A 104,082-nucleotide genomic window follows, 5' to 3' on the forward strand; every position below is an offset into this window, starting at 1 on the left:
TAGGCCAGCAGCATGATCAGAGATCTACCTGTATTTTTCAATCAGAGATTTAGTCTTACTAAATACAGATTTTCCAAGTTAACCAGCAAAAGAACTATTTCCACATTAAAGAACGTGTTCAAGACCACCATATTTCATCAAATCAGTGTTTTTAAATATGTCTACAGAAATGAAGTGAGACTCTGAATCAGTGGCGTGCAAGCCAATTTCATTGTACAAAATATAAAATGTGAAAGCTTCTGCTTTAAGTACCAACAATTTTAAGTGAGTTTTGCATGTTGATTAATTTATGTGCTTTGGGTTTTTTTTGAAGCTACTTCCCTTAGTCCCATCTCATGAAGTACACGGATGATCCCATGGCCTGCATACAGCCTTTGGAAAATGCACTGCCATTAAAACCAAGTTCTGAGTGAAGTACAAGGTAAAAGCAGGATACAACTGGCTACAATCAGTCATAAAGTAAGGGGATAGTTACCGACTTTAACGCCAGTTGTACCAATTTACTCCAGCTGAATTTAGCCTACTGCACACAACCTGTGTAATCCACATCTACCTAGAATCAGAAGGCTAATCATTTTTCATGCTGGTATACATCTCCCACCCCTCCTATCCTCAGTACTGAACAAATAATCCCATGAGATTAATAAGATGCAACATTATGTGTTACCGTATTTTTAAACTAACCAAGGCTGAATGTACATTTGTACAAAAAGCACCCATATTCACCTACTCAAAACCATCTTCCAGGCTTCCACCAGCCAAGACATCCACCACTCCAGTAAGCAACCTTCCAGGTATGTTGAAATACTGTCTGCTTTTCATTTGTTCAAATGAAGCTTCCAGTCTGTTTTGCGAGGAAAGGAGGGAAATAAGGAAGAGATGCTGGGATACTACTCCTCAGTACCAGCATGTGTCTTGGGGAAACTACTGACTTGGCTTTCAGACATAGCATTGAATCAGTTTGTATGGAAAAGGGTTGTAGGTCAACTCAACTCAGTTCTGCTATCAAAAGCTACTCACAGGGACTGATGGTACAGTAGTTTAGCTGCACTGAAAAGACTTATGTCCACAATGTTATGAAAAGTAGAAACAGCTAAACCAACTTTTACTATGCATATTAATAAATATTCTTTATTTAAATTTTGCACATTGCGCTTTAACATATTACATCCAAAACATTTTGCAAATGGATGTCTATTTGTAAAATCTTATATTCAGCTCACTGTCATTCTGTACAGAATTATAGGTACAACATTACTTTGCCACTAGGTTGCTTTTTGTAAGTCTCACAGTAAGAGAAACATGTAATGAAAAGAGATGGCATAAATTATAAGAGAGGCTTGCACAGCTACTCAACTAAAGAAACAAGCCTGAAGAAAGATCAAAATTAACAAAATCAACTCCACCAACCTCCCCACCAGAAGAAAAAAAAAAAAAAAAGACAAGAAAAGAAAAAGAATCACATTGATTTTAAGATAAAATTTTGCCATAAGTCACTAAATTAAGTTTTTGAAAGAGAAGGCGCAGTAGTCATCTTGAGGATTTCAATGAAAGACAGAGCTATTTTATTGTATTTAGTTCGCTCCAGCCGTTGTCAACCAACCACTACAAATGGGCCTCTTGTGATCATTTAAGCGGCAGTATTTATTAAATTTCTCCTTCAGATGCTGTCGGTACTGTTCTCTATTGCTGTAAAAAGACTTGTTGTTTGCCATAAATGACTGTATTTCGTCTTGTGAGATAAAGATTTCCTCATCAGAAGTACATTCAGATTCATCCTACAAAGGAAAAAAAGGTAGTTCAAAACATGAATGTTGCTCTTCCAACATTGCACATTCCCTGTCATTTTACAAAGTAGTGTCTCCAGTTCAAGTTTCATAACTATGTAGTGTATTGCTCAAAGTCTACAGTTGCTCTGAACAAAGAATTGTCACATGGTGGCAACACACAAGTCCTAACTAGCTAGCTCAGTGATCTGGGTTTGATTCACAACGCTTTGCTACACGCTGTGTCAGAAGTAGTCTACTCAGCAGTGAACTCTAGCATAATTAAGCAGCAGCACCGTTGCACCTGAAAACAGAACAACACTCTAAAGTGAAAGATCATGGCAGTAATAGGGAACTTTCAAAATATGGAGAGATGCCTATCGGGGGGGGGGGGGAGGAGGAGGAGGAGGAAAGAGGGAAAAATTGTCTGAGAAAATCTGTGCTGGCACTCACATGCTACACAAGAGCACAGATGGTGCACACATCTTCATTACAAGATTGCCATTCTACCACTATTATTCCACTGACAACTCTTACTCAAAAACTAGAATTACAAATCTCCTATAAGGCTCTCTCACCAACATTTCAACATAAATCAACCAGAAACACAGAACACTAGGAGCAAGGTATGAGGAGCATCTTCAATTACCTCTTCACTGTGCCAACTCTTAACATACCACATACAGATTCTGAATTCCTCAGAACCTATCCCTAACACGAAAGAGTCAAAGCAGCAGGCTACGAACCCATGCCTTCAAATAAACTGTTACTTACAAGGAGTTCCACTAAGCTCTTGGCACCCTTTCCAGAATCAGGAACAAGTGATGTTTCTGTAGATTCTGCAAACTGTGACACATTTTTCCTGTGGTCAAACCAAGGCAGCTGCTGCCCATTTTTTTCTGAGTTACAGCAGCTTTCAGCATGGGTGTCTTTGGTCTTGTCAAGGTGAAACTCTGTGCACACAATATTTCCTGAGGTCTCATGGTTATTCGGATCTGCAATACAACTTCCAAGTTTCTGAATCTAAGAGTTAAGATAATTTACAATGAATTACTGGAAGTATTTTTTTTTTAAACCTGTAATATTGAGTTGATTTCACGATTGGGATACTAAGATTTGGTATAGACACTGACAATATTTCTTCATAAAGCAATATTTATAAAGGGGGTAGAAAAGACCAGTTCAAATGCTGAATACTTCGGATGACTGGAAATGGGCATTTGGTATGCTAGTTTACCGCCTTCACTAAAGCACTGTTGATTACGGGACCATGGAGATAACTAGCCTATCACAGATGTCTCCCACCTGAATAGGGCTGAGGTATACAGGAAGAAGAGAAGGCATAAGGGGAAAATGCACTACTAAAGTGTACAGGTAGCTGATAAATAACAAAAACCTTTTTTCAGCACTTAATCTGATACTTGCTTCAGACAAAGATTTTTTTGAAATGAGAAGGGGGAGGAGAGAGGAGATGAAAAGCCCACACCATCTTGCTTATACCTGTAGCATTAGCCACAATCCAAATTGGGTAATCTGCAATAAATATTTTTACCATACACGCATAACTAAGTTAGAATTCTAAAGTAAGCATTTGTCACTTACATGCTCATTTGAAGTTTTGCTTTTCTTTTTCTTCTTTTTGTTTTTGCCTTTTGTGTTATCCTCTTCAGAATTAGCCCAACATTCCACACAACTATCCCCATCCTCCTCTTTATCCTCACAGCGGTGGACACATGACTCATCACCTGTGAAAGACAGTTGATTTCCTCTCTCAAACATGTTTTCTATGCTTTCTATACACCGAGATAATGTGAACATTAAGTTCTTGCTGAACCTACCATTTTCGTCATGGTTACAAATGCCTTCAGTGCAGGCTACATCTGAACCCTCCCGAGATCCCGTTTCACTGCCCTCCATGCTAGATGAATAGCCGCAATCACTACCATTACAATGTGGAGATAAACCTGAGATGAAATGAGAAGTTACTGTAATCTACAGCAGAAGTTATAGGTTCTTTAGTTAGGGCTCTACAAACAAGAAGCTCTTAAGTTTTTAATTCATATTCTCTTACTTCTTCCAACTATTTTTTTAAAAGAGTAATTGAAAATATCTTCCCTCACCCTACATTAAATGGTTTTCAGAACAAACAGTTATGAAAAATAAGTTGAACATACCTTTCTTTATTTTAGGTGAACCCAAAAGAGTGCCACTACTAGGACAGGTACATGAAGTGCTTTCATTGGTAACAATTACTTCTACACAACTGCTAGTATCTTCTGTACTACCACAGGCTTTGCAACTATTGTCCATGAAGTCTGAGTTTTCCTTAGAATAAAAATAAAACCAAGAGAGGTATGCAAGTGTTAAAACAGCGAACTGATAACAGTCTATTTCTGCTTTCTTTAAATCTCTAGAAAGGACAGTCCTACCACAAGAGAAACTACTGTTATCAAATAAGGCTGTTAAATATCATGTTGCTTGTATCACTTCAAAAAGCAAAATATCAACCTTAAATAAGAGACATTTCCTTTCTTTCCCAGAATGTGGCCATAGAGAACCCTGTTTCCATCAATTCAAAGCACTTACTTCAATAATAGGTACGTTTACTGATAGCTAGATTCAGCAGCACAGGTCTTGAAGCCACTGTAAGGAAGAGTACTTTATGGTATGGCTACACTGCAGTTAAACACCCGTGGCTGGCCGATGTCAGCTGATTTAGGATTGCAGGGCTGCAAAACTGTGGTGCGTGGGCAGGGGTCCCAGTGCTTGGGCTTGAGCACGAGCCCAAACATCTACACCACAATTTTACAGTCCCTCAGCCAAAGCCCTGCAAGCTCAGATCAGCTGACATGAGCCAGCTGCGAGTGTTTACTTGCAGTGTAGCCATACCTTTAGTTTCCTTATAAAAGGCCATCATTGGTGGTACTTGTCTTTGAATAGCATGTAAATCCAGTGTTCTCTTTAGTTAAGTGATTTAAAAAAAAAAAGGTTATCATTACTTATTCAAATAACCAGCTAGATCAAGTAATTCCACAAATCATAGTTCTTATTTGAAAACTATTCCTTTACAAGAAGGGAAAAACTAGTCTAAAGAGGTATCACGTTTCCTTAGAGACACGCTTAAAAAAGTCCCCATCAATAAAAATAATAAAAAAAGACCACTGTAGAGTCCAACAATGTGATGAACAAGAGAACGCTGAGTGTTAACTCAAAATTAGTTATTCAATAGCAACAAACTGTTAAATCAGTCGATCAGCAATATTTACCTTCGCCTGACTTATTTCTTTCTCTTCTGTTGCCTGTAAGGGAGCAGGAATCTCACACACACATTTATTTTTCCGCCTATTCTTCCGTTTTTGGCGCTTCTTCTCTTGTTTAAGTTCTCGTACTCTTTCCTCTTCTGAAAACTCTTCACAGAGTTGTTCCAATCGACTAATACCCTGCACTTTTTCCACAGCCATCTGGTAATAAAATTCAAAGCCTGGTTAAAGGAGTTAAATCTAAACTCTAGCTTCTCCATTTATAAAACAGAAAGGGCAGTAAAAAGGGTATACTGGTAAGTCGTTTGTTCAAAGTGCCTTTGAGTCAATCATAGCACTATCACTCCCAATGCTTAAGGAAAATTGTCAATTCAAATGTGGCCCCAAATTTAGATTTTTGGAAAGGATGCGCCTATAAGACTTATGAATAAAAATGCATCAATATAAATTTTATTAAATGATTTAATTATTTCAAGAAATGTAAGTGGAAAGACTTCATGATCTTCGCTTTGCAGCACTGAAAACAAAGATTAGTGAAACAGATTTGTGAATTTTCCTTATCCAAAGTGAAAAGTGAAAGAGTAAAGCAAGAAAATTGATTTGGAAAGTGTTCTGTTTAAATAATTATGGTACAGTACTATTGCAACACAGATAAAAATGTAGTAGTATTCTCATTGGTACAGCTGCCTAGAGCATCAGCAAGATGAGAAATCTAAACCTTTAAAAAACAACATCAGAATCTTCCATAATGTATTTAGAGTTAAGAATATCACAGTAAGGGCTTGCCTATATGAGAACTTAGACAAGCATAACTCCCTATGTGGACACTCATCTTGGAATAGAATAAAAGTGGCTTTTCCTGGTTAAGCTTAAACCACTTCCAAACACAAGCTTTGGGGAGTTATATCAGTCTCACTATAATGGTTTATATTTACAAACTATCTTGTACTGGTATAACCTGCCCTTGTATACAGGCCCTTTGGGAAAAAAAAAATCACAGGAAGATTTAATTTTCAACAGTGTATTTTAACATATTGGGGGTGGGGGGGGGCAGGGAGGGAAAAAAAAGGGTTTTAGGTTTTTCAAGTGAAAAAAAAACAAAACAAAAACAAACCTGTCACATTAGGACTAAAAATCAGGCTCCCCTATAGCTGTGGTTTTTAAAGCAGCTCCCTCAATAGGGAATTGGAAACGCAAGGTACTAGTAATTTAGAGCCACATCTATAGCAACAAACAATTCTTACAAAATGCTTTGTAAGACCATAAGGTGGGAACAAGTTGAGCCTCAATCTGGTTATAACTTCACCCAATGGGGATTTTATCTTTTTTTCTTTAACTTGACACTTACAAGTTAAAGATTTTGGACACAGAACAGTCATTATGAAGAGGAACCAGCATAAAAGAAAAACCACATAATATAAAAGATGGAGAAGACAGAACTATTCCAATAAAAATACTGGAATTTTAGTGTCAAAGGCACTGAAGGATGCATGAGATCATGAGTGAGTGAATGAATGTTAAAAAAGACACTCAGATAAGGTTCTGCCCCAAATTTAGGTACTGTAGGTTTCTCCCCTCCCCCCAAGTCCTTAGACGTTTCCAGTGAACACAGTTTAGTTTGAATTTAGGCATTTTGCTATAGCATTTGTAATTCAAAGGCTACCCCATCCTTCCAATTCTTTACCATAGTTAAAACTAAATAAGGTAACCTTATTACAGCATAGCTAAAACCTGTAGCGTAGAGAAGATTTTACCATGTCCCTGTGACCCAGTTCACTGTAGAGAGTCCAGTGTACAGCAGCACTGGACTGGAAAGTAAAATAATGGTTGTGTTTCTCTCCCATTGTTCAAGCTGTATTTCATGTCAGAATGAAAACTATCATAAATGATAAAGAATTAGATAATTTTTGTAAGTTAATAGTTAATGTAAAAAACCTTTAGTTTAACTGCTCGGTTATAAGGCTTTAAACAGCCACCCATTTTTACCTCAAAACTCTTGCGTAAAGCATCAACACCAAGGTAAAAAAGCATCTGCCATGTTTGCTCTTCGGCCCGTAGCTTTTGCCAGATTCGGTGTAGTCTTTCATAAAGATGAATACCCAGGCAGGTCAAAACCTCTTCTTGGGCTATGTCTATTGTCTTAGCATGCCTTTCCCTTCGTCTGGAACAAGATTATACTGAGTTGGTTTGGAATATTATGAACAATGTATTGACGTAGAGATATGCACAGTATTAAACTATTCCTTTCATTAAGAAAGTCAACAGAAATCTATTTACTGTACATTTAAGGCAGTTGAACATGAACATTTCTATAGAACAATCTGAAGAGACATTTGCATAATCACAGTAATGCTTGTATAGAGTTCTACTGTGCTGCATGCAAATGCAAAATAGAAGGGACCAGAACAAAAATCTGAAGCTGCATCAATCGCTCTCATGACATGTTCATCTGTGCACAGCACCTTAAGGCTACATTGCATTTTCCATTCTGTGGCTTTTGAGGGGAGTTATCCCACCAGTACATGATTTCTACTGGTGGAGGGATATTGCAAGAGCTTTATCATCATTCTGAATATCAGTAGGGCACAGTTAAGCATTTGATTTTCCAGGATTTATCTAGTTTATAGTCTAGTGAGAATGTTAGTTGCACCTTTAAGAGAGACAAAGTAGGAAACAAAATGTTTATGATGGGGAATGCGAGTTTACAAATTACCTACCTTGCAATAAAGCAACTGTATCCCAGTACCAGTTTATAAACCGTTATTAAGAACAAGAATTTGGAACAGGATTCTTCCGCTTTTCTCACAACGCACTCAACAGTGAAGAAAAGTCTAAGTTATTCAATTTCAGAACTATATTACCAGTGGAAGATTTTAGGGCAGTAACTGAAAAATGTACAGTGGCTAAATTATTCTTTAAATTATGGATTTTATATATAAATTACTCAGTAAAAAACTTTCACTCAGGATTCCCTTTCTATTTCACATATCTTGAACACCTCAATGGGAAAGCAAGGCAGCCCTAACAAGTGAACAAAATTAATTTCAAGGCATTTAACAATTTCTTACAATTTTGCTTGTAGATTTCAATGAGCCAAGAGATTAATGAAATGTTCACTGCTTTGAAACACGATCATGAAGGTATACATCAAATACAAATGGTTACATCTAAAAATCCATTACGCAGCAGAGGCAGAAAATATCACTCTTGCAACATATGTTCAGAAATAAAATAAAGAAGCAAAGCGCTAGATAGCCCATTCTAGCAAATTACATACTCATACCCTCCTGCGAACTCTGGTTCAGCTCGACCCAAGAGATGTGCAATGAAGTCTGTTTCACAGCATACATGTATATGACGTTCATGTGGACAACAACGCAAACCCTCATAAAGTGCAGCACAATAGCCCTTTTCTTTGCTGCAGTCTAGTTCACCAATAAGAATATTGTATGCCCGGAGCACTTTATTTTTGCAGTCAGTGCAAAACCTATATTAAAATTAAAATAAAAAAACAGAAGTGAGTATTCTTATTGAAGTAGCAGTTTAAAACAGAGTTTAATACAATCATAAGAGTCATTTAGGAATAAAACAGTGCATACTACATTTATTAAAACTAGACCACTCTAAGTTAAGATATTTCAAACAAAAAAATCAAAAAGACTTACATGGATAACATCCAAAGTATATAATACATCTTACAATATAATGAAGTTGTTAATATGACCTTTCGTACTTGAGGGCATAACCCAACCACTAACTGTTAGCATTAGGAAGAAACTTCCTCTATAGACAGATAATTCCATATTGTCTATTACTGAGATTCCTGCAAAATACTGGATGAGATGAATCACTGGTCTAAGCCAGCACAATTCCTGTACCTTTAAAATTCTTTCCATCTATGGCACAATGTAAGTGACTTTGTAAGGGGACTTCAGAATATTTTAAGTAACTACAGTGAATAATGGAAGACATCAAAGAGTACATTTCTTATCTGGTATCTGCTGTGTAATATCAGCATTTCCACTATAAACTACTTTAGTGCCTTAGATTTTACTACAGCTAAGTGTACATATTAAACACATAAAATGTGTGCAAGTAGCCGCACAAGATGTGTAGTTATACAAGGTAGTTACTTCACCTTAAGTGTGTCATAAAACAGTGCACTAAGGGCTTTCAACCGCTGTGAAATGCATTCTTCACTTTTCTAAAAGTGCTAAATCTAAAAAAAATGCAACCAAGCTTAAGAAAACTATTTTAAGAGCAGTAATATTTGATATTCAAAGTTTTAATTATTCAAATGACTGACACTACTATTTAAAAAATTCTATGGTCTAAACTCAATGTGCTCCTAATTTAGTTTTAAATTCTGAAAAGTTGCATGCTTACTTATGTCAACTTTAGGTGGTATGGCGTTGTATCCCCTCCCCCCAAATAGTTTTATCTACTGAAAGACAATATTTTATAAGTCAACCACATTTCAATTGCTAAGCAGTTGCCCATTTAGATTCTAATTTTTATGTGGACAAGTGCAGGAAAATAGAAATATTAATCCAGGTTCCAGTAACATATTAGGCATGCCGCCAACTAAAGACTATTTTGAATTTTGTAAAAAGATTTAAGCTGTTTGTGACAGACAGGTGTTTTCATTAGTTTTATCAAACATTATGTTCCTATGATTTTAAAGGTTTTCTTTTCTCATAATACAGATTGGTACCTTTGGTAAGATAGCTACCACGCATGTGCAGTTATGATTTAGTGCACACTCACCAGTTGCCACACTGACCAGAATATTAAAAAACAGTCTTATATTTTCCTATGCACTAGAGATAATGGTGCCAAAGGATCATTAATAACTTTAAAAATAATTTAGATGCTATAGCAGCCCTAATTGAACACCCTTGCTTTCTCTGGTTTTGTTCTCATTGTTATTTTAAAAGTGTAAGCATAAAAGTAATTCCAAATTAAGACTACTAATTCTAAAATGGAAAGCAATTGTTAAGTTTGCTTAATGGCTCCCATAAATATTAGAGCAAAACAAGTTTTTATTGAACACATTTTTAGAAATATACTGCTGTAATAACCAGCCGGCTGATCAACAGATCAACAGGATTCTAACAGATGTATATGTTAAAAAAGTGCAGCAATTGCTCATTTAGGAAAGAATTCCGTTATATATTTTTCTAATACTTTTTATAAAGTGTAATATGCTATCAAGGACCTAAAAGGTCAAACAAGACTGGAAATACTGTTTTTATTAACTTAATGTAGAAAACAAGCATATTTTGATTGTTAAATATGGCTGATTTTTACCTGCTCTTTTAAAAGTATAACGGGAAACAGTATTGAGAAACTTTTACCATTATTTTGTTTTAATGGAACTCAATCTAGAAAGTTAAAACAATGGTCTGAAATTCTATCCAGGGATTGCCTTGTTACTACATTTTTATTAAATTGTGAGACTAAGTTACAAGAGCAATTTTAAAAGGTCAACCGTAGCACATTAATGTAGCCACTGTAAGGAATCTAATAGTCTCTCAGATCAAGAAATAGTTTTAGAAGTACTGCTCAATCAAACTGGGGGAGGGATAGCTCAATGGTTTGAGCACTGGCCTGCTAAACCCAGGGTTGTGAGCTCAATCCTTAAGGGGGCTATTTAGGGATCTGGGGCAAAAATCTGTCAGGGACAGTACTTGGTCCCAACTGTGGAGGCAAGGGACTGGACTCAATGACCTTTCAAGGTCCTTTCCAGCTCTATGAGATAGGTATATCTCCATATAATAAACTCAATAAAAAGGGGCACAGGGTGTAAACACGTGGAGTTTGATTCTTAAATTATCTTCTGAGAATAGCTTACATCAAATCAAATGCTGATGCCTCAGATTAGTCAACTGCCTCTGATATTTTTCTAATAGCTGCCACATGATAGTTTAATAGTTGCAAATAAAACTTCCACAATCTTTATTAACTGGGAAAAGAGAATGCCATTTCATATCTCAAGTGACTATGTCGCTAGAATGACAATACAAGTTACAGTATTGTACTAGCTAAAAATCATAAATGAAAAGTAAGCTAAGGCCTGATCTTAGGGTTCTACATTTCTCCTGCTATGACTGATTATTACTATCAAGCAACCAAAGAGTACATCTTGTTTTTGGTGTCTCACCAACTATTGCAGAACTCTGCAAAATTGTCAGAGCTTAACAAAGACCTTTTCAATTTACCTTTAATTTCAAACTGTATTCTTTATATACCTTGTTTCATGAGAGAGAGAGAGAATCCCCAGTATGTAGGGTATAAAGTGTAAAGAACATTTTAATTCCCTTAACTTACCTGTGTTTCCGCAGATATGTTTCTAATGTTTCTAAAAGACAACTAGAATCAATTAAAACTACTTCATCCCTGCATTCTTGGGACATGAGTTCCCACACATCCATCCAACAACCCCTGCAGAAAGAAACATAACATACCAATTAAAAACAAAAACTGCACATTAGTTTCTTTTGAGAGAGGGAGAAAGGAAAACAGTAGTGTTATTTTATTTTATTTTTTTAAATTATTTTACCTGGCAGCTCCCTGGAAAGGTCCATAGTGGAAAGTGATCCTACATTTGCTCTCCTTCCTGTTGTCTTCACTATTTTTCTTATCTGCACCTAATTTCTCTGTACTGATTGTGCTATTGCTCCCTTCACTGTAGCATAGTATTAAAAAAAATTACAGCTATATAATGTCTAGAGTAAACTAAAATGTTTTCTTGAAACATGCTATCAAAATCCTATAGTTCGCTAATTTAGTTTGAATCCTATATATTTCAAGATACAGGAAAGCATTGCACCTCCCAGAAAAATTATTCTTCCATAAAATTAGTGACAAGAACTATCAAATGGAATTTGCTTTCTGCAAGAATCATGATCTCAATGACAAGTTGTAGGTAACATTCCCTCCCCCACCCCCGAGTACCACTTTTGATGTACAGTATCTATAAATCTTTATTTCCACAGCAAACTGATACTTAGTTTGCAATCTGAAATTAAGACATGCTTCAACATCATCAACTACTTCAAGTTCAAAGCTAAAACACCATATTTCAGTTATCTTTAACAGCTTACATTTGCTGAAATAGTCAGCAGTTGTATGGCAGAGAACAAACAATTCACTTTTACTCAAGGGCTTGCTGACTCTTGGAAGTTTACCAAAATGGCTATTTGGGAACAATTATTCTGGGAATTTTATTTCTGTATAAATTCCAGCATTAATACTCCTATGGACAAAAAGGATTAATCTAAATCAGAAAAGGACGTGCTTATTCCAGAATAAGGGTAAGTCAACACTACACAAGCACTACAGCAGCACAGCTGCAGCTATGCCGCTCTAATGCGGACACTCACTACAACAATAGAAAGGATTTTCGGTCACTGTAGTAAATCCACCCTGTTGAGAGGCGGTAACTATGTCAACCGAAAAATTCTTCCATCAGTGTGGGACAACCTAACTATGTTGCACAAAGAGTGAATTTTTTTCATAGCCCTAAGAGATACGGCTAGGTCTACCTGAGTTTTAGGTGTCCACACTGGGGCTTTTGTCAAAAATAACTATTTTAGAACAGTTCTTTTGATAAATTTCCAAGTATAGATAATCCTTAAAACTGGAAGAGAAGTCCAAGTTATCTTCTGTGCCCCAAAAGGGAATGCAGTAATGATATGCCTTTTACAATTCAATACATGGTACGACTATAGGCTCCTAACTACTTGTCAGCCAATAACCACACTAGTGGACTACTTATACTAAATTTGTAGTTGTAATTACATTATTGAGAACTAATTAAAACTCCAAGTTCAATCATATATAATATGCATCATGCAAAGCTGTGATTATCTTATTTAAAGGCAAGGCTTCTTGCAAAGGAAAAATAAAATAAGTCAGAAGTTACTTTAAAGATCATTCACAACTATTTATTCTTGGAGAGACACGTACATTCTATCCCACCTCCTCAGTTAGGCTATTAATACATTTGCCTTCATTCAAAACTGCAGATTTAGTTGGGTTGATAGCAATATTGCTAGTAACTGATGATTTCTGTACTATATAATACTATAGTACTATATTGAGCAGTATATTTTAAGAGAACTGCAAGCTATGCAATTTAAACAGTCTACACAGGTTGTCTACATAAAGCATTATCTGACAGAGCTGGAAGCCTCAATTTGCATACCATGGATATATAGAGAGATATAAATAAATAAATGCGAGTTGAGAGCACTAAGGCAAAATTTTAATTACGTTCACGTATGAACCATTTTGTTTCATAATCCTCTTTGGTCTGACTCACCCTGAGAATAAGATATATATTCATTTATTGGAGAAAAATCTGCTTTTGAGGATTCATCTTACAGAAATCAATGTGCAAAAGAGTCAAGTTGTTTTCATGTTCCCTTGGATTTGCTATATTACTCTAGCTTCTATACCTCTGCTTATGCAACAAAACAGTATGTACTACCAATTATATTTCTCTTTATTGAAATATTTAATCTGGTCAGAGATGGAACTAATGACTAGCTACTATTATCTCAAGTTCAAGACACACGGAGTTAAACAAAACAACACAAAAAAAATGTTATTTCCCTCCTTCCATTCAGCCTCAAAGAATGGGCATAATAAATGAAAGACAAGTTTGTGTAACAAAATCTGAAACTTCTGCTCAAGCTCTGACGTGTTGTTGTTTACTCTGCTAAAGACAGAACACAACTGATAATGACAAGGTTCCAATACATTCCAATGAGGGATAACATTCTCATAGACTTTATAAAGGCCAGAAGGGACCATCATGATCATGTAGTCTGACCTCCTACACATTGCAGGCCCCAGAACCTCGCCCAACCCACCCCTTAATAGGCCCGTAACCTCTGGGCGAGTTAGTGAAATCCTCAAATCATGATCTAGACTTCAAGTTACAAAGAGTCTACCATTTACTCTAGTTCAAACAAGCAAGCTTCCAAACTGTAGAGGAAGACACACACAAAAAAAGGGTCGCTGCCAGTCTGACCTAGAGAAAATTCCTTCCTGACCTCAAATAGGAGGATCAGTTAGTTGACAGAAATATAAACAATCACTTTTAGCTCAGATTTTCACAACAGTAGAAAACAATTATCGGAACGTTCTGTGCAACAGTTAACTACTTGCATATATAAAGACTTATTTAACATTTTATTTATAGTAGTGCATAGATTCCAGTAAGTCTGGGACCCCATTATGTAAATCCTTTATGAATAAGAAAGGACAGTCCTGGCTTCAAAGAGCTTATGGAGCTATTCCTAGGAAAGACCTGGTAAAAGAGGGGATTTTCCTCACAATTACGCAATTTTTTGTGAGGATAACAAAAGTGACCTCCCTCCCCCAAATTCCCCCCCCCCAAAAAATCAGCAAAAAATTATTTGTCAAATTAAAAAAAAATGTTGACCATTATGTTTATACTGTTAGCTTGAAACAATATTTCATATCACTAGGTTTAAGATGTACATGCATTGGCTGGAGTGGTTAAGTGGACTGGATAAGTGAACATATCTGGATTTCAAAATAAACATTGAGCTAATATAATGAGGTTCACAACACTGTACAATTGTTTCAGTTTGACAGCAGACTGAAACCCCCCCCAGTAAATTGGCTTGCAAGGGTAACAGTAATAGTGTAAGAGAGCCATAAAAGTGTCACTGTTTAAGTGAAAGACAGACTTTGCTCTATTCTCTGCAAGTGTTCACCTGAGCTGGCTTTCCAACCATGTTTAAGAACAGCTGCACACTTCAATTTAGCTCCATCCACAATGCTATACATATTTTAAAAATATATATGCGCTTTAAAAAATATGGTTTGAAAGCAAATATAGATGGGGCCCAAATTAGTCATAAAACAAGTCTTCAAATCAGATTTTCCGGGTGAAGATCTCTACTCTCAAAGTTCACAGACATGAAGTTACAGCAGTGGAATACAAACTTCAAAATAGTTTTATAGCTATAAAATTTTGCTTTTGCTAGGCTGCTAAAAGGGTTTTAGACCTATGCATGCAGTTCCATACTGCATATTGCTGGTCCCCCACTTCTCTGCCTACAAAATTCAGATAGACCTACAGAATTTTCAGTATCTCTTCATGATAACAAACTGAGGGAAAAATACTCATCTATAATTCCGTTCTTTGAACATTTTTAGATTTTAAGGTACTCACACAGACATAGTATCCAAGTTTTTTTTTAAACTTACCCCAAAGGTTTTGGCTTGTGCGTGTCTAGGGAGTGCAACTGACATCTCTTGTTCTTCTTACTTTTTGGAATTGCATCTATCATATCGTTTAATTTGGACCTACGTAGACATTTCAGAAACTACTTTTAAAATTAAAGTTACAATTTTGTGAACAAATCCTTACAAGATTATCCAACAAAAATTAGATGAAGACAGCCTGTTACAGACACTATCAGAGATACAAATACTGTTCCACTCTTTTATTAACTCTAAGCTTTTCTTCTTCCTGCTTTCATTACCACCTTTGCCTATATAATGTTTCAGGCAAAGGAAGGGAGGGCAGTAGGCATTTTCCCAACCAACCATTCTAGCAAGCAACATGAACCATAGTCCAATATGCCATCCAGACACAACTATGCCTTTATTGAAGATACTAGAAAACAAAGCCTCTTCTATGTCTAAGTCCAACCTTTTCTACACTAAAGGATTCCTTCCTCTCACCCCACCTGCAAACTTACTGTGGTATAAGATCACAAGAAAATATCATTTGTTTTAATGTTTACAATCTAGAGAAAAAGGAAAATCCTGTTCTACTGCAAACACTCTTCCTCTAGACATGCCAACAAAAGTCACATATGGCCATTTGGAAGCCACTGGCTAAGAATCTTAATTCTAATCCTGAATCCTTTTTGCAGATGACCAGTTGAAAGAGCAACAAATTCAACTGGTCATCTGAAAGATCATCAAGTTTAAACGTTAACAGATCACACAATTTCTAGTTCAGCTTGCTTTCAAGTTAATTTGGTATCTGATCACGGTGCCAATAATACATTTGTGTCTGTACCAAGAAACCTTGGCAAAACATACATGCAGAAGTTAGCTTATTTCTTTCAGAAAGGGGCATGGAAAGAATAAGCTGAGTGACTGCATTTTGATGTATCACACTAAGAAGTTTAACTTACCCATGCACATAAAATAGAGTATAAAGCTTCTTTGCATCAGTCATACAGCTTCGAGTTACAGAAAGGACCCCCTTTTGCCCTACTGTAAGGGGCTCAAGTGCTGGATTTCCAGACTCAACAAGCTGGGAAAACAGACGTTCCACACTACGACGACAGCCAACACATGGGACAAGCTGAGAAAGTGCACTCAAGACTTCACGCGATGTCACCATCATGGCAATATTTAGATCCTGCTGTTTAAGCATACTATGTCGCTGAGAGAGAGAAAGAGAGAGATGCAATGAATTAAGATTTCTAAAGGGTTGGGTTTTAAGTTATTATAGAATTCTAGACTTTCACAGTTTTCTCCTTTCAAAATACCTTCGTGTATATTGTCTGATGTTCAGAAGTGACAAATATATTTATAATTGAATAAACAGATTAGCAGCATCCTGAAACCAAATAATGGATTAAAATAGAATTAGGAATCAGTTTCTGTAAAGTATAGTATACAAATACACACGGACAACCAGATGTCACCTTGCTAAAAGTTCTGTTTTAAATAACATGGTACTTCATCTTTGGAAAGAACAGCATGTACATAGAGGAGCAACAATTGCAATGGGACAAAAGTGTAATGTATCCAGTGTCTTTTGGCGCTACTGCCTGAGAGGCATTTCACTGCACATCAAGCTAGCAATGTACTTTATCAACATGGTGACTGATACACCTTTGAAGAAATAAAGTACCATAAAGCAAGTAACCAGAGAAAGTAAAATCTGGAAAATGGATTGTTTAAACTGACAGGAAGTTAAGGATTGTGTCTTACCTGAATGAACTGCTTTAATTGTGCACCATTATTCTGATGTCCATCAAGGTTTAGCACATTATCAGGAAATTCCATCACCATCTAAAGAAAAAAAAAAAAAACACCTCTCAGAACACAAAAATTCAAACATAATCCAGACCTGACTTTATTCTACTTCCTTTTTAAAAAATGCATGTATAGTTGCCTCTTGAATCCTCATTCTTCTCACATTACAATACTGGAAGCTTTAAACATAAAAGAGTACTCCATATAAAGGTATCAGTACGGTCAACAAAGCATTCAACTTTGTCTTGCTGCTCTAGAAGATACTTTAGAACATGTGCTTTTCTAAAACATTTCTTTAGGAAGTGGCAACAATCATTAGGTTAGACAGCAATATTTACGTTACTAATATGATCTACAACAGTGGTTCTCAACCAGGAGTCTGGGGTCTTCTCCTGGGGAGCCGCAAGCAGCTTTCAGGGGGTCTGCCAAGCAGGGCCAGTGTTAGACTCACTGGGGCCCAGAACACAAAGCTGAAGCCCCACCACATGGGGCGGAAGTTCAGGGCCATCTGAGGCTGAAGCCAAACTTAGCTTCGAGGGCATGGGGCCCCAGGAAATTGCCCTGCTTGCTACCTGCTACTGCCAGCTCTGGCTTTTATATGCAGAAAACCAGTTGTTGTGGCAGAGGTGGACCATGGAATTTTTAATAGGGGGGTGTGGGGGCTGGCTCAGAAAGAAAAAAGGTTGAGAACCCCAATCTACAATACTTGAAACAGTGCTTCAATTAAAAAAACCAAACAAATTATTGCAAGGCATTATATCAAGTGATCCAATAGATCAGGGCAAAGGTGGCACGCAAGCTGATTTTCAGTGCACACACACTACCCGGGTCCTGCCCATCGGTCTGGGGGGCTCTGCATTTTAATTTAATTTTAAATGAAGCTTCTTAAACATTTTAAAAACCTTATTTACTTTACATACAACAATAGTTTTGTTATATATTATAGACTTATAGAAAGAGACCGTCCAAAAATGTTAAAATGTATTACTAGCACGCGAAACCTTAAATTAGAGTGAATAAATGAAGACTCGGCACACCAGTTCTGAAAGGTTGCCGACCCCTGCAGTAGATCAACTACAGAAAAAAAAATGGAAGCACATGTATGACAGTTTAACCACTTCACAGTCTATTCTTGCAAAGTATCAATTTTAAGAACATATTAATTTAACAAGGTATTCCAAAGGCATTTACATTGCTTTGAATGACTGTAGCTGCAATTCTCAAGTGGTTCAAAGCAAGATGTTAAACTCTCAGAGCTATGTGATAATTGGAACAATATTTCATATTATGTCTTGCCTAATTACTTACCATGCAGCATGGAAGCCAAAAGCTGGAAAAATAAGGTGATGTGGTATTCACTTATGGTGCCATTTGCTAGCGGAGAGCCAAACAACATTACTGTTGTTTAAATAATGAAAAGCACTAAAATCTATTTTGCACCCAAAAACCCAGCAAAATATTTTCTTGTTTATAAAGTGCAAGTTCCCTCAACCCAATTAGTATTATTTTAAATGTTGATATATCATGGATTGGGAGTTTCAACAGGAAATTTGTTCTACCATTTTAACAAGGGTGCACAAATATTTTGTCTGGAACATAAAAAAATAATTTTGCCAGCTGCAGTTAAGAGAACACAAGTCTCTTCCTTTAGTATTCAAATTGCTATTCTCTGCCTTCATCCCATTCCACAAGGGAGATAGGACTGGACTCCTTCATAGGTACATTTAAGATACGTCTCTTCAAAGTTCCTCCAATGTGTATCACAGATAGCAGAGCAGATGCAGAAAACTAATCTGTTAATCTTTTGCAGGCAGTCCAAGTTTTGCATTCCTTTAATTTAAACACTATTTATTTAACAAATGTAACATATTACAATTCCACTCTTACTCTAGTAGCTTACCAAATAACTACAACTAAATTTCTTCCTCTTATTACCTATGGGCTTTAATTTCATTTAACATACCAATACAGCTAACCATAATTACTGAAAGGACTGATGCCGCAACTGGCTCCAGGTGCATGGATCATTGAGTCTTCACAGAGCCCCGCTAAAGTAAGTAAGGATCAGCCTGCACAGATCTCTTTATGGAATCATGGCATGCACCAGTTCAAATTCAGTCCCAAATTTAGATTTTTTTTTTTTTTTTTATTTAAAACAAGGATGTTTCTATGCAATGGAAAATTTTTTAAACAAGAAACCTGCTTCAGTGTTTGCATTTCAAAGTGCACCATGGAGAGGGAAAGAAACACTGACTAGAAAAAAAAGTGAAGTTTGGTTAACCAATTTTCATTTTCCAATAGAGAAATGCAGAGAAGTCAAATTCAGTTTCAGTGAGCTAACTTGTGGGGGAAAAACCCTGTAATTTAACAGAAATCTGTTGTTACCATCCCTTTAAATTGGACTAATAGCTGAACTAACATGTCAGCTCTAAAAATGAAGTAGTTTGCTTCCATTTTCCTTTTCACCAACTCTTTTGCTTCTTTAATTGGCTAGAGAAGAGGGGAGCAATCTTCTGAAATCCTCATTCTACTTCTGCTTCCCCCAGCCCCACAAATACTGAAACCAACTCCAGAGCACTGATGTATCTCCCTTTAGAGCCAGCCAATACTGCTCTTTCAGCTAGAAAGAGATTTACTTGAATGATATTTGTTTTCCCAGCCTTGAAAGCACCTTTGTCCCATTCTAATATGTGCTAACATTAGAACACTAATGCTTCATTCTATTTTTTATGGGATTCGGTTTAGTACCCCTGTGCCATTTTTCTGTCCCTCCTTTGGTCCCACTTTACATGCCTTTGTGGTCCATGACACTGAGCAGCAGCACATCAATTTTTGGTGCAGGATTGGGGGTTTCCTATATTTACTATGTTTGCATAGTGCCTGACACAATGGGCCAACCTGGTTGAGGCCTGTAGGTACTACTGGACTATAAATAATTGTTCCCTGCACCCTGCATATATCCTCTGCCAGTTAATGCCACATATGGTATGCAATCATGCTGCACAAAGCAATTTCCACCATCCACCTGAAACTGACAATCTTTGTCAGTGTTGATATCATACTCCAACTGAGAATGTGCTATGTACCAGCATGTTCTGCTGCTATTAGTGAAGAAAGGCCAATATGTAATTTCTGTCTTCCACCTCAATATCAGAGGAGACCCTCCAAGGCACCTGAACAGTACAGTGAAACTGTCAAAGATCAAGTCAGTTCAAGAGCTTTTGGAAGAAGTTCCATGTACAGGAGCAACAGCAACCACTGTCAGTTCCTGAGGTACTGAAATGGAAGAGCAGATCCCCACAGTACCAAATCAAACCCATTCCCTCTAGAAATCATATAGGGTATGTTATTTTAATAAACTGAAAAGGTATTTTAAATTTTCAGCAATTTCTCTTTATGAGAGGACAGGACACCTAAGATAGTGCACTGTTCATTTAAGGGGGTAAAATGATATTGCATCTGTTCAGCTTCTATGCCACTTTATCATTATTCCAAGATGATGTAGTAAGTTTCTACCCCATTTTAGTTCAAACACACATTTACCAATTTGGGGTCATTTTGATGCTTTGTTTCTTATATTCTAACTGAAATTTAGTTTGCATAATGACTTACACAGATGCAGACCTTCTCGATCATCTATGTTTTTAAGTAAGTTTTTGATGGGTTACTACAAGCCTGTTTATATCAAATTAACACACTTATTTTATTTTTCTGTTTAAGTTAAAAATTAAAGCACTAGAGCTAAGCTTTGCAGACAGCTGCAGAACATGCACTACTTTTTCTTAAGTATCTGAAAAAGTATTATAGATACTTAAGACCTAGGGGAAAAAATATCAAGGAGACCACCCAACTACTATTCCCATTACTGTTAAAGAGAAACTTCCAGCATATGTAGAAACATTAATTTTTGTAGGACTCAATAGTGATAATGGAATGAGAATTGGACCAATAGTAATGTCTGTATAAGTACTGTCATTCTCATTATATAGAAATACCTTTCATCTAAAGGCATCAAAAAACAATTTACAGCTATATACAGGAACCTCTTCAATCACAACTGTAGCCTACCCTCGTTTAAAAGCGACAGTCTGATGGCACTGAACAACACTAACCGTTTAGGACAGGAAGAGAAAAATATTTCAGCCCACTAAAATAAGAAGAAATTTTAGGTAAGCAAAATTTAAATTACCCAAATTGTGACTTAGCCAGGACAGCAAGACTTCCCTGGCAAGTCTGTATTTCGTTTTGGTCATTATACTTCAAAAGACCAAGGAGAAATAGAAGAGGTGTAGAGAGGTAACAAATGCTTAGAAACAGAAAGAGCCTTTCATATGAAGAGACTGAACTATTTAGCTATACAAAATACTTAATAGCTAAAATACAGCACATCAGGCACTCCTGTTCATGGTCTCATAATATAAGCCAGGATAATCACCAAAATAAAAAAAAACAGGAATTTAACACAGATAAAAGGAAACTTTTTACACAATGCATAATTAACATATAACATCCACTGTCACCAGATATATCAAGGCCAACAACTGAACAGGCTTAAAAGAGAGGACACTAATATGGATGAGACTATCCACAGTTCCATTACATTGGATAAAAATAAAATTAGGGATAAAGTTTCATGCTTCATAGCTAAGGCAAATACTAAACAGCTAGTGTTATGAAGACATCTCCTCTAAACTGTGGTACAATGTGCCTATACATTCAGTTAATTTTCTTGCACCTTCCACTGAAGCACCCAACACTTAGTCAGAGAAAGGCTCCCAAACCAGAGCCCCCCAGATTACATTCAGTTAATTTTACTGCATTCACCAGACAGGGGAAAGGAAAAAGATTTATACAATCTGTAATAAACCACATGACTGTAGATTTTGAACATCAGAATAGAGCATTGAGAGACAGGACAACCAAACCATCAAGCAATTACAAGGAGAACTGTACAAAGGACAATGTTCTGATGCAGAACCTAAACATCAACATCCCTAAATTGTTTTATTTTAAATGCAAATGTACCACCAATCCACTTAATCCTCTTGTCACTTATTTTAAAATGTGATTTATATTTGGCCAACCTCGTTTGTTACCTTAGTTTCATGATTCACTAATTATATTAATCCTACATTATCTAAAGATGGCTTTGCCTTACTTTTGGGTAGGCTGAGACACATGCCTACCACTTCTTGGAAATTGGACATACACAGGCCCCAAATAAGCAAAAAGTATTTTCTGATTTTGTCATCTATATTTTTCTAAAAAAGTCTGGTGAAAATGCATTGCTGCGTTAAGCATAAGTGACTCAAAGCATTATCAATTCCCAAAGATTATCGCATTGGGAGAACTCAAAGGAGGAGCCTAAGAGGCATGTCTAAAGAAAGAGGCCTCGCCTAGGAATTGCAACATATCGTCTGCCTATGTTGTAACTGCTAAGTGCTCAGCTAGATACATGGAGATTAGGTGTTACTTGTACAACAGACACTCACTGTAAGGGTGTCATCTATGTAGAGGGGGATCTGCCTCTTTTCGAAGGGGAATTCCTCCTCCCCGTCTCTGCAAACTGCAGCCAGCCGCGCCATCTCTGCTGTTGCTGCTGCTTCCTCCTAGCTTCAGCCTGCAAACAGCCAAGCCCCAGAGAGGTAAATAAGAGCTCTGGTTCTACAAAACACTTTCACCAGCAGGGAAATGAGTCCGCGTTATCGGATCGCCTGATTCAACACACTAAAGCGTCCATTAAAACAATCTCAGCTTTCCAAGCACCGATACAAAGAGACACCCTCTGCCCAGCCCACACCCGTGTTCTGTGGTCAGGTCACTGTTTCTGGGTCTAGAAGAAACGGAGACGAGACGGGACTGGAGGTGTAAAGACTGGGAAATGCGACACAGCATGTGGGCGGGGGCAGCAGGGCTAGGGAGGAGTCAAACCTTGACCCGCTAGTGGGGTTGAACCCAGCCAGGGGGAGGCGCTGCGGCCGAACATGGAAAGTCTGTCCGTGCCCGTCAGGATCTCACTAGGACTCAGCCCCCTTCCCGTGGGATCACTACGGCCGAGGAGGGGGGGAAGACGAATGCGCCCGGCCTGTCAACGGGCCTTAACTCCAGCACACACCGGGGGGGGAGACCGGGAGGATCCGCCCATCCCTGAGTGGGGCTCAGCCCCTCCTCGGAGGCGGCCAGCACCGTGCAGAACCCGCCCGCTCTGGGCACGGGGTGCCGCTCAGCAGCCGCCCCGCCAGCGCGCTTCCCTGCGCGGCGGTTATGTAAGGAGCGGAGCGGGGGGAGGTTCCCGTCTCCTAAGCACGGACCCCCCCGCCCGCACGGGGACCCTTCCCCTCCCTCGGGCCCCGTCCTCCGAGGGCGCCGCCGCCCCCCTCGGGCGCAGACCCCGCCCCGCATCTGCGAGGGGGGGGGATCCGCTCCCTTAACTGCCCCCAGCAGAGACCCAGCCCCCGCCAGCTCAGAGCAGCCTCGCCGCCCCGGGGCCCAGCAGCGCCCTGCGCCCGCCGGCAACCAGAGGTCCCACCCCACCCGCTCAGGCAACTCCCCGGCCTGGGCGCCGACGGGGGCAGCTCAGACCGGAGCCAGCCGGCGGGCAGGGATGGGGCGCTCCCCTCTCGTCAGGCCTTCCCCCTCCCCGGCCGCCTTGCGCCCGCCGCCTCCCCCGTCACCCTCCGCGGGCCCCGCCAGGCCGCCCCGCTCGTCACCCGGGGGCCTTTACCGGCTCCTGAGCGAGTCCGCAGCCTCAGGCGCTGTGACAAGCCAGCGGGCGGACCGGGCCCCCGCTACAGCCTCTCCTCAGAGCCACCCCCTCCCCGCAGGCGGCGGCACCACTCCGGCCCCGCCTACCTCTCGCGAGAGAGACCGCGGCCTAACCTCCCCCCTCCGCCCCAGCCTAAGGAGACCCTCACCCGGGCCTAGGCCGCCGCCTCCACCCCTGCTACCCACTACGGGCCCAGGCTCTTCCTGCCCCGGGGCGGTAGAGCGAGTGACCCGCCCAGGCCGCGCCCCGAGTCCCGCCGACCTTTACCTTCCGCCACCGCCTTCTCCTGGGCCTCCGAGCTGGGTTCGGCGTTAACCGGGGGAATGGGGAGCCTCGCAGGTGTCACAAATACCCGCCGGGCCCAGCGCCCGGCTCCCTCCGCCGCCGCCGCCGCGGGAAATAGTCCGGCGGGGGGCGGGAGTCAGTGCTCCGCTCTCGGGGTATTGGGGCTAGTGTCCGGTGCGCCGCTTGAGTGTGAGGGGACTCGGGGCAGTCCCGGGTCCGGGACAGGCGCGGGGGCAACGCCCGCGAGGAGAGATCAGTCCGCCCCCTCCCCGTCTCCCCTGAGGAGATGCTCTCCCCTCTGTCCGGGTAAGGGGGGCACCTCCCTCTGGGAAGAGAGAAGGTGGGGGGCACCCCCCTCTGAGGGGACCTAGAGAGGCAGGGGCTCACCTGAAGAGGGTACACACCCAGTGAGGGGGGCCTCCTGGAGAGTCAGCTACCGGTACTTATCCACCTCTGCGGGGACATAGTACCAGGCACCTCCCAGAGACACCCCTGACTTGGAGGCTTTGGTTATGGCAGTAAAACTGCTAGCAAAATGCTCCAGTGTGGACATTGTTATATTGGTATTAAAATGCTTCTACTGGTGTCATTTATGGAGTTCCTCTGGCTATAGCAGTTATGCTGGTATAACTGTGTCTACACTAGGGCTTTTATTGGCATAGTTATGTTTGGTTAAAAAAAAAAATCACAGCCTCTTTGACCAACATAGCTATGCCAGTAAAACTTTTACGTGTAGACCAGGTTGAAGGCCCTGTCTTGAGGGGGTAAAAGGCTGGGAAGGTTTTCCATCATGTTAGCTGAGTCCGGTTGGCTTAACAGAGTTGAAAATCTCTCTTAATGCCCGTGAGGACACAAACTAACATGTCTGAAGCTGTGCTATAGCCTAAGCTGTCCCTTGAGCAGTTTATCATGGGTTACAGGCATGACATTTGCCTTGTCTATATTAGATTTGTCTAGCATGTTCCAAGATCACACCTTTAAAAGCCAGCTCTAGATGAGGTACTGAGCTATACCACCACCTGTTAATAGGTCATCTTTTGTGTTTGCCTACATTATACATGTATTAACAGGGTTTTTCAGTCAAGTTATGCTAACTCTTGAGCTAACACAATTGAAAAACACTCCCTTGCTCAAAACAGGGCCTAAGGGGAAAGGAAGGACTGCCTCTCAGAAATACACACATATCCCCAACCCTTGAAAGAAGACAGGTAAGGCCAGGGCAGTGAGCTCCACCCCAAGAAGATAGCTCTGCACCTCTGGGCTTGCAGCATTAGTTATGAAAGTAAAAAAATTGCTTGAGCTGGCACCTCTTCCATTACAAATTAAGCACTGGGTGAGACCCTCCCTCCTAAGGGAAATGAAGAGGGTAAGGTGAAACAGAAATTAGAAAGCTAGTAAGGGAAGGAGAGAGAGTTGGGGGCTAAAAAGAAAATCCCTGCATTATATGTGACTGCTGATAAAGGTAGAGGTGAAAATCAGTGTGTGTGGGATAGGGGTTAAAATAAGAAGTAGGTTTAATTCCCACCTGAAGACTATTTGCAGTGTCACCTGGGACAAGTCAGTTAACTTCTCTAGCCTTGTGTACACCAGGAAAAATAGCTGTTGCTGCTAACAGATATTACAGTAGTTGCTGCTGAACATGATTAGACTGCACGTGTAGGCAGGAGAAGACTTGTTCAGAACCATTTCCAAAACCATGGCTAAAACGTATACAAACATCAGAATGAAATCTCAGAGTCTTCTACCATGATTATCCAGGCCCTGTGCACCCTAGCCTAAATTTTCCAGCGGGGTCTTTGGATTCTGCCATATGCTGGTGCTGCAGACTGGAAACTCATTTAATTTCTCATTAGAAAGCTATGAGCAAAAAATGACCCAATGCCTTGTTCACATTGTGCCCAGCTTCTCTTGCATCTTCTTAAATTATCACACAGAAGTTAACATGAACAGCTTTTTTGATCAAAGAACTCTGCTTTGCATTTATTGTTTTTTTTTAAACACAACCTGCCCCTCCCCAAATATGGTTAACTATCTGTAACTATTCATGGACTAAACATTCGGTCCTAAAAACTATGCCAATTGCCTCAGACCAGAAGTTGTTATGCTTGTTATTGACAATAAGTAACATGAATTAATTTTGGCACTCTCACTAATTCAGTGATGAATGACTTACTTTATATAGCTTTAAAAATGGATGACTGATCCATGATGTGGAGTTCTGCCATCTTCCACCTACTATGAATAGTTCATTGTTGGGACTGTGACATCAGAGATAAGAGCCAACCCCATCCCCTATTTCATCATTTATTTGCATACTACAATCCTATTGGTTTACAGGGCTCAATTGTTAGCCTCTTTCATTACAAACCAAACCTCCAGTCCTGCAATCAACAGCATGCTCCTGGAGTTGAACCCATGTTGAGTCAACGGGGCACTGCATAGATACAGCAAGCCTCCTCTAGGGTCAGGAGCAGCGCCAGGGTTTCTGGCGCCCTAGGCAGAATTCGGGGGGCGGCATTTTGTGCACTCCCCATGGGGCGCGCGGGAGATTCCGGTTCTGCTCCCATCGCGCGGCCGAAGAAGGACCCACCCCCGAAATGCCGCAGGCGACAGCAGCAGTCATTGAGCTGCTCAATTGGCTGCCGCTGTTTCCCATCACAGGTCCTTCTTTGGCGGCGCAACGGGAGCGGAACCGGAAGCTCCCGTGTGCCCAGTGGGGAGCGCACAAAATGCCGCCCCCCGAATCCTGGCGCCCTAGGCGACTGCCTAGGGTCGCCTAATGGAAGTGCTGGCCCTGTCTAGGGTACATCTATTCATCAATTAAAAAATATGGTTGGCCTAGGTCATCTGACTCAGTCTGCAGGGCTGTAATACAGTAACTTACCACTTAACGTTTCAATCTTAGGTCCCTGCTCAATTACATAACATGCTCCATTTAAAATTGTGTAATGCTTTGCTATAATGTTGTTTGGCTGCCTGTTTTGTCCACAGCTGGCAGCCTCCATCAGCTCCCCTAGCCCCCCTACAAAGCCTTCTCCCCCCCCCGCCGACAGACCCCAATGATCAGTGCCTTCCCCCTCCTCCTGCCCATGGCAATCAGCTGGCTTGCAGCATTCAGGAGGGAGTGGGGAGGAGCGAGGACTTGGCACGCAGGCTCCCCCTCCCTCCCCTGTCTCTTGAACACTGCAAACCAGCCATGGGCAGGAGGGAGGAGTGAGGACAGCGGCATGCAGCATAAAGGAGGAGGAGGGGGGAAGAAGAGGAGGATTAAGGGTGGGGGCTTGGAGGAAGGGGTGGCGTGGGCAGGTCGAGGGTTGAGCCCCCTGCCCCTGGTGCTTACAGAGTAGGGGAAGCTGCCGCTGCTACTGCACAACATGCTTCTCCTAGCCTACAGCCTCCTTGCCTGCCTCATTGTCTCCAGTGCCAGTGGGCTGTGCCTGTGTGGGGTAAGGTAGGGGCACCTCGCAACTATAGTACTGTATTGGAAATAAAAATTTCCCTGGAACTTAACCCCTCCCCCTATTTACACTCATTCTTATAGGGAAATTGGATTTGCTTAACATTGTTTCGCTTAAAGTCGCATTTTTCAGGAACATAACTACAGCATTAAGTGAGGAGTTACTGTATTGCTGTGTAGATGTTTGGGCTTGGGCTGGAGCCTGAGCTCTGCAACCCTGCAAAGCAGGAGGGTCCACGTTTGCTGACCTGGGCCAGCTGTGTCTATACTTCGGGTCTTTTATTCCTGCATAGACATACTCCTACACTCTACCAGTTGCAGGATCAGGGCCTAAACCTTTGCTCAACAAAATGCAATTTAAATACCTTACCCAGCATGCTAGATGTAGTTTGTTGCTTGTACCAACAGACAATTCAACTTTATCATATCCATTTACATCCCTATCCTGCACTCAGGCAGAAATCATTGTAGCATCTGGGCCTTAGGCTCCAAACCTCCAAACATTAATACATGTGAGTAACTCTGAGTTTATGACTGAGGCCTTAGTTTGATTGCCACCTAAACTAACACTTGAATCCTTTTAAATAAATATGTACTAATGATTAACAGAAAATTGTATTATAAATTAGGGCTGTCAATTAATCACAGTTAACTCACACAATTAAAAAATTAATCGTGATTAAAAAATTGTGATTAATCACACTTTTAATTGCATTGTTAAGCAATAAAATACCAACTGAAATTTATTTTCAAATATATTGATTTCAAATACAACACAGAATACATAGCGCACAGTTCTCACTTTATATTTTTTATTACAAATATTTGCACTGTAAAAATGATAAATAGTATTTTTCAGTTCACCTCATACAAATGCCATAATGCAATCTCTTTATCGTGAAAGTGCAACTTACAAATGTAGATTTTTGTGTTACATAACTGCACTCAAAAAGCAAAACAATGTAAAACTTTAGAGCCTACAAGTCCACTCAGTCCTACTTCCTGTTCAGCCAGTCGTTAAGACAAACAAGTTTATATTTATGGGACATAATGCTGCCCATTTCTTATTTACAATGTCTCCAGAAAGTGAGAACAGTGTCTGTTACAGCTCCATTTTGTTTCTTAAAGCTGTCCCCTTACTCCATTTTGTTCTTGTTCTCCTCTGTGGCCGCCCCTCCCTGACTGTTAAGTTGTTTATCAGGGCCTCTGCCCTTCTCAAAGGGAGGGCCCCTTAAGTTGTTTAACAAAAGCCATTGCCCTTCTCAAAGGGATGGCCACTTGTGCTAAGTGGGACCACTGCCCTGTTCAAAGGGTTAGTCCTGTTATCACCTTGTTAAAACCTGGGTTTGGTGTAGGGTAGGCTCTGTCCATAGCTGCAAGACCTATTGTGTTTTTAAGATCCTGGGCATGAGTCATACCTCTGGGCTCAGGACTAGTCCAAACATGTCTTGGTGGCTGCCTGCAGGTTTTTTTTCTCTGTCTTCTCTCCTACCTGTAAGAGGGGGAGCCAATCAGAGTTACTGGCGGGAAGCTGCCAGGGTTTGCCTTTATAAACAGACATTTTTGAACAGACTTCAGAAAGGTTCTTGCATTGCTGCCTGGTCTGATCAGCCAGTGGTTCTGGGGGTCCTTTCTCCACTCTCGTTTTATTTTTGAGCGTACCCCCGTTTTTGAACCCCCCCCCCCCCCACGAAGAACGAATTGCTGCCTGAGAGATCTCCTGATTATCAAGACTGTACCGAGCCTTCTGATGTTCTTGCTGCTTCTGCCTCTGTTGCTGCCTTGGGGGATGGTAAGAATCCCTCTGTGAAACTTTCTGTACTTTTATTTTATTATGTTAGCTGCTGGCTCTGTCTCCCCAGCACACAGACTCAAGCTAAACCTTGGTCTGTGTTTTAAAACCTCTCTCTTAAACCCCGTGGCACTCTGCCACTGAAAATGAGTTTGTGCTGCTGCTAAGTTCTGCTCCTGTGGGCTTTGCCTTGGACTGTTTTCAGCTGTATCCACTGCTGCAGTCACCCCCGCCCCCCTTTGGAGCTGTGTCCTGGACACACACCACTCAGCCCTCTGGAACTATCCTTAGCATAAGGTGCACCCTTTAAGTTAAGTTTAGCATTATACTTTGTAAGTTAGGCTTAGAGAATTGTTGCATTGTGTTTTGTTACTTGCTAATTTGTGTAGTCTTGGTTAAGCTAGATCATAGATAAGATTTTGCTGTGTTCTGTATAATTGTAATTAAGTCTGTCTTCCCACTGCACCCCCCCCAGCTTCTCTGTGTCCTTCTACCTTGTTACACTCTCTCTGCTGCTTAAAACTTGCAGCCTGTTTGTTCTTCCTAGCCTGTTTGCTCTGTGTCTCTGTGCTCCTACTGCCAAACCTCAATTGTATTGCTGAAGTCTAGCACAAAACCCCATTGGTTACTTTTTCCTCTCTGATACCCCTCACATTCTACATTTACACCACTGTGACACATTTTACCTAAAATTGTTTGTTATTTAACATATTTTTCCATAACTATTAGTTGGTTATATGCTGCTGTGACACACCTTTTTACATAGAAATCGCTAGCTACCTGTTACATTTATACTTCAGTGTTAGTTGGTTACCCACTGTATTGTATCCTGCTGTGTTGTACCCCACTATTGAAACCCCCTTACTGTTCACCAAAAAGAAACCCCTCCCCAATTGTCTACCTTAACAAACCCCATACCCCTCACTATTGAATTTTCCCTGTTTTTGCATTTTATTAATAAAGTTTATTTTGCACCCCACCCGTGTGGTAATTGTTCCCCAAGATCCCATATACCTGCTGGCAGGGACAAACAGCTGTTTGCATGACACTGTTGTAGCTGGCATTGCAAGATATTTACATGCCAGATGTGATAAACATTCATATGCCCCTTCATGCTTCAACCACCGTTCCAGTGGGCAGTTTGTTACTGAACTCCTTGGAGGAGAATTGTATGTCTCCTGCTCTGTTTTACCCTCATTCTGTCATATATTTCATGTTATAGCAATCTCAGATGATGACCCAGTTGTAAATAAACTTCTTGTCTTAGCGATTGGCTGAAGAAGTAGTAGGACTGAGTGGACTTGTAGGCTCTAAAGTTTTACTTTGTTTTGGTTTTTGAGTGCAGATATTTTTGTACATAATTCTACATTTGTAAGTTCAACTTTCATGATAAAGAGATTGCACTACATTGTTTGTATTAAGTGAATTGAAAAATACTCTTTTTTACTGTGCAAATATTTGTAATAAAAATAATATAAAGTGAGCACTGTACACTTGGTAGTCTGTGTGGTAATTGAAATCAATATATTTGAAAATGTATAAAACATCCAAAAATATTTAAATAAATGGTATTCTATTAATCTTTAACAGTGTGATTAATTTTTTTAATTGCTTGACAGCCCTACTATAAACTATTATGATGGGTACACCAAAGATAACATTGACCCAAAATGTATAGTTGTCCCAAAGATAGTGGAGGAAGTTCTCTAATTCAGAGATGAACAGTGTATAGTTTGCAACTGAAAAGAATAAACACAAACCCCAGGTGATCAATATAGTCCTTGGCCCTGATTCTGCAATTGGATTTACATAGGCAAAACCCTGCACCCATCCTGAATCCCATTGTACAAAGCAGAGCTCTACAGCACAAGGTGAGTCTGTCTACATGCATGTGATTGAAAGAATGGGATTTTAATTTGTAACAGTTTTTGAGACTTGCTATGTTAGTTGGCAAATTTCAATTATTGGGTTGGGCCACACTCTTCACTATAAGTCCATTGAGTCAGCGCAGTAAGGATGAAATGAACCCTTTAATTCATAAGAACCTAAACAAAGATTTGTTAAATAAGTTTTTACCATTTGTATTGCATTTCTATCTAAGGTATTACTGAATGCCTTACAGTCTGTAATATAGTTATCCTCACATCTCTATGAGAGAGGGAAGTACGACTATCTGCAGTTTACAGATAGGGAAATGAGATATGAATGACTTGCCCAAGGTCACACAAAAAGATTGTGGCAAAGGAGGGAATTGAACCTGGGTTTTCTGAGTCCCATGCTGAAATCCTAAACCACTGAATTTTCTTTCCTCACAATTGACAATTGATTTATATGCTAAGGAAAATTAACAAACTTCATAACGGAAAGGATTTCAGCTGGAAAAAGTACAGTCCTAAGTGAGCTGTGATTTAAAATAATGACTTCAGGGAACAGTGAGTGGGACTGAGCACCCTTTCTTTTAAAATAAAGATGAAAGAGACTGAGCTTTCCCATCACTATTTTTATAATACGCTGTTACACCACATTAGGAAGCATTTAGGGGGGAAAAAAAGCTCCCCCCACCAAAAGCAGTGTTATATACACGAATTTTCAGTGAAAAGTTTTATTAATCTGTAAGTATTTGTTTTATGGACCAATCTGTGTTTGTATTTGTTTTATCCAGGTTTTTATATTACATTCATAACTGTGTAACTAACTGAGCGCAAATTTAGGCCCTAGTCCTGCAGAAAATTATGCTCATGCTTAACTACACATGTAATTACTCCCACTGAAGTCAAAGGTCTATAAATGTCTGTAAAACTAAGCATATGCTTAAATCTTTGCAGAATTGCAACCAAAGTTTTTTAAATATTCATTTATTCAATATAATTTACCTTCTGTATAAAATTATGTGCATCTAATACCTTATTCATACGAAGGCCTTAAATTGATAAATTGTAGATATGTCTATATTTAGAATATTTATTTTCTCACCTCTTATCCAGGAAGAACTGTTAAAGTATGGGGTTTGGAGAGGGTCCCATATGAGGAAAGATTAAAGAGGCTAGGACTTTTCAGCTTGGAAAAGAGGAGACTAAGGGAGGGGATATGATAGAGGTATATAAAATCATGAGTGATGTGGAGAAAGTGGATAAGGAAAAGTTATTTACTTATTCCCATAATACAAGAACTAGGGGTCACCAAATGAAATTAATAGGCAGCAGGTTTAAAACAAATAAAAGGAAGTTCTTCTTCACGCAGCACACAGTCAACCTGTGGAACTCCTTACTTGAGGAGGTTGTGAAGACTAGGACTATAACAGCGTTTAAAAGAGAACTGGATACATTCATGGTGGTTAAGTCCATAAATGGCTATTAGCCAGGATGGGTAAGGACTGGTTTCCCTAGCCTCTCTTTGTCAGAGGGTGGAGATGGATGGCAGGAGAGAGATCACTTGATCACTGCCTGTTAGGTTCACTCCCTCTGGGGCACCTAGCATTGGCCACTGTCGGTAGACAGGATACTGGGCTAGATGGACCTTTGGTCTGACCCGGTACAGCCATTCTTATGTTCTTATGACAATGGCCCCAATCCTACAAACACTTGCACATGTGAATAGTCCTTTTGAATTCAATGTGTAAAGTTACTTTCATGCACAGGTGCTTGCGAGATCAAGACAAAGGTCAATAAATAGTTTGTTGATAATACTTTAAAATGTATGTTTAAAAATAAAGAGATCCAGACATGCAAATAAGGTGTTTATTTTTTAAAAAGTGTTACATTTCCCATAAATTTCACTGGGTGATGATATCATTTGGTAAAAATAGGCTAGGAAGGATTAGGCTAGGAAGGACAATTCAATAATTGTCAATTTCACTGTCACCACACAAAACAACAAAAAAAAAATATTTCCATCAATAATATTTGAAATTTACAGAAAGGCATGGTAAGAAAAATGCTGCTTGAAAACTTAGAGTTTGATTTAAGAATATTTACTTAGTATATTCTGATGTTATGTTGATAATTTGTGCATTAATGGCTATGAAGCTTTAACTTCTTGAATCTCAATGTCTACTGTCGTTAAATGATTGTCTGACCTTCCCCAATGCCTGATCTCCATAATTTCCCACAACTGTGAACATTGAAAAAGATAAAAATAAAATAAAAAAAAGCTTAAAACCCATAATTTTGCACACCTGGAAATTTAAGTTGGTAAACGAAGGAAAAATGCTTACAAATAAAAGTGAAAAAATAAATAAAGAATAAAAATAAAAATTCAGTTTTTTTAACTGAATCCTGCCAAGCCTAGATATAAATCATAAATATACAGTATACTACAAACCAGTGTGTTTGCACAGAAATAAATCAAAGGCTATGGCTACACTTGCACTTCAAAGCGCTGCCGCGGCAGCGCTTTGAAGCGCTAAGTGTAGTCAAAGCGCCAGCGCTGGGAGAGAGCGCTGTCCGTACTCCACCTCCCTGTGGGGAATAATGTACAGCGCTGGGAGCCGTGCTCCCAGCGCTGGGGCTTTGACCACACTGGCACTTTGCAGCGCTGCAAATTGCAGCGCTGGAGAGGGTGTGTTTTCACACCCTGCTGCAGCACTGCAAATTTGCAAGTGTAGCCATAGCCTAAGACAAAATTTGTATTTTCTATTAAAACAATCACTTGAGCATGGCTAACAATAATGTTTAACAAAATAGAAATTTTACTTGTACACTTAAGATATGCAGTATTAGAACACAAGTAGTTTCAATAGTCACCAGCATTTTAATAATATATTTTTTGCGTGCAATATATACATAATTAAACAGTTAGTAAACATATACAAGTGTAGCACAAATAAGGTAAATGAGGTATTGCTGTGGATTGTATCTATCATCATATTCACTATGCCAGTCATAACATTTGCTAGCAAGAAAAAAACTAACTGATTTTTATCAATAGCATTAATTATGCAAATACTTAGCCACTTTCTCTCTCTTTTGATAGATGCGGGCTCTGAATCATGCTTTGTATTTGTAGTAGGTGGTTGTGTAAAATTCCAACAGCAAGGTACTCTAGACCCATTTACCAGAAGTTTTGTAAACACCAAAATCAGATCAGTTACTAAAAAACAGATAAAAAATGTCAGGCACTGAGCAACTATCCAGATGCAAAAAGACAGATTAGCCATCCTGCGGGACACAGGCTCTACGTAAACTTGAGACATATGAAGAAATATAAAGAGTATAAAAACTGTCAGCAGAAAGAAACATATTACTTCAATCCAGTCCTTGACTAAAGTTCTCTTCTTTAACACATATAACCCCACTTGTACACTAGCCATATAGATAGCCAGATACCCATAAAGAGAGAACACTCCTTCTCTGTTAGCATTTAAAAAGCCAAGCCTTGTATCTTTGCCATCGCTCCCATATAAAACAAACATCTTCAGATGGGTAGTGTCAAGAATAAGCTGATAAAATACAGCAAGAATCACAGCAACAATCCATGATTTGTTGGTTGGAAATAGAGTTAAAAGTAGTGATGCTGTCATTCTCACAATTGCTAAAGTGAAAAAAAAATTCCAGTGCACTCCATACTCTGAAAAGTGTTCATGATACTCTACAGCTTTAACACTGATCAGTCGTCCCAGACCAAGAAAAACTAAAGGCCAAACAGATAACAACTGTCTTGCTAGACAGGAGAATTTGGATTGCACCACACCTGTTTTTTGCCTAACTTCAGGGCAAACAAGAGCATTACCAAAAATAAAAGCTCCCACTCCAAAATCCATAGCTCCTGTTCCATAGGTCTCAGTTTTAGCATACCGTCTGGGATACTGTGGAAAATCCACTGCTAGAATGTTGATTGCAGTTAACACATTGACATAAACACGAAACACAGTTATTGATGGAATGTAGTCTGGTTCTAAGCTAGTCTTCAGGAAATCATGTATGATTTGCTTAGGAGGAGTCCTGATATAATGATTTCGTCTGTTGTATATTTTATAGAATAATCCTGCACAGAAGGCCCCAATAGTTATTGGCAAAAGGTGGAGGATAGGGGACAAAATTGTACAGCCGAGCACAAAAGGAGCTACTAGCACTGTAAAGTCTAGTAGTAGATGATATTTCCTTGAACGTAAAGATCTTCCATTGTGCAGCTTATACAAAATTAACAGCAAACCTCTGCAAGCTATACACAGTGGCGCTAGAGTTAAACCTATTGAAATTTCCAGCAAACTCGTTCCATTTAAGTTACTGATAAAGGCTTCTTTCAGCAGCTTTTGTGACATTCTTCTTCCTATGCAAATAAAAATGTAAACCAGAATTAATTTTTGTAATGCAAGAATGTTTTTCAAATTTGTGTTTAATTTAGGCTCTGCTTCCTTTTACATATGGAAACAAGACACATAAAAATTATTTTTCATAAGTACCAACTTAATTTTAGTTACAGGTGAATTCTTTTTGCCTCCCAAAGCATATGCTTCCCATAAGAAATGATGCAATGTCATAAGAAGTGTTTTGGCCATCTTGCTGTTTTTTAATGATTCTTAAAATATCTGTTAATAAAAACAAAAAATAAAAGCCCCCTCCAAGCCTGGCACAATAACAGACCCACTCCTGCAAACTTTTATGTATGTGCTTAACTTGGGACTACTCACAGTAGTAAAGTGAAGCACATGTGTAAGTGTCTGCAGGATTTATGACCAAGGTTTAGGATTACAAATTTTACAGTGAGACTTTGTTATAGTAAGACATTTAGAAGCAATATTTTTAAACACAGTTTTGTTACACCAAAGGATTTTTTTCTGAAAGTTATAAATGTTAAAATATATATGTAACTATTCTCATAGTATTTATTATTTTAGAGAATACATTTAGAGGTATTAAATATGCTGCAGTAAAAGAAAAAGTTGTCACTATCTATTGGACAGCTGTTTGGTGGCATGTGTGCATTAAACTAGTGGCCTTCATGGAGTTCTTAATGGAGAAGACTCCAATCCTGCAAGTTACTCCACACAGGTGCAGTGATTTGCCAACACAGAACAATCTGGAAGATTGTGGCCCCAGTGTCCACATCAGAAACAACATCATCACAATTTGCACCTTTGTTTCCATTCTCAATGAAGAAACCAAATACAATAGAAACTGACTAAAGTATCTTCTTAAGGCCCCAGTTCTGCAGGCTGTTCCATATAGGCCTGTATGGAGCAGCATTCAGAAGGACCTACGTTATACTGGAGGCATATTGGTGGGAAAATTAGCATTGCTTCTGTCCATGCTTCACTTGTTTTATGGATACATACAGAACATTTCAGTTAAACTAATACCTAATTTTTCACAAGCACTAACAATAATTTTGCATATAATGTTAAATAATAAATTCAAAAGTTTACCAGTTGATGAAGCCAGGCAAGCAGAATGATTTCAACATGCATCAACTCAAGTTAGTAGATCAAACCCAGCAAAAGTTTTTGAAAATGGATTTTAAAAAGGCATATCAAACATAATAGTTTAAATTTCCATTTATACAATTAAAAAAAAAGATTCAAGCAGCTTAATCAAACATATTTTAAGGGGCACTGATGTACAGTGACAGCTGTCATGCTAAAATTCTTGGAGTCTTCACGTTTAGCAACCATACTCTGTCTCCTCTGTTTTCTCTTTTCTTTACCTAGAAAATTTCTGCAGCACAAACCTTGTTGTCAAATGCTCTTAGAAGATGACTCCGTGGGATTAGGAAATAAATCCTAGAACTGGAAGGGCTCTTGTGAGGTTATCTAGTCCAGTCCCCTGCACTCATGGCAGGACTAAGTATTAAATTACCAGCTTCACCTTGTCTCCCTACCTCTGGAAATACTTTTGAAACTAGATCTATCTCCATCCACAGCATATTGTAATAATTCACCACCCCTGCTCTCTTAGGCGTTATACGTTTAACTTTATTACTGTGTTTGCAGTGGTGGTGTAGCCGTGTTGGTCCCAGGATATTAGTTATAAGATAAAGCTTTTATTGGACTGACTTCTGTTGGTGAAAAAAATAAGCTTTTGAGCCATACTCAGAGCTCTTTTTCAGGTCTCAGGACCTTCCCCAGACCTGAAGAAGAGCTCTGTGTAAGCTCATAAGCTTGTTTCTTTCACCAACAGAAGTTGGTCCAATTAAACAGTGGCTCTCAACCTTTCCACACTACTATATCCCTTTCAGGAGTCTGATTTGTCTTGTGTACCTGCAAGTTACACCTCACTTAAAAACTATTTCCTTACAAAATCAGACAAAAATACAAAAGTGTCACAGCACACTATTATTGAAAAATTGCTTATGTTCTCATTTTTACCATATAATTATAAAATAAATCAATTGGAATATAAATATTGTACTTACATTTCAGTGTATACTGCTCTATATATTATAAACAAATCATTGTCCGTATGAAATTTTAGTTTGTACTGGCTTCCCTAGTGCTTTTTATGTAGCCTGTTGTGAAACTAGGGAAATATATAGATAAATTGATAGATAGATAAATTGATGTACCACTCGGAAGACCTCTGCGTACCCCTGATTGAGAACCACTGCAATAAAAGATATTAACTCAGCCACCCTGTCTCTTTAATTTTGTGAGTAGTTCCTTTGAAATGAACTACACATGGCAGTAAAGTTAAGAAAGTGCACATGTGTTTGCAGGATTGGGGCCTTACTTGATCTCATAATTCTTTAATTTAAACTACAGAAATCATAACAAAGAACATTGCAAATATATAGCATACCAAGATACAGCTAAATTCAACTGATCAATCACTTCAGTTTTCGTATTGGACTCCTTGCCCTCCTAGTTTGTCTGTATTTTGTCTATTTAGATTTTAAGACATTAAGGCCAGCGATCTGCTCTCTTGTCTCTCTGTAAAGTACCAGGTACATAAATAGCACTATATAAATAATAGCAATAAATTATCCAAAATATTGCATTACATAACATTAAGTCAATTCAATAAAATGAGTTCAAAGACTGTTTCAAGCAATGGTTCCAGCTAGTAGTTTCATTTCTTTACACTTTTGTCACATCCCACAAGAGGTGATAGATACCAAGTAATTTTGGAAGGGCTCTAAGGCATTAGCCAGCATATGAAAAATAATATCGGTTTTTATTTTAATAATTTCTATAACATCGGTGACTTTGACATTTATTACGCAGGAGAGTCTCACCATGAGCCTTCTCTGTGCAGAAGGGAATTTGCTTGTTAAATGAAGTTCTTCCTCCCTGTCTCTGCAACCTACCATTAGTTTCACTCTCTCTCTCGCTGCGGCTTGGTTTTACTTCCGGTGGTAGCCTGCCAAAATTCAAATCTAGGAGGTAAATGAGGACTCTGTTTCCTCCAAACATTTTCACCATTAAGGGAACCAGTCTGGTTTACTTCCTTGCCTGATTCAACACACAGTGGGCTAATATACCTCTTCTCTGCTTAGTACAGAGCTGCCACCACGAAAAACAAATGGGGGAGGAGCCACACCTTACATTTTACTCATCTAAAAGACAATACCTGATTATTTGCCACTACATAAAATGTTTTTGATTAGAGAGTGTGCAAGTGTGGAATATCTCTCTACCATCCCTCTTCATGTGCAACTCAAATATTTACCACTTTTCCACTCTTTTCTTCCAGAAATCTCTTCCAATCCAATCTAGGCGTTTATTGATCTACATCATGAGGATTTTCTGCTGCTTAATTATTTAAATATTGTAAAATATTTTAAGATCCTGGGATACAAGATATTCAGTAGAAATGCAAAGCATTGTTATTAAAAGACCCATTCCTAATTTTCTCTTTAAATGTCCCTTTTATACTTTCCAAATGTTGGGAGGGAAGGTAGAGAATACGAGAGTTGCTTGTAAATACAAAGAGATGCAATTTACTTGCCTTTGTAGGGCCAAATGTCACCCTCAAATACGTACCTCCAATTTCCATTGAAGTCAGCTTTCCTTAATGTCAATGGGAATTGCAGATGAGTATACATAGGTGGAATTGGCAGTTACTGTTTTGGTAAATTGATATACCATCATTACAATGACTTCTAAAACAATGTTTTCACAAAATATTGGAACATTTCATTTTGGAGGAGACACCTAGGTAGAAAACTACTGTAGTGCCTCCCCATTCCCAATTTTTGTTCTGCACTGAGCTGTTTAACACTTTAATTTCCTGCAAAACAGAAGAATGGGATACAGGCCTGATGCTCAAAAAAACAAAACAAAACAAACAAACCCAGAATTGCTGTGCAGTTTAAAATGGGTGGAAATTTTTCTTCCGAGTTCTGATCCCCTATAATTTCCTGCTGTTTGACACACCTAAGTGCCAATCTTGCTGTTGGCTGCCCATGAACATTTTGGTCCTTGGGTCCATCTATCCCCCACCAGTGACCCCCCAAAGCCATCCAGAGTAGGTGGTGGTGTCTTATATAAGCAGAACATTTAAAACAACTTTTCCCCTCCCCCTGGGTGTTTATGGAATAAGCTTTATTGTTGACATATGAGGTTTCATGTGGTCTAGGCATTAGATTTTATGTGAAAAATTGTTTGTTTTTAATTATTTTGAAGTTGTGAGAGTTAAAGATAAGCACTTAAAGTATCAGAGGGGTAGCCATGTTAATCTGGATCTGTAAAAAGCAACAAAGAGTCCTGTGGCATTTTATAGACTAACAGAAGTATTGGAGCATAAGATTTGGTGGATGCATACCCACTTTGTGCGTCTGACAAAATGGGTATTCACCCACGAAAGCTTATGCTCCAATACTTCTGTTAGTCTGTAAGGTGCCACAGGACTCTGTCACTTAAAATAAAAATACTTGTGTTTTTAGTTCTGAATGCTAAATTACTGTCAATAGTTAGGGTCTTGATCCTGCAAAGCCACCTGCAACTTCATGCATGTGACAGGCCTACTGGAGAAAATGGGACGGCTCACATGCCTAGAGGCAAGCATATACTTTTAAGTCTTTGCAGGAGTGGGAAATGACATTTTAAATGTGGTATTTCTTGAAAGCCAGGCTATGGAAAAGGTTATAAAAATTACTTAGCACTTCTAGGGGGCACTGTTGACTATCAAGGCACTTTGCAAATATTAATGAATGAAGACTCCCGAATGATCCTTCTCTGGGACAGGGATCGCCATTTTACGGCTAGAGAAACTGAGGCAAAGTGAAGCCCCACTGCCACTTCCCTGTTGTAACCAAAACACCCCCATGCCCTCTCCCGTAGCTTATGTACACCACCCATGCAGGCACATACAAGTCTGAGAGGAGGAAGTGGGAGAAAACGTTGCTAACATCTCTGCATTAGGGGCTGCATTTAAAGAGTCAGGAGAACACCCCTGGGTAAGGGTTTGCTGTGAAGCCCCATCAGCCCCTACTCCACAGATGGGTGCCAGCACCGTTCCCAGCCCACCCGCTTCCTCCTGCCTTTAAACCCGCAGAGGGAGGGAGGGAGAGCGGCTGTAAGCAGAGACACGTGTGTTCTCCGCGCCACGTGTTTCTAGCCGCTGTGGGATCGGTCGGGCCGGGAGAAGCGCTGGGCTGGGCAGGCCAGGCCAAGGCTTTCGCCTTCGGGGAGCCGTCTGCGGGCGGGGCGGCGCCCGGCCAGGGCGTGGGACCGAGCTCTTCTCCGGATTCAAACGGCAGCCTCCGCCCCTGCTGCTTCAGCTCCTCCCGCCGTGGCGAGCTCGGCTCCGGCAGCAGCGTTCTCCTTCCCGGCTGCCTGCGTGATTGCGGCCTCATGTCCGCGCCCTGGGGAACGGGTGAGTCCTAAATTAGGGATATTTATTTTATTCCAGCTCTTCTCTTCCCCCCCCATTTAACGTCTGCGGCGCTCTCCCCTGTTTAACATCTGATCTGCTCCTTCTCCCCCGCCCCTTATCTCTAATGATCGGAGCGCTTGGGTCAAATTCTCTCCCCCAGCGGCACAAACTCGCCCTTATTCCCGCCACTTCTCCACTTCACGCATTCTGAGATTAGGAAGAGATTGGTGAAGTGTGAGGGATGGGTGGTATAGGCATCTACTTTAAACTTTCCTGCCATAGACCTTTCTAGAGGTGTAGAGTGTAAACTCTTTCTATTTCAGCCCAATCCACACAATTAACCACTCACTGACTGTATTTAAAAACACCTTTCAACTTCAGAAGGTCTTTGGGATGCCCTTGAAAGCCTGAAGATCATTTAAAATAAGCAATAATGCCTTAAATTAAAAATAAGGCTAACTGTTTTACAATAAAGCATCCAGAATACATTTGTAGATTAGATAAGTGTTGCAAATAGTTTGTTTTATGCACTACAGAAATATATCTTTAACTTTATATAGGCACTATAGAAATGGAGTTTCCTTCATAAATGTCTTTTGGTAGCACATCTGGATTAGAGGGGGTTGTCCTTTTGCTTATGGGAAGGTTATGTAAAATAAACAGACAACAATAAACTAGATGCTAGCAAAGCCTACTCTATGATGCCTAGACTGCAAAGAGATAATGTCAGTCAAGGTTAAATTGTGTGTGTTTTGAATATAAACATAATCAGGGAAAACTTTAAATAAAACCTATTTCAGAGATTAATTAAAGGCAGAAAACAAGTAACTTTAAACACAATGCAGAAGATGATGATAACTCCCTCCCCTTTTTTTAAAATCACTTGCTAATAGATTTCAGAGTAGCAGCTGTGTTAGTCTGTATCTGCAAAAAGAACAGGAGTACCTGTGGCACCTTAGAGACTAACAAATTTATTATGCGTCCGATGAAGTGGGCTGTAGCCCACGAAAGCTTATGCTCAAATAAATTTGTTAGTCTCTAAGGTGCCACAAGTGCTCCTGTTCTTTTTGCTAATAGATGTCTCCGGTGTAGTCAGGAAAAGTTATTGTTTTGGTGGTGTGCTTGGATGGAACTATAGGCTAATAAGTAAAATACGGGATTGGAAGTCAGATCTGGACTCTATTTTTGGTTCTGTCACAGATTTGCTGTGTGACCTTGAGGAGTTTGTTTGATATCTGTAAACTGGAGCTGTTCTCTCCTGCCCTGTTTCAACAGCTTGTAAGATTTAAATCAGTAGTTTGTAAAACACTTACATATTTTAATATTGGAAGGAGGTAGAGAAGTGCAGAGTGGAGTATAACAGTTACATGCATAACTGTTAATAACCTGTTGCTCTCTAGCTCTTTCAAATTAAGGATCAGTGTTGTGTTAAACAAGCCTTATCTTTAAACACCGCTTACATGAAACTAAAACCACAGCAGTTCACCCATTTAGGGTGTGTGGTAGAACAGATACAGTTATTGAAGCCTAGAGAATCAATCCTTTTTCATTACTAGAATAAGAACAAGAAAGGTTAAGCCCTATCTTTTTGCTTACTTCAATTGAAGTAAATTGGAACACTCCCTTTGATTTCAGCGGAAGCAGAATAAAGCCAGTAAAGAGCAAGTATGTCTTGTTTTTACTGTAGGATGTAATTTTCAAGAGTCGCACCCTATCCAGAAATGCTCTGACATCACTGATGCTATCACTCACTTTTCCTATCAGATGTAACCGCAGGAATGAAGATAAACAAAATTTATTTTGATATTGAGGAATGTACAGTATGCTTTACTCCTCTTAATCCAAGAGAAACCAAGTAACTGATTTTGCAATAAATAAATGTTCACACAACTTTTTCCTAAAGAAGCTTTATTTCATTTTTTTTTCTTCAGTGAGTACAAAGAGAATTAGAAGAGATGAATATAATGTACTCAGCTAGGTCATGAACCTACTTCCACTCAAGTAAACAGCAAAGATCCTATTATTTTCAGTGGGAGTAGAATTGAATTTGTTGACCTTGAATTCCTAGGCCAGCTCCACAAAGGCATTGAGGGGCCTAACTCCTATTTGAATCAATGGAAGCTAGGTCTCTAGATACGTTTTGAGGATCAGGGCCAAAATGACACATGCTTTTGAATTGGGTTCTGCATAATACAATCAAGTTATTCACCTGGATTTCTGAGACTTAAACACATAATGAAAGTTGCACTGAAATACAAAATTTGTTAAAAATAGGACACTTAGGTCTGGTATCACAGCATTCTGCAACTTTAAAGACCTTGATTCTGAACCTGTCTGGGAATCCTAAGAGCTTAACAAGTTCATGTTCACTGGGAAGTTTGGGTGAAGGACAGGATACCACCCGCAACTTAGTTCAGTACAGAGGTGTCTTTGAGGGAAGCTCTTGTCTGGTCTTCTGGCTGGATGAAATGGATTAGAAGTGATCTAACAGTAGCTGTAGGTCTACACTTCTGTAGAGAACACACATTAAAATATTAATGCAAACTGAATTGTAAGAATAGTTTGGGACAATGGAACAAGATGCCAGGACAGGTAGTGGAATCTCTATTGCTGGAAATAGTCAAGACTAGATTTGACACTCATCTATTGGTGTTGAGTGATTTAATGATGATGGGTCAAACTGATCATTAGCATATGTCAATGAACCTGCAAAATTACACTAGGGATGAATTTGACCCAATTAAAGCAACAAAGGGGAAGGCAGGATTAATGGGCCACTTGGCATCTAAATGAGCCCAAAAGCAGTGGCTCTATAGGTAAGGCTCTATAAGTTTAAGTAGTCAAATAAAAATGTATTTAACAGGCTAATTCTTTTGAAAGCTAAGTGAGGAGTGCATATACAACCAAGTAACTCTTTGTTCTGCATGTTTCCTAGTTAGGACACTTAAAACTCATTCAATTTGCTGCTTTCAACCCCATGGCTGAAAATATTTTATGCCCCCTCTTTGGTAGTATGACTTGGTGGAGCTCATACGTTGGGAGTTTTAGTGGTGGGTTTGTGTTTTTTGTTTGTTTTTGTTTTGGTTTTTTTATTATTTCCTTTACAGATTAAGCTGCTTAAACTTGGTTGGCTGAGGGCAAACCAAGTAATTTTATTGTTCGTGTAACTACGTGTATAAGCTAGCTAGACCCATTGTTAACTAACTCCTTAGTCTGGTGAGGCTGGCTTCTCTAGAGAAAAAAATTAAATCCGTACTAGAATTTAGGCTTGAGTCTCCTCTCCAGGAAAGCCATACAGGATTCTATGGTTTGCACTACTCTTTCTGAAATAACAAAGTTGATTTCTTTTAGGACCTCCACTTTGACTTGAACAAGGTCCCCCCAGTCTGAAGGCCTTCACTGTATCAACTCTGCTACCTAGGAGTCCTGTTTATAGAGCTTTACAAATTCACCCATACACAGCATCAGACAACTGAATAATATGCCAAAACAGGTAAAATCAAGCCCCAATATTTAAACTTTTTGTCATGAAATAATGCTGGGCTGAGGTTCAATTGACTGTAATCCACAATAGGAGACTGTTAAAGTATTCTCTCCCTCTGTCCCCCTCCCTTCTTGCCCTGCAGCTGCTCCACAAATTTGTCAATAACCTCTGGGTAATATCGAGCCACTAGATCTGATCAGTTAAAGGTTTTGATCTGTGTTACTTAAAATTGTTTTTATATATGGCTGATAAAATGAGTAAAGTGAGTACTGGCAATTCATTAATTTAGGTAAGCCTGCATTCAGAGATGTAGCCAACTCCAACTGGAAATTGTAGATTACAATAGACTATCACTATTTTTAATCATCATTCAAATTAATTTTTCAATAACATTGTTCAAAACTCAGGCAGAAGGAAAAAGTGCACATTTTAAGAGTTGATCCTATTCTCGAATATTTTTGCCTTTAGCCATACATATCAATAGATGAAATTGAATGCAGGGAAGTTGGGCTAACTAATACAAGCCAGCAAAAAGGAGCTTCCTTTTCCAGGACTTAGTACAGCCAGCTCTGCAATGGAGTTTGCAACAGTTTATCTACCATAAACGTTAAACAGTAAACAAATGAGAGGGCAGGGGGAGAACAATGCATATTTTTCCACAGATGGGGGAATCACCAAGAACAAAGCTCTAGTTGGCTTTGTGTAGTTCAGCATGTCTAGCTGTGAACTCATTGGGTCCCTTAATGCTCATACATGGTATGATAATGAAAACCATTATTCATGTCAACATTTGACCTACTCTCTTCTCATTCAACTTTACTGGTAAGCACATTTTTATTGGTATGCTATAAAATTGTGCACGTCTTTAAATCCAGTTATATCCAGTCTGGAAAGAGACTGGAGATCCACAAGTGGCTATATTAATTGTGAGGAATTATTATTCTAGTTTGTATATTATTCCTGCAGAGCCATATGTGCAAGTGGTGTTTAGAGGATGTTGTTTGTCCATTTGAATGCTGCTGAGGTCAGTTAACAAATTGTATTTGCTAATTCAGAAGCTTGTTGGTATGAACAAAAACCAATGCGTTAAGACGTCGTCAGCTTGTAACGCTAATGATAGTTATATAATTTGGGGGCGAGGAGAAAGAATGTTTGCAGGAAGGAATGCAAAAATCCGCAATTGCCCCCCCCCCAACCCCACACCTGAAACCTGTGTGTACTGGCTATATTTTCCATTATTATGCTTAACAGACAAGTGACCTTCCAAACAGTGTTTGCAAGGACGCTGGAGCCCAGAGGCTCAGATTAAAGTATTTAAATAAGTTATATGTGGAGAGCCAAATTCTGGTTTGATGCAGACAAAGTAGTATAACCCCTCCATTCGCCTCTCCAGATGGGCACATATATATATTGCAAAACCATACTTGTGGAGCACCATGTTTGGCTCAAAAAAATGCAACCCTGGGGAAAATGCAACCATTAGCCTTAGTACTTCTGACAACTAATATGATCTAGGCACCAGCCATTAAGACCAATAAACCATCTCCTTGAGTCAGATCTTGTGTTCAGTATATGATGTTCAGAGGAGTCAAAATCCCTTGATTCTTAAAGAATCACAAAGTTGCCAATATCAAGAAGTATACATCTAAGGACACATTTATCCATGGTGTCATTCCTCTTGAGTCAGAATTACACCAGGGATGAATTCAGCCCCTAAAAGGTGTCATTAGTTCACAATCTCTCATGCATCAAATAAACACCTTCTAAAGCATGTATAAAGAGTGAAACACAACTTCCAAGGTACTGATATATATATATATACACACACTCACTCACTTACTTACTTCCTGGGCAGAGAAGTCAGACCAGTAGTAAAAATGTGCTGAGTTATTTGTTTCTTGCTAAGACAAAGGAGATTTGATTTAAGCGCAATTTGGAAACTGGAAAGGGACTTTAAACTGCAGTTGAAGAGGTGAAAGTCCACCTAGGTGTTCAATCTATTACTGGTGTTATCTTTTATCTCTGTTTTCCAGGTGAATGGCCCAAAGAGAGATCCTGCCATCCAGAATGAACTCAATGACTCATTCAAAGAAGAGGTTAAAGCTTTTCTGAGTGATGAAGATAAACTGCATCTCTTAGATGACCTTACCAAAGTTAATCCTGTAACCACAACAACGGGTCAGTATTTGTGGCCATCAGAGGCCTCTCCTGAAAGGTTACTTCACTTCACATAACAAATAACTGTCAACATATACTGTGACAAGGTGGATGAGGTAATATCTTTTATTCGATCAACTTCAATATATTTAAAAGATACTCCCTGTCCACCTTGCCCCTCTAATATCCTGGGACCAACATGGCTACAACAATACTGCATACAACATATCTTGTGGTCAGCTATTCTATAATGAATAGCTCTATAATGAGAATGCATAAGAAATTAATTAGTCAAATTTGATGTTCTTTAAATTCTTGTTTTTAAGAAAATAAATGAACCTATAAGGAATATTTATTCCTGGTAGACATGCTAGAAATTTATCTTATTTGACCATTCTCAGACTCTGTAAAAATCTGATTTAAATCAATCTGTGAATAGGCAAAAAAAAAAATAGCATTTGCCTAAAGATTTCTTATACAAATAAGACTGGGGAAAACAAAACACATTTGTTTTGAATAATTGCTAATAGAACATATGTTTGTTTCAGTACTGAAATGTCTGCAAGCAAGGTACACAGTAGATGTGTTTTATACATATGCTGGCTGCAGTCTTGTGGCCGTAAATCCATTTCAACCTATCTGTCGCCTCTATTCGCCTGAGCTTATGAAAGAGTACCACGCTGCACTTCGTCCTCAGGTAATGGTGGGGACTGTTCTTCTTACAAAGCAAAAGAGATGAAAAGTCATCCAAATCTGAACCAATAAACCAGCTATGTTAGAACCACTTCTAGCAAAACTCTAGGCTTTATTCAGCCAGGGCTTTTTTACAAACCTGAGCATTTTAGTTTAAGATAGAGCTGTATGTAGAAGAGAGAGATGGTTGATATTTCTGTGCTCAAATTCTTAAGTCGAGTAGAGGAAGAGACAGAATAATTTAGTGACCTGAGCGTGAGGCTGAGTCAGAAACTCCTGCATTCTAATTCTTGTTGTGTGGCCTTAGGTTACATAGCTTATCTTTCTGCTTCTGTTTCCTGGGCCCAAATTCTTCTTCTGTTCAGTTCTATTTCCCTACCTCACTGGGCTGGTGAGGATTAAGTAATCGCATCTGCTTTGTTTTAAACATACCTGTTTTCCTTTCCAAACAATATATATACTCTCTTTATTGTTAGGAGTTGAAACCTCATATCTTTGCTGTGGCTGAACAGACCTACAGAAATGTTGAAAGCCAGATTGAACCAATAAACCAGTCTATAATTGTTAGTGGTGAAAGTGGTGCTGGAAAGGTAAGCATAGGATTTTTTTCTTTGCCTCCCCTTTTTAGTCAGGCCACTGTTCTGACATTGCTAGCATGTTCTGAGACATTAATGTGGTACAAAGCATTTCAGCTAGCTCTCTAATTTGAAGAAGGAGGAGAGAAACATAAATGTAATTGGTACAGAATACAGCAGGCAACCGTAAGCCATTATAGTACGGGGGAGGAGGTGAGAAGGGGAATGAACTCTGGTTCGATTCAAACGGGCCATGCTCAGTAAAACTGCGCTCTGGACCATATTTGTAGTTCTTGATAGAATAAAATTCCTATTGAAATCAAGGTAAGGATAGCTGAGTTTGGCCCTTTGCTAGGTGTAGATATGATTTAGCGTAAGCCCCACGTGTCAAAACACCCACAAGATTTGAAGAGTTCAGCTTCTAACTCTGACCCTGATTCAACAGTCCATCTCTGCTCAGCAAAGCACTTAAGACGGCTATAGTTCACATACAGCTTTGCTTAACAGAATAGCTGTCAATTCTGGCTATGCTTCAGAATAGCTGTAGCTTCATTTTTCTTACAAGAACCTAATCCAGCAAGGCACTTAAGCTTGTGCCATAAATTTTGAATAATCGCTTTCCTCAACACAATCACTAGCTGCACAATGTTATTTTCCAATAGTCAAAGCTCTTGTCAGACTTGCATCTAATTAGTAATGTGAGAGCAGACAAAGGCCTATTGTCAAGATTCTCTTTTTAGACTTGGACTTCCCGATGTCTTATGAAATTTTATGCTACTGTTGCTGCATCATCTACCTCTCCTAAAGGCAATGAAACAGTGGAGAGGATAGAGAAGAGAGTGCTGGACTCCAACCCTGTTATGGAAGCTTTTGGTAAAGACCTTTTTTTAATGTAAAAATTAAGGGAAAACAAAACCATTACTATATTGTAAGTGTGTGGGGGTTTTTTTTGTTGTTTTTTTTTTTGGTGTATGTTGTGGTTTTTGTTTGTACAAACCTACACTATCCCCCATTATTCCTCTTTAAAAAATCACCTCTGAAATACTCAAGCAGCATCCAAATCATCCTATATATTTGTGTGTCCCTAAAAGAAGAAAATAAAATGAGCTCTGTGTTTTTGTTTTGTTTCCCCATTATTGGAGAATAATTATGCTTTGTGTGTCCCCACTCCTGGTAACTTCACAGGAAATGCATGTACTCTTCGGAATAACAACAGTAGCCGTTTTGGAAAATATATCCAGCTTCAATTAAACAGGTATTGATTGTTATGTAAAATGCTCAAGCTGTGTGGTGGTGGGGTTTTTTTTTGTTTGTTTGTTTTTTACCTTCACAACTTTCTCTTCTTGCAAACATATATGTCTCGAGTCTTCCACAGAACATGGAATGGAGTGGGGTTTTTTTGTAACGTACCTTGGTATATTGGGATGAATTAATGTTTCCTGGATTTACCTAGTACATTGTCAACACTTAAAGGACATCTATCTTGCAAGATAGCTTTTCAGTCCAGAAGACTGTACCAATGGACTACTCTGCACTTGCATGGCTAATCAGTTTAAGAACTCTATCGTAGTATCTTTCATAAACTAAAGACACCAGAAGCTTAAAACGGTATTAAAAGTTTAGGGGTACCTTGCATACTGTGTGACAACAGGCTGTGCATAGGACTTCTGTTTTTAAGGGCATATGCTAACATGTTTATTATTTCTCTAGATCACAACATCTGACTAGTGCTTCCATCCAAACATTTCTATTGGAGAAAACCAGAGTTGCTTATCAGGCTCCACGTGAAAGGAACTTCCATATTTTTTATCAGGTTTGTGCTAGATTAATCTATCTAGATATTTCTAAAGTACATTAGTTGATGGAACCATTAGATTTGGCAGAAGATCTACTTGCAACTTCCTATTGTTTAGAAAAGTTCAGTTTTTTACTCATGGTTTAATTCAGTTTTCTGGATCTTGTGTTAGCATTGCATTAAGTGTGTTCCCAGTTTGCTAATCAGCACTCTGCCATTTATGTTTCATACAACATTAGGATTCAGTAATCTCTTCTGTTTTTGTTGCAAGATCACAAAAGGTGCCACAAAGGATGAAAGACTGGAATGGAACCTGCCTGAGGGTGCCAATTTCTTCTGGCTGCCAAATTCTGAAAGAACGCTGGAAGGTAAGATTTAAAGTTGACAACTGAGACTGTTACGAAAGGTTTAACTGTTGTATGTAAAATGTTAATGGCCCACGGGAGTATGGTCTTAAGGAAGAAAAATCGCTCGAGAGAGACTTATGGCTCTGGTACATTGGATTTATGTTCCATTTTCACAAAGCCACCTGCCTGACTTTGACTCTGTTCAGATTTCATTTTGCACTGTTAAGAATTTGTACTTGGCATAGAATAGCAAATCCTGATCCAGGGCCTCTGCATCTCTCTGAGGCTAAGTTTACAAACCTTGTGTGATCTCTGGCTGCTTCAACAACTTGCTACCTAACCTCTAAGGCCCACAAAGGCTCAATATTGTACTCAAGATTAAGTCACTCGGTGACAGTAGTATAATTAATAGTATAACTTCTGCTCTTTTGGTTTGGCAAAGCAGATGTTCTTGTGCTTGCAGCTGGTACTTTCAAAGGGGTGCTCAACCACCTTAGGCTCCTTTGAACATGTCAGCTGTCCTGTGGACACTGTCCTTTTGAACGGATGAGAGTGGTGTTGGGTGGCGCGTGTGTGTGTTTGTTTTTCTTAACAACACCTGTTTGGCTTTCCAGAGGACTGCTTTGAGGTGACCAGAGAGGCAATGTTTCACTTGGGCATTGACAACTCCACACAGAACAATATTTTTAAGGTCAGATAAAAACACTGTAAATTCATCTTTGAAACTAAGGATCTGGTTTGCATATGGATGTTTGTTTGGTGTGTGATCAGTCTTAGTACGAAATCCTGCAGTCCTTGCCTTACCAAGCAAATCTCCTCCTACTGATTTCTCAGGCAAAGATCCCATTAGTAAGGACTGCAGGGTTTTACTTGTTAACAGCAAATCCTAAGTCTGAGTGAGAATCCTGGAATCCTACCCTGCCTCCTCAAGACTGTGGAACCTGTTTGGCTATTGTTGCAGTAGTCCACACAATTTCTGTGTTTCTGTCTGCGGGTGGGGAAAATGGCTCTCCTCTGGCATTCCCCAAGATCTTTTGGAGGATCCTGCCTACTCTTGGCTTCTGTTCAGCTGCATTTAGAGCCCTTGCTAGCAGCAGAGCAGGGTGGCAGGATGATGGGGAGGATGTGCTTCTAATTCTTCATTTCCGCAGTTGACTGCATTTGTTCAACAGTGTTCAATGTAATTTTGTAGACCGATGTTAAACTAACAGTAGTTCTTTAGTATAGCACCTGCGGTTAGGTCATACTACCTAATGTGTAAAAGTTTTAACTTCCAAAGGCTCAATTCTGCTCTCATCAAAGTAAATGGTAGAATTTTCATTTACTTGAATAGTGCAGGATCAGGAACTAAATTAGTGGCTTTAAAAATATAAGCAGCTTTTCAAATGATTTCTGGCTTGCATATTTGCACAAATGTTTCAGCTGTTGTCCTGTTCATCTGTGGTATTTAGAACCCAGATGCCTTTAACAATGATAGGTGAATCTGAACTCCAGAGTTCAAATGCTTGTTTATGTTGCAGATATTAGCAGGACTTCTACACCTTGGTAACATTCAGTTCTCTGATTCAGTGGATGAATCCCAGCCTTGTGAACCAGAAGATAATGCCAAAGGTGAGGCCCCAAACATACATAGCTTTAATGTTTGCTTTCCTATTAGGCACCAGAAAGATCTGATGATGTCAGAAGTACATAATCTCATATACTGTACTCTTCCTTTCATTAGGAGGCCAAAACGGAGAGAGGAATGACAAGTACTGTCACTTAATTGTATCCACTCCATTATTCCTTTAATCTTTTTTTATAAAACATCAGAATGCTGTAAAAACACTAATGTAATCGTCCCACCCCTGTAAGAGACCAGGGGAACAGAGTGAGTTGCACAAAGGCACAGAGTGAGTTGTTGGCAGAATCATCATCTTTGTTCCAAGTTGTATACTCACACCATGTGGCCCCCAGAGACAGAGAGACCTAGACTGGAGGTTTTATGTATATTTATGTGCTTAAATATTCAGGTTGTAATTCCATTTTGAGATTCCAATCTGAGCAAGTCTGTCAAATTGCAGCCTTTTATATACCTTAGATACTTTACAAGGGAGAACCTATATTGAGCTTCTTTCCTTCTATCTGTAGAAGATCTCTCTGACCTAAATTTAAATGGCCCCAGTTTTCCATGGAACTGACAGTGGCCTAATCAGGAAGGCTTCGTATTTCTGTTTCACAAGTTCTGACAAATTCCAATGGCTTTAATTTGGGCCCAATAATTTCTAGTACACTTCAGCTGCTTTTTTGAGTTAGCACAGTCTTAAGTAGTTTAAATTTTTCTTCATATGTTGCACAAGGAAATTTTGACTCCTACTATGACAGGGTTAAGTTCTCTAACTATGCCAGATACATCTCCTATTTTACTAGCAATAATTGTTTGTGTACTACCCTTTGTGGATTTAGAGACCTCTTTGGGCAGTGCAAGCTGGGGTTTATGTGAGATGACAAAATAAACAGACGAGGGTATGTCTTAAGAAAGAGGGTCTAATTTCGAGTGGCCAGTTTTAGACACTGCATTTTAAGCCCAGATTTCAAACTCAGGTTCAAGCCTAGCCCCCATTCCATCCACACACAGATTGTGCTAACCCAGGGTCCCAAGACCCTTTGGGGTTTGTGACAATGCTGCCTGTGGGAGCCAAGTGGGGTCACTCAATCGGGGTGAACTGCAAACAGAATGGGGCAAACAAACCCCAAATGCTGGTGGATATTCTAATACTTGGATTTACCAAACCAGCACAAAACAGCTTCTGTAGTACCTCACTGGTTACTCAGAAGTCCAAACAACACAGTTCCCTTAAACTAGACAGCCTCAGGCCTCCAGCCAGACACACATGTCAAACATATGATAATTACTAAAAATCATATCTCCCCATATAAAAGAAAAGGTTCTTCCAACCCCAAAGGGTCAGCCACACACCCAGGTCCAATTATAACTTAGATCTTATCCAAAATACACGCTTATAGCCAATTCTTATTAACTAAACTAAAATGTATTTAAAAAGGAAAGGGAGAGAGTGTTGGTTAAAAGATCAATATACATACAGACTTGAATTCAATTCTTGAGGTTCAGATACATAGCAGAGATGAGCTTGTAGTTGCCAAAAGTCCTTTAGACTATAACTTATGGACTGTTTCTAAATGTCCATATTCAGGGTGGCTCCAGCCAATGACTGGGGATCTCAATCCTTATGGCTTAAGGTTTCCCCCTCTTGAAACCCAAAGCAGATCTGAGATGAAGGAATGTGTCCCAGGGTTCTTATACCTTTCCAGCAGCCTTTTGGCCTGGCAGTTAGCACCGGGTAATTTATCCATTAAACAGTTCAGATACAGGTTACCACAACCTTCAAAGAGACATAGAGACAATAATACTATTTCACTCAAGTGTCTTCCTAAATGTTAATGTTCCTTTTTTTTATCTTTGAATCAAAGCTATAGCAATAGACAAGACTTGTTTGCTCAGGTCTTGTGATGTAAGCAAACATCTACCCTTCTATCTCTAACAATGCAGGCTGCATTTCAAAGCTGTTTTCATTTACATATCTTCCTAACAAGTCTCTAAAGTTCGGCCAGGGGTCAGGTCAGTCTGTGAATTAATTAACTCTTTCTGGGCCTGTCGCCTTTCGGTGAGATATTATAATACACTCAGAACGTCACAGGAGTCAAGCCCTGTTGCTTTGCAGTGTAGATGCAGCACTACTGGACTCATGCTCTGAAAGTCCACCAAAATTGTCCCACAATCCCATGGGCCAACTTCCTTTGTCCTCTGGACAGTCAAGCTTTCCCACTGCACCGTGAACAAAAGGCTAGAGCAGCCACATTTTGGGTGGGCATCAGGAAGTCTGGAATGAGTGATTGGACTGTGGGGCCCACATCATGCAGTGACAGATGCTGGTGTTCCAAGTTGGGACTCTGGGTTCAAAAATTCCTAACCTGGGGTTAAAAATTAGTGTAGATGTTCAAGCCCTAAGTTAACAAACCCAGGGTCTGCTAACTTGAGTTCTTCTAACCCTGGGCTTTCATTGTGGTGTAGACATAGCCCGAGAGGGGTAGGGGTGTGTGTGTGTATTTTTAAACAGGCATTGTCGAGCACCTGCAACTTGGGTAAAATTTGTGGGTATTCAAAATTAGAGGCTAGTCTTACAAAATTCTGTCTTAAAAGTAAAAGAGCATATTCCATGAAGTCAGAAGCTTCAGTGTGGGCTATCCAAAGACCACGTTTTAATATAGATTAAACTTCTGGGAGGTGCTTAGATTTTAAGAATCCGGTTATATTCATATTCTTTCTTGGCTGTTTGAACAAGGTTTTGTGAAGACCACTGCAAACTTGCTAAAAGTATCTGTAGAGGAGCTGCTGGAAACACTAAGAATTCGAACTATAACTGCTGGAAAACAGCAACAAGTCTTCAAGAAGCCATGCTCCAGATCAGAATGTGAAACAAGAAGGGACTGCCTGGCTAAAGTTATCTATGCTAAGTAAGTTCCATGAGCAATGTTGCCTTGACCATCTATCCAAGGTTTAGCTCAAGTGCCAACGTGACCAACAGGGTTTTATCCTAGTCCAATCAGTCATTTCTACTTATTCATCTGCAGCCTATCTAGCATGACTACATGTACTTGTCCTTGGAAAGCTTGTCATGTGATGTCTGTTCAAGAACATTTCTAATCAGTTTTTTATCTTCTACATGTTTGAACATTTGAGGATTTTATTTAGCATTTTCAGCTTGCTAATAGTTTATATATAATGAAACATTTTAAAAAAAAAATCATATGCCACCATTTTACAAACTCTTGTTTCATGGCACTGGCTTCCTCCGTTTCATCTTGAAATTGCATTAAGACAACTGCTCTTCCCCTCTCTTGCAAATACAGCAGTTGCTTACATGGATGTTATGCAATTACAGATGGGGAGGAGAAGTGGTCTGTGCAATCACTAATGGGATTTAAATGCATTTAAAACATGGTTTATATTATGAAAAAGCTTGGGAATCCCTGAGCCACTGCTCCTCACTGTAAATATTTGGCTCATGATGTTTTGAAAGCAGGAATGAAATCGACTCATTGCAATAATTAAACAATGTTATTGTTTAGATGCAGAATTGGATATATATATCCAAGTTAAAATAGTTTGAATACATGGGTCAGTGCTGTGAGAAATCTGTTTCTTCTCATCCACTTCCATGTCAGCCCTATGTGCTTCTGCCTTCTGAGAAATATTAAAGAAACAAATGTGTGTATTCTCTCTCATTCCTCCTTCTCCTCCCTCATTCTTGAGACCCCATCCTACAATAAGTTTTGCATAGATAAGGGGCTTAATGCATACCTCACTGTATGACTAGGGCCTTGGATTGTAAGCTTTTTTGGGGGAAGTTTGGTCTTGTATTTTTGTGCAGCTCCTAGCACAATGGGGCCACATTGCTGGTGCTACTGCAGTCGAAGATAAACATGGTACAGGTGATCTTAAAATAAAGAGAAGTTTCTTGAAAAAAAAAAAGAAAATCTAGATCAAATTCTGCCTTCACACTCTGTGACTTCCCTTTGAGTGAGACAATATGTGATGTAAAGTAAGGCAGAATAAGGCCGTGCCCTTAACTGAATTAAGGGTTTAGGTCCATGGTATGTGGGTTTGTGTGGTTTTTGTTTTGTTTGTTTTTTAAGATGCCATTTCCAAAAGCGCCTTAGACTCCTAAGTCAATTTAGTCGTTACAGTGCTGAGCAGAGAAATGCCTAAATACGTGTACTAATCTGCTAAACTGCCTCCAGTCTCATGAAGTTTGGTGGGGGTAAAGGGAACAAACCCGGTAGAATGGGGTCTTGACGTTGTGCTCACATGTTACAGTATAGTCTTCTGCTCTTCAAAACTCATGTGACACAATTCAGTGAATTAGTGGCAGGGGTGTATGGGCTCTTCATTTGTTTCAGGAGGTCTCTTAACTTTATTCAAACATTCGTGGCATAGCTCTGACTTCATAAAAATTAGTTTAGCTGCCAAGATAAAGTGTGAAACTATAAAATATTGTGGTATTGGCAGTAATAGGAGTCAGAAAAAATTACTGGAAAACATAAATCAACTGAATGTTTACAAGATAAGTGTAAATCTTTCCAGCTAATCAGGGTTCTGTTATTTACAGATTATTTGACTGGCTGGTTTCAATGATAAATGGAAGCATCTATGCAGATTCGCTTGTGTGGACCAACTTTATAGGTATGGGTTCTAGTCCCTTTTAATTTAAGAGTAGAAAGTACAGTAAATCTTCTGTAGACCCAAACGCACTAGATCTGATAGAAAATAAATACTTCCCCATAATTCTCTAGGTCTGTTGGACGTTTATGGTTTTGAATCTTTTCCTGAAAACAACTTGGAACAGCTCTGTATTAACTATGCCAATGAGAAACTACAGCAGCACTTTGTAGCACACTATCTGAAGGCACAACAGGTACTGTCCCTCTACGAGCTGTCTACCACAAAGCCATTGTATTTATTCCTACGTTACTACACTGTTAAATTCCTAATTACAAGACTGTTTTGTTTTGTAACCTAAAACTGTTTTATGGCCGGATTATGCAACTTTTACTCTGTCATAGAAATAATTGGGATTGCACAGGTAGGTCAGGATTACTTACCTGACCAAGGATTGTAGTATTGGGCCTTTGCAGGGAGGGGGAACATCTGTGCAGGAAATACAGTGTGTATCCACGTACATATTAAAAAGCTGTCACCAGGGTTCCAGTGACATTGTGAATTGCTGAAATGTCCAGAGCTCATCAAAGGGGCATATTGGTGCTGCTGAATTTGTTGGGCATCTCTTAAGGTGTGCAGAATCTGAACAGCGACTTCCTCAGAAATTGCAACGGCAGCACACCTTTTCTGTCAGGAACAACGGAGTTTAATGCGTGGCTCTGTCTTACACAAGACTCTGTAATGGTCTTGTGGGCAGTTCCTTGGGGCCAAAATTCATCTCCTGCAGAGAGCTCATGCAGGGCCCTGTAATAACGGCTTAAATGATGCCTAGTGCTTTGTGAGGGCCCTCTGCCCTGGCAGTACGACCTCATAAACCAAGTTGCCGCTCCCGTGTCCATTCAAGAGAAATAGAACACTTATTGTCTGCCCTGGGTTCTTATTAGTGGGAAGCAGCCCTGGCAAAGGACAAGGATTTCCCACTCTGCATTTCAACCTCTAGAAAAGAAGGGCTTGAGTTAATTTAGAACCATATAAACATTGAACTTTGCTAAGCTGCTGTTGCAACCACTGGCTAGATCACAAGTAAGAAACACACTCCTTGCTAATTAGATCTTGATGCATCTGAATATAAATTTCAGACCTATAAACCTTCAGAATGTAACTGTTTAAATTTGCGAAGTTTGTACAGTATCTAGCACAATGGGGCCCCAACCCTCACTGGGGCTTGTGGCTGCTACTGTAACATACTTGTTGAGTTGCATTCGAACCCATTATTACTCATAACCCCATTATGCTTTTTGCCCTTTCAACTGAGCTGAAGGGTACAAGGCTATCTAGTATTTGTGGCAGTGAGGAGATAAGAAAATTATACATTGCAGACAGCATAGTAGTGCAAAACTGGCCCGAGTGCAAGTTATCCAGAAATTCATGATCTTGTGCGCTTGTGTGTTCCACTGACTTTTTTTTGCTTAAACTGCGCTCCTAGGGTGACTGTGTACAACATGCCAGCACACACGGGGTTAACAATCAGTTAACAGATGGAAACCAGGTTTTGCGTAAATGGCTTTTCCTCTTCTAACTGAAACAAAATCATCATCTCCATTTACAGAGCCATTTTATGCCAGCTGCAAGTCACTGCTTGACTTCTTGCCCTTCTTGATATGGCTGCGTGCCAAACAGTTTATATTCCATTAGTGAGTCTGCCTAAGCAAGTTTGACTTGCCACAACATTTTAAAGTTAACAAAAATGAGAACTTGTTCTGCTTTCTCACTTGTCCGTTTGTGCTGAACGAATGCTGAACTCTGCAGCACAACTACAGTACTTTAATCAGTTACAGTGATTTTTAACTCCATTGCAGTCATTTTCCCATTCCTTTTGGATCTAATTTAGTTTTCAACACAATACTGTTAGTGGATGCGTGTTGAGCTCTTGCTTAGGGCTAAATTGTGCCCTAAAGATGATCACGTGGGATGCTCTTTCCCTTTAAGGGGAACCCGAAGGGGCATCTGAGTCACAACTTGGCTTTCACCTTGTGTGATCACTCTGTAAAGCATCTCTGCAGGTTTATGAAAAACTGCACAATTCCACATACATCCTACAGATGCCCCTGTGGGGAGCTGATGCTACTTAGCCAAAGATTTTAGACCTCTTATGTGAGAAGAAATTTCAGAACATTTGTAGTTCTGAAAATGATGACAAATCTTTTACAAGTGATTAAGGATACGAACTGACTTGTTCTTTAAAAAGCCAACAAGTAACAACTGTATGTCAAGTGACAAAAGCCCTAAGTGAAATACTTCACTAAGTATACTGTGAAATACTAGTGTCCTGAGGAGAACATTCTCATTTCTCTTGTATTAGGAAGAATATGCAGCAGAAGGTCTAGAATGGTCTTTCATAAACTACCAGGATAACCAGAGCTGTCTAGATCTGATAGAAGGAAGCCCTGTCAGCATCTTTTCTTTGCTGAATGAGGTAAGTTTTTTTAAGAGCTGAACCGATAATACTGTCTAGCCTGCTTTTCTTCCTTTCCTCAACTGTCTCCAAAATGACCAAAGATAGTCGATTCACTTAAAGGCATCCTTACAGGCAAAAGAACCGACTGTTTCCATAATGCTATAGGGGTGGTTCTTTCCCCACATCCCTCCCCCAGTCTTGCAGGTATGCCGTGTAAGTGCACACCATTGATGTCAAACATGGAACCCCAATGACTGAGTCACTTTTTAAAGTAGTTTAACATTAAAGTACTTGGAATACCAAATGCAACATAGACCGGTAAAATGCCTTAAGGTCTAAGCCCTGGTCTACACTGGGGGAGGGTCGATCTAAGTTACGTTATTCATGTAGCTGAAGTCGACGTACTTAGATCAACTTACCGTGGTGTCTTCACTGCGGTGAGTCGACTGCTGCCGCTCCCCCGTCGACTCTGCCTGTGCCTCTCGCAGCACTGGAGTCCAGGAATCGACGGGAGAGCGCTTTGGGGGTCGATTTCATGTGTCTAGACTAAACGTGATAAATCAGTCCCTGATGGATCGATCGCTGCCCTCCGATCCGGTGGGTAGTGAAGACACACCCTAAGCATACTAATGTCTGAAAGATTTTAATTGCTGCGCAGGTAAAGTTTGCCTATTACAAACAGGCCATGCTGCAATTTTACCTTCTTTTCATTACGCAGGAGTGTCGCCTGAACAGGTCCTCTAACGTCAGCCAGTTCCAAACCCGAATTGAGAACGCTTTGTCTAATAACCGGTGTATAAGCCGGGACAAGTTTAGTAAGAAGCCTAACTTTGTTGTTTCCCATTATGCTGGCAAAGTTTGTTACCAAGTGGAAGGTATGGTGGAGAAAAATAGGGTATGTATTTTTAAAACTAAACTATAAAATAAGCACATGGCTCATGAAAGAAGCTAGCCTAAAAATCAAAAGCCTCCTTAAAATAGTCTTTAATTGCTGTTAACATAGTGCACGTGTCCACTACTAGTAGATGACATGTGAAAGGGGTTGATCATCTCAGTCCAGTTCCTAGTGAACAATCACCAGCACGACCTCTCGCCCCTGAAGATGTTCTCTCCAGGGTTTGGCCGTATTGCTGGGGCAGCGTAGAGGCATGTGCACTGCTATTGCATATTGTGTGACTAGAGGACTTCAGCCTCCAGAACTGTCATTGTGGCATTTAATTATGAATATTCAATTCAGACTTTAAACTTCCATGTGATCAGGGAAACAGCAGCATGGACTTACCTTTGGCCATTTACCAATATCACATGGAAACTTAAAACTTAGCGTCTTTCTGCACCGTGCCTACCAGGAAGTTAATGAGGTGATCTGTGAACATTGGAATCTATTTTCTATTATGGCATTTCTGATACGGCAAGTCACTTTTTTTTGCAAGGAACTTTAAGAAATGGTATCATGTGATGCAGTGAATATCATCTCTTATTAAGCATAGGAAAGTGCTCTAATGTCCATTCTGAGGACTGCCCTACCATTAGTTAACTAGCCCCAAAACTAAACTGCATGAGTGCCAGAATCTTCTCATTGTGCCATCCCTCCATAAGAAAATGCTAGTAACAGACCAACTACCATATTTAGTAAAAATTGTCTAACACTCAAGCATTTTCCTGTATTTGTGAATTCATATTAAATACATGGGGTCAGATCTGAAATGGTCTCTTAACCGTTGCTTTTGTTGAGTAATAAAATTCTGATACAGCTTATTTACTAACCTTATTGGCTCCAGACATGATGAATATTTAGTTACATCTTTAAGGGTGCCTTACCTATCCAAGTAACTCCACCAAATCCTAGTGACGTGTATTTGCCTATATAGGACCCAGTTCCACTGGAGTTACTCCAGCTTCTGAAGAATTCCCAAGACTGCTTGCTTCAGAAGTTCTTTCCCATGACAGAAAAGAGACCGAATGATACCAAAACCCAGAACAGAGCAGCAGTTGTTACAGTGGTCTCCAAGTTCAAGGTTTGTCCTGTTTGAGTGTCTGATGCTACTTAGATACTATATCGTTCTGCCTGATTTCTGCTGCCATCTTCAAGTAACTTGATGATAAAATCCATCCATTTATTTCCTGACTCTGTGCCAAATGTTTGACACCTTGGTATAAAACTGAAAAATCCCACTGTTCAGTAGGGAGCCTCTGTATTTAAACAAGTAGAAGTTGGAGTCTGTTGTATTTCCTTTGTGCTTTTTAACCCATAACTTGTGGCCACATGTCAAACCAGTACCTACCTCTCCAGACTTGCTACAACCCCAGGCACAGAGCAATCAATCCAGCACACTTAGGAACATTGAATTACCCACAGAATAAACAAGTGCCAGAAGCGATCTTTAAATGGAACACTGATAATTTGTTCTAGCTGTCCTGAAAAAGAGCAGCTGTGCGTATTATGCTGAAATTAAGCAATTCTGTTCTTGTGGGCCTATAAATGCTACCATGAATAAACATCAGGGATTTTTAAAAAACATAAGTATTGATTAGCCAGACTACTCTGGAAAAACAAAAAGGCCTCAATATGGCATGGTCATTAATAATTGCTGTGTTTGTTTCTATAGGGTTCACTCGAACGTCTGATGCAGATCTTGCATAGCACTACACCTCATTACATCAGATGCATCAAGCCTAATGCTGATTGCAAGGCAATGACTTTTAAAAAAGAGGAGGTAACTCTGCAAAGAATTTTCCTCATGGAGTCCATGTCTTTTCATTGGTTTCATATTGAGCTTTGCATCAGGCTCTGCATGATATGGGTTGTAAAGCACTTTTCTTAGAAAGTTTCATTTGAGAAGAGGGAACTTACCAGGGGTAGGGTAGATGATACTTAAACCTCTCCAAACTACAGTGAATCTTCAGCGAGGCTCTCGTCACTGCAGCGTCATTGATAAATACTGTGTATGTGAAACATCAGTTTCTCTTAAATGCTGTTCAGTACAAGTTTGGATTTAGTGGTGTGGGGGGGCTTGGAGCTCACCAAACCTAGCTCTGAGTCGAGATCCATCTTAATGGCACAGTCTGTTTTATAATACACACCTTTTATTAAATCTCTGCCTACTCCTAGTTTCTATACAGGGAGGTCTGCCAACTCAGATGCAAACAGCTGACATGCATGCTGAGTGGGAGGTTCCTTGGGAGCAGAGCAATTGTAGCTAAACTTGGAGATTCTCAGCTGGTATAAAATCAAAAGCTCTGTTGAATATACATATAAAGATCAGCATAGCGCCAAAGGATCTATCTTGATGTTCTTTTATTGACATTTTTAAAAACCTGAATCCAGTTTGAAAATTCAGGATAAGTTTCCTGCCACTTTAAGTGCAGTGAGACACGTAACTGGCAAATCCTCAGTACAAATTCCAGGTAGCTTGGGGTTGGAGCAAAACCACCTACTTCACAAAGTAAAGAAACTTCTGCCATTAGTGAATGAGCTGAATGTGTGAGGGGGTGGAAATCAGACATCTAGCGAAATTGAGCCTCAAGACTTCTGGTAAACTGTCTGGGACAGGACAGTCCTGTCTAACTCTGGTCAGAGTTAGATGTAATGTATCATTTGTGTGTTTTTCTCTCACACACACTCCCACTCCCCTCCCACCCCCCCAAGTACTTAGGCTAAATTCCCACTGTAGTAAGTAGGAGATGAGCATCATAACTTTGCCATCTTTCAAAGAATCAACACACTTGAGAGATTGAACAGGTGAACATTAATTGCTTTTGGAAACTATATATGAATAGAAAACCTACGAGTTTTTCAAAAGACTTGAGCCTATCAAAAGCAGTTTGCATTGATAGAAACCCTGGTAAACCTTAATAGCAGTACCTAAACAGAATTAGTGTTTTAATTCCTGCTATAGGTTCTCAGTCAGCTTGAAGCATGTGGCATAGTAGAAACTATCAGCATCAGTGCAGCTGGATTTCCTATTAGGTAAGTCCTAATGAATTTTAAGTTTCTCATGTTTACTTTATCTTCAGAATACAGCTCCTTAAACTTCATAAGCCAGATTTGTCTAGTGCAGCTCCACTGGCTTCCACAGAGTTCAATAAGGGACCATTGCATCCCTCTCTATATATATATTTATATTACAACTTAATTGCTGAGTACTTGTTACTACAGAGATTGAATGGGTAGATAAACTCTTATCTGAGTAGCCAAATGTAAAATGGCAGGAAACCTACATATTCTGCTGGATGGCTTATTTAGACAAATATACCTTGGTGAAGAATTTCAAAATAGTGTAGGGAATTTAGATGCATATTTCCTTCCTTTTAAAATCTCCATGCTGAAAGACTACAGCCCTATGACTTGTTGGCCCAAGAAATATGGGTATAAGATTGTCACCTAAATTCTGAAATGTCCATTTCTCCACCCCCACATCAGTATAGCAGTTCATTATGCTACCACTGGATCAGGTCAGGCCTTGTGCATGACAATTTTGAAATCTGCCAATGGCACAGACAAGATTCAATTAATTATTCTGTTCTTAGTAAGGAATTTTGTATTCTGAGACTGAGATTTGGGGAACCAACCTGGGATTTAACAACACAATGCCCACTAATTTTAGATAGCTAATGTCTAAATCCCCTAGTCCTTGGTGGAGATTTTTGAAAACCAGCTATCATGAATGCTGTCTGTGGATTCTTCTCATGGAAACAGTGGGGTTTTTAAAGCCATCTGAGCAATTCTTTTGCAGGGTTGCTTTGTATTTAAGAGCCAAGATTTAAAACCACAGAATAGCTTTGACACACAGTAAGTCACTATGATCTCTCTGGGCAGTGATAGCTTGCCTCCAGTAGTAAAACTGAGAGAGTTTAATCAGCTAAAAGTGCAATAATCCTGTTAAACAAGGGTGTGGAATGTCTGCTGTTGTAGTGTAGAATTCCCCAAACTAAGTCTATACCTTTGTGCAATGGAACCTTGCTCATCCTTTAATAATCCCACAACAAAAATTACACCCCCCCCACATTAAAAGGTAATTTTTAAGCACTTGAGCCATACAGTAAATGGTACTCATGCAGGATTGATTTTCATTTTGGCTCTCAGGGTCTCCTTCCAAAGTTTTATTGAGCGTTATAAAGTGCTGAGAAAATCACGTACATCCAATACAGTGCCAGATGAAAAGGGTTTCTCTCCTGCTAAGAAGAAAAGAGGTAGGTTTTATTCGTTTCACTCAACTCACTGCACAGTGCACAGAATTTCTTGCTATTGTATAAAACAAATACAGAGACTGTATTATCACACATTCGGTTTTGGGGAAGTTCCTCATTTTTGAGCTTTCATAGTATTTTTATGTTCTAGTCATTAATGTTAATTTCCATACAATCTGGCATTTAAGTCAGGATTTTAAAACTGTTTAAATAAAATTACTTCCATGCTAAATCTTCCATCTTTGTGCAGATGGCTGTATTCTGTATTCTTATCGGGAGTAGAATACGATTTTCAAATGATCCTGTTTTTTCTTTTGTGACTTTTATATTTTGCATTAGATAAGTAAACTGGAAAATTTTAAGTTTCTTTTTGTTTGCTTACATTCCTTTCTCTGTTTCTTGTACCTGTTGCCAAATACACAATTGGCCTCTAGCTTTACTGGATTCTGCTGCTTCTACCTTTTGCAAACTTCTCTGTGCGCGTCTGTATTTCAAAGCAACACTTGAGGATGCATTTTAAAAAGTAATCCTATTCACAAGGTAATGTGTATGCTATGTATTCCTGAAAGAGGGGCTGTTAGGAGAGGGTACCAGCTCATTCATTGTTAAATTTGGCATGGAAAGTATCTGCAACATGCACCATATTAATCCATTTTTTTAACCTTAATCTAATAAGTTTGTTCGTACATCTAACTTCAACATGGAAAAGGAAGCCCAGTAAGCTAGGAAACATTCGTCATTGATGCAAGAGGTTCTAACTGGCTCAGTCTACTTGTATCTAGGAAAATGCTGATTGCTTAGCTTTGGTTAGTTTATATGCAGTAAAATATAGGCAGATAAACTTGTAATTGAGAGCAGTCAAAATATTTATTGGACACTGGCGAGGGAAATGCCTTCTCTTGACTAGCTGCTATCCCCGCTTATTGTGGTAGGTAACAGGTTGAGAATGAAGAAGAGGAAACTTTATTTCCTGTTGGTGGGAATAAGCAATATGGCTATTGGCTCCCAGTGATGGCCAGTGGAAGCACTGCTCATCCCCAGGTGTTTTCCTGTTGGCAAGAAAAGCAAAACTTCAATATTCAGCCTAAATGTACTGCTTTTTCCAACGCTTCCATCTCCTAAAGAGAAATAAGTATTGCAATGAAAAATAGAAACACATGCATTGTTAGGGGTAGAAAGATCCAGAGATTTCCAGGTTCCTATATTTGACATTCAGAATTGCCGTGCAGCACTATTTTATACTCTGAAAGAGAGCTGTAGTTGTTCTAGTCTGAATTGCCTATCCTCCAGTCTTACTTCTTCCAAAAGAGAAATTAACTTGTGCAACTTTTCTCAACCCATTTCTCTCATTCTCCTGCTCACTCTGCTGTCCTTTCTTTCTTTTTTTGTCTATTTCCTAATAATGTGACTAGACCTGTGTCCATTCTATCTCAAAAGTGGCCAGAATAATCCCTGATCCATTGATAGAATCATCTCCTATTTAGGTATCTCCGAAATGTTTCCCTTTTTAAAACTACAGTCTAAAGCACTGTAGTGAAGACCGGCTCAGTACTTTTGCTTTTTTTGCAGAACATTGTCATTGTCTAAATCCCTTGCCGCTTGCTCCTGTTCTCGGTTTTGTTTTCTAGATTGCATAGGATCTGTTATCTGTTCAAATCAAGTCTGATTGTTTCTACATAGGTGGTTTTAACCATTGCAATAATGGTGCCCCTTTTACTTATAGTGAGACTATTTTCCAGTCTTTAATTAGATACTGGACTTTCCCTCCCTTGAACATCTTGTATTTTGCAGGTTTGACTCCAACAGCAAATAATGATGAAGAGTTACGCTTTGTCATCCATGATCTTCTTCAGAAAATGACAGTGGGACAAAGTGCTGTTTCCGTTAAGCAAACAGAGACCAAATCAAACAACTCTTCCATGTATTGCGGAAAAACCAAAATCTTTATGACTAATTTCATGGTAAGCATGTTACATCCATCCCTTGGAAGAACAAGGGTGTGCTTCTGCAATACAGGTCACAGCCCAGTTCCATTGTAGACCACTACAAAACTGCTGACTTCAGTGGAAGCAGAATTTCGCACCCTGTTCAGATTATTTCCCAAACAGGGAAAAAACTTTGGTACGTGAAAACAATCCAATGGGAGTAGGAATTTAGTCTTTTTAAAACTCCATCGGGTAAGGGACATGAGGCATTCACCCTCACTGTACTTGTTTCTGTGCCCACTCATTTACTAGTGCACCTGTGGCAAGCAACAAAGATTATATTCAGTTTCAGGTTGATAAATTTCATTTCTCTCCTATGGGCTTGTCTACATTACCCGCTGGATCAACAGGCAGCGATCAATCCAGCAGGGGTTGATTTATTGCATCTAGTCTAGACACAATAAATCGATCACCGAGCGCTCTCCTGTCGACTCCAGTACTCCACCGGAGCAAGAGGTGCAGGTGGAGTTGATAGGGGAGCGTCGGCCGTTGACTTACCGCAGTGAAGACACCATGGTAAGTAGATCTAAGTACATCAGCTACATGAATAACGTAGCTGAAGTTGAAGTTGCATAACCTAGATTGATTCACCCCACCTCCAGTGTAGACTAGGCCTAAGTGTCAAATCCCCTGTTCACAATGTGCTTAACATGCAGCTGGACTTTTAACTACATGCTTTGCTGAATTGGGCCTAAGCTAATGAAACAGACCACTTTAAACAAGCTTCTTACATTGGCATAGATACTTTCTATCAATCTTCTAGGCACTTTCCCACCCCTAGGTCCCTTCCCCCCTCACTTTAGGAGTAGCGGGCTTTATCTAATTAGCCCATCTTTTCAAAATATGATCTACAGTTCTAGAAACTGAAATATTTTCAGGTCTCCATAGATACATTAACCCACCACTGTTTAATAGTTTTCTAAAACATGTTCATGCAAAATACCAAAGGAGCCATGTTATAAATTAATGAAAAATGAGAGACCAATCGCAGCTTTTTTTCCTAAATGGCTGAATGAATATGCAGGCTACTAATGGCAAGACTTTTCCTTGACACAGCTAGAACAACTTGAAGCTAGAAGAGCAGCAGTACTATCTGAGAAAGCATTTTGCATTCAGTGTTGCTGGAGAAGATTTAAGCAGAGGAAGCTATCAAAGCAGAGCTGGTCTGCTACCATCATCCAGGCTGGTAGGTGAAAGCTGATACAGGTGTGGTTTTGATGTCAAAAGTAATTTTTCCAGATGGGTTAAATATTTAGTGTGCCAGGGTCTGGGTACCATAATTGAACATTGGCACAAAGTTTCCAATTAGGAAATGTATACCACTGATTTTGTTATAGGTAAGTGCTTTGAGATCCTCTATATGCCAGTTCCTTTATTCTTGACTCTTTTGATTAAATCTTCAGCTGTTCGCTCCTGGTTCGCAAAGAAACATTTCCAAAGAATGCGCCGGGCTGCTACTGTTATAAAGCATGCGTGGAGGAAATGGAAAGTAAGTACCATACTCACTGCACCGAGTCAGTGTCTGATCGCCTGCTTCTTTTTATGTGTTTAAAAATATTCTCCTCCTCCAAGAACATAAGAAAGGCCGTACCGGGTCAGACCAGAGGTCCATCTAGCCCAGTATCTGTCTACTGACAGTGGCCAATGCCAGGTGCCCCTGAGGGAGTGAACCTAACAGGCAATGATCAAGTGATCTCTCTCCTGCCATCCATCTCCATCCTCTGACGAACAGAGGCTAGGGACACCATTCTTACCCATCCTGGCTAATAGCCATTTATGGACTTAGCCACCATGAATTTATCCAGTCCCCTTTTAAACATTATTATAGTCCTAGCCTTCACAACCTCCTCAGGTAAGGAGTTCCACAAGTTGACTGTGCGCTGCGTGAAGAAGAACTTCCTTTTATTTGTTTTAAACCTGCTGCCTATTAATTTCATTTGGTGACCCCTAGTTCTTGTATTATGGGAATAAGTAAATAACTTTTCCTTATCCACTTTCTCAACATCACTCATGATTTTATATACCTCTATCATATCCCCCCTTAGTCTCCTCTTTTCCAAACTGAAGAGCCCTAGCCTCTTTAATCTTTCCTCATATGGGACCCTCTCTAAACCCCTAATCATTTTAGTTGCTCTTTTCTGAACCTTTTCTAGTGCTAGAATATCTTTTTTGAGGTGAGGAGACCACATCTGTACACAGTATTCGAGATGTGGGCGTACCATGGATTTATATAAGGGCAATAATATATTCTCAGTCTTATTCTCTATTCCCTTTTTAATGATTCCTAACATCCTGTTTAGGAATCAAGGAGTCAAAGAAAAGGTAAAAGTACATTGCTGTGACTTGGTGTTTTTATTCCTTCCCATTACTATAAATCTGCCTCCTGTTTCTCTTAATGGGAAAGGAGAAAACCGCTCTCTGTAGTCTCCTCTCCTGGGACTGGAGTTAGTTTCCTCAAGCTGAAGGACGGGGGAAGGCAAGAATTCAGAGTTCAGTCCTGCAGTTAGATCAACTCCTCAATTGCTCTTCAGCTTCACTTCATGGGGAGTTAGTGTTTTAACCAGCCACCCAGGCTTGTTGAATGCTGCAGAATGTTGTCCTGTTGGTTGAATTACCCATGTTATTTTTGGAAGATTCTAATAACTTAGGGGCATAGGAGGCTAGTTCTGAACTAGCTACATCTGCACCTTTCAGTCTCTCAGGAATGTTGTATTCTCCCCCTTCCTTAAGGCAAGGATGGATGTGCTAGCAGCAAAGGAGCTGGATTACACTGAAGAAAAACTCCAGTCCTCTGTTCCTGGTGCTACCAGTTTCTTAGACCAGTCACCTACTCCACTGGAAAAGACTTGGCCTCTAAGTGCAATAATCCAGTTCTGGCCTCTTGGACTAGTTCTATCTACTGCACCTGTTACAGTGGTTGGATTTCGAAGAGACCCGTCCCTTCTGGCATGCTTGAAAATACTTCATCGGCACAATGGTTACAAAGCGGAGAGCAATCTGTTTGGCTGTGGTATCACCTCCATTAGAGCACTCCCACAGGTAATGTACCTTACCCTGAGAACACTTCAGAGTCAGCAGTATGACCTGACAAGCAGTGAGCTCTGATTATTGCATAATGGCAGAACTACTGTCCAAACTTGAGCCCCTCGTGCTTGTGAGACACAGCCTCACCCCACAGATGCCCAAGGCTGAGGGAGGCTTCCTGGCTCAGCCAGACTTCCTATGACTCTGGGCATGTCATTTAACTTATCTGTGCCGTTTACATAACTTGTTCACTCCACCAGGCCACTGAAGGTCAATATAGTGTCAGAGGAATTTTGAGACTTTGAGATGGAAAATGCTTGCAGAAATGCTAAGTATGTGCATAGAGCAGATGCTAAAGAATCTGCAACACCAGGGCTTTTGAGAATTCAGAGGAGGGCAACACTGAACTCTCTCTTCTCCCACTTCTTTGTTTCCAGAAGAGATCAAATTTTGGAAAGAGTTCATTAGGTAAAATTACCTCCAAATAGTCAACCCCACACTTGCTTCTCCAAAAACTGCTCTTTAAAGGCCTACTTTTTTTTGTCCTGTTTCTCAGCATGAAATAAACTCAGACACCATCATAGGACGCTAAGCATGAATGAACACTTGTGTAAGGTGATAAATGTGCTCAGCACACAGGGGCCCTAAATTCGAACCACTGGTTGCACATTGGCGTTCACAACCAAAATCTCCTATTTAAAAATGTAGTATTGTAGCCCCTACTGGGTTTACTGGTGTATTGTACAAATTCTTCTCTGCTGTAATTTCCCTGACAGCTGAGGGACAGATTTCACCACCCTTACTTACAGTGAGTTGTTGTATTTACTCACTTGGCAGGTAGTCTAACTTCAGTGGGCTGGTGACTGAACAAGGTATGATTTGGTGACTGTTGGTAGCAAATTGAGCTGTGTGGGGAGCTGATTTTCCCCTCCTCCCCCCCTCCCCAGCCAAGCAATTAAAAACCAATTATTTCTCTTCCTAGGGCTCTGTCAAGTTTCACTGCAAGAAGTCTCCACTGCCTCATGCAAACATCAGTCCACATAACCAAGCCTGTATGATCACTGGATTCAACCAAATCTTACTAGATAGGAAAAAACTGCTCACTACATAATGTGGACTTTTGGCCACCTTAAATATTTATTGCACTTTTTCCTTCAAGGAAGGACTTCTTTCAAGCTGCTGCTTCTAAATGTTTTAATCTACAATATATTCCTGCATGAGACAGATCAATTTAAAAATATCTGCTGCTACCCTGGAGCCTTAATTTCCTTCCCCCCATAGTCGCATATGTAAGTATATGGTTACAGGTATATTGGTCGTTAGCACAGATTTCTTACTTTCTGGTATAGGTAATGGAGGAAGTGGTTAATACCAAGAAAACACTACAGTAGGACTACAAACAATCACAACAACCTTTAATAGAACTACAATATTTTGGGGGAAATAATTGAACAAATAACTCTGAACTAATGTAAAATCCTTTTCAGCACTCCCCCATACAGGAAAAAGTAAGAGGGCACCAGTGAGGTTTTTTTTTTTTTCCTCTCCAAGGAAGCTGAACCCTACTCATTTATTCCCCTCTGGAGGCAAGCATACAGCCGTTTACCTCAAATAGCACTAAAATTCAGCAGGTTGCTAATGCTTATGAATAAAATGCAAGAATTGGTGGAGCTTAATGCTGGACACCACTGTCTCAGGAAAAGTGAGATAAGACTGGGCTCAATGTTTCTGACCAGCTGAAGAAAAATTAACATGCTGCTTTTAAGCAGTTAGATTGTATTGGTCCAAACTCAGATGTAGCATATGAGTTCCATTCTCTTGGTGCTGCTAAGCTCCAGCACCCCTCACTGTTACATCCATCTCACACATGGTATAGGAGCAGATGTGGTTCTTAGCATGGCAACCTTTAGTGTGAAAGAGGAAAAATGGCTTTCCTCTTACTTGACCTGAGGCAGGGAAATGTATGTTTGTTTGTTTTTTTTCTTATGTACAGGGCATTTTAATAAACTTAAATATCTTGTGCAGCGCTCTGGACTCTAATTTCTCAGCAAGGTTTGTCAAATGCTCCAAGGATAAAGTTAAACACTAGTGGACTTAATCTTTCTCCTTCCTTACACACTTGACAGCAGCAATGCCTGGCACAGCCACAGTTGGCAATGGAACCTGTATTAAGAGAAAGTAAGTCACAGCACTAAAACACTAACCTCTAATTACACCTAGTACATGCACACACATGCCTCCCTTCAACCACCTGTGACAAAGCTTACCATATGACAACACTGGAGGTGTGAATTAGAGTGCTGATATCCAGGAGTTAAATATGTTTTACTGAGGGGAAAACACACCTGAGGCTGTTTCAGCAAAGTACATGGTAATAAAATGTTTCTTCCAGTTTTAGAAAAATTCATGATTAGTTCTGTTCCTGAAGAGTCTCTCACTCCAAAAGACAATTCTCTTTCTCTGGAGGTTCAACAACTCTCAAGCAGCAGTCTGCGAACTCCACAAATAATGGCTCTTGCATATATGTTTTCATGAGGGAATCTTTTTCTTTGGCTTGATCTACAGTTAGCAGCAGTTGCTGCAGATGGGGGTTGAGTAGTAAGCTTCTCAGTTCTTTAGACTCCCCTATTTAAAAAAAAATAAATATTAGAGGAGGAAAAGACACTTTGAAATTAACAGGTGGGGATTAACCATGGGTTTGAAAGTGTTTTTTGTTTTTTAAATCAACCCAATGCTGCATCTGCTTGAGGAAAGCAGAAAAACTTAATATGTAGGGAGGGAAACTTGCATCTCTATTTAACAAAAAAAATCCCAAGCCCAACCTTTCCCATTATCTGTTGTCTAAGAGGACTTAAACTCACCCCTCCCCCACCAGAGCCTCAGCAGACACTACTTTTGTAAATACAGGGTTTCCTACAATTTAGAGAATAAGTCCAGATCAAAGTTTGACTCTCCCACTAGGTCAGGCAATAGAGTCAAAGATCGTATTGCTTCAATTCAGTTTATCTGGAAGTTAGTCTTTGTAAAAGAGTAACAACTTAATACACACCTTACCGATCCTCCCAAAGGCATAAGAAAGATGCCCATGAAGAAATAAATACTGAGCACTGACTTGAGCTTTTAAGCAAATTCTTAGGTGTTGTGACTGAAGCAGAACTACCGTCAGCTCTTACAACAGACATCACAGATTAATCTTAAAGGTTACCTAAGAGTTTGAGTTTCTGCAGCGGGACTCTATCTGCCTCATCATCTTCTGTCAGGATATCATCTACAGACCAATGGCTTCCTAAGGCAAACGGAAATGTGGTTTTACAGATAAAATAGGTTAGGTCCAAAAGTCACAGCAACAAGACAAATGTTTCTATCTACTACCCCTCATTTAGAACTCAGATGCTTTGCATCACTCCTTGGCAATAGGGTAAAACTCAGATATGAAGAAGAACAGACCTTCATCCCACTTTCCCGTAAGCTTCTGAGTACCATTTAATGTAGAGGTCTTCTAGAAGAGACCTTACACAGTTGCAATACCTGAAACGGTATTCACTCACATGGCACTTTCCAAAAAGAAAGGACTGGGCCCTTCTTCCTTTGGCATAAATTTATAGGACTTGTTTGAAAATCTGGGCCACTACACATCCAAGTTTCTTTTTTTGAAAATTAAATATGTAGATAAGAATAAAGTGTTAAGATTAAACTCACATGCATTAACTGTAGAGCACATTAGGTTGTCACAAGGTACTTTACAAAAGATAGGTATTTAGTATAAGGATTCTGGGTTTTAAGCATATTTTAACAAGCTAAAGGCACAATTATATTTTGAAGCAGTACTATTCTAACCAACCATGCTACATTCTACAGTTACAGAAAAACTTTCCCTCTCTTACATAAACAATAGCAGGCATTTAGTAAAACAGGCAAGTATTCAGCAAAGAGTAGGAACCATTAAAAGATTATAATTGCTGTAATTTTAAACAATGTGCTTTAATTTTATGTATTAAAAACTTGTCAATATTTATGGGGGTTTTTAAAATTTATTTAGGCAGTTTTAACAGGTTTACAAATCACTGCATTTAAATATCAGACCATTATAATCATTACAACAATGAGCTTTTGTTTAGAAAAACATTATACTGTAATCTAATTATTAGATCTCTCTAACTATACTTCAGAGGAAGCCTCTTTCCCATAGCCAGGATGTGGTGTTTCGGGCACTTTTATTGGACAGAGTGAAACTTCTGATTACATATTTATTAAATCAGGCATGTTTATCAACTTAATATAAAAAAAGTGGACAGGTGTAATTTTTTCTCCTTTAGCAGAATTTTTTTGCCTGAATAAACGGTAACCAAATATGTATTTGTCCTATTTTTCTGGGTATGTAATTGGTGTGTTAATTTTTCCTAGTCCCTAGGTTTTGGGCTACTTTTCTTTCTCCAATGAGATGCTAGCAGCACCTAGCAGATGAAAGATTAAATCTTTTGTTCTTTTTGTGTGACCATTTCTGCTAAGAAGCCCCGGAAAGCTCATTTGGTAATAGCTATCCAGAATTTATGCTTTTCATATATTTATAAAGAAAGCAAACATACCTTTGTCTTGCACTGATTTAACTCTTCTGAAAAGTGAGGCTGTGTCTGTAATCAGCGTCTTTACAACCTGGTCCTGTTTTGGTATACACTGTTCTATGAAAAATTCAAAGTTACATTAATTCTTAACAGTGGGAAGGTCACAGCTACAAGGCAGCGGTATTTTAAAAACTGGCTTAGAAATAATGTACAACTCTGAGACGAAGTCATAGTCTTACCTTTATGCTTCCTGTAGCAGGGGACAGAACAACTACAAGAAAGAAAAGTGCCATTTAAAAAAACCACCACCACACCAGTTAAATGTTACCTGTGCTCTACCAGAGACTAACGGCAGCGACTCTCCTGGCAACCTCGGGGATAAGCAGAGGGCTCGCCCCGCAGCAGCGAAATAAGTTATTTCCGCTCCCACCAGTGGGTCTGGGCCCAGCCGCACGTGTGAACGCAGAAACAGAGTCTCATTTACTTGTAGGACAACGGGGGAGCCCCCCCCCTCCGGGAGGAGGAGAAGAACAATAATCATTGGGCGGGGACACAGACAGAGCTGGGCTCTAGGGGCTCCTGCTCCCAGCAATAACCCGGGGGGGGGGGGAATAACGATTATCCCCTTCCCCACCGCACCAGGCCGCGCGTACACGCGGGGGGGTGGGCCTTCCCGGGCCATGCGGCCGGCACCAGGGGGGAGGGACCCTTCGCAGCTGAAGGGCCACGGACCGTTATTGCACCGGGGGGGGGAACCGGCCGTGCCCGGGGGGGTTCGGAACCGGTCGTGCCCGGGGGGGGTGCCCCTGCCGGGGGGAGGGGGGACGACCGGCCTTCCCCGGGGGGGGGTTCGGAACCGGCGGTGGCTGGGGGGGTGCCCCTGCCCGTGGGAGGGGGGACGACCGGCCTTCCCCGGGGGCGGTTCTGCGGGGGGGGACCGGCCGTGCCCGGGGGGGGTTCTGCGGGGGGGGCCCTGCCCGGGGGAAGGGGGGGGACGACCGGCCTTCCCCGGGGGGGTTCTGCGGGGGGGGAACCAGCCATCCCCGGGGGGGGTGCCCCTGCTGGGGGAAGGCGGGGGACGACCGGCCTTCCCCGGGGGGGGGGTTCGGAACCGGCCGTGCCCGGGGGGGTGCCCCTGCCGGGGGGGGGGAGGGGGGACGACCGGCCTTCCCCGGGGGGGGGTCTGCGGGGGGGGAAACCGGCCATGCCCGGGGGAAGGGGGGGAACGACCGGCCTTCTGCGGGGGGGGGGACACCGGCCGTGCCCCGGGGGGGGTTCTGCGGGGGGGACGGACACCGGCGACCCCGCCCCCCGGACTCACTATCTGGCCCTGCAGCCCGGGCAGCGGTACCGGGGGGCGCCGCGCCCCGCGCACACGCAGCAGCAGCAGCCGCTCCCCTCCTGCATCCTCCGGCCGCCGCGGCCCACGTGTGCGCGGTCGGGGTCGGGGTTCGGAGTCAGGCTCCGCCCCGAGCCCCGCTCAGCCGCGCGCCCATCGCCTCCACCCGGCTCTACTAATCCATCGCCGATGCGCGCCGCCCCCCGGGGAGGGGGGGCTGGAGGCTCTGTGGCGCGGGGGAGTGAGGGGGCTGGAGGCTCTGTGGCGTGGGGCGGAGCCAGCCCCTTGGCGCTGCACTGGGGCCTTGGCCCATGGGGAGACACCCCAGCGCCCAAGGAACAGCAGGAGACAAGACGAGGGGGGGGGGGCAGTGAGGAGACTCCCAGTGCCAGGTGCTGAGCACATAAATCACCATGGCTACCCTGTCCCCGTCCCACACACACACACCATTAATAGTCACTCAGATGTGTGTGAATCTGCCCCTGGTGTGATAACTGGGTTGCGGTGAAGGGCCCTCGGGACATGCAGGCTCCTGGCACCCAGGGGTGCACACAGGGATCACTGGGTGACCATCTGTTCTGACCTCGAGTAGCCCCACTTCTAGTCATGGCTCCTGCGTTCCCAAACCTTAACTGAGATCAAAACCGCCCCTGGCCCTCTCCTTCCTTACCTCATCAGTGGAGTGTTGCAGTGCTGCACATCCGGGGAGAACGGCATCTGGTTACTGAAGCATCAAAGAGGCCTGTGGCACCTTATAGACTAACAGACGTATTGGAGCATGGGCTTTCGTGGGTGCATGCATCCGACGAAGTGGGTATTCACCCACGAAAACTCATGCTCCAATACGGCTGTTAGTCTATAAGGTGCCACAGGACTCTCTGATGCTTTTACAGATCCAGACTAACACGGCTACACCTCTGATACTTACTGAAGCATATCACCCCTGTGCTCAACTTCCTTGACTGGCTCCCTCCTATATCCACCCCTTCCGCTAGTTCTATTGCCTTTGCCACCCCAGTAGTTGAGCACTGCCCAGGAATTAAAATCCAAACTCCCCTTTTTCCTCCTTTGTCACCAATAGTCATAAAACTATTTGCTGCCCGTTTTAAGACGGGCATTTTAAAAACAACACTAGGGCATCTAGCGGCATCTTTTTTAAAAACCTAGTGCTTGCTCTTTATTTTCAAAGCTCAGAATGGTCTGGTTCCAGAGTATATATAAAAAAACCACCTCCTGTACCCACCAGATCTGTGCCTCTGCCACTCCCCAGAACCATGACACTGTCTAGAGATTCCCAGGTGACCCACATGCCTTGATGAGACAGCACTGTCACAGGGATGGGCCCATAACTTCACTCCCACAGGACCAAAGAATGACACCTCACCACTTTAGTTTTCAATCCTGCAGTGAGTTCAGATACAGTGGTGATGGACATGGTATAAAAATCCGAGAACCCATTAACTCATTTTACTTTGCTTCTAAATATTGAGCTGCTTTCCAGTTAACAAAAGCGTTTTTGCTCTTCTCCTGCCTGGAGTGTCCATTATCATTAGCTACATTTATAATAACTCTACTTACATTTGAGACCTTTGCGTGGTTTCCACTTGCACAGAAAGGCTGGGCTTTTAGCTGTAGCATTGTTGTCCCTTTTCAACCCAATTTCAGGACCCTGGGGAATATTCCAGCTGGAAGGAGAAATTGATGGAATCTGGTATTTTCTTCGGTGCAATCTTGTTTATATACAAGGAATGTACAAAGTCCCGCTCCTCCCAAACACAGGAGGAACCAAAAACAACCTGAGCAGTTTCTTAGCTTACAGCTGCCAGCATCTTTACAGACTCAAAGGCGCTCTCTCTCTTGTTTTTGCCACACACCCCAGGCTTCAGAGCCCAAGATCTAGCCTGAGCTGCAATGTCTACACAGCTGTTTTTAGCACTGTAGGGGAAGCCTAAGTGTGTCAATCTGGGCTCTGAGCCTCATTCTCACAGGCTGTGTAGACATACGCTTAGTTACACTATAGACCCACCTAAGCAATGAAAGTTAGATTTTATGATAAAAGAAAAGGTCAGGTCTGCTGCCCCAGAAGAATTTTTTTCTCCTCCTTTTTGAGTCAGTCAGTCTCTTCTTCTTCCCTCCCCATCCCTTTTAGATGGTTGAATTTAGTTTGATGCATCCATACTGGATATTTTAGTTGACTACAGTGTCACCTGCTGGAATGAACCTTTCAATGCTCTACAAAGTCAACTAAGGGGGAGATTTTCAAAGGCATAAACAGGAGTCAGGTGACCAATTCTAATTGGCTTTTCATTGAGAGTTAGGCTCAAACTGCCTTTGTGCCGTTGAAAATCTCCCTGTAAATTCATGCAACTTCAACAGATATTTGGCACTTTTTCTATACCTGGGAGACTATGGGCTCATTCTATTCTATTCTTCCTAGAAACATCACCTACAAGCAGCAAAAATCCTCCAATCTACATCAGCATGACCTGCTTTGTTCACTAGGAGCCTGAAGATCAGACAAACAAATCAATGTGAATTTGATGAACCTCAGACTATGGATCATTTTTTGGAATATTAAATATCTATTGTATTCACACAGAGAAAACATCAGTTCATTTAATGTTAGTTAAGGTTACACTGTTACTTCAACAACATCTTCCTCAAGGGCTGAAAAACTAGCAGACAAATAGTTAAGAACGACACTTCTATTTCTCTGCCTATACCCATATAAAATGTGTTAACTGTCACACATTACTATCCTCCTTCTACAACTTATTGTTAATACCCCGGGCTCCGTAAAGTCCAGTGCAGCCTTAACTCCAACATACATACAAGGACGGCACATACGTTCAAAGAAATTTTAAAACCGTCACATCTCTTAAAAGAAGAAGTTATAGTTTTAATATATGTCTCCTTCTCATATGTATATTGGATTTAAGGCTGTATGGTGGTTTATAACGAGGAGACAGGTTAAAAGTTGTTCTCTTTTTCAAAGCAATCCACAGACAAAAGCATTTGTCTCCTTCTTGGATAAACTACCATACATGTTGCTTTGATCTCACTTTTAAAGAGAGAGTGCTCATCGTGCTGTTTTCCACATAGTCCTGCTCTGGAGAGGCTTGTAGTGAGAAATAGAGGGACCCTCTTACAAAATACTCATAATTTCTCCCTCTCCCCCACTCTCTATTTTTGTTGGTCTAGGAATGGGCCTGGAAGAGGGTTAGAGGCATCATTAGCCAAGAAAAGATGGATCTTGAGATGAGATTCTGAAATAGTCTGGTATTTAGATAGATAAAGGGAGGGGCACTCTTGCAGACAAGAGGGACAGAGTAGGAAAAAATATGAATTCTCTATGAAAAAATAGGGATTCTGAAAAGAAAAAGAAGTCTAGTAATGGAGAAGCCACAAGAGAACCGCTGGCTCTATACTGTAGCTATGGTAATAATCTGCTACATGGAGTGACATATTTCTGGAAGGAATCCCCTTATAAGCCAAGTCAAAGGGGTGGAAACTGTAAAGCACATTATGACTTGGAGAATGTATAATAGCATCCTGCAGGTTACTGCTGGTTGATCAACAAGTCTCAGTTCCATGCAAGGTGATCAGAAGTGCTGGACTTGAAAGCTAGTGTCCACAGGTTTTGACCGGAAAACAAGTAGAGGGAGAAGGGACCCCCTAAATGGCCACATAATAATCTAAAGCAACCATTTACTGCTTTGCGGAGTTAATGGTTAAACTGAATTAATGTTAGTTACCAGAATTCATCTCAGTCTGAGTGGTACGAAGCACAAGAACAATACTCACATGATCACTCACTAACAGCAGCCTGGTTTGAGCTTCGGTGCCCTTGGATTTATGATTTGCATTTGTTTCGCAGCATAAATAATCAACAGAAGTGATAGGCAGCATTGTAGGCTTATCAACACACTGATGAGGAAAATGCAATACATACTCAGGTACCACCGTGATGAGCATATTATAAATACACAGAGTATTTTACTTCATCTTTTCAGCACTGGATCTACAGTTCCTTTGAAACTAGAGGACCATTTGCAAATCCTGCTTCCATTCCTCATAAGTAATGCAGAATGCAGCTGCCCTCTTGTGGTGTTCCATGCAGAACACACATTTCACACCTGTGCTCTCTCTAGCTTTGATTTCTGGATGGATCTTGAGATACTACCTCTGCCCTATCAAAGCCAACAAAGCCTGGATACAATGAACCTGGGCTATGCCGTAAGGTTCTTCTGTTTTACCAGGCTTTTACAGGGGCAGCGAAGAGCAGGGGGCTGAATAACATTATGGAGTGGGGGGAAGGAGGAGGGGTTTACATGGATGAGTTGGAAGATCTTATTTAAGGTCAATGATCTAATATATTTCTGGGTGTATATTTTATTGACTGTATCTCAGACAGAAGGCTTTTTAAATTTGAAAAAATAAACAAATCTGGATTCCTAATTACAGGACCTTCTCCTGCTTCTTACTGTTATGACTAATGCAATATTTACACGCTCGAAACCAAATCAATGCCCCACTGTGGGAGGCACTGAACACACACAGAGTAGGAGACAGTTCCTGCCGTGAAGAGTTTACAGTCTAAACAGACAAAGCGTGAGAGGAGAAGTAGAGGCACTGATAAGTGAAGTGACTTGTTCAAAGTCACACATCAGTGGCAATGCTGGAAAGAGAACCCCAGGCTTCTAGATCCCAGCCCAATGCGCTAGCCCTGGACTACATTTCCTCCAAGTTAAATCAATGTGAGTTTTGCTATTGACTTTAGTAGGAACAGCACTGTGCCTGAACAAAAGGGTCTGTAGCAGTACAAAGTTTTATTTGCAAATTGATAGGTTTGAGATTAACTTTCCTCCTTCTGGCTAGGGTCCAACTGTTTGTTATATTGCTTTTAAAAGAATTTCAACATCTTTTACAATCACCATCATAGATAAATGGTAAATGAAATATTCTGGTTGCTACATGTCAGCTTGCCAAGGTCAACATGGCTGTTAATGCAGCTAAGCAAAATAAATATCACCCCCCAGTTTTATCTTTATAATCTGCCCTTTAGTTTTGTTTTGTTTTTAATCTCCTGATTTACAACTCAGGTTGAAATATAATTAGTGAGAAACAGATGTTTAGATGTTTGCAGATAATTTCTGAAATACAATTAAGAATACAGTAATATTTAAAAGAAGTGGAAGAAAATTGATCCTACTTGACCTATAAGACATCATTTATTTTAATGCATTATTCATTATTGTTTACTTGGTACTGTCATTTCCTTAGAAGTAATGGATGGCTTTTAAATGCTTGCTTAAAAAATATAAAAACACCTCCCAGATTTTCCATATTTAGCGTCACAGTCAAAACGGCTTTTGTTACCAATATCCATAAAACACTAAATTGCCAGTATGTAAATGTTGAATTTGCCTATGTGTTAATTTAACTGATGCATGTTATCATATTAAACTAAACATGCTGTTTCAGACCCTCTGAATAAAAGGCTGACGATGTTTAAGGAAAGTTTCACCTAAGCCTTTACAGGTTTCAGAGTAATAATTAAAAGCAAACAAACAAAGCGCAAACAAAAAACACCTTGAAATGTATAAAAACAAATAGCTTTGTTTTCAGAACTCCAAACCAGCAATTCAAGGGCTGATTTTCAAATGATCATTTTGTTTGGCTTATGAGATGTGTGTGTTCATGTTGTGACTATGAATCCATATTACTGTATTTTCACACACCAGACAATGTCCATTTAAGTAGTGTTTTCGATCAAAAAGGTGAGCTTGTGTAATGAGGATTTCTAAGTGCAGATTTCTGAATACACACCCATACATGTAGTGCTTTAGAGCTACCTCAGATTGCTCAAAACTTCTATCCCAAAAATCACCCCCAAAAATGTATCCCAAAAGTTTATTTTGAACAATAAAGGGCGGAGTTGAAAAATTAGTTTTCCATCTTCTAGTCTACGTAAGGAAATATGAAAAAATAAACTATTCAAGTATCTAATTATGGGGAGGGGACCGTCCCTCTTTTTAATTAGATGCAGATGAACAAAGTTTAATACCAGTTATAAAATGTTTGCTTTTTTTATTTAAAAACCCCAGCAATTTTCTTGGTACATGATGAATTCCATTGCAGTCTTGATATTGTGAAACTGAAGTGTGTTTTTAACTGAGATTATAGTTCAAGTTTTAAAGTGGGTGCAGTGTGAAAAGTAGAAATATGAAGAAATAAAAAGGTAGAAAGTATAGAATCACAAATGTTTCACAAAAAAAGACACAATCAGTCCATATTTTGCAATTAAAAGGGCTACAGTAAACTACGGTGAGTGCTATGTTAATAGAAAAAGAAAAATTTTTGCACACAGAAAAGACTGATTATAAATAAATAGCTGAAACTTTAATTTTTTCTACTATTTCTGAAAATTTTCATGCAAATGAATACAAAGTCGCCTTTAAAAACATGAAACAATACAAAAAGTAAGAAAGTTTGCTAGTAATGCAAGCACAGCAGGAGCACATTTCCACATGCAAAGTAAATAGCAGCCATGGATTTATTTTTATCTCTTAATGCAAAATAAATCTTATGTTTCCAATAAAGGGACAGACAAATCAGGCATACACAGAACTGTCAGCAGACAAATAACTGCTACTCTCAATTCCCCTACTCAGGGTCAAGGATTATCTGAATAATCAAGTAAAAGTAAAAGTAAAATAATGTAAAGGAAATTGATTAACTCACAAAACTCTTTCCTTTCAAAACAGCAGCATTGCTATTTTATCAGAGCAAGACAAACATGGGTGCATCCAGAGAAGCACCTAACAGACCATTTGGATGATTGCATTTCTATAGTCCAATAACTGAAGTAGGCTAATGTTCACAATTGGTTTTTGCTCATTAAAAAAAGCTTTCCTTGTTTGGGTTTTTTGCTCCCCCAAACACTCAGTCTGAATTTCTCTACAAGTGCATTACAAAGCAAGGACCTGAAGATCTCAAATCAGTGATGCTGGTGCCTACGGAAGAGTTAAAAGCAGTTCCAGCACTACCTCTGCCAAAGTAGCAACAGGGAGCTGTCCACTTGCCCTAGTTCTGAAATTGACCCATGGTTGTGAGCCAATCTTTGGCATGCTAGAACCCGAGTGTGGCTTTGCAAGAGAGAACCACAGTCCAGCTGAAGAATTTAATGCATACAGAAAAGGATTAGACAGACAGTTTTATGTTAGTCATATGCAATTCCAGAGTAGGTCAGATATTCCCAATGTCTTGCACCCGGTTGCTGGCAGGGCACTTCAAAAACTTGAGCTTACTCCCCAATGTTTTAACTTGGAGCGTGTATATGATGGGGTTCCCCAAAGAGTTCATGGTTATCAGCATAGCAGTACAGTTTCGAAACACATAGACACTTGGATACAGGTCAGTGGGGCACAGATGGTTGGCTGCATCTAATACGACTCCTACAACGAAAGGTGCATAGGAAACCAGTGCCAGAAGCCAGATAAAGACACTAGTTCTGGCAACCTGGACTTCAGCTGATTTGTAGGTGCCATTGGCTTGTCCACACGCTCCCATTGTGAACTTCTGTTTCCTCAATATGGCAATGATGCTAAGGTAGGTGAACAGAGGCAAGATAAAGGCCACCGCACAGTTGGGGATGGTGATTAAGATGAGGTAGTCAACACAAAATGGGCTGTAGAGAGCAGACATGTTTTCTTTGTTATGCAAGCAGTTCCACCCCACTAGAGGTATGCAACTCAAAGAGAAGGCAAGTGCCCAGTTAATTAGAGCTGCAGCCAGCGACTGGTTTCGGGAAACCCTGTATCTCATCCTGAGGCTTTCTGCCACAGCCAAGTAGCGCTCAATTCCAATGCTGACTAAGTTATAGATGGTGGACAGAATAGACATAGTATAAAAGGCATAAGCTATGAGGATCTCCTTGGATCCAAAGATTGTGCTTTCTGGGTTAGTGATGAACAGCATTGAAATCCAAAAGCCTGAAGAGCTGGTGAGAAGATCAGAAAAAGCCAAATTGCAGAAAAGAATAAAGATGGGTTTATGCAGATCCTTTGTAGACAATATGATAATGATGACCGCACAGTTGAAGATCACAGATATTACATTAATGATCAATTGAGGGATACCCAGTGCAAGGACTAGATGCGAGCTCCAGATTTCAGTGCTGTTGACAGAGCAGTTCAGGTATCTGTTCATGGTGGAAAATCCAATTTTAAACAGCTAAAAAACACTGCTTTGCATATCCTATATCCCGTGAGAGCGAACTGTACAAGATGTATTACTGTCCCCCTGCTTTGCAGTTCAAAAATTTATCTTTTTGTTGAAGTTTCTGTTGCCACGATATCATCCTAATAATGGATTAAACTTCAACCCTTAGTGCATTTAAGCACTTTGGTTATGAATTCAGGGGCATGACTAAACCCCTTCAGGTTGCTAGGATAATCAAAGGTGGCAAACATATTCAATAAAGTATCATTCATCTCCCTATGACAACCTTCCTCTGCCTACAGCAACCTTTATCAAGTAAATATTCACTGCCTACAATGGCATTATATAATCAGATTAGTAATTATAAAGTCTCAGAGGGTATCTCAAAAAAACAACCTAATGTGAATTCAGGCCCTAATTCGTAGATAGATTAGACAGAGATAGATATGCTAGTATGGTAATATTTAGCGGAGCATGTCACTGGGTAGAAATTAAACCTGGAAAACAGCATTTTAGCTTCCCTGTCTTGAGCCCCAATCCAGCAGAGCACTTAAAAACATGCTTAAAGTTAAACTTGTGAGTAGTCCCATTGATTTCAGTGGAATTCTCATGTGCTTAAAGTTAAGCATGTGCTTACGTGCTTTTGCTGGCTCAGGGCCCTGGTCTTCAATTCAATTCCTTTGTAGAAAAAGATGCCAATTTATTGCTCAGCTTACATTTCAGAGTGAATCTTAAAGCCTCTCATATCCTGGCTGTTTACAGACCTTTAGTATTATGTTCTTAAATGAAATCAGCCATTTTCTGCCTTTCTCTAGACCTGATGAGAGTAGGGCTGATAATTTCTCAATCCAGCCTCTTACACAGAGTTGTGAGCTGTAATTTCATCTCAGAATGATTCTCAAGGGGTTACACCTACCAGAAATGCTACTAACCATTAAAGCTTCCATACAACACAGCGTCCCCTGAGTTAAAATTAAAAATTGTTTTATGCACAAAAATATATATAGGTAACATGTGCCTAACACATTACATAGGGAATACATCAGAACTGCTAATAGCAATTTTATAGACAGACAATCTAGTAGCTAAATGCCTGTTGTTCTCACAGTTGCAACTGGTCTGAACAGTAGCAGTTCAATTTTTCTAAGCACAGTACAGACATGGTAAGACAATAGATCCCCAAGCCTGCAATCAAACCCCTTTGCAATGTCCCAGAGGGGCTCCATGCAGGTGGAAGGCTCTTCCCACACAGAGCTGATTACAGAACTGAAACCTGTATTTGCAGAGATATCATTTTCAGGAACGACATTCAAAAATGCTTCATGACCAATAGCTAACTATAAGGGCCTGAGTCTCATCTCTCTTACAGTGGTGTAAATCATGAGCCCCTCCTACTGTTTTCTTTTTTAAGTTAAAACATATATTGAATAAGAGGGTCTATTAGTAGGATTTTCAAAAGCACCCAAGCAAGTTAGGCACCTAACTCTTAATGAAATCAAGGGAAGTTAAGCATGAAAGCTACTTAGGTGCTTTTGAAATCCCATTGTATGTATTTATCTAGTCCTGATACAAGTTTGTAGCAGGCAAACGACAAGCATCTGTATTTGTATATATTCATTAAGGGATATTCCGTGTGATACCAGTATAATTAATGACTACTTTCTGATTTTTTTTTTTTGAAAAGCTACGTGAGTTTCAAGAACCAGGTTTAAAGTGCTTCAGCCTAGTTAGAAAAAGGCTGGTGTTGGAATGTACATTATAAAAATGCACGTTAGACAGTAGAGGTCACTGTTGTTACAAAGAATGTTCTACAGCTATACACATTGTGAGTGGGAAAAATGAAGAAATTGGGACAGTTTCAGAGTTCTCTGGGAGTACCACAAAATCCCCCCTTAGAAAGCTTTTGCTGAGTCTGATGGATTTCTTTTCTTTTTTTAATACCATCTCAGCCATTTCAAACAGTAAATCAATATGTGAATTTACACTGGTACACAAGTACCTTTTCTACACCCAAACAGCTGCTTTTGGTCCATAAAACTGTTTCTTTTTTTACATACAGCCCTCTCTTTTTATCACAAGAAATCTTCTGGACAGAGACCTGGTGAAATATTTATGCTGTTATTTGACTGTCCAAACTGAGGACCCAATGGTGCAAGTTTCCTGTGAGCAAAATGACCAAATTGGGTTATACCAAAAACTTTCTAGAACAGAATAATTACAGAATAATTTTAAATTAGAGGATGATGCACCAAGTCATGAGTTTGCATCATTACTCTATAATCATAGGATTCATTTTTATTAAAAATAAGCATCTTATTACAGTTAATGGTAATATTGCTACACTGTAACTCAAACAGCAGTTTTGGACTTGATGTAGGAATTATTAGCATGGGTGAATTTCTACGGACTGTGTTATATGGGAGGTCAGGGACTAGATCATCAAAATTGTCCCTTCTGTCCTTAAACTCTATGAATCTGTGAATCACATAATAGTTCTGCCAGCATTTTACAACATTCAGCTAACCGGAAACCCAAAGTAAGAAATCCATATGAAAATGCTGGATGGACATGAAAAGGAAACCAAAATAATCCCACTTTATATTAAGGATGCCTTTATAAAGTTGATAAAGGCTTAACAGGTGTTGTAAGCATGTTACAAATGTAAATAGTGTGCATTATAGAGGGTTATAAGAACATCAGCCAAGGTGTTATCAATGGTTATAAGCAAACTATCGACCTGTTTGACTCTACAACAGTTGATCAACCCTTTATTAAAAATATATTCCTGATATATTAACCCTTTATAAACATACTCAATGCAAAGTGTGACCCACCACAAGTTGTGTGTTAATGTTTTTCTATACACTCTTTGTTTGTCCTCTTACTACTTCATCATCCAGGCAGCTGGCGTGTTGTTTTGCTGAGTACTCTTCTACTATCTCCGCCACTACCACCACTTCCCTGGCAGTACCGCGGAGGGGTGGGGGGGGCAGCAGTTCCTGTCAGCATCTAGCTAGATCCACCGACATACAGGTCAGACAAAAGGGGAGAATAGTGGGACCAGCAGCAGTAAAGCTATTATGGGTACATTTTTCAAAAGCACCTAAGTTCAATGGAACCGAGGCTCCAAAGTGAAGCAGACACTTTTGAAAATGTTACCGTAAGTCTCTTGGGAATCTAGTGTTCTGGGGTGAAATCTCCTGTGAAGTGGTAGTCTGATTAAAGAGTAATATCAAACAGAGCATAAATAGTTTCTTTGTGAAAAGCTCAGGGATCTTCTTAATTCTCTAATGGATTTGCCAAATAAAACAAAATTTAAAAAATCCATCCAATATTACTAGATGAAAGCAGGTATTAGTGAAGTAGTAGAGAGTGCTGATTTATTATGCATTTATGTAGAGGAAGCCAGACTTCTATCTTTTCAGCTTTTTGCAAGAGAGTTTTGAACTTTCAAAAATATATATAAGTCATGGTTTAAAGCTGAGGATGAAAGCTATGCTAGACTGGAGACCACCTACTCTGCCAGAGCTGAACATCTATCGTGGCCCTCCCCCATGAGTCAACAGTGTAACACTGTTGCAAAAAAAGCAAACATCACTCTGGGATGTATTACCAGGAGTGTTATAAGCGAGACACAAGAAGTAATTCTTCCGCTCTGCTCGGCGCTGATTAGGCCTTAACTGGAGTATTGTCTCCAGTTCTGGGTGCCACATTTCAGGAAAGATGTGTACAAATTGGAGAAAGTCCAGAGAAGAGCAACAAAAATGATTAACGGTCTAGAAAACATGACCTATGAAGGAAGATTGAAAAAATTGGGGTTGTTTAGTCTGGAAAAGAGAGGCTACATGGTAACAGTTTTCAAGTACATAAAAGGTTTGTTATAAGGAGGAGGGAGAAAAATTGTTCTTCTCAACCTCTGAGGATAGCACTAAAAGCAATGGCCTTAAATTGCGGCAAGGGTGGTTTAGGCTGGACATTAGCAGGGGCAGCTCCAAGCCCCAACATGCCGCGGGGGGTGCTCTGCCAGTTGCCGGGAGGGCGGCAGGCAGGCCGCCTTTGGCGGCCTGCCTGCGGAGGGTCCACTGGTCCTGCGGCTTCGGTGGAGCCGCGGGACCAGCGGACCCGCCGCAGGCACGCCTGCGGGAGGTCCACCAAAGCCGCGGGACCAGCGGACCCGCCGCAGGCACGCCTGCGGAAGGTCCACCAGAGCCGCAGGACCGGCGACCGGCAGAGCACCCCCCGCGGCATGCCGCCGTGCTTGGGGCAGCAAAATGTCTAGAGCCGCCCCTGGACATTAGGAAACCTTTTTAACTGTCAGGGTGGTTAAAAACTGCAATAAATTGTCCAGGGAGGTTGTGGAATCTCCATCATTGGGGATTTTTAAGAGCAGGTTGGACAAACACATGTCAGGGATGGTCTAGATAATACCTAGTCCTGCCATGAGTGCAGGGGACTGGACTAGGTGACCTCTCGAGGTCCCTTCCAGTTCTATGATTACCAGAGCACCTGATGATCTTTATTTAGCCTCACAACACCACTGAGAAGTAGGGAAGTGCTACCGTCCCCATTTTACAGATGAGTAACTAAGGCACAGAAAGACTAAGTGACTTACTTAAGGTCACACAGGAAGTCTGTAGCACAGCAGGGAAGCGAACCTAGGTCATTGAAGTCCCAGGCTAGTGTCCTAACCATTAGAGCATCCTTCCTTTCATCTTCCCATGGCCAAAAGCTCAATGGGTTCAGATGTGACCTGGTGTTACCAGGAAGTAGCTGATTTATATCTACCTGTTTGACACCTACTGATGAAGAGCACTAGATAAGAGCTAGGTGGTATTATATGATAGTGTGAAAACAAATGCCAAGTAAGAACAATATTTTGCTCTTCTCTGTCACCTTTCCCTCCAGGATATCATTTGTGCTTTATAAACATTAATTAAGCTTCCTGTTACCTGTGTGGGGCAGGGAAGTATTAGTGTACTCATTTTACAGATAAGGTGAGAGACAGAAAAATGGAGGCGCACGTTTTTCAAAATGTCCACTAATATTGGGTGCCCCAGTTCTCGAGTGCCAGCCTCAAACAACTAGGGTCTGATTTCATACGTGCTGAGCACCTGCAGATCCCGTAGTGTTCAACTGGAGTTGTGGGTTGTCTGCACCTCTGAAAAATCAGGCCCTAGTTGTCTCACACAAGCCAATTTCCAAACAGGGAGTAGAACCCAGAAGCCATGACACTTAGCCGCCACATGATAACCGTTAGACAATGCCGTCTCTTATTAGCATTATAAAGGGAAAAATTCTCTTGAGGTCTATTAGGCTAATGATCCACTTGAAAACCTAACTTAAAAATATTAATTGAATTTTTAAAATGGGAAAGAGTTTGCTTATATATTTAATTTCCCAACTTTGTTGTGGCAAGACAAGAAAAAAATACAGGTCAGGCCTTTGGACCAGGCCTCTCTCTCTCTAGCTTTCTTCTAAATCTCAGAATTTATTTAATTACAGTAGCATTCAGAGGCCCCAGTCAGACAGAACCATCATTGTGCTGGGTGCTGTATAAATCCACAAAAGAAACAAAAAACAAAAAACAACAAAAAGTCAGTCCCCACCCCAAAGAATTTGCAGTCTAATTCGAAATATGAGACAACAGGTGGGTATAGCCTATAAGAGAGGTCATTGGCAGGAGGTGAAAGACCAGAGTAATGGTTCTAGGAACACAGGATTAGCTATGTGCATAATTTGCAGCTTTCAATCTTTTTTAAAATACGAGACTGAATCGATCTCTAACAGGCCACTTGCCCAGCCATCAGTCAAGCTGCTTTTTGCTTTGTTTTAAATGCTGTATTTTGTGTTGCAGGAATATACTATACCGGGTTCCTCAAACTAGGGGTCATGACCCCTCAGGGGGTCGAGAGGTTATTATACAGGTAGGGGCAAACTGTCAGCCTCTACCCCAAACCCCATTTCACCTCCAGCATTTATAATAGTTTTAAATATAAAAAGAAGTGTTTTTAATGTACAAGGGGGGAGGTCACACTCAGAGGCTTGCTGTGTGAAAGGGGTCACCAGTAGAGAAGTCTGAGAACCACTGGACTATACCATGCAGAAGATATATGACACCAGAAAGATCATCTTGTGACTTTAACCATTCTTACTGTCGGTAAACAGATATAAAGAGATGGGAAATTACTGCCTTTTTATTACTGACAGAATAGAGCTCAGGAATGCTTGCAGGAAGTTTGCAGATAAAAAACAGTCCCAATAAATGATAATTTTTTTTAGCTAGACAAATGAGAATGTACAATGGCACATTTATGGGTGCGAGAGATCACTTTCCAACAACGAACCCTTTAGCTCCATAATGTAACATGACTTTAAGTGCCACATTCTAGTATACACGAGCTTAGGTGTTAGAATATTAGGCCAACCAGCGCTGAATAATTCAAAGGGAGCCCTTTAGTCTTGGTCTTACATTGAAACATTCACTTTCAAACTGTGCCACCCACATGGAAGGCCCAATACTCTCAAAATGCCCAATGGCACCAAGAAAGAGCTTAGACTAAAGAGTTTTGAACAGCATGTACACGTCACTGGGGCCAAGCTTGCGGGAAAGTGTGCAATGGAGCTAAGCATGCTCACTTTCCCCCTGAAGACACCTCCTTTTCTCTCTGTGCAGACACCTGCACAACTAGCTTCTCACACCTCTTACAGAAGCGCCTCAGGGCAGGGATCATCTCCTACTCTATATCTGTACAGTGTCAAACATAATGTTACTCAGTCTCAGTTGTGGCCTTTATGTGCTGCTGTAATACAAATAATAAATGACAGTAATAGTGTCTGCTGGGATCTGGATAGAATCGCACTTAGGTGGGCTTTCTGAGAGGGGTCCACTTTATGGGGAAGTCATGCACAGTTTTGTCCATATACATTAGCACAAGGCATCTCAGAATTTATCCTATGGGGGAATATCATGCATCCTGGGTTTTGTGTTGAAACCAAAAAGCAGTTTGTAAAATATCTAAGACAAATTCTGCAAGTCCTTACTCAGGCAAAACTTCCACTGACACCAATGGGAGACTTGCCTGTCTGAAGACTGCAGGATTTCACCCTGTGATTTTAAATAAATGTGCAAAACCTGTTTCTGAAGTTATGGGAGAAGATGCTGCACTGCAATGTGATGAGTAAGATAATACTTTGTGCCTCTATTGCACCTCACATCACCCAGTGTTATCCCTCCAGTTGTTTATGCTTATTTTACATATAGGGAAAGTGAAACACTGAGAGGTTAAGTGATTTGCCCAAGGAAACACAAGAAGACAGTGGCAGAAATAGGAACAGAACCCAGGTCTGACTCACCATTCTATGCTTGAGCCCCAAGACCTTTCTTGTTATAAAATTCCACAGTCCCAACATACAATAACTATTTTTCCCAACCATCCCCGCATTCTATTAAAAATATGCTTTAACAAACTGTGGACAGCAAATATCCTGTCCCAAATTATGAAAGACAAAGAGCAGGCTGGGTCTTATAAAGGAAAAACATACCATTCCTGCTTGCCATGACCTCCAGCACGGTTTTGACACAAGAATACACATCTATTCAGCATTTCAATCTAGATCCAGCAGGCCTGCAAAGAAGGAACATTCAGCAAAGTAAAAGCAAGGAGCCTATTTACCCAATTTTTGTTTTAATTAATGTGGATTAAAGCCTCCCTCTTTGGATAGGAAGACAAGAGTCAGGTGTATAATTTCTTTCCAACATTTTTGCTGGGACTCTCAAAACAGAAGGTTTTGCTCCACCCCCACCCCTTCCCACTGAAGAATTTCTGTGTCCTAGTTTTTCAGTTAACTGAAAATGTTCTAGCCATAAATGTGTGGCCATCGGCAGGAATTTGAATCCAAGATGATTATCAGGCTTTAATGTCTCAGGATATTGTTCAGCAGCCAGATAACAGAACTATATTAGCTACAAGCCACAGACGGGGAAGCAAAAGAAGGAAGTAAAAACCTTGTGCAGTCAAAGTAGCACATGACCCGAGGCTATACTAATCTAGTCATCAGATTTAACGTTCTCTAAATGTGCCTAAGTTACTTAGGAGTGCAAGTTCCATTTTTAAAAGTGATGTAGGCACACATGAACCTAAGGGCTTGTCTATACATGGAATTATTCCTGATTAACTAAACCAGGAACCAGGTACTCTTGTTCCAGAATAGAGTGTCCAACACGGAGCTAATTGGGCATAACTCCATGTGTAGAAAAACCCTTCATCTGACTGAAAGTTAGTAGGACAGAGGGCCACATTTAAAATGATATTTAGGCATCTAAAGACGCAGATAGGTGAGATTTTCAAAAGCAACTGTGTGAATTAGGTGCCTGATTTCCATTGACTTTCAGTGGAAGTTAGGTGCCTAAGTTGTACAAGCAGTTTTGTAATTCCCTCTAGACACCTATCTGTATTGTTAGTCATTTAGAAGGCTAAGGGCCAGATTGACCACCACTTTTGAAAAATGGTACTTAAGCTCCTAGGTCACTTAGGCACTTCTGAAAATTCTGCCCCAAGTATGACTAGATCAAGGGACCAATTTTGCAAAATTCCCACTGATTTCAATGAGAGCAAGTGCAGACTCCCAAGTCTTTACTGTATTTCTATTAAGCAACAGGAATTCCTTATGTTAACTACATACTTCTGTTCTGAAGACTACAAGGTAGGATTGCAGAGTCAACTGGATTAAGACAAGATTAAAAACCATTGTGCAAGTGAAGGCTGAATTTATAGAGCCAAAGACTCCTACTGAAAATCTTCTCCCAGCTCTACAAATCCACTAAAATGGCCTTGGCAGGCCCCATGAATAAACTCCTTTTACCTTTCGATCTCCTGGACATGGACAGGAAAAAAACAACAACAACATTTTCTGGACTATTACAGTTCGCAAGGATTATACGACCTGCACCATGTTTTGTACAGCACGCTGTCACTCATCAGATCTCAATAAATGACAGTAATTATTATAACTGACAAGAAACACAGTTATACTTCATCAAGAATTTTCCAAACATAGATTTAGAGATCAAAAGGAAAACTTACAATATATCTATCTAATTTCGGTACGTATATGACTCCCATTACTGCTATATCAGAGCATCTCAAAATCTTGCATGTACGTAACTTTCACATATCCTCACGGCACCCCTGTAAGGGAAGGAAGTACTATTATTCCCATTTTTGAGATAGGGAACTGAGGCAGAGACTAAAGCTCACATTTTTACAGGTATTTAGGCATGGTACAGCCTGTACAATTCAGTCAGATGCAGGGCTATAATTTTTAACCTGCGTAGAATTTATGAGGTTGTCTAAAAAGAGAAAGACATTGATGTATACAGCACTGAAAAAGGGAACCTGGTGTCATGCAGCAAAGTCCCCTACCTATGATTTAACTCCAAAGAAGAGGGAATGCTTCTTGTATTTGCAGTCATAAACCCATCTGTCTCAACATCACTGCTTTTTTGCAACTTGTGTCTGAACCAAAATACCCATGTTCAGACTAGAGATATGTTTGGCACAAGGGACTGGTCTTAAAATAGAAGCAGTGTAACAAATCTCTGTACTGTAAAAGGCTGACATACTGCCTAGATAAACCACCTGCACACACCTGAGGAGCTAGAAGTAGAAGCTTTGTCCTTTAGTTTCAAAAACACAGGCCACTAGCACTTGAGCTAAAGAAGAAGTTTTCTGTTATAGCTCCCTTATTATCTCTGAGAAGGAAACATCACTCACTCATACACACATAGTCATTCCCTAGACCAGAAAGACTGCAAGGAGGTGGGTATAAAATCAGAGCAGTTGATGGTAAAGACCTACTGGAGCACATAATGCAGCATATGGTTCTCAGGTATAACAGAACAAATATTAAGCAGGTAACACATAAGAACTGAGTCAAAAGGCTTAAGAAGCCAACCCCCGCAAATCTGTCTGGTTGCCCCACTTAAAACGATCTGTTACTGGAATAAGCTTCCCCACCCCACAGTGAAAAGGGCTGCTAATGTTCATCACCCGTTCAAATCTGGCAGAGGCTAGTAGTGAATCTAACTGGTTCGGTGGTTAACGGGTCTTAGTTCTGTTCTTGGAGAAGGTATGTCCAATACTGCAAAAGCCAGCTCCAAAACTGGCACATCTGTTGGCCATCTAAGATTGCGAGGACAGGGTTAAGGGGCAGCCATGGGGCTGTATGGCCTTTTACTGCCACCACCTATGCTGTGCCAGTTTCTGTAGACAGAGGACTTCAGTCTCTAGGGAAGTCAATTTGGCACATTCCACCAGCACTAAAAAGTCACTTCCCTCAAAAAAAAAAAAAAGATCAGACAAACCACCCCCGCACCCGAAGTTCATGAGCACATTTGGAAAGGACCTGTTGCAAACCAGCAAAGGGACGCTCTACCACCATCACCTTTCAGCAAATTAATGTGTTTGGCATGGTCTGGATGGAACTGTTTGCCAGCCTTCCTCACCCCAGAACAAGTACTGGGGCAGCACTGCAGACTCAGGCAGACTTGCTGGGAAGGATAAAAGCTAACTCAATGGAGAGACACGATACCTTGGGAGCTTGGATCTCTCCAGGTTTCCCCGCACCTATTGGTAGGGATATTCCAGTTTTCCCAGCCAGTAGGCAGAAAGCCTTAACACAGTGTAATCAGGAGCAATGCCAACATGTTCTCTCGCTTTTGAGGGCGGGTTTCCCAACTGCAGAGTCACTGGTTGATCTAGGGTTAATCCCCCAACATTCTTAGTCCCTCTAAATGCCCCCCCCAATGGACTCATGTCACTCTCCTGCTCTCTGATCTCCAGCCGAAGTGAGACAGGTGCTGACCAAAGCAGGTAGCTGACTGGAGGCAATACGCTGAGCATGGTACCTGCTGCCCGCTACTCTGCCTCTATTCCATCTGGTTTCCTCCCCCCCAGCCGTGGGACTCTGATCCAAAGGATCCTGCTTTAATCTCCCTTGGCTCCTTTCCTCAGATATCCAAGGAGCCTCCAGCCATTCATCTGGAGAGGATGCAAACTGCTCTTACTTCCTGGCTCCAAGCTTCTGCCGAAACAGACTGGCTTAGTCATATGCAAACAGTCCTCAGGAACATTACAAAAACCATCACACCAATTCTTGCAGCACGTCCTCTGAAGTGTTGTGGGGAGTGGCTGGCTAAGGTCAGATCTCTTGGAGGCCAGGATCCAGGTCCCAGCAGGAGCGCCCCAGAAGTCTTTGTTGCTGAGCGCCAAGCATGATGGCACACATTTTAGGATGCTTGTTGCTCAGGTTACCAGGCAATACAGGGTTTATCCTGTCCTGTAGGGGTTCACAAGAGTGTGGAAGGGCTAGTCTGGACTGGGAGAACTTAAAATGTCTTCTGAGTCCAGGGTTTGGGGTAAGGAGAATCTCTGCAGAGAGACCAGAGTGTGGAGGGATCCCACTGTTCTGAATGTCCCCAGTTCTTAGCCCACTCATGGCCATGGAACCACTGCAAAAGATTCTGCAGAGGAACAGCTATGGAAGGGGATGAATGGCCTTGGGGTTAAAGGTCAGGAGACCCAGATTCATTTTCCAGGTCAGCCACAGACTTCTTGTATGGCACTGGGTAAGTCACTGAGTCTCTCTCTGCCTAAATTCCACCATCACAATATTTCATTTCTCCTGCCCTCTGCCTATCTTCTCTATTTAGACTGTAAGCTCTATGGAGCAGGGACAATATGCATGTACAGCACCTAGCACAAAATGGGGCCTCTTAGGGTACATCTACACTGCAACTAGGAGCAAGGGTCCCAGCTCAGGTAGACAGACTCATGTTAGCTCAGCTGGAGCTAGCACACTAAAAGCCCATCCAACCTCCTGGGTCTGAACCTGGGTGACTAGCTTGTCTCCCCGCCGGAGCCATGACGTCCACACGGCTATTGTTAACAACGCTAGCATGAGCTGATCTAGTGTGAGTCCATCTAACTGTGTTGGGAAGCTCGCTCCTGGGTGCAGAGTAGACATACCCTAATCACTACTGTGATGTAAATTAAATAACAAGAGGATGAACATGGGTACACAGGAGAAAAAAAGATAAGAGTCAGATTTAAAGGCCAAAGTTTCTCAACCTCTGATTCTTTGGTCCTAAATAAGGACGACCAGGGGGGCATGTGAAGTGTGGAATTTACCTCTTGGCTTTCAGGGAGTGCAGCCAGAACAGTGTGAGAAAATTGTTCCGGAAGAGCCACCGCTCTCTCCCCACCAAAGACCTTATTCCTGCACCTAGCACAACTGAAAAGAGCTTGAACAAACTTTTGTGCACATCCTTCGAGGCCTCCGCCTGACACCGACCCATTCCCTCCCTCCGACGCCCCCTTCTCTGACTACGTGCTTATCAGACTTGGCACTCGGAAAACTCCACAGAGGCTGCCAAATTCAGAAGTTCCAAGCTCCAACAACTCCCCCCACACACACACCCACCCCTTTTTGTTATTGTCACTGCAGTAACAATTCAGCTCCGCACCAGGTGCTGGGTTCATTATTGTCCATTCATGTTTCTAAAATCTACCGAATCCGGGATGGAAAAATAGCACTCAGCAACCCTTCATTGTTACAACTTTATTTATAGTCATCATCTCTCGGGGGGGAAAACAAAGGCCCGTGCATCACAGATCAGCTGGGAGATATTAAATTGTTATTATTGGCCCCAAACCTTATTCAGGAAAGACACCAACCGAAAGCAAAGGGAGATCTGCCCAAGTACAGACTAAGAAGAGTCTGCAGGATCTGGCCCATTATTATTTTTTACTGTGTACTGCCCCAGTACAGAGGAACCCTGCACCAGGGACTTCCAGTGTAAAGGCTCCATTCATACAGGGTGATGCCCAGGCAAGTAATTGCACCGGAAGGTGCATGGGGAGAAATTTATTGCAGACCTTTACTGGGTAACCCTTACTTTTCCCTTCAAACCAGCTCAGTTCTGATGGATGGCACTTCAGGGGCAAAGCCAGGGCATACTCATCTCCAGCTGCTCCTTGTACCTCTGCTTGGTGGAGCAAGCAGCAGAAGGACAACTCCTACCCTTCTCCTTGTATCCAAGCCATGATGTACAGGGCTCTAAGATGGCCACAGGAAGGATCTTCTTTCCTTTACCCCTTTATTTTCATGCATGGCTGGGTCATACTCTGGCCCTAATTCAGATGCATGCAATACAGTCTAACAGATGCACTGTACGAAGGGAAATGCCGTTTGCTAGTAGACTTGTTCATCACACCTCTATTGGCTGAGCATAAAGCCTGTCTGTGAATCAGGCACCTTGAATCAGGGTACTCCAACACTACAGTGCTAAAGCAGTCTAAGAACCTGCATAGCACAGCACAGCTATCGGAAGAGCTGCATCACTTTTTTTATAGTCAAAAAAAGGAACATTGAATGAAAAAGTTTTGCTCTCATTTAACTGTACCAAGTTAAAGCTATACACACATAAGGTGCCTGGCAAAATGCATGAAAGCCACATGGCACTTGATAAAACATTGACTGTAAGTGCACAAACAGAGCTTGTTTTTTCAGTCTCTTAACCCTGCTCCAAGTCTGAGTAGCTTCTTATTTTTACAAAGCACTGACCATAATGCACATACTTTCACTTAATCCGAAGGTCACGTGCACTATCAGAGAAGCTGTTATTTTTCAGTGGCTAGAAATGAAACACTAAACTAATAGGCTACAACATATCTGCCCAGTCAGTAAAATATCTGCCATTTAGCCCCAGACACTTATTTAGTGCTGGAAAATCTCAGCTCTTCTACAATTCCAGTTTGGGAGAAATTAATAAATTAAAGCAAATCAGGAGTAGTGTATACCTGGAGAAATTAAAAAGGGGAGGAGTTCACCTTCCTGACTACGGCTATCAGGACTGACCACGACTCCTTACTGCTATATAAAAACTCCCAGAGCAGAAATATGATCACATACTAATTGATTCTTGCCTCCTCACTGATCTTATCTAAAATCGGAGATAGATAATGGAATTGCTTTTCCTTGTTCTGCTCTCTCTGCACATTGCCAAGACAGCAACAGCAGGTAAGAAGACCATGCTGTTCTGCCCACCCCTGGGTATCAAGGTTACTCATATTTGATTATTTGAATTTTGAGTACCACTGCATTCCGTTCAAACTCTTTAATGTTTCTATATGATAAATCTGAGGTATGTATGTGTTTGTTTCTCTCTCAGGTCATTTATGGCTTGGTATCACAAGTGGATTTATTCTGACTGTTTTGTTTTATTTTACCTTTATGGTTATACTATTTGTTCACCCCAAGAAAATCCAACAGGTTTTACTTTACCTCTATATGTAAATAGAAATTCCGAAGATTCAGTAAAAATGTATTTTCTTTGCCTGTGTACTATGCTGATTTAAATGGCATACAACTATAAGTAGCCTACTTATTCTATTTTTCTTCCAATAATGCTATGGTCTCTTTATAATGTAAGAAATGAAATAATTCAGGTTCTCTCTCTTTGTCTGATGTTATTTTAGCCTGATAGAGCCATATATTTGTTTAAAAAATAATATTTATAATTCTTTATGTATTTAATTAAATTTTACTATCCACTGATGATGACTGTATTAATGCCAGATAATGATCTATAATCAGCACTTCAAAAATGTCAGATGGCTTTTGTATGCTTATATTGGATCAGGAATGCAGTACTATTCAATAATATCCTTTCCCATGTAAATATCAAAGTTAAAAATAAACACAACAGTCCTTAGGTAGTGATGAAGGCTCTGAGAGTTTTTGTCCTCAAAAGGAGTAGGCTGCATCATTAACAAAAAAGATTCAATATTATCGGATGCATCTAACGTCTTGCTGCACTATGACAGAGAGTTTGTTAAAGGGATACAGCTTTTAACAAGATAACCCAGCTCAAGACCCACTGGCAAGAGTAGCTGAACGCAGCAAATGTTGAATGTGACGATGACAGTGTTAAAACCTGAATAGAACGCTACCGAAATGGAGGGGTTTTAACCCCAATGAGGGTTTTTTTTAATTCTCCAAATCAACAATCAACTTTACCTTTTCTACATCCATCCTTTGAGAACGACACTGCAGTACAGTTGCAGCTGCTTAATCTGACTGGTGTGGATCTTCTGTCACTTAAGGCTTCCAATAACCTCCTTCCTATAAACCTCCCCATCCACATCTAGTACAGATGCACTCACACAACAAGCCTCTGCTTTTCAAAGTATTCAGCAACTAATATATCTCCCACTTGGTTCAAAGTCCACAGCTACTAACACACATCTCTCTGACTGCACTCTTGGAGGGCTGTTTTTGATAAAAGATCGTTGTGCTTTTAAATAAGAGACAATCTAGAATAGTTGGCTTTATTCACAAGACAGAGCTTAAGTTACTAGGGCTCTGTTTATACTTCTAGGGGGTCTCCCTGCACATGAGTGATCAGAGCTGGACTAACAGCAGGTTTGATGGGGCCGTAGCTTGGGGACCCCAAGTGGTAGGAAGCCTTGACCTTTGGTAATAGAATAACACCACCACCAGCACCAAGCTCTTTTCATGCATACATCTTGAAGTGCTTTACAGAGTAGGTACATTAAGTATTATTATCCCCATTTTATCAATGGGGAAACCGAGGCGCAGAGCTGAAGCAACGTTCCCTAGGTCAACCAGAAGCCAGGAGCAGATCCAAGAATAAAACCCAGCAGTCCTAACTCTACGGCAAACATCCTACCCCGGCCCATGTGGTCTCTCAGTATGGTAGCATCTCATGAAACATCAGAAATAATTTAATGATGTTAATCGGCTCCTACATATCTATCATTATTCCACCATCAACAGCAGCATAATGTGCCCCCAAAGCATCCCATCTCAGTGCCTCCTGGGGACCACTGGTTGGGACAAGACTGAACAGGACAGATCTGTGTGAGATCTGGGCAGCTTCAACAGAGACATTCAAAACCTTTTGAGAGAGGATTGTTTAAAACCATCTGTAGTACCATCACCATTATAGTCCAGACGCTATGTAACAGGAATACAACTGCCAAAGTGGGGATAGGGAAATAATTTCTGCCCAGGGCATATTAGCAGGAACCTTGGAGTGTCTTCACATTTCCCTTGAGCACTGGGAATCAACCATTTACAGATTTACCACCCCACACTATTAGTTTCTGGAATTTCAAAGGATATACATGTGGCAGACCTTATTCCTCTAATTCTCTATACTTATATCTTATGTATTTTTGATTCTCATGGAGGTAAAATTTTGTAAGCTACACTGTCTCTCTGGGGCCAAGCAAAGGCAAAGTATATGCTGTTTATAGCAATGCAATGCAGAGTTGCAAGGACAAAAAAATAAAACAGAGCAGAACAAATGAAGGCAGAAGAATTCTTTAACTTTTTCCATTTCCACTTACTGTGCCAAGAACTCTTTACAGACACATATTAATATTTCAGACCCAGCTCAGAGATGGCAGAACCATGATGCTGTCACTTTAAGATTTAATCTAAAACTAAGACGAGTGAGCGGTACACGAGAAGAACACACAGACAGGGTAGCGATGGAGAGCCAGGGAGGAAAGAAATCGCTGATAGCCCTCCCTGCCTATCCTCCCATCCAACGCACGATTAAATATCACTAACAAGTTATAAAAACATGATCTTCTCCCAGTAGTTACCTTGGCCATTACAACACAGGCAGACTTTTGATCTTAAGTTTATATCCTTAAGCAGGATACGTTCTTTGGTGCTTCCTTTTCTTTCTTCCTTGTAAGCATGCAGCAAGTGGCTGTTTGCATACTTGCAAAGCCTTATCTGAGTTGGCCTGTGACCGTTCATACATATCTACAGCTTGACTAACTCTTACTCAGCAGACCCATTGTAAGAATGAAGGAAGAAAAACCCACGTTCTGCAGGTTACTGAGCATGTGCCAAGAACCGGAGACTCTCAGCCCGATATTTTACTGTCCTCACTATTCTTCTCATGGCCCTGGAAGTCTGAACCCCAGGCTTCAGTCATCATGGGAATTGATAGCTCCACAATCTATGCAGTGACGATGAGAATATTTAACATTTATATAGTGCTTTACAGCATCAAAGTGCTGTAAAAATATTAACACATCTAACTTCCCATTAAACATCAATCCTGCAACTAATCATTAACTAATAGGTGCGATTATTAAGGGAGTAATAACTGAGCTTTGGATAAGCCTGCAGAATAGGCAGCAGCGTAGCCCACTTGGGATGGAGATTTGGCCCACAACTGAGGGCTCCTGTGAGCAAGAGAAAGGCGTGGACAGACTGCATGGCAAAGAGACAGAAGAGGGATATGAGGGGAGGAATACAGGGGATGTTAAGACATATTTGTTCATCTCCTTAGGATTATGGTATGGTTGGAGGCTGTGGAAGTGCAGCAACTTCAGTCTGATTCACTCCTTAATACTAAAAGTCCAACAAAAGATAAAACAAAGCAGCACAGACATTATAGTGTTTCATACAGTGGAGACAGAGACCTAGACGGTTTGTTCTTACTTAGTCGCTTCCATTTTTATGAGATAACCTAACTGTGGCAGCCATGGAGACCACACTATGTACTACCTGGTGTATCTGAAGTTGTCCCCACTTGCAGCCATTACCAGGTGTACCACGTATTCAGGCACAATATAGCCTTTGAAATGAATATACTTTCAGTGTACTGAAATAAAATGTAACAAGCTACGGCTAGATTGCATGGTTAGAAGCCTCAATTGCTCTTTCATTAAGGAGTGTTTTGTGTGTTCTTACTGGCAGTATGGCAGGAAGGGTATTATAGCCATGTATGAAACAAACCTTGAACTGTTTTGATCCTTTACAAGCCACACCCCTCTAGCCAGACAGACATGGCTTCCTTACATACGGCAGAGAAGGAAGAAAACGTAGCTTCTGATAAGCCCACTGTATATCCCTCTTTGGCAGTCTTGTAAAAGGATTTCAAAGCACAATCTTACAGATACCCCTGTCCCCATCAAACTTTAGGAGTGAATTCAGAGCCTGGTTCTGCAAAGCCTCCTGCAAGCCCCATTGTTTAAGGGGTTGTCTACACATGGAGTTATTTGTGAACCACTCCTTGTGCAGATGCTCTTATTCTGGAATCAGAGTGCCTTGCTCTTGTTTATCTTACTAATCAATTCATTCATTCATTAAGCTAAACAGGAATAAGGCACTCTGATTCCAGAAAGAATATCCACACATGGAGTTATTCTGGAATAGCTATGGTGCTTTAAATTCACACTGCACCTTAATCTGAATTAATTTTCAAAATGTAGACAAGCACTTAAAAGATTAGACAGGATCAGTTCCTTAGCCTCCCTCACAGTATGAAACAAGTTCTGCCACACCAGCAGCTCTGGAACATTCATGTCTTTTTAACCACTCAACAAATATTGCTGATAGTGCACCAGCGGATGCCTGACCCCACAGTCAATGGACCAGTACAAATCCTCCCTTGCTGGATATACACTTTATCTCCTAAGACAATAAAGGCATTAAGGATCGCAAGAGAATGCATTCTTTGCTGTGCCAATGCAACCAAGGGCATATCAGTTTAAAGTTCACAGGTTATTTCTCACTGCTTTGCAGTTTGTCCCTGGTAATATTTAAAGACGGGGCAGAATTTCTTCTTGTACAAAGCAGAGTCAACATCATTAATTATACTAATTTTTAAGGCTCAGCTTTCTTGTTGTCAGTACATTGCACTGTCAACATTTTGTATTAACTCACCCTGTTTAGCTCCCTCTCAAGTAGCAGTGTAGCTGCAGCACATTACATGCTTCTCCAGCATCCACAATGGGGCGTCTCCCCAGTGCTCTTCAATCCAGTACACTCATCCTGCAGGAGGAAAGGGAACATCAGATTAGCCATGCAGGGGGAAAATGACATTTCCCATCATTTTCACTTCCAAGATTATTCCCCCCGAAAGCACCTTCTGCTACAGCAAAGGGTGCCAATGCCAAGAACCTGGATAGACAGATACACCATTCATAGGAAGCATAATTTCAAAACAGAGAGAGCAAATGCTGTGCACCATCATGATAGCTAAGGCAACTGGAGGCACTTCTGCTCACAGTCCTTAGATTTAAATTCTGGAAGCAGAAGGGCATGTGAAACTCACTCCCTTTGACTGTTCACGAAGCCCAAATGTTCAGGCCTTCAGCATATGTCCCAAGGTTCATCTTCCCAGTAAACACGTCCAAGACTTTGGGCTTTGTATTAGGGATTTTTCTTTTGCTTGGAGTGGGAGATTGGCGATCATTACTACCCATTCTCCATATATGGGCTCTACTGGACGTTCTGTTTTTAAAGGATACAATATGCCCAGAGGCCCCTTATTAGATTTTTCACTCACATTTCTATGCAAGTTGCAACATGTACATAAAATAACTGCAAAGCTAGCCGAATGTTACAAAAGAATTCTATTCCTTCTCTTTGTTGTTAGTAGTAATAGTGTTGAATAGGGCTCCCAAACTTTACCTAGCACTAACCCTAAATAAAGGAAGAGAAACAAGATACTGTAGAGAAGCAATTCACCTTAGCCCTGCATATCTATTTAACGCCAGCTTCCTTCTTTGATAAGCCAATCAACCTCAACACAATAGCTTATCATTACAAAGGAATTTTATTGATGGGACAAGATCATAGGTCATGGCTGGAAAACAGATTTTCCCTCGCCCCTCACACACAGGCAAAAAATTAGAAATATTTTGAGTTATATTTTAGAAACTTCCCATCCTGCTAAAGCGACAAGATGATTTGGTTCTTTCTTCACCTGGCAGTGAGCTAAGGGCTTACAGTTCTTATAGGTCATATGAGATAAGTATATGGCTGTGTATGTGGATGATTAGCTAGATAGACCGATTAGATAAATATATGTACAGCTCCACCACTATGATAACATTTTTCTTCAGGCACCCACTCCTTAACGATCTGGGTGGCTGATGCCTTTTAAAAGAACAGGTCCAGCTCCTTGTGCTCAAACAGGCACTCCCAGTTTGGCCACTTAAGAGGGCAGTGCAGCAGCTGAGGCAATGAAGAACCAGGCTGTCAATAAGGAAGGAAGAACTGGAGCTGCGGGGAATTCCCTAGGTGGGCTGCCAAAGTCCAAGAGGCATGGCAGAGGGAACTGCCTGGGGGAAACGTACCTCCTGGGATAGAGCCCTGGGAGGCAATGGTCAGTTTAAAGAACAAGAAAGATTCTTGCATTCAGTCCTGAAGCAGGAGCGGGTGTGGCAGTGGGTCCCTTGTGAGCTGGGGACAAGCCAGCATCTTACACGGACCATGAAGAATAAAGTTATCACACAAAGGGAGGAAATATTGGGAACTGGAGAGACTCGGTTGAACAGATCTCTGTCCCCAGCTGGTAAAGCTACACCACTCTACAGTTAAATATTGGAGGCTAAGTCTACCCATCAAGGCAGAGAATGAAAACTTCCCTGGAATGAGCAGTACTTTCACTGATAGGGGTTTCCTTCCCCCTTCCCCTAAAACAAGCTAACCCAACACAACCAATGCTGATGGCGACTGACCCCTAAGCCATTGCATGCAAAAACAGTGCTAATAGAGTTAAAATTCCTTCCTGGTGTACCACTGTTAGATGCAGGCGAGTACACCAGGGATGAATTTCCCCGCAGTGTTACAATACAGCAGTAACTAGAAGTACAACATACAGGTCAGTTTGAGTATTTTTTTTAACGTAATGTCAGGAAGACTAACATAATGTTAAGAGCTATCAAAAGAAGGATTGTGATGCTGGCAACCCAGGTACCAGCTTATGCCAAGGTCTCCATGTCTCACTTGGATACTGACAAATATATAGCTGGAATTAGACTGCCTCACCTGGGTGTTAGTATTGTTAAAAAAAT

General features: G+C 40.7%; 5 protein-coding genes across 14 annotated transcripts in view; 2 read left to right on the forward strand and 3 right to left on the reverse strand.

Moving 5' to 3' along the window:
* Positions 1-1,112: 1,112 nt before the first annotated feature.
* On the reverse strand, positions 1,113-26,413 carry GGNBP2 (gametogenetin binding protein 2). Of its 7 annotated transcripts, none has more exons than XM_044994014.1 (15): positions 26,293-26,413; positions 22,561-22,688; positions 17,024-17,104; positions 16,216-16,469; positions 15,275-15,373; positions 11,589-11,714; positions 11,357-11,470; positions 8,304-8,513; positions 7,013-7,187; positions 5,033-5,227; positions 3,941-4,091; positions 3,605-3,730; positions 3,369-3,511; positions 2,541-2,789; positions 1,113-1,778 (listed from the first exon to the last, which is right to left on the reverse strand). In XM_044994014.1, the coding sequence occupies exons 2-15, from the start codon at positions 22,651-22,653 to the stop codon at positions 1,575-1,577; spliced, it is 2,220 nt and encodes a 739-aa protein (XP_044849949.1). In that variant the 5' UTR covers positions 22,654-22,688; positions 26,293-26,413; the 3' UTR covers positions 1,113-1,574. The 7 variants fall into 7 exon arrangements, with proteins under 7 accessions (XP_044849949.1, XP_044849951.1, XP_044849947.1 ...); XM_044994016.1 differs by lacking the exon at positions 26,293-26,413 and adding an exon at positions 24,102-24,256 and having other exon boundaries at positions 8,310-8,513; XM_044994012.1 differs by lacking the exon at positions 26,293-26,413 and adding an exon at positions 24,102-24,256.
* Positions 26,414-33,879: 7,466 nt separating this feature from the next.
* Positions 33,880-39,493, reverse strand: PIGW (phosphatidylinositol glycan anchor biosynthesis class W). Of its 3 annotated transcripts, none has more exons than XM_044993600.1 (2): positions 39,285-39,493; positions 33,880-35,635 (listed from the first exon to the last, which is right to left on the reverse strand). In XM_044993600.1, the coding sequence occupies exons 1-2, from the start codon at positions 39,295-39,297 to the stop codon at positions 34,107-34,109; spliced, it is 1,542 nt and encodes a 513-aa protein (XP_044849535.1). In that variant the 5' UTR covers positions 39,298-39,493; the 3' UTR covers positions 33,880-34,106. The 3 variants fall into 3 exon arrangements, with proteins under 3 accessions (XP_044849535.1, XP_044849534.1, XP_044849533.1); XM_044993599.1 differs by lacking the exon at positions 39,285-39,493 and adding an exon at positions 38,609-38,714; XM_044993598.1 differs by lacking the exon at positions 39,285-39,493 and adding an exon at positions 38,537-38,661.
* A 1,328-nt stretch (positions 39,494-40,821) lies between these two features.
* Positions 40,822-70,742, forward strand: MYO19 (myosin XIX). The gene is made up of 25 exons (XM_044993597.1): positions 40,822-41,118; positions 44,470-44,611; positions 46,636-46,780; positions 47,308-47,456; positions 47,929-48,042; positions 48,768-48,900; positions 49,213-49,282; positions 49,738-49,840; positions 50,094-50,190; positions 50,784-50,860; positions 51,690-51,780; positions 54,513-54,684; positions 56,340-56,413; positions 56,524-56,645; positions 58,752-58,865; positions 59,566-59,742; positions 60,719-60,865; positions 61,457-61,564; positions 62,747-62,817; positions 63,934-64,040; positions 65,829-65,998; positions 67,079-67,208; positions 67,426-67,511; positions 68,753-69,061; positions 70,029-70,742. Exons 2-25 carry the CDS (start codon positions 44,600-44,602, stop codon positions 70,155-70,157), a joined length of 2,907 nt encoding a protein of 968 aa, XP_044849532.1. The 5' UTR covers positions 40,822-41,118; positions 44,470-44,599; the 3' UTR covers positions 70,158-70,742.
* On the reverse strand, positions 70,441-90,795 carry ZNHIT3 (zinc finger HIT-type containing 3). Of its 2 annotated transcripts, XM_044993602.1 has the most exons (6): positions 90,713-90,795; positions 76,526-76,632; positions 73,848-73,879; positions 73,633-73,720; positions 72,252-72,332; positions 70,441-71,671 (listed from the first exon to the last, which is right to left on the reverse strand). In XM_044993602.1, the coding sequence occupies exons 1-6, from the start codon at positions 90,772-90,774 to the stop codon at positions 71,481-71,483; spliced, it is 561 nt and encodes a 186-aa protein (XP_044849537.1). In that variant the 5' UTR covers positions 90,775-90,795; the 3' UTR covers positions 70,441-71,480. The 2 variants fall into 2 exon arrangements, with proteins under 2 accessions (XP_044849537.1, XP_044849538.1); XM_044993603.1 differs by lacking the exons at positions 76,526-76,632; positions 90,713-90,795 and adding an exon at positions 74,930-75,140 and having other exon boundaries at positions 73,633-73,725.
* Positions 90,796-97,160: 6,365 nt separating this feature from the next.
* Positions 97,161-104,082, forward strand: part of CA4 (carbonic anhydrase 4) — a 25,735-nt gene continuing 18,813 nt past the window's right edge. The window contains exon 1 of the mRNA XM_044993601.1: positions 97,161-97,249. Within this exon, the coding sequence (XP_044849536.1) occupies positions 97,192-97,249 (58 nt within the window). The 5' untranslated portion in view covers positions 97,161-97,191. The remainder of the gene's footprint in view (positions 97,250-104,082) is intronic.

The sequence above is a fragment of the Mauremys mutica genome, chromosome 19 (assembly GCF_020497125.1).
Source record: "Mauremys mutica isolate MM-2020 ecotype Southern chromosome 19, ASM2049712v1, whole genome shotgun sequence".
In the NCBI taxonomy this organism is placed as follows: Eukaryota; Metazoa; Chordata; order Testudines; family Geoemydidae; genus Mauremys; species Mauremys mutica.

Bases quoted from the DNA above. Each gene is read 5' to 3' on its own strand.
- GGNBP2 (XM_044994014.1), bottom strand. From the start codon at position 22,653: ATGGCGCGGCTGGCTGCAGTTTGCAGAGACGGGGAGGAGGAATTCCCC. The intron at 11,471-11,588 runs GTAAAATAATTT...TTCTTTCTGCAG, and splicing joins CCTTTCCAGGGAGCTGCCAG to GGGTTGTTGGATGGATGTGT. The intron at 3,731-3,940 runs GTATGTTCAACT...ATTTCATCTCAG, and splicing joins TTCACCTAAAATAAAGAAAG to GTTTATCTCCACATTGTAAT.
- PIGW (XM_044993599.1), bottom strand. From the start codon at position 38,714: ATGTTTGGAGGAAACAGAGTCCTCATTTACCTCCTAGATTTGAATTTT. The intron at 35,636-38,608 runs GTAGGTTGCAGA...TTATTTGCATAG, and splicing joins GAGAGAGAGTGAAACTAATG to GAAGAAGAATGTCACAAAAG.
- MYO19 (XM_044993597.1), top strand. The intron at 47,457-47,928 runs GTAATGGTGGGG...CTTTATTGTTAG, and splicing joins ACGCTGCACTTCGTCCTCAG to GAGTTGAAACCTCATATCTT. The intron at 56,646-58,751 runs GTACTGTCCCTC...CTCTTGTATTAG, and splicing joins ACTATCTGAAGGCACAACAG to GAAGAATATGCAGCAGAAGG.
- ZNHIT3 (XM_044993602.1), bottom strand. From the start codon at position 90,774: ATGCTGAATAGATGTGTATTCTTGTGTCAAAACCGTGCTGGAGGTCAT. The intron at 76,633-90,712 runs GTATGTTTTTCC...TTCTCCTTCCAG, and splicing joins GGTCATGGCAAGCAGGAATG to CTGGAATATTCCCCAGGGTC. The intron at 72,333-73,632 runs GTATGTTTGCTT...CGTTTGCCTTAG, and splicing joins TAAATCAGTGCAAGACAAAG to GAAGCCATTGGTCTGTAGAT.